We start from the raw sequence: 144179 nt of genomic DNA on the forward strand, positions 1-144179 counted from the left end.
AGAATATTGATGCTTTGCAATCTTGAGAACAGGTAGCTGCCAAGAACCATCTGAAGGAGCCCGAGAAAGAAGATAGCCAAAAATTCGAAGAGAAACTGAATTCTAGAGACACCATTAAGCCCTGAGTCTAGCCATACCTGATGCCAGCATGCCCCAGACTTTTCATCTGAGTTAATCAATTCCCTGCTTATCATTCACTTGAGCTTAGTTTTCTATCAATGAGAACAAAATAATCTTAACTGGTTAAATGTATTTTGCTTTGAGTTTCTGCTAAGTATCTCTTGAAGAATACATTTCACGATGATTATGAGGAGGCAGCTGCCATAGTCTGCCCAATTTCAAGAACTGATTGATGAGAATGACAGGCACTTCTGTGGGGTCACATGACCCCAGTGGAACTCACTAGAGACTATTCAGCAAAGAGATGTACTATCCTTGGGAGTGATAGGGGGAAAAAGTATGAACCTCTATTCTCTGGGCAGTGAGGCACCAAGAATATGATCATCCAAAGAAGCTTCATATATTAAATGTGAGATCCACCCTCAGAAAAATAAACCTGAAATTAGAATTGTGATGTATCCTGCCCCCAAACGGCTCATAAATATAAGTTAAATATCACTATTCTCACTTAACCAAAACATGTCAATAACCAGCACGATACCTATATTTTCATAAAAATTTGAGACTTGTATTATACATAGTGCCAGTCCAGACTTTAGATAATTTGGTTAAGGGGTTCCTTCACCCGATGTCTGACAGGGTCACAGCGTGGGGGATGCTGAGGCAAGGCTGCACCTTCTGGAAACCCAACCATTAGGAATGTTAAGTGTTTTGTTTATGATACTCATGTTATGCATAGGGCATATATCAATTAATAACAAAAGTACGTATTGCCTGAGGTTGCAGGAAAATTCCTAGAATGAAATACAATTGAGACATGCCATGAGGTGTGTTTCAGTGTCACTCAGGATATAAACAATAGTGTTATTCCTCAAGCCTGAACAAGAAATATTTATCCCATGGTTAACAATTTACACTAGCCTCCCCCTCCCCATCCTAAAGCCACAACCTGTTCAATTGTCTAGCTACAGAAAAACAATTGCTGTGCCAACAGTACAAGGACCATCATATGTGGCTTATGGTATCCCCCTCGAGGACAAGAGGCTAATAAAAATACATTCCCCCCAACCAATAGGCCCTCCTTTGCCTTACACAAAAATTTATGATGGAAATGGAAAACACATAGTTAATATAAATGACAAATGGGTTGCAGTATAAAGCCTGCCCTTTAGTTAAAGATTACAAAGACGTAAGAATTGGTGTGCCTTGACCAAGGATCAAGGAAGTTCTTTAAGAAAGCAGTCGAATAGGTCATATGAAAAAAGGAAATTCCCTTGGAAATTGAAAATAGAATAATGTAAGATTAACAGATATATTTTAGAGGCACCTCAGAGTAGTAGGCTTTTAAATAATAGACTTTCACTACTTTAAATGTGCTTTACTGGGATTTTAGAAGAAAGCTTACCAATAATCATAAATATGCTTTAAAGTTAAAGGTTAATGAAATAATTATAGGTATGCTTTAAAGTTAGAAGTGAATAATAGGTCAGGAGTCATGTAGTCTAGTTGCGTCGCCTAGCACCTAGTGATTGAACAATGTAGTCAATATCTTAGGTAATCAATGTATGTCAGAAGAGATTGTAACTCTTGAAAATTATGTAAATCAAAAAAGTTTCGGGCTTTGAAGCTATCCATTAACTACCTGAAAAAAACACCTGTTAAAAAAATATATAAATATAAAGATCCCTCCAGAGGCAGCAGAGATTTCTTCTGGAGGCTGCTCCCAATTGCAACCTGTCATTTCGACTCTTCTTTTGCGGATGCTACTCCTCCTTCAGGTCCCCTGAAACCTCACTCCCTGCCGCCAGGGCTGGACCTCAGCAATAACTGGCTCATTAATCAAAAGGATAATTTTGCCGTACAGTTGAAGATACAGAATACCGATGACAGCTGAGGTTCGTGCACGCAGGCTCACACAAAGAACCGGGGGATCAAAACCGAGGCCTTCATACATGCTAGGCAAGCGCTCTATCACTGAGCCATATCTCCTGCCCCAGCTGAGTTTATTTCCAAGACTCAATTCTCCTTAGAAGAAAAAAAAAAATCTCACATATTTGACCCTAACTGGCAAATTGAGAAAACTCAGTGGAAGCTCAGGCCTGTTGAGGCTGTCTAGGAGCCTCCTTTGCCCCCCTTCCCTGGTACCCTGCATTTACAGGGAGGCTGGTAAGTCAAGTGGGTTGTCTAGGGCACTCCCAGAGCCTTCAAAGGATTTCTGGCTTCCCTCCATCCCTCATCACAAAAGGTAACTCCCACACCCCTCGACACTACAGCACATGGAGTCCACTTTGCTCTGGGAACACCTGCAGTTATTAGCAGCCACACCTGAGGGTGATGACTTTGGTCCCCATGCTCAATCAAACACGAAGCCAGAGAAAGCAGGAGTGGGACAGCAAGGTTAAATTGGATAAGGGAGGTAAAAGAGAAAGCAAATTGTTTTGAATTTGCTCTTCTTCCATGTAGAAGTGCTTCATGTCGTGTCGTTGACCTAAGCTTTCATCAGGCCTGGACGTTGCCATGAGTAACCTCCCGCTAATGGGGAGGAAGTACCAGTTACCACTGTTTCACAAATCAATGGCAATATGACTCAGTGGCTTTCGCAAGAAAGGTGCTAGCTTCTTGACGTAGCTAGCCCAGAGGCAGGAAGACTAACTGTGGTGCCACTTGAATAAACTGACGTTTAATAAGAGGGTGACCGGATATTGGAGGCAACCTTCAGTGCCTACAGCTGCTGAAGAAATATGGAGCAGCATGCCAAGTGCAGGCAATCAGGAAAAGACTCAAAAACCAGGCAAACTAAAAAATAAATAAAGCGAGAACTTGAACCTTGGACCAGTTCCAAAATTAGTATTTTTCCCACCACAGTGTGACACCTCTGGATGAGCACCTAATTATAGGTATAGCACAGATTAGCTCAGATTGTTTCAACAGAGCAATGACACCTTCATTTCCACACTTTTCCTTGGCATTCCCCACGACTACCACCATCATGTTCTGCAACACTGCATCCACCAGTATGGGGCGATTTTCCTCTAGTTTTGGTCTTAAGGTCTCTCTCTGGAGAGTGCCTATAAATGCTTGCCCTGCCCTGATTGGGGCTCTAGAGGAGGTCCTGGATGTTCACAGCGTGCCTTACACCAACCCTTCTTTAGGCCGGCAGACAGCTTACCGCCTCCCATGGGACCACATGTCCCTCTCACAGGGAATTTTCTGTGTGTATGTGCCAGGGCTGAGGATTAAACCCAGCGCCTCATGCATGCTAGGCAAATGCTCTGGCACCTAGCTTCTCCCCAGCTCCAGGAAGCTGGTTTATGCTGGCAGACATTCCTATGGTTCTTGTCTGATCTATGTTCAGTTTTTTCCTACCCAAATACCCATCCTTCAGGGGAGCTCCGGGGAGGATGAGGTTCCATCTCAGCCTGGTGACACACAGAGGTGGCAGCACAACAAAATATGTAAAATGACAAAAAGAATTTTATCACTCACCCATCCACGAGGGTTGATAGGAAGTCCAGAGACAGCGAGCAGCCCAGGAGGATAGTAGGACCTCGTATTTAAGCTCAAGGGGCTTTATGCCTTAGGATAGGGCTGGTGCTTGTGGATTGGTTAAATTAAAGAAAACACGTGCATCAAGAACACTCCTCTATATGACTCTGGTGTTGACCTTTAAGTTCATCATGGTCAGCACCTGTGGGGCGTGCTGGGCTTTGTGTTAGTGAGATGGGAAGCACCTGGGCTACATCCCAGACCTCCACACGGAGAGGAATGTTAACTAGGCCAAAGGTGGCAGAGTACCACTGGGTTTCAAATAACTTATGTCAGACCTAAAAATGAATGCTGAGGCAGCAAATGTATTAAGCAAATTCATGACACCTTAACTCACTGTGTCTGAACATATGAAGTTTATAAAGTTTCTCCCTTCAAGAGAACATGGAGCCTTGGCGTGTATTAAGTGCCAGCAGGCGAGGACATCAATGGCTCTTCATTCAAAGCCACCTTTTTATTTGCCAATTTCAGGATTTGGGGAAAATCAGAAGAGAGATTCAAAGCTAGTTAGAAGAGGTACATACACTTATGGAAGGCAAGAGAAGTACCTGTTAGACATCCTGATGAAAATGTTTCCCTCAGATTCTTCTTTGAGGCAGGTTTTGCTTCTCTGTGTGTGTGTGTGTGTGTGTGTGTGTGTGTGTGTGTGTGTGGTGGGTGTGTGTGTGTGTGTGTGTGTGTGTGTGTGTGTGAGTGAGAGTGAGAGAGAGAGAGAGAGAGAGAGAGAGAGAGAATGAAAGAATTATTGGGTATTTAATAGGTATTTAACTCAGGGCACTTTATCTCTGAGTTACATCCTAAGTCTGTTTTTTTGTTTTGTTTTGTTTTGTTTTTAATTTTGAGACATAAAGTTGCTGAGGCTGGTTTCCAACTTGCTTGATCTTCCTGCCACAGCCTCCAGAGTTGCTAGGATTACAGGTGTGCCTCAGCACACCTGACTAAGTTTTGCTTTTCCAGTAGCATAAACATGACATTTTAGCTAATGCTCTTGGAAAACCATGATTACAAGAAAGCGTGTTTATTATGTTCTTTCCCTGGTTATCAATCTAATTTTACATTAGTCAAGAATATGCTGGAATGTAACATTAACCCTCTGAGTTTTCAATATGGACCAGTTCAAAATGACTAAATGTAAGATGAGAATTAATAGATAAAATGTACTTTACATTATTATTATTTTTTTTTGGACTGGAAACAATCACATAGTTATAGAAAAGTTACAAATGTGTTACAAATAACTCTTTTTTTTTCTGGATCCATTTGTAACTTACCCACTGATTCTTATCACCCCCAAATATTTTAGTGTTCATTTCCTACAAACAAGGACCTTCACCTACAGAACCACAATACAATTATCAAAATGAGGCAATTAATTGATTAAATTGCTACCCCTTTACCCCTCAGCTTTCAATGGGTCAATTGTTCCCACCACGGCTTTAGTAGCCAAAGGATCCAGCTCTGAGTCTTGCATTGCCTTTGTCATGTCTCTGAGGTCCTTTTTAGTCTGGAACTGTTTCAGTTTTTCTTTGAATTTTCTGACCTTGAATCATTGACTATTACCGGCCAGATACCATGCAGAAGGTTCCTCAGCTTGGGTTTGCTGATGTTTCTCCACAGGTGGATTGAGGTTATACATCTTCAGCAGAAATGCTACAAAGTAGCAGGCACAGTGGCACTCACCTGTAATCAGCTCGGAGGCTGAGGCAGGAGGATTGTGAGTTCAAAGTCAGCCTCAGCAAAAGTGAGGTGTTAAGCCACGCAGTGAGACCCTGTCTCTAAATAAAATCAAAAAGGTCTGGGGATGTGGCTTCTTGGTCAAGTGCCCCCTACCACCACCACCACCACAAGAAACAAAACAAAACACAAAGTTCTAGATGGCTCCCATGAGGCAGCGGATGGTTTCAATTTGTGTCCTTGATGATGATGTCTGTTCACTTAGACCATTTTAGTGAGGTGAGGTATGTGGGGTGAAATTACATTTATGCCTCTGTAATTAATAAGTGCTGTTGGAGTAATCCTTTGAAATTATGTAAACATCCCACTTATCAATCTATCTATTCACTTATTTATTTCTTTCTGAGTGAGTTCATGGTTTCCTATTTTGTTTAGTGGGTTATAATCTTTCATTATTGTAATTCAGTGTAATTTATAGACCACCCCCAGTTTGGCCAGCGGGAGTCCCCTCCAGCCAGCTTCTGAGTCTGCAGGACAGGCCTCCATCAGTCTCTGGCCACTTCCTTTTCTAGCTCAAGATGTCATAGGCTTACTTTTACTTTTCTTGTCTCAGCACTGGACTCATCCATTTCTCCTATAAACCCTGGTTCCTGTTAGTAGATGTTTTTTATTGGCCAAGATCTGGTTTTTAGGACCATCACTGCTAACTGCTAACATCTCAGTGGAGAGATATTGAAAACCATGAACTCACACTGATTGAGTTCCAACCCAACACCAACTCATCCTAATCTTCTCCCTCTCCACATTTGTAATTCCTGGCACTGACAGTGAAAAATCATTCCATGTCATTAATACATTTTATTTATTTTTTCCAATCTCCCCCGTTGTGCCAGCTTCCACTTTGGTTACTATCACACACTCCCTGATACTCACCTGGCTCAGGCTCTAGTTCTCTGCTCCCTCCTGCATGGACACACTCCTGTGGTGGGCTCTTCTCTGAGTGGACATAGTCCACTCTTGTTGGGGACCCCACACCTACTCTGTAAGAGTTGAACACACTATGCTGAGCTGTCCCTCTGTGGGGACGCCTCCTCACCCTGCCCTGATGCTGACACCAGCTTTGCTCCATTGTGGCTCCTCTCACCCGGGTGCCCAGAGCTTCCTTACTCTCCCCTATCTAATGGCTTTAATAATGGATTGTTTAGGAAGAGAAGTTAGTCTTAAATTTTTAAAGTAAATTTTAAAAATATATATATTTGGTGCTGAAAACTAACCATGATTTCAGTCAAAAAGACAGAAAAAGAGGGAAGGAAATTTGGGGAGTTTCCAGGTCAATGGGCTTGTCCTCTCTGACATTCCTGTGTTGAGGGCAACTATTAAGGGATTTGTATGTCTTTAAGGGAACAGAGCCCATCATAGTGGAAGCTTTTTGTCCTCAATAGGTAAAGATAATAGGTCTGAGGAATGCCCATTACTGGCCTAGCCTTGGCACAACTTCTTGAGTCCTCACCGCCAACCGCACCCCTAGGAGGTAACTGCACACATCTTTTCAAGGGGCCTCAGGACCTCTGGACCCATGGGTTGGGGCTTCTCAGCTGCTTGAGCAACTTCACCCTCAAAGATACTTCTCTTCTGTGGCATAAAAGATAATTTCCTGGGAGGTTTCCTCATTTATTTTTAAAGGCTTGAAAGTAAATTTGGGGCTTGCATTTAGTGCAGCATTTAAATGGAACTCCTGCTGTTTTGGAAAGTAGATTTAAATATTATTCATGAATTCTGTGAGAATCTGGACGATTGTTTTATCCTGGGCAGAAATTTCCAATGATTACCAAGGAAAACATGAGTTTAAAAAAAAAAACAACAACAAAAAAACCCTCAGTATGTTTATGTACAGGCCTATCAAGTTTGTATGAGTGTTTGGGGGTTGTGCTTTAGCAGAACCTTGGCACAGTGGGCATTTGGACCTCCTGACAACCCCACAGGATGGGATGTTCCTCCTCACCTCAGACAGCTGTTGCAGAGGGAGAGCTGGAATTTTTAAAACAATGAAGTTTTTTTCCAACCTCCCCCAAAGCTGACTTTGAATAAAACCCACCTTCCTACCAATTTGACTTTGAAAGGCTCAGCATCCTTCCTCCCCAGCCAGGCAGGTATTAGAGCTTGTGGAACAATTTCTTTAGTTCTTGCCTGCTTTGATAACCTGCTGAGCCAGAGCACCTGTGGGGATCTGCAACCTCCAGTCCCTGTGCTACAGGGCTGAGGAAGCCTTCTGAGAAACTGAGGCAGTGCAGATACCCTCCCCCTTTCAAACCTCAATTCTTGCAATCAAGTCAGAAAGATTTCAGACATGTCACTCAGAGTAACAGGCATGAGTTTGTTGAAGGGATAGGAAAAGGGAAAAGGAGACATTCTCAAGAGAGACAGAGGGACTGTGTACCTCTCCTGCACGCAGGGGTCCTAGAAAAGTGTCCAGAGAGTCCCACCCAGATCTACCTCTTGACTTCTGATTGGCAGCATGATGACCTCAGACTTTCAAGTCCCTACTGTCATGACAACTTTAGGTCACTTTGCTCACGCTGACTGGTTCTAATTGGGAAGTGCTCTTATAGATTTTATGGTTAGGAAGAATGATTCTTATCTCCCTGAGTTCCAGGATCTTGTCTGTGAAAGGGTCACAAAGTCTCTGCACTTTAGGATGATTTGTGTTCCTCATGAGAATTATTTGGGGTCTGAATTTCTCCTGTAGATAACAGGTGGTTTCCTGAGAAATATAACATATCCTGTGGACTCAAGCCAGGTGAAGCCGCAGGTAAATTGCTTTTTAAAAGTGAAAGCATGTGGGGGTCAGCACAATGGGGCCCAGTTTATAGAATTATTTTCTTCACCTCATGGTCTCACCACTCACATTTCTGTCTCCTATCACCTGCGACTCTGCAGGAAGGATTTCAAGCAAGTAGCACATGGTAGCACATAGGAGATTGTTAGAAAGATGGAAAATACAGAAGTTCAGAACAGACTTTCTGGGAGGTTAGCATGGGCCTTCCAGAGTTTTTTTTTTTTTTAAACACTGGACTTGGAAGCCCTCCCCCTTGGGAAATGGAAGATGAAGATGCTGGTCCAGGAATTCCTAGTTCCCTTTAACCTGATAAGGAAGGCACCCTGGACTTGGAAGTAGTTAAAACCCGTTAAATTCCTGGAAGTGAAAACCTTTTTAAAACCTGTGGAATTTCATGTTTTTCCCTACTGAATCCCTGCCCCCTCTAAAAGTTCTCTTCCTCCCAGAGCTTTTGAAGCTGGAATGTTTTTAAAACAATGAAGTTTTTTTCCAACCTCCCCCAAAGCTGGCTTTGAATAAAACCCACCTTCCTACCAACTTGACTTTGAATGTCTCTGGCGATGGCGATGGCTGATGGCTCATGGCTTCCTTCCTCCCCAGCCAGGCAGATATTAGAGCTTGTTGAACAATTTCTTTTGTTCTTGCCTGCTTTGATAACCTTCTCTTATTTTTCCCAGTCTTGTGACCTGTGGACTTTCTTTAAAGCACGCCTCAGCTTTCTGCCCTGTAAGTTATCACCCTTTACTGTCCTTCCCTTGCTCTAGCCCGGCCACCTACCTAGCATTAGAGACCACCCAGCAGGTAAGGATCCTCCCAAGAAAGAGCAATAAGAAAGAAGTTCATGCTGTCTTTGAATCCTTGGGAAGAAATTATTAGAAAACAAATTTGTTTGCTTTCATGTTTCTTGGAAAGATTGGAGAAATTCTTGTCTCTTAGATATCTTTAAATAAGGCAAAATGCGATTGATATTAGGAGACCAGGAGCTCTTAGTTTCTGCCTTGAGTGAAATAAGAGGGGAGGGGGGCGTGTCCTGTGCTTGTGGGAAGGGCCCCTTCAGCTGTGAGTGTGGTGAGGCTCATGTGGGACCTTTGCTGTCCTGTGAGCTCTGGGGCCCAGGACAGTTTGGGCAACTTGAGGGTCTCACCCTTAGTTTGAGATCATAAATAGGTATTTCTAGGCATTGTAATAATAGAGAATTAAAGAAAACCAAAACCCTTTACCCAGTATCAGGGCCTCTTGGGGTCCTGTGATTTCTGTTTCACTGGAATCAAAGGAGCAAAGTAGAACATGTGCCAAAAGGTCAACCATCCCTCCAAGTGGAGGGAAACACAATGGGAATCCCCTAATGGAACAGCTGGCTTTCAGGTAATTCTCCAAACAAAAACTATTAGCAAATTATAAGTGAAAATTTCTGGACAAAATTATAATTGAGGATAAATAAAACCATATTCACTAAGTCTTTAAAACGTAAACACACACAAGTCATACTTTCAGTAGATTAATTTTGCTTCAAGATATAATAAATATCAGAGAAATCCTGGTGTGGTTTTGTTACTGGAGGAAATGGCTGCTATGCTAAAAACTCCTGAGTCAGGTCTGCAGGAAAATAGGTTTATTCAAAGCCAGCTTTGAGGGAACTCTAGGAGAATTTTCTGTCTCAAGACACCATTGGGGGACTTAAAGACATAGAAAGCTTTTATAAGAAAAGGCAGAGTGAGAACCAAGCCAGGGGGTATACCCACGTGGATTTAGCTAGATGCACAGAGTCTGAGGGGCTGCCTCCACCCTGGCAGCTCTGAGAACCAGAGACTGAGGAGTCTGAATCACTTGGTATGAGGAAATAGGGAATGCAGAAAAACAGTTACCAGGAAGTTGCCCTTAGTCTCCAAGGGAGTCTGTTTCAGTTTTCTTTTCTTCTTTTCTTTCGTGGATTGAACTCAGGGGCACTCAACCACTGAGCCATGTTCCCAGCCCTTTTTTTATATTTTATTTAAAGACAAGGTCACACTGAGTTATTTAGGGCCTTGCTAAATTGCTGAGTCTGGCTTTGAACTCATGATCCTCCTGCCTCAGCCTCCTGAGCTGCTGGGATTACAGGTGTGCACTACTACCCCCCCCCACACACACACACACTGTTTCAGTTTTCTTAATGAGTTTGGTACAAAAACTAAGCAATATTTCTCCAAAATGTTTTGTGCCTAAAGACTCTCCCAGGAACCTGTTTATAATGCAGATCCTTTGGCCTCATTCCCAGGGTATACCTTGAGAGACAACAAACAAGGGTGAAAAGAAAGGTGCATGGCAAGCCAGGACTATTTCATGTGATGCAGGAAGGGTGAAGCCAAGATCCTGGAAAGGCATGGCTGTGCCTCCTGTGGAAAGAGGAAAAGGCGTTGTTGAGAAAAGCAACAGCAAATATTAAAACCCCTGGCCTCTAACATATTAGCTCATCTCTGATATGCCCATTTTGGTCACACAATTATGACCACAGAATATGCTTTTACAACTTACCTCCTCTACTTTCCTCCCTGTTTCATTCTGCATAAGCCCTACTCCATTTCTCTTTCTGTCTCTCTAACATGACTCCAGAGCGTTCCACATTGTTCTATTGGTTGGTTTCATTTACTTTATCCCTGTCCTACCGTTGACCTTTTAACTTGCTTCCAGCTTGCTCTGTTGAATACTTCCTTCCTATAACCCTTTGGCCTTCTCGATCAAGTCCTAAGGCAGATTCCCTTCACCCCTGAAGGGAAAAACTCATGAGCGCTCTCCTCTTAAGTCAGGGTCCAGGATCAGTCTATATATGAGAAATAATACGTGAACCAATAAAGGAACAGGGTCACAGGGTTTCTGTGAAATTACCTTTAATGAGCAATCAAGTAACTCGTAGAACAACAGGTGGACTAGCCCTGAGAATAAACAAGGCGAAACAAAGGGAGCAATTGGAAATACCTCGAGAAGGAAAGATGAATGGGCTAACTACTGACAGGGTCTACTGAGGTCTTTGTAAGGTTCAGACTTATTGTCATAGTTTTCTCAGTATATTTCATTAGTAGTGCAGGTGCAGTAAGATGAAATTTGTCTGGTCATTGACCCCAGCACCTGCATTAACAGAGAATTGACTTGTAGGTGAAGCCTCCCTGAATGGGGGTGGCCATGAGATTTGCAGAAAGGACCAACTGGGGTCAAAAACTCCCCTGCCTGTCATGAAGGAGAAGATGAACATCTGATTGGTGAAGACAGCAGAAGGGGAAACACAGGGCACATGGTAACATCAAGCAGTAATACACTTGGACGTCACCTTATGTTTCCTTTGTTGTTTTCTGCTCAGAGAGGACCCACTCTTGAGAGTGTTCTTCACTTGGTCCTTACTTTACTTTCACTTATAATGAAATTCTCTTGGCTTTTTGTTTCTGACTTTAAATTTTCTTTCACTGGGACCTAAGAACTAAGACTTGGAGCTTGGCTCCCCACTCGCCAGTAACGTATCAGCCTCAGGGAAGTTGCTTGGGAAGCAATAGAATTTTCAATCAGTCCAACTACTGAAGGATGTTAAAATGGAAAGCTGTGTGTGTGTGTATGTGTGTGCGTATGTGTGCACGTGCGTTTGAGTGCGTGTGTAGGCATGCACACTGTGGAGTTTGTCTAGGTCTCTGGAATCATAAAAATATAAACAGGACTATTTTGTGGCTCACAGAACTTATAAAGTTAAAGGAAAAGGAGGATTTGGGGAATGAAAAAAAAAACACAGAAAGGGGAAAATAAAATATATTCTAAAAGCTTGGAAAAGACACTATATAATATTTATTGAGTGTTTACTACGAAGACTGAGGGAACTGATTAAATAGCACCTGTCTATCCTGATCAGATTCCAAACTGAAGAATAAGACAAAGTCCCAGACCATGGCCAAAACAGTGCCTCTGTTACTGCTGAGATGGGGAGATGGCTTATTTCTGTGGGCCCCTGCTTATCTCCAGAACTCTCTAGGGTGTGCAGGATCCTGGGGAAAACATTTTGTTGGGTGTCAACTACAGAAGCAATTGTAGTTCAAAACTGTTATAGAACTCATGGGCCTGTGTAAGATATTGTTATTTATCAATGAAAATTTAGAAAAAACAATGAGTAAGGACAAAGTCCTTACTTGTTTGTTTTTTCTTTCTTTCTTTCTTTTTCTTTCTTTTTTTCTATTTTTTTTGGGGGGTGCTGGGGATAGAACCCTTGTGCTTACGAGGAAAACATCTACCAACTGAGCCATATCCCCAGCCCCCTGTTTTTGATCTAATCAATGCATGTGAGGACTTTTCATCCTATTCAGGCACAACATCTTCCTGTCCAGGAACTATTTATTTATGTTCCTTATTGTCCTACACACCATCCCCAGCAAATTTCATATTCCCCATAGCGAGGAAAAGGTAGGTATCAACATTGTAATTACTCATGATGCATGGATTTTTCAGAAACTATATTGGAACAACACAGATCTTCTTGCCTCTGCAGTTACCTAATTCTATTTATTAATGCTGGTAACATCATTACTCCTGAGACTATATCACCTGAATGCTGCTTGTGAATACCAGTCTCCACTGATTCTATCAGAGCTGATTGTTGGGCTTCACTGATGATGACCATGTATCCAAATCTTGTCTGGAGTATGTAGGAAAACATGGATGATAATTCATTCTCTAGATGTGTTATTTGCAAGTTTCTGAAACAGAACATCCTATCTTCCAACCATACCTTCCCTTGAACTCCTTGGACAGTACTCACTGCACTCCTAGGCTGCACCCCTGTCTTCCATAAACGGTCAGTAGTGAGTAGTGCTGGATTGAGGGGAAAGAGAGGTGCTTTTGCATCAGAAATTCTGATTGCTTATCAAGTTTAGCTTTCAGACCAACCTGTGAAGGTGTGAGGTCCCAATGACTGGAAGCAGGAGAGGGTACAGACAGATAGGGCCTTTGGGTGCTGGAGCTATGGCTTCCAGAGACCTCAGAAAAGATAGGCACATGCACTGGAGAAACTCTGCATTAGGGGTTGCACAGGACCCCTGCCCCACCTCTCGAGTGCCATACACTTGAGGTGGCACTTTGCTGATACAGGCCTAAACAGAGTTCAAGTCAAGTTCTGGATTTGCTTTGTGTCTAATAAGAGTGAGAGTCAATCCAAATCAGCATGTCTTGCCAAAGAAATATGCCACCAGTCAGCAGGAAAGATGTACTCTGCTGGCTGTCTTCCTGGAACCATAACCTGGCTACGGGGGGCCCTAGAATAACCCCATATATATGAGTCTGGGATCTCTTTGGGGCATCTTGTTGAGCCCACTTGCAAGTGTTGAAGGTGAGAGATCATGGGAGACACAGGGTTTGGGGCCCACTCTGATAAACAGTCAGACATCAGGAACTCAATGGTGCAGGGGTTCTGTGGCCAGGGCTGGGGCAAGACTAAGGGCAATGTTGCTGTTCTTAATCATGAACATGGATTTAGACAGCCTGCCCATTCTGTAAAGCAGAGGCAACTACTCCCCAAGAGAGGAAGCCAAGGAGCTGAGTCAAGCATGCCAGTTTGTTCACTCCAGTGCTAACCAAACTAAGCCATTTCCAGCAGGTGAGGGGATGGGCCCAGGCCAGGAGGGTTCCAGCAGTGGAGGAATGGCGAAGGAGTGTTCCCACCCAAAACTCACTAGTGCCAGATTCTAAGTCCTTTACACATATTAACTCACTCGATCCTCATAACCCTACAGGACACATACCATCTGTTTATTTTATAGGTGAGGCAACAGGCGTGCAGAGGTTAAGTAAGCTTTCCAAGACTTGAGAGTACAGGAAGCAGTTAGGATTTAAATGATCAATCTCACTGGTAAAGGACAGAAGTAAATGAAGGAGAAGAGGTTGGGGGAGGGAAGAGGAAGAGGAATGACAATCTGCTAGTGCCTCCACCTCGGGAATAACTGCCAGGAGTGGGTTTAGCACATTCCCTTGTAACTTGGGAGTGTGTAAACAGTGCCTCTTCCCAGACTCAAGAAGCCCTAAATTTGTATTTCCTTGGGTGCAATGAAGCTTATCTTCACTTTTGTAGAGATTATCTCTGACATTAACAGGTCACCAGAGAACTCAATTTACAAGACAAAATGCTCCCTGCACTGTCTTTTTTTAAAACCCAGCAGGTTTCCTACTTCAGGACCAGGAAGCAATCACTGCTCCTAGGGATCATTAATAAGTGTTGTCATCTTTAAAGACCTAGAAATTTCATCCTGTACTTCTATTTTAGTAAAGGACCAGCTGCATAGCAGGCTCTAACAAATATCCCTGTTTCCCTACCCCCAGCCTCCTAACTTACAATTGTCCCCAGATGGAATTAGAAAAACAGGGACTCACTAAAACAAGAAATTTTTCATCTACTTATTTAAGTCATTGTTTTCCTACTTTTCTGGCAGATGAGTACCTATGGGTGGTTCAGGTTTGAGGGTAAACACAATCTATGAATTGAAGGCCTTGGTGTCTGCCTAACTTAGCCAATGCCTGACCCACCAGTGGGTGACAACAGGCCCATAGCAGCAGCACAGCTTTGGGCACTGTGGCAATGTTTGTCTGTAGTCCCAAGACCTGACTTCAAGTCCTTGATGCAGTGCTTTGTGACCATGATCTTGGCAAAACATTGTCTCTTCCCTATGTGAGCTAATATAGCGGTGATTTATGCCCTTAATTTTTCACTGATTCTAAGTGCAAAGCAGTCCAGGGACAGGGGAGCATCTTCTGCCAAGTTGTTTTGGCTCTGTTGACTCTGTCTCCTGTGGTGTTTGTTACTGGAGATGCTAAGGCCCTGGGTTTTCACTCACCAAAGGATTAGCCACCTGGGACAGACTGACTAGGGCACAGGAAGGCCCACAGAATGGGAAGGCACAGTAGGGACTTGACATTTACCCCTATTACATCTTGCTTTCCGGCCGGGCCTTACCAGTCTATACAAATACAACAGGCTGCCTTTGACTTCATTTGTTGTGGTGCTTATTTACGAATGTGGATGGTGTTGCTGGTGTTGTAGATAACACATTTTTTTTTTTTTTTTTTTGTACTGGGGATTAAACTCAGGGGCACTTGACCACTGAGCCACATCCCCAGTGCTATTTTGTATTTTATTTAGAGACAGGGTCTGAGTTGCTTAATGCCCTGCTTTTGCTGAGGCTGTCTTTGAACTGGTGGTCCTCCTGAGCCACTGGGATTACTGGCGTGCACCACTATGCCCAGCCGGCCTACTTTGTCTTAGCATCATGATCAACCTCTGAATGGATGGGGGCCTCCTGCCAGATAGGAGGCCAGTCCAAACAGCTGTGGCTGGGGAAAATGGGTTCTTGGGCCTGCATGTTGCCATCCTGTTAGCAGAGGCTGTGAGTGTTGGGAGACAATTATTTATGCATTTATTGTTTCTATATGTCTTCTGAGCCAGAAGTGTGGGCAGCTAGCTCTCCCATATTGTCTTTTCAATGATGTTTGTATAGCAAAGTGTCTTAGAAGGCAGATATATTGTCCCAGGTCAGAGAATGGATTTGTTAACTTCTCAAAACAATGAAAATAATGTCTTGTCCCCCAAGGCAGGTTTGCCAGCAGCTCCCTATGAGAGAGAGATTTCCTAAGCTCCCATTTTCTTGGCTTTGGTACTTACTCCCTGTGTATTCAACATCAACCTGTGCCAACCTTTGCATCTTCCTGAGGGACAGGGGGAATGAAAGGAACCTATAGTTATGAAGCTCAGGTAGCCAACTGAGCCATGAGAAACAATGTCTTGTGTCGCTCATATTCTACCAGAATCTACAAAACTTGTTAGCTGGTGAAAGGGTAAAAAGACCCTTTGCTGTTTTTAACCACGGCCATGTTCTCATTGTGATGAACCCATTCAATGCAACCTTCTAGTCTTCTTCCTACATATGGATTAAATAATCTTTACAGGATTCTCCAAACCCTCCTCCCCACCTTTTTTTTTTTTTTTTTGGAGGAGAGAAGGAAAAATGTATTGTACAGCAACAGGAGTTAGAGAAAGAAGACCCCACAGGCTTGTACCTCCTTCTCCAAGTGAGCCCTGGCAGGCCCAGATTTGGAATGTTTGTATACCATGACACTGCTGGCTGGGTCAGACATGGGCTGTCTTCATAAGATGTCTTCAGTGGCTCATTTAGTCTCCTTGGTGCCTTGTGGTTCATTCAGCTGCTGTTAGATTCACATAGGAGCGAGTATGACAGTTTTATGGTGGTGCTTACTCTTGGTCAAGCCCCAAGTAGAGAGTTTACAGGGTTCATTATGTTAGCCCTGGTCTACAGCATGGTTACCAAAATTTATACAATAGTTTGCACCAAAGGTATATTTTTCCAGCAGGAAAGCAATGCTTCGGAATTGCCTTCATATTCCGTTTTCTGGGTAAAAATACAGTGGATGTTTATGTATGAAGGTCTTTGAGCACAGGGAAAAGGGAAAGGTAATAAAAATAAAGCACAGGAGATAAAGTGAAACACTGTTAAGTTTTGCTTTTCTCCATTCTGCTTGGTACCATCTCAAGAAAATTAATTTATTTGTTTGAAAATTTTCATCTGTGGTTTGCTGGGGCCAGAGGGCATATAACCTAAGAGATTTTCAACTTATGTTTACAGCAATGTAGCTATAGATCTTCGGGCTTGATGGTGGTTGCTGGTAGCTGAAGTCACCTTGGGGTGCTCGGCACTTACCCTTTTTCCTTGTATTGGTTGTTTCTAGCTTAGGCAACCACAGAAGAGCCTCTAAGATCAGTCAGTCCCCAGGCTAAGTTGAACTCCTTTCTATAGAATGAGTCCAGGTATATGGGGGATGAGGGTGAAAACAAGGAACAGTGGACACTTCTGGAGACCAGGGATTTTGCCTACCTTGTCCACAGGTTTGTCAAAATAGGCACTTGATAAGCATTAAGTGGACAGCAGCTCAGGTTATGTCAATAGTTAATTTGTTGGGATGGGTCAAGAGAATTTCTAGGCAATTCAGGGAGGATGCCCATTTGACATGTTCTAATGCATTATTTTCAGGAGCTCACTATTTTTAAATTAAAAAAAAAATTTGAGATGCTAGTAACTCATTTAGATGTAGGTTGTAATTACAACCGAAAGTTTGGTATCAGTTCCCAATGCCAATCAATGCCAATTTAAAAATGAGGACAGAGTTTTGAGAAAAAGATAAAATAAGATTTATTGCTTTGCAGCAAAGGAGAAACACAGGGAACTCCAATCCCAAAGGCTGTAACTATCTGGATCTCAGGTACGGAGGGGTTTTAAAGGAACTCTATTCAAGGGTTACATTCCAGGTACACTCTGATAGGGGGTGCCATTCCAGGTACACTCTGATAAGGGGTGCCCGGGCAGGAGCCTTGGTGTGTGTTAGGATTCACTTGTTAATTTGGGAGATATTTACTTCCCAGATCCTCAGCAGGCATCTCCTTCTTGTAGTGGGCATGTTCAAGGGCAATTAACTAGGGAAAGAATAGGTAACACTGTCTCCCTAATCTTGTTAGAGAGGGGAGAGGGGACAAGAGAGAAAAGAGAAAAATATATTTTTTAAATAAACCTCAGAGCAATGAGGACCATATTCAGAAGGTAAAGAGACCCCTGTTACATAATTAGGTGTTCACTTGTGAATAGTCTTATCACCCAGTTGAGGTTGGAGCTTCCTTTTAACAAGTTTGACCTTGTAAGCTCCTCATCCCTATCTTTAAATGTGAATTTAAACTAAAATAAAAACTCAGGCATTTTGATATGGCACCAAGGCCAGGATACTGCAATACCGGTGATGGGGACTCGCTGGCTCAGGTCAGAGGAAGAATTATTTGTTGAGGCCAATGGCAAGCCAGTAGATTGGTTCAGAGTGAAGCCCCTTACAAAGATTGTCTGTAAAACCTGGGATAACAAGAAAATAGGGCTAGACAAGTAGAACTAGGGCATAGCTTAAATGGCTGAAAATAATTCAAAATGGCATTTAAGGATTGAAATTAAAAGGAAAGCCTCTGTCAGGTTTCCAGTGATGCAATAACCCAGAGGTAGGTTTACTATGTCTGTATTAATTGGGTTTTGTTGGCTGCACAGGCAACAGGATGCTGCAACACAACTCTTGGGTCAGAGACAGTCTGCTGAGTAATTTAAGAATCCCAAATTATCAGGCAAAGGTAGGAAATTCTTTTCTTATCAAAATAAGAAATTTAACTAACTAGAACTATGGTAAAATTTTTGGGCATCATTTTATTCTAGACAAAAATGTCTAGAACACTGTAACAGGAGATTGGTTCCAGGATCTCTGTGCATGACAAAATCTGCAGATGCTCAAGTCTCTTGTATAACACACAGAAGTACTTGCATGTAACTAACATAATTCTCCCATGTACCCTACTTTAAATCATCTCTAGACTACCTATGATACCTAATACATTGTAAATGCTATGTAAATTGTTGTTATACTGTATTGTTTAGGGAATGGTGAAAAGAAAACCTTTACATGTTTACTAGACACCTGAAAGAATATTTTTCATCTGCAGTTGTTTGACTCTATGAATTTAGAACCCATAGATAAAAGGATATGGAAGGCTGACTACAATCCAGAAGAGCAAAACAAAGTATTTTCCAGAATTTTGAATACATCTTGATTTTTCCCATTTGAAAAACTCAGACTGCATTTCAAACAACTAACTTAAATAATAATACTGACCAGAGGCTGCTCCTACTTAGAAAGGTGATACGAAGTAGGAAGAACCCTTAGGCTCTTCTGCAGGGGTCTTCCATCATCTCTGGAACTTAGTGTGTGTGTGTGTGTGTGTGTGTGTGTGTGTGTGTGTGTGTGTGTGTGTGAAGGTGTGAAGTTGGGACAATACAACCAACTCTATGGACTTATTATAAACATTAGCTAAGGCAGAGAGCTTAACACAAAGTCTAATAAATACTTTATAAACAGGAATTACTCATATTTTGTATCAATGCATCTTAAAAATTAACCCCAAAGAAAAGTGCCACTATAATAAAAAAAAGAATCATAGTGGCCAGCAAAATTTCTTTGACAATAAATATGAGGTCATATCATTCTAAAAAGATAAAGGTCTCTTCCTGCCAATTTTCACTACAAAAACTGTATATTGATAATAAGCTAAGAATATCAGATGGAAGCCGGGCATGGTGGCACATGCCTATAATCCCAGGAAGCTGAGGGACTGAGGTAGAAGGACCACAAGTTCAAGGCCAGCCTCAGCACCTTAGCAAGATACAGTCTCAAAAATAAAAAATAAAAATGAAAGAAGATATGGGGACAGCTTAGTGGTAAAGTGTCCTGGGCACAATTCCCAGGAAAAAAAAAAAAAAAAAAAGGATGGCGCAAATTGCCATATTCTTTCCTATCAGTAAGTTTGTTAGCTAAGTATACAGTCTTTTTTTTTCTGGGGGTGGGGAGTTCGAGGGGTGGGGTACCAGGGATTGAACTCAGAGGCAGTCAACCACTGAGCCAAATCTCCAGCCTTATTTTGTATTTTATTAGAGACAGGGTCTCCCTGAGTTGCTTGGCACCTCACTATTGCTGAGGCTGGCTTTAAACTCAAGATCCTCCTGTCTCTCCTTCCCAAACTGCTGGGATTATAGGCCTGTGCCACCATGCCTGGCTAGTATATAGCTTTTTAATAAAATCAATATTAAGAAAATTAAACTGTATTTGGTTTACTTTAATAAAGTTTCCCTGTCAAAATTTCAGAACACCTGAGGTAATTAAGATGCTTTTAAGGATTTACATTTGAAATGTTCACCCATTTCCAAAAGGCGTTGTTAAAAACAGTGACAAAAACAAGTATATTTCCCCAAGAAGAAACATTTTCTCAAATAGTATAACTTAATCTGTAATTTATATTCATTATTTTATAGGCAAAAATAGACATTGAATAATTACGTGACTTATCAAGTTCATATTTCAAATACAATTTTGGGAGGGAGGGATGAGGATCCAAAAATCTATTAGATGAGCTTGACTTTGATCACTTACCAAGTTCTAAGGCAGATTATTAAACAGAGGTCATGTAAGCAGTTGGAAAAGGAGGTAGTGTGTTTTCCTAAGGATGAGGCATTTCCGGCAGACTACATTTCCCTCCTTAACTTAATATACCAACAGATTAAGCTATTTCCAAAGACAGTGCATGTGACTGCTAAAACAAGACAAAATTTTTATGATGTCCTTAGAAAAGAAAAAAAAAATAGGGTGCACGAAGTGATTGGTATTTGCTTTAACAACTGTACCAGAAGTACTAATAGATCATCTAGAGAACAGTCTACAGTGGCATTCTGAAGAGGGTTTGTATTCTACCCTGTTTGACTCAATAATTTTACATAATCTGGACAAAGCCACTAAGTATTTAAAGCATCCTTGGTCAAAATTGGAACTGACACAAGACTAAAAGAAAGAATCAGAATTCACAAGGACCTTTACAAGTTAATTTAGTAAGGATGAATGTCATCCTTCAATTAGGATAAGAAAAAAATTATGTCAGTAAAGATTAGGAGAGGACATTGGTTTACTAGCAATGCCTTTGAAGTTTTTTAGCAAGAGACAACCATGTGATATGCTTGCTTAATAACAACAACATGACAGCCACAGAGAATCATTTTGAAGTTGGGAATAATGGCCCTGAACCCTGTTCTAGTGGAGTTACAGAATTGTGTTTAGTTCTGAGCAACACATTTTAAGAGAGGGATCGAAAGAGCCAACACCATGCTGGTCTGGAATAGGTATCATGTAAGATTCCAGAAAAGTGTGAGGCTTGAGGGAGGATATGAAGAAGTGGTCACACAAGAGACACAACTTTTCTAATTTAATAAGTATGCTATTTACAGAGAAATCTGGGTGACACTCCTCTTCTTTTTGATACACAGGGGTGCTTAACCACTAAGTCACATCTGTAGCCCATTTTAAAATTTTATTTATTTTTTTGTACCAGGGATTGAACTCAACCACTGAACTCAACCACTGAACCAGCCCTATTTTGTATTTTATTTAGAGACAGGGCCTTAGTGAGTTGCTTAGCACTTCTCTTTTGCTGAAGCTAGCTTTGAACTCTCCTGCCTCAGCCTCCTGAGCCACTAGGATTATAGGCATGCACCACTGGGCCTGGCTAAAATTTTTTTTTATTTTGAGACACTGAGTTGCTTAGGGCTTTGCTAAGTGGCTGAGGGTGGCTTTGAACTCGCGATCCTCCTACCTAAGCCTCCCAAGGTGCTGGCATTATAGGTGTGTGACACCGTGCTCAGCTAGGTGACACTCTTCTAACAATGAAACCCATCCCTTGTAGGTGCCAAGTAACTCCATCCTGCAATGGCTGGATAAACATTATAATCACCAGAGGACTGTGGCACGATAGCAGAGGGGTACCATTGCCATTAATAGCTCTGGATAATATTTTCCTAGCCCATTTATTCTGCCAGGGGAAAATCAGAATTCTAAACTTTCTAAACAAAACTATTAGTTTTTGTCTAATAAGGTGGACATAATCAGCACCCAAACTGACCCTGCTGAAACGCATGAAGTCTCTGAACCCTCTGTAAACCACAAGCTAGAGAAAGATAATAAACAAGGTGGACCCCCATCCTGAACTTTGAGAGTTTTGGCAGTCCTGAGTTGATGTGAAACCAGGCTCTACTGGAACCTACAGAACTGCCCAGAACATTAGGGAGGAGAGGGCGACTACTCCTTCAGAGTCTCCTGGGAAACATTAGTCCACCTACTACTTCAGTAAATTCTTGGCAGTCCTTCTCAGATTATAGATTAAGGAATTAAAAAATCCTGTGATGGGAGCCTATTCTAGACTTCCTTATTAGTTGTGTTCTTGCTATTAATCCCTTCAGGGGTTATGTTATAGAAGTGACACGATTACACAATTAAATATTAGAAATGACCACCAAGTATATCCTGTTTATTGTTTATGATTTACACGGAAGATGATGGGCTGGGGTTGTAGAACAATAAACCAATCATTACATTTAGACCTGGGCTTTTGAAAAACTTGCATTCCATTTAAACAGTTCATATATATTTAACAGCATATATATAAATCCAGATCACAAATAACCTTAAGAGTTAGTTAGCTCAGAGATAAACAATTAAGAAACACAAAAGAAAACCACATAAATCTAACTTTAAATATCAGCATTCATATTATAAGAAATAAGAAAATGTTCAAAAAATAAAATTATTAGGTCAAGTCACAACATAAAATAGAGAAATAAGATAAACAATATTTTATTAATAATATTCATACTTCTTTCTAATTTACCTTCATATATTCTTAACTTTTTCAAAAGGATCCAAGATAAGATCAAATAATATTTTGGGGTCTGAACTAGTCAGCCTCAGCTTATACTGGCTTGTTATGAAATCCTAAAACTTCAACTTTCTTTTTAAAAAAATTTAAACTAACTTTTTCCCCTCATAGCAGCTGTTATAGATAGTAGGGAGCCAACAATGAAGGACAGTAACAGATGGAAAGCAAAAAGTACAACAGCTATCTAAAGTCAGCTCTCAACATTGGTGGTTGAGTTTGGAACCAAAACCTCTTAACAACTGGCAGATACTAGCTAAATCTTAACAGGCAGAGAAGAAATATTTTCTTTGGGACAGCTGCTATGTAGGAGAAGAAAACCAAGGTCCCTTAATACTGCCTAAATATAATGGATGGCTTATTACAGATAGATCTGTAACAATGTAAGTTTAACCAGTAAGTGTCACAACTGATCAACACTACTTGAAAAGAAACAGACAAACAAAAAAATCACAACAGTCACAAATTTCCACAATATACACATGAGAATTAATTGTAATCTGATTTGACTCCTTGACACTAACTGATCATCAATGAAATATGGTATGGAAAGATCACAGAGTAGAAAACAAGCAAAGATTAGTTTATACAACAGTGACTATATACATCTGCAGGAAAACATGCTAGCTAATGCAACATTAAGGCCTGAATGTAAGCATTTCCAAAGTCACAGAAGCCCCAAAGAACCCCTAAATTACAAATTCACCACATTACATGCATGCAATGTTCACTTTTGTTTTACCCATAAAAGGATACACAGTATTTTGCTGTAAATACCAGACACATTTACAATATATGCAAAAATTAGAATGCAAGTGTTATGTTCCTTATATTTAAGCCTCAAATGTGCCAACAGTGAAAAATTCATTTAAAGAATGGCAAAAAGAGACAGAATATAAATACTCAAGAGAAATTACACAAAATGTAATTGGGAAGCCATATAAATATTCTTCAAATTAAATTATCGATGGACCACCTGGATGGATGTACACTAACTATGTGCTTTGCTATTTTACTTGCTCAAATGTGATATTCTAAAAGCCATCGTTCTCTGGTGTTGATATTAAGTCACATCTTTAAGTTAAATATAAGGCTTATGTTTGTACAAACTTGCCTAATGCATGCGATCACCTAAAGGATAAGCTGTGTCATTTTGGTTAGGGTTATATAATTACAAAGATGATCCTGTCTGATTTTTAGACCTTCCAAAATTACCTTAACTATATCCAATGTTTATTAAACAAATGTGCCAATAGTATTTTGGACTTTCAGGTATAATTTTAACCAATAGCAAAAGGTTGGCTATCAGCTTAAAAAGGGTTGCATATAGTCTTCTAATTTACCTCACTGTACCAAGCACAGAGCACACCAGATTCTTCATATGCATTACCAACCTTTAGGTACATCTACTATTTATTAAATAATTTATTTTATTACCGAACCATTTCAGGGGATATACATCTAAGATTTTAAAATTTTGTGATATTCTGGTCAAAATTTTGGCTTTTGTATGGCATTCTGAAAAGTCCTAATTGTAAGCAAAGATGAAAAAGTAGACACCTTTCTTAAAAGCTTTCCAGTATTATGAACCAAGAGGTTTTGTTGGAGCAAAAGCAAAGGGACCAATGAAAAAGCATGCTTTAGAATTCAATTTATTTCCAATGAAACCAAATTTTACTACTGCTCTGATCACAGTTTTCACATTTGATGCAAATAGGAGAGCTTAGCTATAATCTCTTAGTGGCAGAATTTTTGACAAAATCATTAATGTGTGCCACATAGATGACTATTTCTTTCGGAGTTAACTGATAAGCCTGACTTTACAATTAATACCAACATATTCAACTAAAGAAAATGGATGCACTGCTTTAACATTCAGCTTGAAAATGTTTAGTACTTTCTGCAAACCTAAATTCAGTTTAGAAAGGTTAATATCCTCTTTCTAAACTATGGCATATACTATATATAGCATTTTCAATATATTTATATATAATTATTTGCACATCAGATTTAGAAGGAATTTGCAGATTAACTTTGATAGACTGATCTCATTTCAACCGATAAGGTTTAGGGGGCTTCTGCAGTACTGTCATTTGAAGGTGGGGCATCAGGATCAGGCTCGGAGGAAGCAGGTGCAGATGCTTCGATAACTGCAGGTGGGAAATGACGGCGGCACACAGGGCATGTTCCCGACTGGAGGGAAAAAAACAAGTTAACAACCACCAGAAACATCTTAACTGCCACATAAGTATCTAAATAGAAAAAAAGATAGTTTCATTATCCTAATAACAAATCAAATATCTGAAAAATAAAACCAAATAAACTTAAAAACCACACAATACAAAAGGACAAATTTTTAATGTTATTTCTTCTGCACCCTATCAGACCGTAATTTCTTTGAGGGAGAAACGTCTTATGATTATGTCTATACTTTTCAGAGAGTTCACCAAGGGTTGAGAATGTAGCTCTGTGGTAGAGCACTTGCCTAGTATGCTCAATGCCCTGGGTTCAATCCCCAGTAAAGAGAAATTCACTTCTTATTTAGTACGTTTTAATTAAGAGTCTCCATGCTTGGCACTGAAGCATGATTGGTAAAAAGTGAGCAAAGGATCATAGAGCATTTCCTCATGGAAGTCAGCATTTAACTCAATAATGATCTGAACTAAATTATTATTATTTCATCTATTATGCAAATATTAAAGAAACCATACACATACTTATCCAATTTATTACTCCAGACTTTTCATATATAGAGAGTTTATATATAATATCTTTATATATGTAGATATATATAAAGATGGACCTCAGACCTTTCTTAGAAGGCATGTTAATACCTTTATGAAAAGAACTGGAGTTAAATGACTTCTTCTTCTTCCTCTTTTTTTTTGGTACTGGGAATTGAACCCACAGGTGTTTTACCATTAAGCCACATTCCCAGACCTTTTAATCTTTTGAGACAGAGTCTCACTTAAAAACCTTAGGGCCTTGCCAAGTTGTTGAGGCTGCCCTTGAAACTTGCAATCCTTCTGCCTCAACCTCTTGAGTCACTGGGATTATAGAGTATGCTACTATGCCTGGCATTAGATGCCTTTTATATGACAAAGTAATTCAACTGGCAGACCTGGGAATGAGGGAAGGAAGGAGATGTCTTTATACTAGAGATAAGTCATTAGATGCCAGATCATTCCTTGCAAATCTGGTATTTTTCCCAAAGAAATCTAGACAGAAGGAAGGATGAAGATATCATGCTGTTGAAGGTGACAGAAAACTGTATCTTAGGAACCTTCTTTCTGGGGGGAACTGGGAAAGGCTTTTCATTAAGCAGTCTCCTTACTACAGAGACTCAATAGGACATTATCTTGGGTTATGACAAAATTAAGAACAGTTCCAGGTATATTTACAATTTACAAATTCAATTCTGTGAACATTTATTTATCAAACAGATTGGGCCCTATTAGTAACATTTTAGAGTCAGACACACGAGTGCAGATGAGGTCAACCACATACCAATTGTGTAACATTGAATAAGTAATGATCACCGAAAATGGGAACATGGATACCAGTATGTCCTCAGGTAGTTATGAGGATTAAATGTGACAATATAGGTGAATCATCTAGCAGTGCCTGAATCACAGCAGGCGCACGGAACACTGATCCTTCTCAAGCCTCTGAATCTATCATGGGAATTTAAAGAAAGGTTATGTTAAAAATAGAAAAGGTGGCATTTCAGCTGTATCTACTTAGATAATCTATTAGATGGTATAGATGGATGATCACAACAGGCTTCAAAAATAAATGCACAGAAACATGCGAATAAGTAAATTATAAGACAGAAGTTGGGGGTGAGGTCATAAAAGACTGGGAATTGAACCCAGAGGTGTTTTCAAGAAAGCCAAAACAAATTATTCCACAGGTGACCAAAAATCAATCTCAATCCCAACATCTTCCCCTACTCTTTTTTGGGTAGGGAAGCAATATGATCAGAGCTAGGTAATATGTTGAAAGGAGATATGGACACAAAGTAGGTAATTACCATAGTAGTTAAGCCAACATGGATTGAAGATCTACTATGTGGGGGTGGAAATGAATGAGAGAATGGACCTCACAGATATAAAAGCATACTCAACACTTGATGGCTCTCCATTTTGTTCTTTCCCACTAATTTTTTAAGAAATATTTTATTAGTTATTGATGGACCTTTATTTGTTTACATGTGGTGTTGAGAATCAAACTTATTGCCTCACACATGCGAGGCAAATGCTCTACCACTAAGCCACAACCTCAGCCCCTCCCACTAATTTTAATAACATCTACTACTACCACTACCACCATAGGCATTCCGTTTTAGTAGTTCTTTTCTATTTAATTCTGGTTTTAATTACCACTAACTTTACTGCTATTTTTCCAGGTACTATATCAATTCACTATGAATTATTTACTTCAACCATTATAAAAGCCCTAGAAAAGTGGATTTATTGTGTTAGTTCAGTCATCTAGGCTGTATCAACATAATGCCAAATAAACTGGTTAAGAAAAATCACCTAGCATTCTAGTTCCCATATTACATTCTCAGGGAGGGAAGAGATCAAAGAAAACAATATTTTACAAATAATTCTGAATCCAAGATCATGCCTCAATTCTGAAGGCAGGAAATCTTATGAGAGTTGAAACACTCTTGATCACCACACAGGCAATACATACCAAATAGCAATCATGTTGGTAAAGTGCTGTTTTTGAAAGTTGTATCATAAATTAAGTTTATATTTGTGCTTTTGTTAGTAAAGCCATCTCTAATTTTTAATTACAGCTTTGATCTGATAAGATTTTTTTTTTAACATTTACTGACCATTCACCACATTCCAGGCACTATGGATTATCTCATTTAGTTCTCATATTATGTGATATATATATCATCATAATTACCATTTAACAAATGTTAAGAAATTAGAAAAAAAATTTGGCAGTAATCAATTATATAACTTTGACTTTAACTCAAATGAGCATTATAGCTCATAAACATGTTTGTGTTCCATCAACCTAACTCTAAAAGCATTCTAGAGCAATTCTCTAAAATAACACATAAATTTAACGTAATCACAATTAGCAACCTAAAGTGAATTCTTTTTTGGAGATAAGAAGCAAATGGATAAAACTATCTGAGAAGTCAAATAGAAAAAAAATACTGAAGAATATGCAAAATAATAAACAGAAAAAATAGCATGTACTATTAAAAATAATAAAAAGTTTAAAAAGACATCAGTACTACAAATATTAGTGAAAGGGTTTAAGCAACTTGGAAAAAGTGTGGATATATACATCAATGGATGGGAACACCAGTTATTTGGGGAGCAGGAACAGTAGTGAGGAAGAAAGGTAGAATTGAGCAGGAGAACATAAGAGATTGTAGCAAATAGAAAAATGTGCAAATAACATTTTATAAAAGAATACAAAACTAAATAATACAAATTTGGTATGCTTATAGACATAGACCAGGAGCTAATGGCACCAATTAAATGATGCATGTGAGCTGGGCATGGTGGCACACTCCTGTAATGCCAGCAGCTCGGAAGGCTGAGACAGGAGAATTAGGAGTTCAAAGCCAGCCTCAGCAAAAATGAGGTGCTAAGCAACTCAGTGAAACTCTATCTCTAAATAAAATACAAAATAGGTCTGGGGATGTGCCCCTGAGTTCAATCCCTGATACAAAAAAAAAAAGATATATTTGATTCATAAAGAAATAATGAACATTTCTATGTTGGATTTTAGTTTCGAGAAAATGAAGTGGTCATATGGGTGCGGGGGGCGGGGAAGACAGCAAAGAAAGGGAAAGGAAAGAAGAAAGAAGGCAGGAAGAAGAGGGGAGGAAAAAAATGGAACAGAAAAGAAAAAAGTAGTTATCAAAAAGAGAGGGAGTTAAAACCATAAGTAAACGAACTAGGAAAGGTAATTTGGGAATTCCTATTGAGATGGTAAATATCCTTTGTATAAAACAGAGATGACAGAAGACTTAAGTAAATACATTTAAAAATTATTAGATAAGTATTGAAGGACAGTGTATAAAAAACAGAATAGGAGGTACTTGGTAGGTTATTAAAAATCTCTTACATTGCTGGGTACAGTGGCCCATGCCTGTAGTCCCAGAGGGTTGAGAGGCTGAGGATTGAGAGTTCAAAGCCAGCCTCAGCAAAAATGAAGTGCTAAGCAACTCAGTGAGACCCTGTTTCTAAATAAGATACAAAATATGGCTGGGGATGTGTCTCAGTGGTTGAGTGCCTCTGAGTTCAATCCCTGGTACCAAAACAAACAAACAAACAAACAAACAAAACTCTCACATTATTTTTGGAAACACCAATCTACATTAGCAGGATACTTGTTTATTGTTGCACTACACCTTGAGTGGTGTCAAAGACTTACTTCCTTGAGATACTTTTTAAAATATCAAATTCAGGATTTTAATTAAAAATATATTGTTACTGTGTTTTCTTGCTATTTTTCAATGCTATTTTTTAAGATATTAGTAAAGCAAAATAGTTCTTTATTATTCCTAATCTGTAATCATTAAAGACAACCACTCTTTAACCCTGAAATACTGTCTTGCTTTTATTTTTGTACCAGAGATTGAACCTAGGGGCACTTAACCAATGAGTCACATCCTCAGCCCTTTTTATTTTTAATTTAGAGACAAGGTCTTATTAAGTTGCTTGAGGCCTCATTAAGTTGCTGAGGCTGGCCTTGAACTTGCAAACTTCTTGCCTAAGCCTCTTGAGTTGAGAGGATTAGAAGTATGTGCCACTGCACCCAGCTATATTTCAAAATAAATAAATATTTATTTCATAGCTAAATAAAACAGGCTTAAAAGAGCCTATTATCATCATTAATGCGTAGGAGACACTATTAAACATTAATTTTTAAAAAGCAGATTTAAAACTTACCTTCTGTAGCCAAATTGAGACACAAGGCTTGTGAAAGAAATGGTGACAGGGCAACTCTGTTGCTATATCATCCTTAATATACTCACTGCAACAGATTGGACAGCATTGTTCCTGACCAATAGCTGAAAACATAAACAATTTAGTTCTATCAATCACATAAAGTTCAATTTTAATAAAAGTATAAATCAACATATTGACTCACAGATGATACAAAAGAAGTAGACTTGGATCGATTAATTGGCAAACATGTGTTTCTGCATACATGACAATTTGGCATTTAATAAACATCGCTTTTGTAGAAAATTTGACTGGGGAACATTTGTCTCAGTCCATCATGTTATAATTAAAAATATTCTATTAGGTGAAAGTTTGTCAGCATCTGATTTCAACAGAAAATCAGATGATGGATTCTAATAGTCAAGTGTTTCATCTTCTAGTGCACTGAAAATATACTTAAATATGCAGCATGTATCATTCAATACTTGAGATCAACTTTGCCCTTACCAGTGTGATCTTCAAGAACAAGGGTTTCTGGAAGACCATCAATGCTTTCCTTACTGGCTGGTGGATTGGCAACCTCAACATCCACTGCCAGAGACTCTAAATGTGCCAGTGCAGTCTGAAAAAGAAAAGTTACAGTTCTGTTAGAAAATACTTTAAAACAGTATTAGAAAACTATTATTAAGGTATTTTACAAAATTATATTTACCATATTCTTTTTCTGTTTCCTTTGTTCAGTCCTTTGCCTCTTTCCAAAAGAAACTACCATCATCACTATTAAACCAAAACATTTTCTCACGCACACACACACACACACGTATGCAAAGCCCTACTTCTCATGAGTAAAAATATAATTTGTCCCAATAATCATTTAATTAATTGCCCATTACAATTATATTTTCAGAGGAGTGGTTATGTCTTCCAATTTACAGCTTCCTGTGTGGGATGAACACTATGAAGAAAGTAAACACTTAAAAAAAGGTTCATTTCATGAAAGATAAACGTATTAGGAAGGATGGAAAGAACAATAGATCATATGACCATCTATCATGAGTTATTCTCATTCTTTTGAGTTCCATTAGACCAGAACGGCAGTTAAGACCTTTATATTTTACCTGCTGCTTGTATAAATACAAGTTCTTAGTGCACATGCAGCTTCCTCTGCCTGGTACTTTATGTACCAGGTTTAAGTCCCATCAGTTCCTCAAGGACTGGGTAAAGTCCTGTCTCTTTTAGGAAGTCTATGTCAGTGGTCCCAAACCATACTGGTTATCTTCCTTCTGAATTGCTACCATATTCAAATAATTAATATTATACATTTAAATAATTACTTGTTTCTATTATATCCTAATTATAGCATCATAAGGCTTCAGAGTCATAAAAGACCTTAGCATTAGTCTAGTTTAATACAGCAATTCCACTTCTGGGTATATACCCAAAATAACTGAAAGCAGAGACGGAAATGAATATTTTTACAATTATGTTCACTGAAGCATTACTCACAAGATCAAAAGGTAGGAGGAGCAACCTGTCTATTGATTGGTTAATGGATACACAAAATGTGATATATGTATATTCAGCAGAATATTATTCAGTCTTGAAAAGCCAGCCCCAGCAACTGCGAGGTACTAAGCAACTCAGTGAGACTCCGTCTCTAAATAAACTACAAAATAGGGCTGGGGATGTGGCTCAGTGGTTGAGTGCCCCTGAGTTCAATCCTTGGTACCACCACCCCCCCGCCAAAAAAAGCTGTTTTTTCTTTGTAGAAAAAGAATTATGTCTGATAACACTGTAGTCTTTTAGTTGGTAAACATGATCTTTTATATATGCCTAAGGATTTAGCATAGATATTTCTATAGATATTGTATAGACTTAAAATAGAGGATAGGGCCAAGCCTAAATCAAAATCAGAATTAAAAAAGGAAAAAGCAAAAAGGTTCATCATAAGTTTATGAACATAATTAATAATACCAAACACCAAATTTTACTCTGGATTTGCAGAGGCAGTGCAGAAAGAAAAAACACGTGCCAGTATCTGGATTATTGCCCCACAGCTCCAAATTCACCCCCCCACCCCCGCTTTAAAAATAAATCTGGACCTTTCAAGTATTTTCCCTTTGTCAGCTAGCATGATCTTAAGTTTTGTCCGTGAAGAGTGCTAGGGAGAGATCACAAAAGGAAATGACTTTTGCACTGTGGTTCCCTTTAGCCTGTTGGGCAGAATCCCAGTGTGCGAGGCTTCCCTGTGCACAGAGCACCAGGTTCCTTTAGTGCCTAGCTACTGCAGTATAAGGTGGCATCAGCTTCCTGGCATTCATCCTAGGTGGTTTTGTAGAAAGTGTTTCCAGTGAATCACTGCCCTGTGAATAGCTTCTCAGGAATCCCAGAGGGCAGAAACCCAGCAAAGTTCCACTGCGGTCATGTCCTCCCCGGCAATGTCCGGATCTCAGCTTTGGGATGGAGACGAAGAATACTCCATCTTAGCTTGAAAATTATTCTTTAAGTCTGCTATTTCTATATTCTTTTTTAAAAATATATTTTTTCTTTAGTTGTAGTTGGACACAATACCTTTATTTTATTTATTTATTTTTATGTGGTGCTGAAGATTGAACCCAGTACCTCACTCATGTTACGCAAGGGCTCTACCGCTGATCCACCAACCACCTCAGCCCATATTTCTATATTCTTTAGAGTTCACTACTTTATTCTAATCTTAATAATAAGGTGATCCATAATCTCCAATTGGAGGTGATAATAGTTTATTTTAAACTTTCCCTGTTCAAACTATTATTTTCTCTCTTGTGACTGATACCACAATGACACAGATTTTGGTATTATTGGGGGTGGTCGAGGACACATACATGCAAGAATAAGATTTTTGGATTGTTTTGCTTGGGCTGCTGGTCTGGGGTTGAGTCCAGTGCTGACTTTACTTCCAGGGGAATGGGATGGTATTAACCTAAGCTCTATAGTGCCATCACAATTAATCAAGCTATCATTGTGGTTCACTGTGATGAAGTGTTAACTGAAGCCAGTGTCTTTGGAGCCCAGTAACTGCTACACCTGACCTTATGGCAGTAATGAGCTCAATAAAAATTCTGATATGGGGATGGATTGCTTTGAGAGCCTGTGCATTTATAGAGAAAATCACAAACTCAGGTCTGTTAACTCGCAGCTTAAGACACTATAGGAACTAGAGGTTCCATGACAGCCTTAAGAAGAAGCTCTTACTTTTCAAAAATCAAAGGCAAACTATTTGTGCAGATAGTTAACTTAAAATGAGAGCAAAATTCTGTATTTCCTCAAAACTTGTATCACTGACTGGTTAAAGAATGGGACTCTGGGTGAGGGGTGGACATGGTGGCAAACGCCTGTAATCCCAGAGGCTTGGGAGGCTGAGACAGAAGGACCACAGTTCAAAGCCAGCCTCAGCAACTGCAAGGCGCTAAGCAACTCAGTGAGACTTTGTCTCTAAATTTAAAAAGTACAAAATGGGGCTGGGGATGTGGCTCAGTGATCGAGTACCCTTGAGTTCAATCCCTGGTACCAAAAAAAAAAAAAAAAAAAAAAAAAGAATGGGATTCTGGGTCTGGAGAAGTAGCTCGATGGTACAGTGCTTGCCTGGCATGTGTAAGGGCCTTGTGTTCAATACCCAGCACTGCAAAAACAAACTGACAGACATTCAAACAAAATGGGATTCTGAATCTTGAAATGAGGAGATCTGGTTGAACTCAGATGAAAGTGATGATCTTGAATGGCTGTCATTCTGATCACTGGTTTGAAAACTCTGATAATTTCATTTGGAGTGTACGTCTCTTAGTTCTTCCATGTCCACTGATAGAGTTAATAAAAAACTACAGCAACTAGAAAAGGGAAAGACAATTTGGGTTCTAAAACACTTTAAAAATGTAGATTAGGGTCATTCTACCAAGTAAATCATTTCTAATTAGCTGAGGACTTGGTGAAGGCATGTAAAATATAAAATGGATTATTGAAGAAGGAAGCCATAACTACCAATTAATGACCTCATGACCAAATACAGAGAAAGACACTAGTAGCTTTACATGTTTTCTATCTATTTGTTTTTTGGATGCTTATGTGGTAGCCATTTTCTTTTTCTTTCTTCCCATTTCTACTTCATATAGCAGTTGTTAGAAAATAACTTTGCAATTTAGTCTTTACATGAGAGAATATTCAGAGTGACTTAATTTGTGGTGAGATTAACACAACTAATAGTTTTGATGATTTTGAAACTGTGCATCTGGTTCATTTTGGGAAAAGGGTAAAAACTTTATTTGAAAGAATTATTATACCTTGTTAGGTAACAACATAGCTGTATTGTTGGATGAGAGCTCAAATGCGAGCAGAAAAATATACATGGAAACCAAATAGTTAAAATAATGGACTGCTACATTTACTGGATTATTGTTCCTCAAATCCAAATTCACAATTTTTGTCAGCTTTGTAAAAATGGATCTGGGCCATTTCAATATTTTCCTTTCTAACAGATGGTGTGATGCTAAGCTTTGTTCACAAAGAATGCTGAAACTACAGTTCAGGAGAAACAGGACTTTGCTTTTGAGCCTGGTGTGCTTGCTTGACAGGTTTCTGTGGCAGTCATGGTTTTCTCTAGCACTGATTCCCTTAGGGTATGTAGCTTCTCCAGTGGCCAGCTCTTTAATTCATTTGACCAGCAATTTCCCCTAGCATCAACCTTGGACAGTTCTGCAGCACAAGTGTTTTACAATTGGACACCTTCCTATGAATAGCTTTCCCTGGCACCCCAGAGGGATGACTTCCAGCAAGTTGCAGAGGATAGTTTTCCAGAAAGCTCTGCCAGCACGGCACCACAGTGACTGCTCTGCCATCCAATGAGCCCAGCTGTGCCATTTCCATCAAGACTGGGATCTCAGCTCTGGGGTGGAAGGGGAACTCTTCCTTGGGTGTTCTATCTTAGCTGGACAGGTGGCAGCTGCTCCTTTTATGTACTTTTCCTATGTTTTTTAAAATAATTATCTTTATTTCTTATTAGCCAATTCCTTGTTACTTTTTTTTTTCCTTGCTGAGGATTGAAGGGTGCTAGGTTGCTGAGGCTGTCCTAGAACTTGGAATCCTCCTGTTTCACTTTCCCCCAGTTGCTGGGATTACAGGTGTGCACTATCACATTCAGCTCTAATAGCTTGATATAATTAATAATTCTGTGTATCAAACTTTCCTATCAGGAGATAGGAAATAAAAGGTAAGCCCTTGTTATCTGATTCTTCCTTTCTCACATAACCATAACCAGGAATGTCTTCTAGTTCCCTATGGACTTCTCAAAATAGACTCTGTTTGAAAGAACTAGTCTGTGCTACAAATAAACACTAAGAAGGGATACTATTTATCATGACTTCCATTTCAGGAGGTTATTCCAGGCTAACTATACTTTGATACACACTTGTTTCAATTGGTTCAATATTCCTTTCTGATAAATCTCTGCCTATTTGCAGTGCTAATAAACACCTAGTATTTCATATGTAAAATTTATTTACTGCCTTGGTACGACATATATTTATAAGATGATCTGGGATCATTTATAAGCATTAAGAGCAAAAGAGACCATTTTATAGCCACTGTTATAAAGTTTCACAAAAATTCAAAAATATAATTCATTAGGCAGTACAGTATATTTTCAAAAGTTATACCAAAAAACCCTAAATTGCAACATATCTAAGTTTAAAGTAGCATATTCCTTCAATCACAAAATTTAATTTCAAAGGAATAAAACAATTTAATTTTTAAATATGAAGATTTATAACAAATGATTTAATGACAAATTTGAAAGAACATCACTGATTCAAGATTTGTTAGATAATTAAAACTTGGTTGACTGATGACTTGAAGATGCCTATGAATATAGCCACTTCCTGACAGCTTACCATTATACTAGTATTTTTGCTAAATAACAGTCTCAAAGTAACCTATGAGGTAGACTTTATTATTCCTGTTTTACAGATGAGATTCTTTAAGTTCAGAGGTTAATAGGTGAATTGCCAAGGTCATAGAGCCCACTAAGTCAAAAGGTCATGCTCTTAACCTCCACATGTTATCTTCCTATTCTTTATGTGTCTATAGAGTGCCCTTCTGAGTATATTAAGACTTTCCAAGGGGTTCATAAGTGTGGATAATTTTAAGTTAACTTCTTCTTTTTTAAGTTTTAATGCTAGGACTCTTTTCTAAAACTTTTATTTTATTCTTTTATATGCAGTGCTGAGAATCAAACCCAGAGCTTCACACATATGAAGTAAGTGCTCTACCACTGAGTCATAACCCCAGCCCTTCAATTAACATCTCAAGTAATCTTTCCTCAAAATGATCTACCTAACAATGTACCTAAAGTATAATGTTAGTTTTCTGTTTCCGTATTCCATTTATACTAACCTTTCTCCCACTTTATTTTAATTAAAAAAATTTTTTTTTTTTGCAGTACAGGGAATTGAACCCAAGGATATTATACACACTGAGCTACACCCCAACTCTTTCTGTTTTATTTTTAGACAGGGTCTCGGCAAGTTGCAGAGGCTGGCCTCAAACTTGTAATCATCATGATTTGGCCTACTAAATCGCTGAGATCATAGGCTTGCACCATCACATCTGGCTCTTTCTTCCACTTTATAAATAAAAGCATACCTATTACTCATTCAGGGTTGCAGTCCGAAGTACCAGGTTCAAAACAAACTTTAACAACTTAATAATAAATCTTTTTAGGTGCCTTTCAATTTTTTGCTTTTAAAAAAGTAAAGAAGGTTAATGATTTTTGGCAAATAGAAGAACCAAGTGACAATTCTATGATAAATTTCTTCCTTATCAATTTATGTATGTGATAAGGTTTCTTAAGCCTATATTCATAAAGATGAAAAACAAATACAATTTATGCTCAAATATGGGAAAAGAAGAAAACCTCCATCTCATTAAGAGATTCATTTCCAATAAAATTTGATGTTTAAAGAATTGTTTATCAAAATTTCTATTTATCTTTGATTATCTGGATGCTATTGTTTGCAACTCAATTTATTTATTTTATATAAATATATATATTTATTTTATATAATTTATTATATATAATATATATATATTTATAGATGAACACAACACCTTTATTTTATTTATTTATTTTTATTTTTATGTGGTGGTGAGAATTGAACCCAGTACCTCATACGTGCCAGGCAAGCACTCTACAACTGAGCCACAACCCTAGCCTCTGTAACTGAATTTAAATAACTTTTATTTCCAGTATTGGGGATTGAACCTAGAGGCACTTTACCACTGACCTACAGTCCTTTTTATATTGAGACAGAGCCTTGCTAAATTGCTGAGACTGGTCTCAAATTCATTGCCCTCCTGGAACCCCAGGCTCCAGAGTGGCTGGATTACGGGTGTGTAGCACAGCAACCGGCACAAATAAATTTTTAACATTAAAATTTTTTAGCAGAGCTGGGGTGTGGTGGTGCACGCCTGTAATCCCAGCAGCTCAGGAGGTTGAGACAGAAGGATTGCAAGTTCAAAGCCAGCCTCAGCAAAAGCGAAGTGCTAAGTAACTCACTGAGACCTAAAATACAAAATAGGGCTGGGAATGTGGTTCAGTGGTGGTCCAGTGCCCTGACTTCAACCCCTAGCACCACCCCTTCCCCCAAAAAAGGTGAATAGTTTTCTCATCCATTCTGTAACAATTACTGAATACCAACTTGTTGCCAATGGGTATATATAAATTTCACTTGATATTCTGCCTGTGTACCTCAAATTGCAATATTTCTCAGTTTTTACTGCAGAATAGAAAATGTTTTGCTTACATTTAGAAAATACAATTCTTTCTTTAATTATGTTGGTATGAGTGTAACTATTTTATACATGTATACACATGCAAAGGCATTTTAGTGAACTGAAATGGAAGACCTCCAAGGATATCTTACAAATTACTTCCTTTCTTTTGTGTCATGACTTCTGACTATTGTGTTGCTGCATAATAAAGTTTGGAAATTTTCTTCCACTCATACACGTACGCGCGCGCGCACACACACACACACACACACACACTACTTTCACAGGTATAGCATATTTGCTGCCAAAATTTCTCTTGCCTTTTTTCATTATTTGACTAAACCAGAAAAACTTATTTTTAAAATATATTTTTATAAAGTCAAAAGCCCCTAGTATTTTCACATTTAGGAATCTCCATTGCTCTAGTGGATTTCATTCTAAGAAGTCTTTCTTGAAATCACTAATTCTAAAGTGATTCTAAAGTAGAGGAACACTAATAATTATTGAATGTGCCAGAGGTTTGAACTCAGATCCTCCTGCCTCAGCCTCCTGAGCAGCTATGATTACAGCCACATGCCACGGCGTCTGAGCACCCGGTTTCACCTTTCCTTAAGAGTAGTTGAAACAAACAAACAAACAAACAAACAAACAAAAACCCTGAAGCCTTTGACTTTTATCATTTTCTGTCCCATCAACATAGGTATCAGAATTACTAAAATACCTCCATAGCCTGGGCTAAGCGTTCTTCCAGTGCCATATAGGTGAGGAACTGAGGATCCACATAAGAAATAGCTTCAGCCACTCCCAGTCCATCCGCAAAGCCATCAAATAGGCTGGAGGGAAAAAACACAAAACCCATAACTATGATTTAGAAAATTTTATGCTGAGGCTATAATTATATTAGCATTTCTTGCAAGCAGAAATTCTTAAATTATTTTAATGTTAATCTTGTGGGATAAGGAGCAGGAAGGACCAGCATAAAAGTTAAGTGCTAAGCATAAGATGTCACTCTCTTACCCAACAGCCTCCACACTCACTGCACAAAGCCTATAGGAAAATTTTCTTTTCGTGTTTCAAGGCTAACTCTGAGGACTGCTTAAATGCAGTGCTTTTCCCCATCCAAATATTTCCTACACTTCCTTTTCTGTGTTTCCAATCTGAGTGTAGGTGAGAATGAGGAAGAAAATTGTTACATTTATTTTAATTGCGTCATTAGTCAAGGCCTCTTTTTCTTCTCTCACTTTGTATTGCTTAATTACTTTGGGTTAAAAATATTTTATTTTCTCAGACTTTTCTAATTAATGTTTCTTTTTGAACTCTGATAAGAATTAGGCCTCTTTCATTATTAAGCTTGAAAACAAATTTGCTTCTAACTTCATTTTATTTTTTTAAGGAACTATAAGCCCCTGAAGAAAAATACATTCCATTCCAGTATTAATCTCTTTCTTCTAAACCCTAGACATAAACATATTCCTTCTTTTTCTCTTTTCATGGAAATGCTAAGTATTTCAAAATTTAGAAATAAGTATTTCCTTGGTACCCTTTTCTCTTTAATCTTGCTCCCTTGGAGGCTACATTCCATTACATTTATTCAATTGTCCTCTCTGTAGGTAATTTCTGAATCTCTACCTAATTCTGAGCTCCTCTGGAACAACTGACACTTTTAGTTGTTTAGGGGGCACTTTGTGTGGATGTACTCCTACCATCTTATAAGCCCAGGATCTCTAAAACAACTTATTTTATCTAAAGACAAGCTTCTGTTGAATTCCACATCCTATCCAAACTTCAACATGATAGTCAGAAACATCCATAGTCACACAAAGTAGCTCAAAAATAGTGTTGATGTCAACCTGTGTGTCATTATTAAAATTACAAATAAATTGCAAAGAGACACAGAAGTGATTCTCATGAAGAACATAGCATAGCTTAACAGTACTTAGGAATCAACATGGTGCAAAGGAACATTCTCATACCATCACAAATTTTAGAATCAGAATTAATACTAAGAATTCTGAATCCACACATCCTTGTGATGCTAGAATTCCTTCATCTAACAGTGAGATATAAAGCAAAGAGCCCTGGAGTCAGTCAGAGATTTAAATGATTCACAATTAACTTGAATTATTTAATTGTGACTGTTTCTTCATCTATAAAATAAAGAGGATATTTTTGATACTTTTCTATAAGTCTGAAATTAATTAAAAAATTTCTATTACTTACAAAATTAACTTCACACACTTTATTAGGTAAATCATTTTAATCTTAACTTCTTACAGGAAGACAGAGGTTAAGGAGTTATCAAGGAACAAATGAATGGTAATAGGTAGGATTTGTCTAAATCTCTAACCATGTTTTCTCCATGTCATTTCCTACCACACCAACCTGAGATACTCAAGGTATTTTAAAATACTTACAATTTCAATCAAAATAAATTAACACAAGGTAGTGGACTTCTCTTATTTTTTTTTCTACTTAAAATAAGGAAACAAAGGCTTTGCATTTTTTTCTAAGTAGTACCAGAGTTTGACTTTAGAAACAAGAATTGCTAATATTTGCCATGGCTTTTCATTTCAGTTGTTAAAATGACATGCTATTTTAATACGAAAATGGAACTCTAGTTTCACCTTATCAACCTTAGTCACTACCACATAAATTAATGTAGTGCCACACATGCAAATAATCAGATGTTAACATATTTAAATTCAAAAGAGCAAAGTTCAAAAATTTTGTTTTAAATCAATGATAAAATACTTTCCACATTAAAATCCTACTTTGAAGCTCTGCAAATTTTAGAACCATCAGTAACGTCTCTGAAACACAACATATACATCCAGAAAGATCATCAATGAATTAGAACCCAAAGTAAAAGTTTTCAAATTGAAGTTAAAATTATATTTATTAAAGACATAATTCTTTTGAATTGCTATGTGAATTAACCTTTTTTCAAAGATATCTGGAAGTATGTATCAAATCTTGAAAAACACAACATACCTTAGTAATGTCAATTCTATTTATCTGTCCTAAAAGAATAACCAGAAATACAGAACATGTTTAATAGTCCATTGCACTATTTCAAAGGATAAATACTCCACTAAATCTTAGTATACCTATAGGCTGGAGCCAGCTACATAATGGAGCTGTAAAAAATATTTTTAGTCCTGAAAACATGCAAGAGAAAAAATGCCCTCATGTGAAACTACAACTGCTTCCAAAGATGTACAGATGATACTAAATGACAATTCTTTAATCTTTATTCTGATCACTCTGAGGAATTACTCAGCGTAACAGAGAGAAGATTTCAAAATTAAGGAGCTCAGGAGGTAGTTAACAGGGAGAAAAAAGAAAAGAAGGAAAAGAAGGAAGAAGCCTCGAGGCCAGCAAGACTGAGACCAGGATCAACTGATTCTCTATTATGTTTGGCAAATCAGAAAATGCATTTGAGAACAGGAATATTTAAGGTGAAATTTTAAATTACATGCCTTTGATAAAACCCCACTTCTACATCCACAAAATTATTGACAAAAGTTTGTTTTACGTAAATGATTTTCCCCTCCTAGGGAGTAATAGGAAAGGATAAAGGATCTCAAGGAGACGGTGAGTTTCTTGTCTGAAGAAATAGAAAAAAGTAGCTAGCTTAGTGAGACCCTGTCTAAAAATAAAAAAATAAAAAGGACAGGGTATGTGGTTTAAGTGATTAAGCCCCCTGGGTTCAAGCTCTGGTGCCAAAATAAAATGAAATGAAATAAAATAAAATTATCTTCCATATTCTACATACAGACAAGGAAAAGGAAGGACAGAGAATGATAACAATATTCTTAAGATTCCTATGATTGAATCACAGGTTTTAATTTCTTCAAGTAGTATTCATTCAGAACCAATTTTTTTTAAAAAAAAGATTATGCTGCTGGGTGTGATGGCGAATGCCTATAATCCCAGTGGCTCAGGAGGCTGAGGCAAGAGGATGGAGAGTTCAAAGCTAGCTTCAGCAAAAGCAAGGCACTAAGCAACTCAGTGAGATCCTGTCTCTTAAGTAAAATACAAAATAGGGTTAGGGATGTGGCTCAGTGGTTGAGTGCCCCCTGAGTTCCATCCCCGGTACCCCCCCCCCCCCGCCCTGCCAAAAAAAAAAAAAAAGGATGATTATGCTAAGTGCTACAGCCCACATTTGGTAAAAAAAAAAAAAAAACCCTAAAGTTCAAATCCCTGAGAAGTATATAAATAACTAGGTTAAAAGGTGAACTTCATGAGAGCTATAGATCGAAGAAGGAAGAGGTCTCCAGCTGGAGGAAAAGGAAAGTCCGTGTCCAAAGTGTCATCTGAAATGAGCTTTGAAGGAGGAGACAATTAGTAGATGGGAAAATTAGAATACCCTTTACCTCAGAAATTCAATTCTTACAATTCAGAATCCTGAATGAATTGTACCCTGAGCAATGACACATACTCATCACACTGAGCTACATACCTCCAGTCCACATCTAAGTCTTCACTCACACTGGAGTCGTCCTCAAGGTTGTTGTTACCATCTAACATGAAAGCTTCTGGTTGTGCAAATTCATTGGCAGGCTCATTGCCCTCATCACTGCTGCTTTCATTGACTTCATTGTACTGTAACCAAGGAATTTCTCCCTCTTCCAAAGATGTCTGTTCCCTAACACAAACATTTTAAAGGAAGAAAAAATATTATTTAAAATATATCATTAACATTTTGGGTTTTTTTGTACCAGGGATTGAACCTAAAGGCATTTAACTACTGAGCCATATCCCCAACCCTTTATATTTTTTATTTTGAGACAGGGTCTCAGCAGATTGCTCATAGCCTTGCTAAGGTTATGGAGGCTAGCTTCGAACCTGTGATTCCCCTGCCTCAGCCTCCTGAGCTGCTGGGATTACACATGCACCACCATGCCTGGCATTAACATTCTTTATTTTAAAGAATTCTATTTACTGCAACTGAACACTGTTTTTGAAGTACTAAGCTTTTGGTACTCCTATGATTCTAAAAAACTATTTTCCTTAAAAACAAAATTATTTAAAAAGGTAACAAATTTGTTACAGGGTCATATGTGTATAGAAAGTTCCTAATTACACAAAAACATGTTTCTTTGGTTTATGCACTGTCTGTGCTGTTCTCCTACATTTCTTCCTTTTGTGCAGGAGAAAAATACGAGAAATCCATATTAGACTACTTAAATTTTTAAACATTGTTTTTGAGTGGTTTCCCTTCACAGTTAAAATCTACATTCCTCAACCTGGCCTAAAAGTGCCTACGTAATTCATGCTTTCTTTGCATCCCACTTCTCCACCATCATTTCTGCCCACACTTGTCTCTGGTCTATTATGTTCCTAATCCTTTTGTTTATTCTTGGAGCACATGGAGATCACTTCTATCTTAGGGATATTTCTTCCACCTGAATTTTTTTTTGCCATATTTTCACATTGTTATTCCCTTCTTGATATTAATGTCACATTGCATGCCACCTCCTTAAACATATCTTAACACTGTATTTAAGTAGCTCTCCAGTTACTAGCTACCACAGCATTCTGCTGATTTAAATTGTAGAATTTGTTTTTACCTAATATTTTCTTATTTGTTTATTTTCAGTAGAATATAAGTTCACAGAAACAGGGATAGACAAATCAATGGTACAGACCAAGAAAATAGGAGGTAAAGGGAACACTTTAAAACAGAAGGAAAAGGACTAGCTAAAGATGATATTTTGAAAACTGGATGCTCACCTGGAGGCAGAGAGGTTTAATCCCTAAGTAACTATCCTTAAATAAATTACTTTCTTGCCAGGCATGGTGGTGCATGCGTATAATCCTAGCAGCTTGGGAGGATGTGGCAGGAGGATTGCGAGTTCAGCAACTTAGCAAGGCTCTAAGCAACTTGGCAAGACCCTGTCTCTAAATAAATACAAAAAAGGCTGGGGATGTGGCTCAGTGGTTAAGCAGCCCTGGGCTTAATCTTGGGTACATAAAAAAAAAAAACAACTTTCTGTTTTGAAATCCATGTGCATACATATTCCACTACCATTATCACTAACATATAAAAGAACTACGAAAAATCATGGGAGAAATTTTTACAAGTCTCATGTCATCCTAAGCTCCTAAGCACAATGAAAAATCTTGAAGCCATAAAGAGATTGCTAAAATTCACAATATACATATTAAAGAAAATATAAAAATAAATGTATATATATAGAGAGATGTAAAAGCAAACCACTAAGGAAAAGATCAACACATAGCAAGAGAAGGGAGCAAAGGATGTAATTATTTGCCAGAAAAGGAAATTTAAATAGCTATTAAATATATGAAGAGATGCTTTACCTCATGCATAATGTAAACTAAACAGTAAAATACATTTTTCAATGATTGGTAAATGTAAAAAAAATTGATAATACACTGTTGATAAAAAAGTAACTGATATAACTGATATAACAACCTTTGTAAAGAAATGTTAATAGCTATAAATTAAGAGTCTGCTTTTAGATACTTCTCAAAAAGTATGTACAATGTTCATACCTATTAAAGCCCAAACTGAAAAAATTTAAGTGTTTACCAATGAAAATTAGTATACCATACTACGAAGATTTTTTAAAAGAATGAAAGAAATCCTTATGTATGAATACAGAACAATTAAAAAATAGATCTACGAACAAAACAAAAACAAAAGGAAAGTGTTCATAGATACAATGTGCTACCAGTTGTATAAAAAAATAAAGAAGTGCACATATGCTTTTATATAAATAGAATATCTTTGGAAATTCACAAAGGAAATTGGTTATACTGTTGTTATTCCCCCCCCCATTGTTGTTGTTTTATTTTCCTCACGTTACACAAATTCACTTTTTAGCAGGTATATTAGACTCTGTATTCTTTTTTTGGGGGGTGGGGGCAGCAGGGAGAGTTACCAGGGATTGAACTCAGGGGGCACTCTACTACTAAGCCACATCTCCAACTCTATTTTTTATTTTTTTATTTAGAGACAGGGTCTCACTGAGTTGCTTAGCACCTTGCTTTTTCTGAGGCTGGCTTTGAACTGGGGATCCTTTTGTCTCAGCCTCAGGAGCCCCTGGGATAATAGGCGTGCACTACCACACCTCGCAGAATCTGTATTCTTAAAATGTAATTTTATTTTATCTGTTTAGCAAAATAAGTTAAACCAGAAAGCACTACTTGGCAATAAATTATTAGCAATTCATTAAATATTTCTAAAACACTAAAGCCTGTATCATTAAAAGGTAAAGCTGTATTCACTCTTACTAATCATATTTCAGAATCATCTTTTCAATTACTATAAACTACAAGAGTGAAATGAGCAGTTATGTGGGTCATCTGACCAATGAATAAGGAGTTGTTTGTATATCAATTTCAAATATAGCTAAAACTAAAAGGTGTCTAAAATTTAACAAATGTTCAAATCTTGAAGGTTTTCTTAACTTCAACCACAAGAGTCCCTTTTTCCCTTTGGTCAAAGCCCTATTATATGAACAAGTCAGAATTCTGAAAATGTATTAATTTATTATTATCTTCTAATTTTCTCTTTGCTCCACTTCAGACATTAGTCATTTCTTGATAGATATAATCAGTCCATCACAATTATGCATTTGACATTGAATGTACCCCATCATTCCTAATGAATATATTCTGGATGCAAAATATATATTAACTAGAAGAAGACTTTTGGACCTACATTTATCTTGGTAATATAAAAACTAGTTTATTAAACAGTTACTCAAAAATTACTGTTAAAAAGTAAAATCTCGGGGCTGAGTTTGTGGCTCAGCGGTAGAGCGCTCATATCACATGTGCAAGACCCTGGGTTTGATCCTTTGCACCACATACAAAAATAAACAAGTGAAATAAAGGCGTTGTGTCCAACTACAACTAAAAAATAAATATTTAAAGTAAAATAAAATAAAATCTAGGGGCTGGGGTTGTGGCTCAGTGGTAAAGTGCCCTAGCATGCACATGAGGCACTGGGTTCAATCCTCAGCACCACATAAAAATAAAATAAAGATATTGTGTCCACCTAAAACTAAAACTAAAAAAAAAAAAAAAAAAAAAAATCAAATAAAAATAAATTAATTAATTAAATCTAGATGTAGTCACAGATTGCTCAAATAAGGCTGTTCACTCTCTAAGAGCAAGTCTAAATAGGAAAAAATATGAGCAAAACTGTAATTTGGCATTACATCAGTATAAAAGACTAATTTTGAAAATCTGGTCTTCCTAAATTATCAATTTTTCAGACTGCAAATAACTGAACAGAAGGTACTTTTAGAATTGGTATGCCTTTTAGAATGTAAAAGGAGGTTAATATTAGAGCAAATTCTTGGCAAAGTTGAATTTTAGTTTTGGCCTTAACAGATGTGATTATTCAACCATATATATTTTTGATAAATGTATTTTGTAAAATATACAATTCATATATTTCAGATTCAAGAGAAACTCATTAGAGTTCTGTTAATATTTGGTGCAAGCTTAACTTAGAGGAGTAAAAATGATGTATACACTTGGCCCTCTGTATCCTTAGGTTCTACATTGAAGGTTTTAACCAACCTAGACTAAAAATACTCAGAAAAAAAAAAGTGACTATACTAAGTATATACAGACTTTCCCCTTGTCATTATTCCTTATTTAATAAATTACAACCATCATTTACATAGCATTGACATTGTATTCGGTGTTGTAAGTAATCTAGATAATTTAAAATATATGGGATGGGTAGGGTCAGTAGTAGAATGCTTGCTTAGCATGTAGGAGGCCTTGGGTTAAATCCCAAACCCTGCAAAATTGGAAAAATAAAATATATGGGAGAATGTGTATAGACTGTATGCAAATAACTATACCATTTTATAGAAGGGACTTGAGCATTCATAGATTCTGATATAGGCAGAGGGTACTAAGAGCAATCCCTGAGTAGATACTAGAGACTATTATGTTTAAAGAGACTCAGACAATATCTACATGTAAGAATCAATGTATTTTAAATACACAGAAATGGAAGCTCTTTATGTACCCAAACCAATGAAAATTTTAAAAGTAATTTCTAATACTAAACTGAAAATTTAATAAAACAGACTTGAGACTTGGCACCTAATATGGCCAGTCTAATAAAACCAGTGAAATGAGCACAACAAATATGCTTATTTCCTTTAAATTTTAATATTTAATATATAAAGTGGATGTTTTCCTTTTGTGTAGCATAATTAGACCCAATGAAAAATTAATCCCAAAATGGAATAGAGATACAAGGTTAAACTCAAAATTTCTAACGGTTCTTGATTCACATCTTGATGGCAGCACTGATCACACCATATTATAGCTCATCTGGTGACTCATCCATCTCCTCCACTAGAGTGGGAGCTCTAAAGGGCATAGTGTTGTGACTCATCATGTAGCCTCACCCTCTAACACATACTTCACAATAACGGGTACTCTCTATCTGATGTTGTGAATATAATAATAAATTCTTGAAAATAGCTTTAAAAAAATTCAATTGTTAAATATGGAAAAGTCCTTGGAAATTTTTGTTATTTCTAATGTACTCCAACAAAAAATACATTTCTTTTAGCACATTACCACTGAGCTATGTCCTGTCTCAGTTTTCTGTATCACTGGGATTATAGGCATGTGCCACCATGCCTGACTTAATGATTCACTTAACAGTTATAAAAGAAGAAAATTATTGGGATAAGACATGCTATCAACATGTTACAAACCAATTCCTACCATTTAACACAAAATTTACTAGGTAAGAAGACTGGTACTATGCTGAGACTACAATTGGCTTGATTTAAAAAAGGAAATAAAAGAAAAGAACTGGTGCAGGAGAGAAGGTGATTATTTAATCTATGGGTGCTAGGGTGAGGTTAGATAAGAATAAGAAGTTCTGGTATGTTACTACATAGTAAGGAGACTATAACATTTAAATGATATATATTTCAAACATCTGGTAAAAAAGAATTTTGAATGCTTTCACCATAAAGAAATGAAAAATGTTTCAGGAGGTAGCTATGTTTAATTTTTTTCAACCATTACACAGTGTATAAATGTATTTGAAATAACACATGGTACCCCTTAATATGCTCAATTTTATGTATGTTAAAAATAAATTTAATTAAAAAGAAAGGCCTAACCACCTCAAGAAAAAATATTCATTCATGTTCCTACTTCATATCCTCTCAGATCCCACTATGCTCTCTGCACAGCCTCAAAGAGGATTAGAAGGACTGAGGGAGCAGATAGAGACAGGGGCAGGAATTCCAAGGAGAAAATGGTTCTGTGGGGATGGGGAAACAGTCATAATAGCAGGCTGCAAGGTAAGGAACAGCTGGGAGAAGAAAAACAGCACCTGCAGAGGGGAAGCAATGGGTCCAGCCATGGTTTTAATTTTAAAGTTCACATAATGGGAATTTAACCCCCAAATTCATATGCTACTTTGGGGTCTTTGAGGGGCAATTAGATTTAGATGAGGTTAAGAGGGTGGAACACCACGATAGCATGGGTGATTGTAACCAGCTGGCATGCTTGCTCTGTCTCACCATGTGATGTCCTCTACCATGCTATAAAGTAAGAAAACAGCCCTCATTAGATGCCAATGCCAGGCTCTTGGACTTCCCAGCCTCCAAAACCATAAGCCAAATAAATAAATATCAATTCTTTATAAATTAAAACAAATAAATAAGATTCTGAATAGTAGGTCAAAAGTATCTTCAATTTTGTAGAGTTAGTGGCAGAAACAAATATCCCAAGGGAATGAAAGACTATAATTTTAAATTTTTCAAAAACTTCAAATATATTTACAGCAATTTATTTTCTTCCTTTTATATCTTGCCTTTTATTATTTTCCCAGTGTACCATGGTAAGACCTCCACTAGGAAGGTTATAAAAACAATGCTAATGAGCAAACTTTTCTTAACTACTAATTTAAATTCAAGGAAGGAAAATTTTTAATATTTTCTTGTTAAAAATAATTTCTACAGATTTTGCTATTATTGCTGTAAATACAATAATAGCAAAGACATGCCATTCCTTGGTCAAGGAAATACCATTCCAATCTTAATTTGAGTTTCCATCATACAGTACTAAGTAATTTTTTTCATTGCATCTATAGACTATATAATATGGATTTTCTCCTGTATTTTGTTAATGTGATGAATAATAATTACAGATCTTCTATGTGACTCTACCTTCACATTTCTGGAATAAACTAAGATTGGTAATTTATCTTTCTTTAAAAAAAATTAAATATTCAAATTCCCAGTAATTTTTAAGATTTTGAATCTATTTTAATAAATAAAATAAGCTTAATTTTTTTCACATACACTTTTTAAATTAGGGTTACACTGGACTTTCATAGAATTAATTTGAAGATGTAGTTCTTTTTTTATTCTCTGGAAATAATTTACATAAGAATGAAGTGATTTGACCCTGGAATTCATTATTAAAGAGAATTCAGCTCTAAAATCATTCAGATCAGCTATGATCTGATATGAGAACATTTTAAACAATTGATTCCATATTTTTGATATATGAGAACATTTTAAATAATTAATTCCATATTTTTAATTATTTAGACCTCCGTTTTCCTCTTAAGTTTGGTAAGTTGTTTTTCTAGTAACTTGTCAATATCTTGAAAGTCTTCAAATTCACCACACAAAATTTTACAGTACTATTTTCAGTTCTATCCAATCTTTGTCTACTTGTTAAACTTATGGCTTCTTTGGTCTTCAACTTTTTTTCTACTTCATCGATGTTTACTCATAGTTTTATTAATACTAATTCTTATCTCCTATTATTTTCTTTATTCTAATATTCCTTTTCTATTTTAAGTTAAATGCACAGCTCCTTCATTGTTAGCTTTTCTTCTTTTCTTTCTTATTTTTTGGTACCAGGGATTGAACCCAGGGGCACATAATCACTGAACTACATCCCCAAACCTTTTTCTTTTTCTTTTGAGACAGGGTCTTGCTAAGTTGCTTAAGGTGTCACTCAATTGCTGAGGCTGGCTTTAAACTTGAAATCCTCCTGCCTTAGCTTCTAGAGTTGCTAGGATTACAGGTACATACTACCATGCCCAGCCACTTTTTCTTCTTTTCTAACACAGCATTTATGATCATAAAGTTTCCTTTGAATATAATTTTCACTGTATTCTACAAGTTTTGACTGATGGTATGTTTATTATCATTGAGTTGTAAACAATTTTAAATTTCTATTATACTTTCTTCTTTGTTCTACTGGTTATTTAAAGAAAGAATAACCATATGTATAAGTATTTTTTTTTAAAAAAACTTATGCTTTTGTTTTTTCTTCTAAGTTAATTGTAGTCAGAGAATACAGTTTGCATATTTGATTCTTTGGAGAGTGTTAACTTGTACTTAGTAGAATGGTACATATCTGGTTTTTATAATTGTTCTTTGTGTATTTCTGAGAATGCAATCTTCATTAAATCATGCTTAACTTACACAAGTCTGCTAAAGATAGAGCTTTTAATATCCATGAATTATTAGTAATCGAGATAGGTATGTAAAAATTTCCTAGTAAGATGGTAAATTTTGCGTATAGTTTGGTCAAATTTTGATTTGTATAATTTGACTCCATGTCAGTAGATGCATTCAAGTTTAGAATTGGTACATTTATTTCCCTGGTAAGTTGGGTTTATTACCTTCAGTTGTGACTTTATTTCTCTCTAATAATGTTTGTCTTTTAAGTCTACTTTGTAAATGTTATGCAATGTTTTCAGGTTTTTTGTTGTTGTTGTTAGTATTTGCCTGAAATATCATTTTCTTTCTTTCTTTCTTTTTTTCTCTTTTTTCTTTTCTTTCTTTCTTTTCTTTTTTTTTTCTTTTTCTTTTCTTTTTTTTTTTTTGTGTGTGTGTGATGCTTGGGATTGAACCCAGGGCCTTGTGCATGTGAGAAAAGCACTCTACCAACTAAGCGATATCCCCAGCCCCTGAAATATCTCTAACCTTTTACTTTCTTTTTAAATTTTTCCATATTTTTATTGATGTGTTATAATTACACATAATAGATTTATTTTTACATATTAATACATGCATACAATATAATTTGGTCAACATCATTTCCTCCGTTTTTTCCCTCCTTCTAATCCCCTTTCTCTACTCATCTCCCACCACTCTTTTCCTCTTTTTTTATCTTTAGCTTCCACATAAGAGATAATACATAGGATCCTTGACTTTCTGAGTTTGACCTATTTTGCTTAAAATAATGCTTTCAAGTTCAATCCATTTTTCTATAAATAACATAATTTCATTCATTTTTCTTTATGGCTGAATAAAACTTCATTGTGCCCATATACCACATTTTCTTTATCCATTCATCCACTGACAGATACTTAGGTTGGTTCATAATTTGGCTATTGTGAATTGTGCTGCTATAAACATAAGAATGCATATTTATTACTACAGTTTGCTAATTTTAATTCTTTAGGACAAATAGCAGGGAGTGGTATTACTGGATCATATAGTGATATATCATATATTCCTAGTCTTTTGAGGAAACTCCATACTGATTTGCTTAGTGTCTAATCTTTTGTTTTCAAAAGAGTAACCCTATTAGTTATCTTTTGGCACATTGCTGTTGTATTTCCATTGTAGTATTATCACAGTTTGTAACTTATTGTATTTATATCTTATTTATTATCTGTCTATCCTACCTAGATTTTCTTAGAGCATTAATATCAAGCAGGAAATTTATATAGTTTGAGAAGCACAAATTTTAATACTAGTACAGGATGAAAGAGTACTTTTTTTTTTTTAGAAAACAATTCACCACAATAGAGACAATGAGATAATAAATATTAGAAACCAACCAGTTATCATGGGAAAAAACTAAAATTATCTAAAAAGATATTCCCCCCTACACTAAACCTAGATCATTTCACAAGCAAATATTAACAAACTTTAAAGGAATAATTAAGCTATTTAAACAACTGATGCAGATAATAGAAAAGTACATGTTTTATTTAGCAAAGCAAATACCAAACTGATACTGAAACCAAATTGTAGAAACAATGCCTACTTTTAAGGATCTCAAAAGTACTAAGCAAAATAACAGCAACAGAATCCAACATTAAACTATGTCTATGTGATCATGTTTGGTTTATTCAAAGAGCATGGGTAGTTGAATATTAGCAAATCTAATGAGAATAATTCCTCAAGATCATCAGGTCAAAAGTGGAAAATCATTATGATCATTTCCACTGATGCTAAAAGGACTTTAATACAGTCAACAAAACCCATATAATAATAAAAGGTACATATTTCTTTAGTGATTTAAAAAAGAACCTGTGAGTGTAGGCACATACATGCTCTTATGTTGAAGAAAGAAATCAACCTAAAAACCAAGATCATTCGTACTGGGGAAATACTAGAATAAGTAATGGTACATCATGGGCCACAGGTTATTTACAACCTCCTTTTGTAAATAAACTGTATTGGAACCACAGCTACAACCATTCATTTGCATATTGCCTATAGCTACTTTATACAACAGAAGTCTGAGAAGCTGCAACAGAAACTGGCATATGAAGTAAAAAATATTATCTGGCCCTTCACAGTGTAAGTTGAACAACACTTAGACTAGGAGCACTTCCATTAGAGTTAGGAAAAGTCTAAGATGTTTATCATCATTCACTGATGTTTTGATGATATCATCCAATGCAATCAGACAAGAATATTAGATCTTTAATTTTTGCAACTGTTTCCATTTCTGTGAAACAATCACTGATTTCCCTCTTGAGGTTGCCCATTCTCTTTAGCCAATGCTTCACATGTATAGCAATGGCAACTGTAATTTATTCATTCCTAACTCAACTAAATTGACCTTTTATCTTATTTATCTGTTTTTCTTGTACTAGGTACTGGGGATTGAACCCAGGGGCACTTTACCACTAAGCTACATCCCCAGCCCCTTTTATTTTTTGAGATAGAGTCTCACTAAGTTGCTTAGGGTCTTGATAAGTTGCTGGGGCTTGTCTTGAACTTGTGAACCTCCTGCCTTGCCCTCCAGAGTTGCTGGGATCACAGGCATATGCCACCTCATGCAGCTTAAATGGACCTTTTAAATGTACACATTTTCCTTAAAAAGCAAAGTGACAGCATACATTATATTTCTGTAGAAGATACTGACTAGTATTCTTAATTGTCCCTTTTAAAAGCATCATGAAAAAAATCAGTAGAGCCTGTTGGTTCTGAATGGGTTCTAAAAAGGTATTCAGAGGCATACCCAACATTTAAATGTGATATATACCATTACTGTACAATACACATCAAAAAACAAATAAGAAGGTAAATCTCACTGTTTTAACATACCCTTCCTGAAGAGATAATTCTTGGTTTTCTTCTTCAGGGCCACTGCTATCACTCTGCAGCTCAGGTTCATTCTCATCTTTTCCTGGCAGAGTCTCCCAGCTTTCATCACTTGAGGACTGATCTTTTTCTGTACCAGAAAATCGATGAGGCAAAGAAGCAGACCATTCCCCATCACTACATTCTGAACTGCAAATCAAAACAGAAATAAAATATACCATCATTACATGTTCAGTTAGTTTTATCATTAGAAATATTAACCAGGCAGCACGGTATAGAAGGGATAGCTGATGTCACAGATGCTTAGGTGTTAATTCAATTTTTAAAACATTTTTTAAAAATTCAGAAATAGATTCAGCAGAATTAATTCTTTCAAATGATCAGGGCATACGGCAAATTGCAGACATGTCACGTTATTTTTTTCTTTTACTGACGCATATAACTCCATTGTGCTTACGTATAGGCTTTCAATAGTTTTGATGTATTTTTAAATAATATTTTAAATAAAATTTGGTAATCACAAATGCTATCTGGATTAAATAATAAATTTATTGCTCACCTGATCTGACTGAAATAACTTTCTAATTACATACTGACATGTAATTACTTACATTCTGTGTATAAATTTCAACTACTACCATAAAAAAAACCACAATTTTTATTTTATTTTTTTTTATTTTTGGTACCAGGGATTGAACCCAGGGGCACTTGACCACTGAGCCACATCTCCCACTCTATTTTGTATTTTATTTAGGGACAGGATCTCACTCAGTTGCTTAGTGCCTCACTAAACTGCTGAGGTTGGTTTTGAACTTGCAGTCCTCCTGCCTGTGGAGCCACTGGGATTAAGGCTTGTGCCACCGTGCTCAGCACAAAACACTTTTAAAAGGATATTCAAATTCCTAAGAAGGAGCACTGAACAAAAAATGAATTTTAGTTCAACAGAATATTTAGATAGGGAAACAAAAGGTAAAATAAAGAGGATTAATAATGAACTTCATAAAACTCAGAAAATTTCATTTGGCTAATCTGGTTTTATTTTACTTTTTTGGGGGAGGGGGCTGCTTGCTTGTTTCTCTTTTGGCAGTAACTGGGAATTTTATCTTAGCTCATATTTTGGAAGGAAGTGATAATTGGTAGAAAATTACATGATATAATGCTATAAATATCTAGTGAGTTCCTCCTTTTATAGAAAGATGAATCAAGAGATCAAGATGCTATTTATAAACAGCAGAGCAGCACTAATCTAAGCTCCAAGAGGTTTATTAGAAGCAAAAAATTAAAAAATAAAAATAACCAACTTCCAATTTTGAGTCAACAATGGGTAGCAGGGTACAAATATCCTAGAGAAGGAATGCAATATAGTTAGGTACAGCAACTAAAGAATATTCAGTTGGGTACGAGCCAAAGTAATTTGTGTTCTGTGAAATGTTCTGTGACCCAAAGAATAATCTAAGATCAAGTAAACCATTTCTAGACTTATATAAGCATCAATATCTAAAACAAGATATAGTTTTAAAGGAGTTTATTAAACTCCTTTAAGATTCCTTGACTACGAAGTTTCCTAAATTACTAACTTCAATTTTGATATATTTTTAACAATATAAGATTTCTGTGTAAAGTAGCAATTTCCAACTTACTTATATAAAAGACCACATTTAAAATATTTAACTCAAGAATACAGCCTGTCCAGAAACATAACAAATAAAACTTCTGTACTTTCCCAGATTAATGAAATAAATATGGAATAGCTCTAAATGTCAATGCAAAAGGAATGGCAGCCGGACACTACGGCACATGCCTGTAATCCCAGCTGCTTGAGAGGCTGAGGCAGGAGGATGGCAAGTTCAAAGCCAGGGTCAGCAACCTAGCAAGACCCTGTTTCAAAATGAAAAATAAAAAAAGGGCTGGGGATGTGGCTCAGTGGTTAAATGCCCCTGGGTTCAAAAGTCAATTTATTTTAAGAAATCTATGTCAAAGATTAGCAAACTACAAACTTTGGGTCAAACCTAGCCCTACTACCTATTTAAATTGTGAACTAAAAATAGTTTTACACGTTTATCTTGGTTCTGCCTCTTGGTCAGCAAAGCCTTAAATATTGACTATCTGACCCTTTTTTAAAAAGCTTGCAGATCCTGTGTCTATGTTATTATTACTCATTACACATAACCCTCACCTCTAAGGAGACAACATCTGAATGTACAGATGTTATTTTTTTAATGATTGTTAACTGCTCATTGATCATTTTTTAGATTTCTCATCCTCCTTTCAAAAGTTATATTTTTATTATGAAATTCATTTCTAAATGAGTCTCTTTCCTCAATTTCCTATTTGCTAATGGCATTACCATGCTCTCATTTAAAAAACCACTTATCTTTGATTCTTCCCTAATCTTTCATGTTTAAGTACTTTCTTACTTTTCATTCTTTTTTGCGCAAACACTCTTATGTACCTCCCCTATTTCTACTTAAAAAAAAAAAGTTATCTGGTTCAGTGCTTTTATCCAAACCTAGACCTCTCTAGTCAACTCTTAATTGATCTTCCTGAATTTAATCCTATTCCTTCAACTCACTTAAAAAAAATCCATCCTAAGTAACAATATAATTTCTTTTCAACTTCTATTAAATGATACATTTATAGTGTAATACTCCAAAAACCTTTAATAGCTCTTTTTTTTCTTAAAGCAGTATTTCAAAAACTTAAGCCATGTACTGATCATCTTCAGGATTTTGCTACAGTTGCATAAAAACACTGTGTCCTGGGCTGGGGTTGTGGCTCAGTGGTAGAGTGCTCACCTAGCAAGTACGAGGTACTGAGTTTGATCTTTGGCACTATATAAATGTAAAATAAAGATATTGTATCCACTTAAAAATAAAAAATAAATTTCATAAAAAACAAAACAAAACAAAAAACAACACTGTGTCCTAAGGAACAACAGGTGAGAATACAGGTTCTGCAGTTAGCTTTTCTGGACTTGAACCTACCACTTACTAGCACTGAAAACTTCTCTGTACCATTATATGCTGCCCTCAAACAGAGTGGGCAGCTGAACTTAAGATCACTTGTGTGAATTTTCAGGGACACCAAATAAAACACAGTTTTACCTTTACAATTTACCTTTACACAAGCTTCAAGATGGCTTCCCCGCTCTCAGCCTCAGGCTCCCCAAAAGAGAGAGCAAGAGAAAGTCACAAGAGGCTGACAAGAGAGGCAATACATCCGGAAGTGAGCTTTTATTGGGGGGACTCTTGTTCTTAGAAAGTTCTATCCAAAAACGGGCAGAAGGGGCAGGATTACAAGGAACAAGTGAGTGTAAGTCAACCCTAGAGGCACATCCCACAAAGAAGACTCCTTATCATTGGAGCTAGACCCCGCCCAAGCCACAGTGAATGCAGTGGTTGGTCAGAATCTGAGGCATCAGGACTGGAAGGGTGTGGTCATTCACTGTGGCTCCCCACAATTATATCCTCACTATCATGTACATATAATGCAGTATCTAGTAACTTGGTGAGTTCACGTGAGGGATAAGTATAATTTATCAATCACTTTAAGAGGGCCTGGAAAATAATAAGACATCAATAAATCCCAGGTTTAATGTGCCAGCTATATTTTTAAAAATTCTCAAATAAATAAACAATGATAAAAATAAAAACACTTCTATGTACCACTTGATGTCCTTCACCCACTTTTCTTTTTTTTTTTTTTTGGTGGTGCTTGGGATTGAACCCAGGGCCTAGTGCATGCAAGGCAAGCATTCTACCAACTGAGCTATATCCCCAATTCTATGGCACCCACTTTTGAAATACTGGCATACATAATAAAAACATTAAACTTCTTTGAGAACCATTATGAGTCATTACACTATGATTCAAGAACATTCATACAACCAACTCTTCCCTTAGACAAACGCTCTATTCCAAACCTTAGTCCCAAATCATAAAATTTTGCCAAAACAATTTTTCTCACCATCAAGACCCTTCACAACAACTTCACCCTATTTTCCTCACTAGATCACCTCATTTCTTTCAAGATCCTTCTATGTAAAATTGCAGATTCTGTTTTCCAATTATTTCATGAGCTAGAATTATTGCTTTTTCAGTCCAACTCATTATATAGTACAGCTGCTTCTTTAACATATCATTTATTTTTCATAAGTGTTAAATAAAATTTGTGGGAGTTCATGGAACTGGTAATCTGAGCTGGGTTCATCAAAGCAAACCAATAGAATTTAATAATATGAAGTAAGCTTTGCTTGGCTGTAGGAAGTCCTTCAGCCAATTAACTAAGATGTAACCAAATGACCAACCAATAAACTAAGCTGTAGTCAATTAAATTGTTTTCCATTTCTCATCTCCATCTTTCTACAAATGCTGCCTGATCACATTGCTGGTATGTGTTGAATTGGGAGCTGCCCAATTATGAATTGTTTTTGTTTTGCTCAAATAAAGTCTACTAATTTAATTGGTCTAAGGAATTTCCCTTTTCTATAAGTGCAAAGTCCTAGGTTCTTTAATAATTTACCAGTAGTGTCCAAGGAGCCTGAATAATAAAATGCTTAAAAACTCTTGGAGGGTACTAAAGACTGTGCAACCACATGATTTTAAATAGAGAAATTTTAATTCACAATTAGCTTTTTGAAAAGAGCCAACAATTAACACTTTCAAGTATGTTCTAAAAGTTACTTTACATTTCTGATGAGTGAGAAATATTAGTATATGAACAATTTCTATTACTATTTCATTGTCAATGTTATTTTCTCTGACAAATTTCAAACTTAATGTCTATTACCAATTTGTAACTCTAAAAATCTAAATTGCTTCAGAGAATTAGTAAAAGGAGACTATTCGATTATAATACAGATTTTCTAATATTAAAAAAAATTAAACAAAAATCCTACTGTGGGCAATTTCTTTACTTAAGAACTTAAGAAACAAAGCACTATTTAACATCAGGTGAAAGTTCCAGTCACTACTGCCTTTTCCTTAACACTGGTGGTGGAACCCTATATTGCTAAGAACAAGGTCTGTCTCAGTTACTTACTAGTGATGCAAGCTTGGGCAATAAACTTCAGTGAAGTCACATTTCCTCATCTATGAAATAGGGATATTAATATTCGCTTTTCAAGCCTACAGTGATATTTAGATGAATATTGCAGACAAAAAGTACAACTTTTGGAAACAGCAAACTTTTAAAAAAGACAACCATTATTTCTTTCATAACATAATCCATCTCTTCAGACATTTCAGTGGATTTCCTACCAGCACACTACTATTTTCCTTTTTAACCAAAGAAAACCTACTCTACATCCTCCGGTTTGTCTATATTTAATAACAATTATCAGCTTCCTGGTGACCCACTAAACTTTTGTCTTCCTTTATACCAGAGGTTACACTCTGGCCGAGAATCAAGTTAGGTCACCTGCCTGCCTTCTCAAGACCTAGAAAATGAGTTTGTTTGTTTTATACTTTACATGGTTATATACATAATATTCTTGATTTTTGCCTTTGGCCCACAAAGCCTAAAATATTTACTATATGAATAATCTTTAAGAAAAAGGCAGACCTCTGATATCCAGAAGAGAGTTAGCAAAGAAGAAACCAACCTAGCTCAATGGAAGAGAAACTGTAGGGAAGGATGAATAAATAGCCTGAAGAGTACAAGTCAAGGAAAGTGGATTCTGAGAAAAGATGAACAGATGTGGAAATTAGGAGGTCACTGTTAATATTAGAGAATATAGAACTAATATTGGAAATTGGATTTTAAGGCAGTTACTATATGTGGAATATGAACACTAAAAATTTAGCAGTGAAAGAGAAAACAAACAGGACAAGTGTTAACTGAGCAAGATAAAGTGAAGGTTTTGCCCAGGATTTAGAAAAAATTCAAGCTTGAGAGGAAGAAAGATACAATCTAGGGGTAAGGATAATAAATAAGTAAGGTGCCAGAAGTAACTATTGGCACAAAGTAATTATCAGCACAGAATTAGAAAAACTACTTCTCTATTGAAGAAGAAATTAAAAATAACATTCTAATACAAAGGAGACAAAGTACACGTTTATTTTAACCTATCTAGGAAAGCAAGGAAACAAAGTTATCCACTAAGATTGACAGGAGTATATGGAATGAAAAACAAAAAGATTTAAAAATATTTTCACTGCCAGAAAGCAACAGAATAAATAGGATTTTAAAAGCAGGTAAGTTAAGCATTTTAAAATTCTCAAAGTAAAAACCAAAGAAAGTACCTCCTTGAACTCCATATGGTCTTTCATTGGTATCGTTCCCAAGAAGCATTTAAAGTGACATTCAAAAGTAGACAACCTACTCAAATGTTAACACTTTATCCATTCAGTTGTGAAGCAAAGGAAATTTTTCATATAGAAGTAAAATTATATGTGATTTACAGACAGACAAAAATACTTTAGATATAAATTCCAGGCAGAAATAAGATTTCTAAGTAAAACCAATCCAAGTAATCTTTCATTCCCTAATTCCCCAAGGAAATGATAGGTTTGTCTTTTCTGCCATTTACCTCATTTTTTATGAAATTCTATAGAGGAACCTAGGAAAAGTGAAATTTTTGAAAATTTTGTTATCTGACATAATTTTCATTCTGGGACATTTCACCACTACTAACATTGAACTGTGATGCAATATGCCGATACAAATGGAGTATATTCAAATATATAAGGCTACTTAAACTTAGTTAACAAGACCTAGATGTCTGCGCTTTTTCGAATTGTGCCTATCTTTTATTACTTTCTTTTCCCTTTATACCAGGATGTTGTAACACAATAACTTCCGAGCATGCCTGAGGAACACATTCATTTATCTATAGTTTACTACTAAATTTCTGTGAACTTGGAAACAAGATAAAAAGTTTGCTAAAATGTTGCAGCATGTGCTTAAAGATCTTTGTTTAGGTTGTTTATAGATGTTTTATTTGTTGCTGTGGTTGTCAAGGGACCTCTTTCTTCATGACTCTCAACTAACTTATATAGAATATAAAAAAGCTTAATAGCCTCAACAATGAGTTTCTTCATAACAAGAAGACAACAATTTTGTCTTCTTCATAAGGCTGCTGAATACTATGTGTACAGGGATCACTATTATCATACATTTATAGAGCACATGAATTAAACCCTAGTACTTAAGAAAATTTCAATAAACCTTATTGAAATCAATATATCAAGCTGAAATCAACTAAATGGCAAATATTCATTTTATTCTCCCAATAATACCAATAAAAATAGTTGTCCTGACATTTCCCTTAATTATTTTTATTATTTTTTAACATTTTCAAAGGAAAGTTAAGTCCTAGGAACAGAAAAACCCTTAAAAAAACCCCTCGAGTGCTATAAGGAATGGTCAGCAGATGGCATGCCTCTCTTCAAAACAGGCCCAAGGTTAACAGGTACTAGTATTGCTGAAAGTTTTTTTTGTTTTTTTTTTTAAACTCAACATCTTATTCTCAGTTACTAAAGTTCTCAGGGTATATTTCAAAAGTGTAAGGTGCTAACCTTAACTCTTTGGTCTAATTCCAAGTCTTGTAATTATATGCTGTCTATTAAAATTCCCTTTGCAGTTCAAATTTAATAAGGTAGTGCTCCATTTCTGTCAAGGAGCCTAGAGCAATGCTACCAGCTGCAATGCTTATCCCCACAGAGTGTAACATTTCAGATGTGATTAAGTGATCCCTTAGAATTTTTCAGGGAAGAAGGCGATCATGCATTTTTAAAAATATTTTTCCACATATAAAAAAATCCATATTTAAAAAAAAGTAGCCCAAGTTCTGATATCTAAAAAATGTCACAATAAATTTTGTTCTTGGTGTTTTATTTGTTGCCTTTTTATTTTTTTTAAATTTTATTTTGAACTGGGTTTGAACCCAGAGATGTTCTTCACCACTGAGTTTTAATCCCTAGTCTTTTTTAAGAGGCTGACATCTACTTACTTACTTACTTACTTATTTATATGCAGTGCTGAGGATCAAACCCAAGGCCTCACACATGCTTGGCAAGTGCTCTACCACTGAGCCTCAGCCTCTGGAGTCACTGGGATTACTGTCTTCTGCCACTATCCCAGCATGATTTATCACTTTTATAATATAACCATGACCCCCCCCCCCAAAAAAAAATGTTTCAAGTATATCACCTTTAGTATTACACAGCAGATAAATCAACTCAAACAAAACAAAACAAAACAAAAGCTCATAGACGCAAATTGAGAATCAGCTCTTTATACTTTGCTTCTCAAAAAACTGAGAAAAGTCGAGCCACTATTTCCCTATTTCTCCAATCTGCTAATATCATCGTTGCACAGGGCAACAGTAAAACATCAGGTAGATGAACAAGGGGCAAAATGAAACTAAATAGAATGGTATGGCTATTCAATTTTAACCTTCAGAGGCATCACATTAAAAGGCATTCGGTCATCTATAATATTTGGAAGGGAGTTAGTATAGAAAAACAGAATGAAGAAGCATAGAAATAAAATTACTCCTTGACACTATTCTGACTACTGAAATAAGGTCCTAAAATATATATTTGTATGCAAATATAAGTGGAATGGAAAGGAGAAGCACTATGCTTCAGAACTTATTTCTGTGATCTTAAAAAACAAAAAACAGGGGCTGGGGATGTGGCTCAAGCCGTAGCACGCTCGCCTGGCATGCGCGGCCTGGGTTCGATCCCCAGCACCACATACAAACAGAGATGTTATGTCCGCCAAAAAAACTAAAATAAATAAATAAATATTTTAAAATTCTCTCTCTTTCTCTCTTTAAAAAAAAAAAAAAAGACACCAAGTTGTTTCTAGCATTTCAATGTGTCTTAAATAATGCTACAAAATCAGTTCCATTGTTATGGCACACCCTAATACAAGTTCTGTAAGTCAATGTTACTAATGTTTCTATTAACTGTAAGTGTTTATCCTATCTGTATATTCTATTTGTTAGGAAAATTAAAAAAAAAAAAAAAAACACTGAATTCGGTGACACATGTCTGTAATCCCAGTGGCTCAAGAGGCTGAGACAGGAGGATGGCAAATTGAAAGCTAGCCTCAGCAAAAGTGAGCAACTAAATGAGACCCTGTCTCCAAATAAAATACAAAATAGGGCTGGGTATCTGGTTCACTGGTTGAGTGCCCCTGAGTTTAATCCCCAGTAACTGCCCTCCCCTGCAAATAAACAAACAAACAAAGAAAACCAGTCATCATTAATAATGCTAACGTATCACTTCAGGAAAAAAATTACAAATAAATATACTAAGAAAATACCATATAACCATTTAAAGTCCAGAGTCCTTCTAGGCAAAGTAACATTTCCATAGCTGGGGGAAGGTTCAAGCCCTTGAACCAAAACAAAAAAATCCAAACCCAGAAGCTAAAGAAACTACCCTTTTTCTGAGGGCTGACAAACATGATATTTCACTAACTTCATCATATGATATTCAACCTGACCATAAAAAAACAAGCAAAACTATGGGGTTTCCATTTTTGATTAGTGTTCTCACAATGGTGAAGGCATAGTCAAGTTAAGCAATTTTCTTCTAAGAATCAAAAATATAACTAAGAAAAAAATGCAACAACCTTATGTTTTCCAAAAGATAGATTATCAAAGACCTTTTCTTTCATAGTAACCTAGAGATACAAGAGAGGTTCACAATCCAATCCAAAAATCTTAGGGTTGAATATGTTGAGGAATTTAGATATACCCTGCCCCCCACCCCCAATACACACCAGGTTTAGAAATACTACTTAACAACACCCAAGGCATTCAGGCCAACAACTAATAACTGAGCAGATTCATGTTTCTGTATTAAAATGCATGAATACTTGAAAAAAGGGCCTCATTTTAGATCAGATTCAGATCAGCTATCAAGAAGGTTAACATTGGGTCAAGTTTTTGTAGCCAATTTCTGTTTTCATAATTTTGTGGATTTTGAATAAAAAGCTGTAGAATCAAACTGAAAAAACAGAAGTCAAGCAAAACTTCTTAACTAAATTTACTCTTAGCTTAAAAAACAGTACACTAAAATTTTCTGCTATCCCTTAAAGCTTATAAGCTTCATGATAGCAATAGAAATTATATTTTAGTTGTTTTCTAAAATAAGTTGAACATACTATATTATACTTAATTCATACTTAACAATCAAATATTCACTATTTTATGACATGAAGTAAAGTTCATTCATATTTGAAATGATAAATTTTTTCCTTTATGCTACCATCTAGTTAAAAAAAAGATGATTATTTTACTAGTTAATAAAATCTTACAATTGCACTGTCAGGGTTGTAACAGCTTAAAAGGATGCATGAAAGTTTGGACTCTGAGGAGGTGAAAATTCACCAGTTTTACAAACAAATTCTCCATTTTGTTCTGATATCCTATTGTTTAGGAGGAGGAAAAAAAGGAATTGTGTATGTAAAAGGAGTCAGAATGCTGAGGATAAAAAAAGTTACACATTCTCTTGAAAATAGCATAGTACAGTGAAGAACACAGCCTCTGGAGTTAAGAATAGGAACTCAAATTCCAGCTTTATCATTCAGTCACTTTGTAACCTTAGAAGTTAGTTAATTCTTTATGCTTCAGTTCCTCAGTTACTATTGGGGGACATAGCAGTACTTACAAACATAGTGGTTGATGATAATTTTTAAATGCTAACAAATATAAATAAATAAAAAGTAAACCTAATGAAAGGAAGAGCAACAGGAAGAACCAATAAAAAGGGAAATAGATGACATTAACAACTACTTGCAAGCTTAATGCAATATTACTAGTCAATAATTCCTGTGATTTTAATCACTTTTTAAACCCCAAACTGGCTTTATGTAGAATTTTTTAATATAACAAACAGGTACTTTGCATTTCATTCATTGAAATACTATGAATTGAAATAATTAGCATCTTTACCCTTAATAACTAATAATCATTATCTGAATTTCTAATTTCTGTAGATTGTTATAATGTTTAGAACAAAGTACCTATGAAAAATTCTAAGGATTAATGCTCGCTAAGAATATTTATAAGTCAAAATATCTAAGTTCCTGATCATACCCAAGAGCCTATCAAGCCTCACACTAAAAATAAACCACTTTATTCAACATAATCTGACCAAGTACTTCCTGAGGACTTACCTATCTTCATCTTTGTCATAGAGTTGGTAATAATCTCCACAGCCATTCCAAAAGCTGTTATCCCGAACTTCTTGCCTTCCGGCTGTGGCTCCACTTTCAGGTGTTACATGGTGATGTTCTGTTTCCCTTTGTGTAACTCTTGAGTAGGGTGGATCCAAGAACATACAGTCATGTTCTCCATCATATTCTTCACATTTTATTAAGGGGTCATCTGAGCCACTCTCCTCAACTTCCAAAGCCTCCCTCCATCTCTGAACACTTCTTTGTTTAGCCTCATGCCTATTAAAACCCACTTCTTGGTCCACCTGACTTGCACTTATCACTTTTCTAACTTTTGGCCTCACTACCTGTTCAGGAGAACTTCCACGGTTTTTGTCCCTATCACTGCCATTTTGTTCACTACAAATCCGCTCAGGAATACAGGTGGCATCTTCAGTTGAATTTTCTATTTGTCTTTCCTGGTCAGTATTATCTTGTTTCTTTCTAACAACTTCATCTTCAGAAGAGGACCTCTTTAATTCCTGGCCGTTCTGATGGACAAGCTCAGTATCACCAGTGGAATTTTTCACTAAAGGTGCTGAATCTAACACTTCAAACTCATCTCTTATTTCACAGTTAAGAGAGGGAACTGGTGAAAGACCATTGTATGCCTCTGCCTCTCCATTTTCCAACTCAATTACTGTATTGCCTAATGCATCTTGATACTTATCACCTTCCACAACTTGTATAGAAAGTTGAAGATGGTCATTATCCTCTCCGTGTTTGCCTTCTGGATCATAAGAGTCAGTATGAACCAACGCAATTCCATTTTGGACACTTGAGGCATTACAAGCTCCTGGAGTGTACTCTCCCTCAGAGTGATTAGGAACATTCTCACTGCTTCCTAAGATCTCCCTGCCTTCCTCACTCTGGTGCACAGCAGCAGCAGGTGGACTGCTCTCAATGGTTTGATCCAATGCTGTACCACAGGTGGGAATTTCTGTTTCACTTTTTTCAAATATGGGTTCATTGGGTAAAGAATGATCTTGATCCAATGCACTGGAACCTTCATAGAGAACAAAAGAAGACATTTTGAAAAAGATTAATTTAGATAAAATTTTATGGAATAACTATCATTTATGTGGAAATTATACCAATTATTACCTATTTGAAAATGAGTGATGTGGCAATTGATTTTATTGCTTCCTAACTTAATTGGCAAGGCAGAATGGTTACCATAAGAGTTCATTTATGCCCTGTGTAGATTCTCAATATATTCTCCCTCATATTTCTTTTGCAGATGGTTTTTTGTCTAAGTAATACCTAAAACCTTCTGCAAGCCACATAAAGGAGAAGCTTATGAGAGAATAAACAATGGGAAGTATAAGTGGAGTAATGGAGTAATTAATGTGCCCTTGCTGTAATCTCAAATTTACCTACTTTTATTACATACAGGTGGAAAAAAAGAAAAAAGAAAAAATTTCTTAAGTACTTATGAAAGACATCAACAAGCAATAGAATCTAAGAGAAGTGAGACACCATTGTGTTTTGATGTTAATTCAAAAGACTGCGTCTGTTTCTAGACACATGATTTCTATCTCCAAAATGAATTGTTGTAAGATATTTATAATTAGTTCATTTTAGATGTATTATAGCTATGACTGAAAAAAAACAACAAAAAATTCAGTATGTTGACTCTCTTTGCCATAGATTGTCAAAAGTCTAAAACATGGATCAAATAAAATCTATACCATAAACTATTCTAAGCATGACTATCTTTCATCATTAATTTAATAATAAAGACAGATATTTGTTGGAACAAAAATTTATAAATTATAAAATAAATGAAGTTTAATCTTATCACAAGCTTCTTTATTAGAATGACCTTAACTACTAATCCAAATTCTTAGATATAAATGACAGTAAAAATATTCTAGAATTACTGCTTGAGATAAAATGAGGATGGTGAATTCAGTTAAAAATGTTTAATTACCCTCACTAAGTGGGTCAGGTATTTTACCTTTATTTTTGCTTAATGATTATTTGTCTGTTTTGCCTATTAGATTTTATCTTCCTTAAGGACCAAGATGATTTTTGGTTTTGTTTTATTATGATAAATATACGTAACATAAAATTTATCACCTCAACCATTTTTAAGTTCACTGATATAAAGTACATTCATGTTGTTGTATAGCTGCCAATATCATCCATTTCTAGAACTTTCTTCAACTTTCCAAACCAATACTCTTATCTGTTAAACAGTTATTTCCCTTTCGACCCAGCAATCAGCATTCTACTTTCTGACCACTTTAGGTACCTCACATAAGTGGAATCATGTAGTATTTGTCTTTTTGTGTCTGGCTTATTTAATTTAGCACAGTGTCATCAAGGTTCATCCATATTGTACCATATGTCAGAATTTTCTTCCTTTTTAAGGCTGAATAATGTTCTATTGTATGTATGAGGCATATTTTATTTATCCATTTATCTGTTGATGAACACTTGGCTGTTGTAAATAATAATGCTAAGAGAATGGCTGTACAAAATTACACTTTGAGACCCTACTGTCAGTTCTTTTCGGTATATCCTTAGAAATGGAACTCATTAAATCACACAAAGTGTGTGTGTGTGTGTGGGGGGGGTGGTGTGGGTGTCTGTGTGCACATGCTAGGAATTGAACCCCAGGGCACTCTACTACTGGGCTACATTCCCAGCCCTTTCTCTTTTCATTTTGAGATAGAATCTCACTAAGTTGCTGAGGCTGGCCTCAAATTTAGGATCCTGCCCAGCCTCCAAAGTCACTGGGATTATAGGCATCTACCACCACACTCAGCCTATTTTTAATAAATCTCCATACTATTTTCCATTTTGCATTCCTATTAGCAGGGTACATGGTTCCAAAATTCACTTCAAAATGTTTGTGTTAGTATTTCTACCTAGCCTCCCCTCTACCCCTGATCTTTTTTTTCACCTCTCAAAAACCAGTGTTAGGTATGCCTCTTATATATTGCTGTGTTTCTTTCTTAATATTTACACTTTCTCATTATACTCATGTATTTTCTTATGAGATTTTTGTTTGATTAAAAGTTTTTTAACAGGAGCTGGGCACGGTGGTGCACGCCTGTATCCCAGCAGCTAGGGAAGCTGAAGCACAAAGACCATGAGTTCAAAGCCAGCCTTAGCAACTTAGCAAGACACTAAGCAACTCAGTGAGACCCTGTCTCTAAATAAAACACAAAAAAGGGCTGAGTATGTGGTTCAGTGATTGAGTGCCCCTGAGTTCGATCCCTGGTACTAAAAAACAAAAGTTTCTTGACAGGAAAAAAATGTATAGGTACAATACATCAATATCTGAAAAATACATTTCAAATCCCTGTGTAATTAAGAAATTTTATTAGAATAACTAAGCATTACTTGACTTTTGTATTTTATAAAGTGATTAAAAAATAAACTAGCTGAGCTAAATTATTTAGAGGATAAAATCTAAAAGAAGAGGTATTTAAATGCAGTATGCAGGGAAAAATATACTCAGTTTACATGAAAAAGAGTTTTATTGTTGTTGCTGAAAAGAATAGTTTTTGGCAAAAAGGATGTAATAATGTAATCACTTCCATAACAATATAGTTCTATTTTAATGTTTCTTCATATTCTATTTCCTTCTGTGTTTAAATGTATATACTATTAAATTTAGCTGGGCAGAGTGGTGCATGCCTGTAATCCCAGCAGCTAGGGAGGCTGAGACAGGCGGATCACAAGTTTAAAGTAGTCTCAGCAATGGCGAGGTGCTAAGCACCTCAGTGAGACCCTGGCTCTAAATAAAATATAAAATAGGGCTGGGGATGTGGCTCAGTGTTCAAGTGCCCCTGAGCTCAATCCTCAGTACCCTCCCGCTACCCCAAATAGTAAATTTAATAAAAATTTCAATATAAAATTTCTTGATGGGAAACTGTACTATATTTACATTCATACACATAAATAAAACCCACTCAAAATCTGAAATATTATAAGACCAATTCCTATGTATCTATTAATAACCCTATAACAACATGTTACATACCTGAGGAATTTTCCTTTGGAACATCATCTAGTTCCAACACTTCATAGTCATCACCAGCCCGACCTAAGCTTCTTTCATGTCTGGTCATACATGGTTTAAAACTGACATAGGCATGTCTTCTTCCATATCTCCTGCCTGTAATTGTCTGATAGCCTCCTGCTGGTTTGGGCCAACCAGCCTTGTTGGAGTCTTGATCCATTGCTGAAGAAAACATCAACAACAAAAGAAGGACATCAATGATAACTAGTTAGAGAGGAACTAACATTTATATTATCATTTACTAAATCATATGCTACTGAATATCAAGTGCAGCACCTTATTAGTATCTTAAAACCTCTTTTTCACACACTAAATAAGACAACATGAAATACTTCATAACGCAACTTAGTTGCCTCTTCCTTTCAAAATTTAGTTCTTCTAAGGTATCAAAGGTATTTTGGATTTTTCCCCAGTACTGAGGATTGAATTCAGGGACGCTTTAAGCACTGAACTACCCCAGCCCTTTTTAGTTTTTACTTTGAGACATGGTCTTGCTAAGTTGCTTAGGGCTTCAATCATTTGCTGCAGCTGGCCTTGAACTTGTGATTCTTCTGCCTTAGCCTCTCTAGTTGCTGGGATTACAGGCATGTGTCACCATGCCTGGCTGGTATTTTATATTTTTATAATGAAATCCACCAGAAAATATTTTTTTATATACCAAATTATTATACCACCAAAGCTCTCTCTGGATTGGAGAATGATCTTCCAAATAACCTAAATAAAGTACCTTCCATATAAGTGCTCAATATGAATATAATGAATTTCTAGAACACAATATGATGGTTTCAATTCCTTTCAGGAATAAATACATTCCTATCAAAGGTGACAGGTAACTTCTTAAAATGGTATGTGTTCCATGCAGATCACAATAAAATATGTCCCAAAGCCTAGGGTCAATAAAATTCTCCATAAGAAAACAGTCACGGACCAAGTTAAACAGATGCTACCTTATCTATCAAATCTACGTGTGAATGGGATACAATATGGTAAAAAAAAAAAAGCCACCAACATTTAAATGTGGATGTTAATTTTTGATGACTGAATGATACATAATAGTAAACAGTAGCATCTTTTACTAAATAGCATATTATATTTATACACATATATATAAAGTCTAAGTTTGTTTAGTCAATCATATAATATACATATAGTAGGCAGGAGCAGAATGTGTACTGAATAGTCAAAAATGGAACAGTTTCATACTTTTGTTTTCCTATATTAAAATAATAACTTCTGAGCATCAAAGAAAAACATGTGTGTATATAACACAATATCAAATGTTTCACTATCTTATTTAATCCCTTAAACAACCTTTAGGTGGATTCTGTATTCTATTTTGAAAATAGAAAAACTAAAGTTAAAATAAAGTGTTTAGGCCATTTGTCCAAAAGTCTAAGAACCAATATCATTAACAACCAAACGAATAGTTTCTACAGTGGAAGGCACAACAGAAGCCAAGGGGTATGGAAAAGAATATCAGAATTTCCACTTATTTTATATCAAAAGTTAGAGATTAAGCTTTACAAATATACAATACATGAATCAAAACTAGCCTTTATAGTTTAGTTAAAACTAGCCCTTAAACCATATATCAGATGATGACATGTCACATATTACACAAAAGGTATACAGAAAGAAGTATACAGAAGAGAAAAACAAGAAGTCTTTAATGTAGAAGAACTACATCCTCCTTACCTGATGGCTCCTTTTCAGTGTACTGTGACATATATGGCAGTTTCTGTGTGCCCAATTTAGTAGAATTATGGATGTGATTTAGTTTTACTCACACAATGGATAAGCTGCAAAAGATTCCTACAAAGAAACAATGTATTGAACAAATATTAGTAATGAAAGCACAAAATAAAAATGGGAAGATTGATACTTCTCCTCCTAGTTAAATTTCTGTTAGCTTTATAATTTAGAAAAAACATAACCTGATCTGACAAATCAAACACCCTCAAAACTATCAAAACAAGCTATATGAAATTTAGATTTATATCTGCTCTTGATAAATCTTGCCCTTGGTATATATCATCCTTATTATTGCCACTGACAATACACATATAACTTATAAGTATAAACAAATACATTGGAAAAAATGCTGGCTGAGATACATGACTAGTTTGGTTAAACTATTTGTGAGTCTACTATAATGCTATCACTGTTTCTTCATCAAGTACTATTCTCCCTTTACCCCTAAAATTGTTAAAATTCTTAAATGTAAGAATGCAAACTCAATTTTTAAAATGTGTAATGGCTAATAATAATATGTGTAAATAATGATGTATTTATTCTTCCCAACACTCAATTGATGAAATAAACCCAAAAAAGTATAGTCTAAGTCACAAGAAACTACAATGTACCATTTAACACACAAAAAAAACTTTCTTCTGTTTTGAAATGAAACCATCTATTTACTCCTTGAGAAGTTGCAACTTGTGGCTTTTATTTTAAACTTAATAAAGGCTCAATTTTTTTTATTTAAAGAAACCTTAGTTATTTAAAGACTTGAGCCACTGCATTTGCCTACCATTAGTCCAAAAGATGACAGCTCAACAAATGAGCTTAATTGTGTGTGTTATCTATCTGACCACTAACAGTTACATATTAGCATACATAAGGTACACACCCACATTCACTCATATGAATCACAAGTTCATCAACAGTCTGTGATCCTCTAATGTATCTGGATCAAGTCAGATCATAAGCAATAGATAAAGAGAGAATAAAATACAATCTTAAATAAAAAACAATCTTAGCATACTGACAAAAACTAGGTGCTAATTAACACTGTTTTAATAAGAAAAAGAATCCTTAAATAACTTGAATATTCACAGATCATAGTGGAGTACATGGCAATCTTAAAAGACTGACTATGGATATCAGTATATATGACAAATATTTTACCCAAAATCTTTTCCTTAGAATAAAGGCTTATTCTACCATGTTTCAAACACTATTTTCAGAGCTGCAGATAAAAGGACTACATATTGGATTAATAGTTCTTCTTTTCTAAAATTACCATATGAGGCATGGACACTAAACAAAATAATTAAATAATACATATTATGAGCAAAAAAAAAAAAAAAAAAGCAGAGAATAACCAGTTGTTGAGGGTGAACAACTTCATTGAAAAGGGATCCCTGATACAAACATCTGGAGTAAAGAAGGGAAATGTGTAAATCGAGGGAAAGAGGATTCTAGGCTTAATACAGAAAAGTTGTGAAGTGAAAGCTTCCAGAAATAATCAAGTAATAATCAGTATCAGAGAGAATAAACAAGAAAGTAATAAAGTTAGAAAATAATGGAGACAAGGAGAGGGGAGTGAAACAGAACATATTACACAGGCTTTTATAGGCTAATACAAGAAATGCAGATTTTATTTCAAGATGGAAAACCACTGACAACTCTGAGCAGAGAAGAGACATTATCTGACTTTTGGCTTAGTAGGACCCCTCCACCTACTTTGTTGAATATGTTTAACAGCCTAAAGAAGAACAAGGCCAAATGCAGGGAGCCTGACTACAAAGCTCACAACATAATACTGGCAAGAGATCATAGTGGTTCAGATCAGAGTAAAAAACAGAGGTGGTGAGAAATAGGTTTTGGATATTTTATATAAACAGAGCTAACGATATTTACTCAAAAAGGATACGAACGAAGGATAGGAGTCAAAGATGACTATTAGATTTACCATCTGAGCAACTGGAAAAAAGAGAGGGGAAAATTGCTAAAGCAGTAGGTTTGGAGAAAATATCTTGCCTTTAATTTTGGGTGTTAAGTTTTAGCTATTAGATATTCAAGTGGAAACATTAAACAGGAGTCCGGAGTTGACTAAAGAAATCTGAGCTGTTAGTATAATCTGGAAGTTGTTAGTGCATAGATAATACTTTAAAAGGCATGAACTCAGACGAGGTAATTAAGCATACATAGAGAAATAAAGAAGTGTAAGGACTGAGTCTTGCAACAATCCAACTTTAAGAAGTCAGGGGGAAAAGTACCAGAAAAAACAACAGAGAGGCCAGCAAGAACAAAGAAAAAATCAGGAGTGTATGTCAAGAGAAGAAAGTGTTTCAGGAAGAATAACCAATCCACTGGGCCAAAAGGTAAAGTACAGTGAGTACCTATACTTGACCATCAGCACAGAAGATACCACAGATCTTGCTAAGGGCACCTTTGATAGAATATTGTGTTCAAAAGCCTGAATGGAAAGCTGTTAAGAGAGAATAAGAGGAAGGAATTGGAAAGAGTATAGGAATCATGAAAAATACTGTTTCTTAACCCTCCAACATCCTGATCTATTTGTTATCAAGGCCTATTACCAACTACTTTTGTGGTAATTTTGATTGCACTACTGAGTTTAGTCTCCTGCTTTGATTTCCATATTTTCCTTTTATTTTCTTTCCTAGAAAATCATCTAAAAATTTTGGGGGGAGGTATAGGGAGGAGCTAAACTCTTGAGTCCTTACATGTCTGAAAATATTTTTTCTCTTTCTCTCATAATTAAGTGTAGTTCAAGATCAAATCATTTTTTCTAGACTATGAAATACACTGTTTTCTAGTATTCCTTGTTACTATTAAGAAAGTCTTTGGAAAATTTATTTCTTCTTTTTCTAGAAGTAAACTAAATTTTTCTCTGTGGAATATTTAAAATCTTGTTTTAATAATTAGTATCTGCAATTTCATAAGGATTTATTTAGGAGCAGGCCATTTAAAAATTTCTCCTATATAGTAAAGGCTGCGCGTTTTCAATTTCAACACGTCTTATCCGTGTCACATAGACAAGGTTTTGCCTTTCTTTCTTCCTATTATCTCTGTATTTGGCCCACATGGATTAATTCTTTGTCTCTAAAATTTTCATAATTTTACTCTTTGGACTGGGAGATTTCATACACTTTTCTAGTCTTCCATTAGTAATAGTGATATTTTTTGTTTCTTTTAATGTTCTTCTTCTTGATTATTTTCAATAATGGTTCTTGTTTCATGAATAATACATAGACCAGACTATATAGATATCAGTTATCTCTATTTTATCTGAGGCCACTATAATCATGTGTTATAATAGTGTTCTAGCTTCTATCTCTGAAGTATTAAAGAAAAACAGAAAAGGGAGAAAAGGGGAATGAACAAAATAAAGATCATAGTTATGGATCAGGATTAAAATGATTAGTTTATCTTTTCCAAGTCTGTATATAAAGTAAAATAGGAACATTTACTCTTAGTTTTCTGTAGATATTTCTACAGAATTAGTCTCTACTGAATTAGTCTCTTGTTCTAGGTATTATTCACCTAATAAATAACATATGACTCTTCTCTATATATGACACTTATTCATTTCAAATGCTTTGGGTTTTTAATATACTTCTTACTTTTTAAAAAAAATATAAATGTGTTGCTAAGAATTAAAGGAGTGAATTAAGGAAACAATTCTAGGTCTTCCAGTTACTAACCTAGAAGTCATAATTTTTAGCATTTTAATTAGGATACGTTATGCCAACAGCTCCATAGACAGGCCATATAGACAACATTTGAAGGAACATAAAGAGAAGTACAGGAATAGAATACTCCCCATTCTTAACTCCATACAATAAACCAGTGAACTTTCAGAAAAGGGCCTTGTTTTATTTGAATGTACTAGTCTATTACATTGTCTAATGTAGTATACATTAAAACAGTAGCTGAATGAATAAACCAGACAATTTTGTGTTCTTTTCTCTGATGGAAATGTGATAATATAATGAAGTATGATATGTGTTTGGGCATACTGGATTCAAACTCCAACAATGATACCTGAGTAAGTTCATAGCTGCTCTTAGTATTAGGGGCTTCTCTTATGATTTCTTTCTTTCGGTGATAATCTGGTAAATAAGACTGTGATATACAGGATTAGGCATAAAGGGCATTATAGCTTCCTCCTTGCTGTCTCTCAGCTTAATCTCTGGGAGAAGCCAGGGGCCGTATCATGAGAACACTCAAATAGTCTCATGCAAAGATCCACATGTTGAAATATCAAGAGTTTTGCCAATAGCCACAAAGCACTGTGGTCTTCTGCCAGCTTGAAAGCAGATCCTTTAGTTTCAGTCAAGCCTTCAGATACTTGCAGTTTCAGTTTACATTTTGAGTACATCTTCATGACACCTTGTGCCAAAACCACCCAGCAAGGCTGCTCCTGATTTTCTGCCCCATAGAAACTGTGTGATAAACTTCTGAGCTACTATGTTTACTGAAGGATATTGTTATCCTAACAATAGATAACAAACACATATAACATAAAAACATGTGCTTAAATATTGGATTTTCTTACTTTCTTTTTTTTTTTTTAATATTGTTTAGTTGTCAGTGGACCTTTATTTTATTTATATGTCGTGCTGAGAATCGAACCCAGTGCCTCCCAAATACTGGGCAAGCGCTCCACCCCTGAGCCATAGCTCTAGCCCCCTGGATTTTCTTACTTTCCCAGCCCAACTTTTCCATCTATTACTAGAAAAAAGTTTGCTAACTCATCTCATGAGAGTGTATTTTCTTACTTTAGAAGATCTACTTATTATCAACATGAAAAGTGAAGTGTTGAAGTTGGCAATATCAAAATGATTTATACTCGTCTTCTGTTGGCAATGTTGGAACTGCTGCTCAAGAACCTGCACTCATTAAATACATACTGAATCAGAAGCACTTACTTTAACAACTGACCTAAATAAAGTTTTAGGCAGAAGAGAGGAGTTGGGGGAGTAAATGAGAATCAGTCGAACTTCCAGAAGTTTTAACTGGTAGCTTGTGAGCCATCTATGGGGAGCTAAGAAATAACTCAAAATTTATTTATTTATTTTGGTACCAGGGATTGAACCCAGAGTGCTTAACCACTGAGCCACATCCCCAGCCCCTTTTTATATTTTATTTAGAGACAGGATATCTCACTGAGTTGCTAAATTCCTCGCTAATCTGCTGAGACTGGCTTTAAACTCCTCCTGCCTCAGCCTCCCAAATTGCTGGGATTACAGGAGTGCGCAATGGTGCCCAGAGAAATAAGTCACTTTTAAAGTGTCTTTTCTAGAAAAAGAAAGGGTATTTGAGAAATATGACTCTTACTTAAAGGGAAAGTCCTGACTACTCTTTTGAATCCCATTAGAATATTTATTTTACATATTCCTGTATTTAACTTTATACATACACCTCTAAAATGTTCTTAAAGTTTTTCCTAAAATAAACTTCTATAATTTATTTAGCCTGCAGTTCCTTTTAGTAAAGTAATTCCTTAGACACACAAAATTTTGATAATTTACACTTTTTAACACACCAGAGGTAAAAATTCAGAAATATGAACTTTATGACAAAATGAGTTGATGACAAATGATGACAAATATTGTTAGGAAGCTGTTTTGTACATGCTGGAATTAACTACCATGTAGTTTACTAACATTAGTTCATCTTTATTTTTAGCTGCTAAGACAAATATTTCAAGAAATTAGTAGATATGTATTTTGAATAACAAAGCTTTTTACACTTGCATACTCTTTTCAACCTATCTATAGAGTTTTCACATCTTCTACTCACAAGCACATATGATTACTGATACACATACACAAATGAAAAATTGTTCAGCTGATCCTAGGACTATAACTGGTTAAGGGAGCGGAGATAAAGGGTGACTGCCATGACAAATTGCCATGAAAGAATAAAATCAACCTATTAAAAATCAAAATGAACTGGGCACGGTGGCATACTCCTGTAATCCCAGTGATTTGGGAGGCTGAGGTAGTAGGATCACAAGTTCAATGCCAGATAGGCAACTTAGCAGAATCCTGTCTCAAAATAAAAATGGCTAGAAATATAGCTTAGTGATTAAATCTCCAGTACTACGGAAAAAAATGAAATAAAATAAAATTCTCCTCAACTTCACCTGTCATTTAGTTAGGAAGATTGCTCATTAAAATGTGGTACATAAGTTTTGTTTTGTTTTTGTGGTGCTAGAGATCAAATCCAGTGTCCAACATGCCAGGCAAAAACTCATTCTACCCTCCTTTCAAATGCACAAGTCAGAAAGCACATCAGAATAAAGCAGCAGCAGAGACTAATTTCTATGTTAATGGTACAGGAAAAGAACAGAAATAAGGGAATATATAGGAAAATAAGAAACTCAACATTATTGTGCATACCAAAGTGTAATAAATTTCACTTTATGACAAATTTGGAAATTTTTATAATAATAACTTGTATTTTCCTTTTCTCTGCAGTAATCTGAAGAATTATCTATGTCTAAAAAGAACAAAACTTAAATGCACAGCCTAACAAACTTCCTTATAGGTATATAAATATGAACAATTACCAACTAGATCAAGATGTAGAGCATTACCATTAGTTTGGAAGTTTCTCTTTTACCCCTTCCCAGTCCTTACTTTTTCCCCAACTAAGAGAAAACCAATTTCCTGAGTTCCAATAGCCCAGATTAGTTTCTCTTGTCTTAAATTTCATGAGTGGAATAATATTGTATGAACTCTTTTGTGCCTATCTACTTTCACTCAATACATTTTGGGGATTCATTCAGGTTGTTACAAACACCCTTGAACATGTGTTTCATTGTTTTAAGGCACATATGACCTGGAATTAGACAGTGTAGAAATAATGTTTTGCTTTAACAGATACTGCCAGTTTTCTAAAGTGGCTAAAGCAATTTATATTCCCACCATCAATATCCAAGGATCAATTTTTTCATAGCTAGGTAAATTTGATATTGGTACTCTGTAAACTGAGAATTTAAATTTTGTTTTTATTTTTGTACTTTATTTTGTATTTATTTTGCAGTATTGCCCCAAATTGAAATTTCCCTTTGGATGTCTCCTGCTCATCTTGTTGCATATTTTAAAATATTGGGTTGTCCACCTTTTTCTTTTAGATTTCTTTGTTATTTATCCTTTTTTAGTCCAAGTCCTAGACCAGTTTTATTTGTTGTGAATACATTCTTGGAGTCTGTGGCTTGCCTTTCTCCCTTCGTAATGATATATTGAAGAATAGAAATTCCTAACTTTATCTTGTCTACCTTATATATTTTATTTGCTCATACCAAGGTTGTGAAGATTTTCTCCTAGGTTTTCCTCTAGATGCCTAATATTTTCACCTTTTAAATTTAGATCTGTGATCCAACTCAAATTAACCTTTGAACATAGATTTGGCAATGGTCAAGGTTCCCCTGACCCCATGGGTATTGAGTTGACCTAGTCACAACTTATTAAAAATAATTGCTTTCTCTATTAACCTCAGTAGAGCTTTTGTTATAAAGATAGAAATTACATGTGAAGTTCTATTTCTAGATGCTCATTTTCTTCCACGGATCTTTTGACTGTTTATTCTAATACAAAACTGTCCTACTATAACTTCATAGCAATTCTTGATACCTAAGATAGTAGCTTTTCACATAAATTTCAAAATTCACTTGGCCAAATTATAGAATTTTAATTGCTGAATGCATTGTATCTATAGATCAAGTGGGGGTTTGACATTTGTAACAATACTAAGTCTCTGATTATAAAGAAATGGAATATTTTTTCAAGCATTTTAAAATATCATGTTTTTATATTTTTTAGTACATAAGTCTCATCAAGTTTTATTAGATAAAGTCTTAGTTTTCCTATATATTTTGATGCTATTATACAGGTACTTTAAAATGTTTACTTCACACTCTTTGATTACTAGTACACAAATTCCAATCTAATAGCCCTGCTAAAATCACTTTGTTGTTTGCTGGAAAATGCATTGGGTTTTACTTTTTCCTTTCTAGTTTTTGTATTTATTTTGTTTGCCTAAGGAAACTGGTTAGAATTCCAATGCAATGTTGAATACAGGAGATACTGTGTATGTATCAACAGTTTCTCATTCAGCATGATACTATAGTTTTTTGTTATTGATACACTTTACCAAATCAAGGATGTTTCCTTCTATTGCTAGTTGAAAGATGGTGTTTAACAAGCATATGTTGAATTTTGTCAAATGATTTCATTTATAGAGATGACCCTATGGATTTCCTTCATTATTCTGTTAAAGTGATGGTTTACTTTGATTTAAAAATCTTAAACCAATTTTGTATTCCTGTCTACCTTATAGACAGGATCTATACCAACAAATCCATGTCGGTCATAATATATTATCCTTTTTATGTATACCTACATTATTTTCTTGGAAAATACTGGCCTATAATTGTCTTCTTATCAAGCAGAGGTCAGATTTTGTACCAAGATTATGTTAAAATTATAAAAAAAAATTCAAGAAATGTTTCCTCTTTTTTTCCCTCTAATTCTCTGGAAGAGTCTGTGTAAATCTGGTATATATCTTACTTAAATAAATAGAAAATTTGCCAGTGAAGCATCTGGGTCTGGGTTTTCTTTTTGGAAAAGGTTTCATGGGTTCAATTTTTTTTGTTTGTTTGTTTTGTGGTGCTGGGGATCAAACCCAGAGCCTTTGTGCATAGGAGGCAAGTATTCTACCAACTGAGCTACATCCCCAGTTGTTGTTTGTTTTTGACAGAATGTTTACTGACTTTAATGCTCAGAACTGGAGCATTAATAACTCAGATTTTCTATTGTTTCAAATGTCATTTTGGATAAATTATGTTTTTTAGGAATGACGACCCTTAAGTGGTCAAAAAGTGTTTGTATAATTTTTTGTTTTACTAACAATTTAATATCAACAGGATCTGTAATAATATTTTTTTCATAACTGGTCTTGATAATTTATATTTTATCCCCCTTTTTTCTTTCTTAATCAGTTCATTACACATTTTCATTTTACAAAAATCTTCTCAACAGACTAAAAATTTTGCTTCACTGATTTTTATTTTTATACTACTTATTTCTATTTTTTGGGGGGGGGAGGGTAACTGGGAATTGAACTCAGGGCACTGGACTACTTAGCCACATCCCTGGACCTATTTTGTATTTTATTTAGAGACAGGGTCTCACTAGTTGCTTACTACCTCACTTTTTGCTGAGGCTGGCTTTAAACTTGCGATCCTCCTTACTCAGCCTCCTGAGCTGCTGGGATTACAGGTGTACATCACCATGCTGGCTCTACTTTAATAGGGTTTGATTTGTTGCCCTTTAGAGTTAAGGGCTTAGACTATTCACTTCCAACCTTTCATCTTCGTTAATTAATGCAAAGAGTTGTAAATTCACCTCTAAGTATTGCTTTAGCTATATTCCATAAAATTTGATAAGTAATATTTTTATTATCAAGTTAAAATGTTTTCTAATTTCCATACTAACTGATTTATTAATTCATGGACCACTGGAGAAGTGTCTTAATTTACAAATACTTGGAACCATTCTAGTTATTTTTTTACTGAATTGTAAACTAGGAACTATATAATTTCAATCCTTTGAAAATGAGTTCTTTACTGCTCAGAATATTTTGGCAAACATCCCATGTGCACTTAAAAATAATGTAGTCTTCAATTGTTAGATATGATGTTGTATAAATGTTAATAAGGTCAAGTTGATTAATTCTGTCAACTTTTTCATTCCCTTACCAATATCTTTATCTAAATGTTTTCAGTTACTTTAGGTATATACTTAAAATGTTCCACTATAAATATAAAGCTATCTTCCTTGAAGCTATATTAACTTCTGCCTTTTATATTTGGAAGCTGTGATATTAGGTGAACACACATTTAGGATCATCATCTCTTGATGAATGTACCCATTTATTATGTACAAATTATTATTTTCCTCCTAATCTACCATAATATTTCTTTCCTCAAACTTATTTTGATGTTATTATATCCATATCAGCTTTTAGTATTTGCCAAGAATACTTATTTCATCTTTTTATTTCCATGTTATAAGTAATAGATTTTAAGTGCCTTTACACTTAAAATCCATTGCTTATAACAATGTTTAATCCATTTACATACTTAACAATGTAGTTTGACCGATGTGTACCACTTTGTTTTAATTCTCATTCATTTTATCTGCTCTTTTAATTCCTTCTTTATTAACTTCTTTGGTATTCATCAAATCTTCCCTAGAAATTACAAAATGCATTCTTACTACATGCTGAGTGCTATTTCCTGGAAGTTCTGGATAACTTATTTTCCTTTTCATTTGGCAGGCAATTATATTGCAACCAAATCACCTTAATATTACAGTAGTTCAGTTTTGGTTTATATTAGAGCAAGTCCATTTCTGCTTGTTCTTACATGAAAGTATGAGCTATTTTCCTACTGTCTATTCCAAACTACTTCTTAAACCTCACAACAGTTGAACTCCATTTACTCCCCAATGTCTTGTGTTGTCAGTTTTATGTAGTTCAATGTGAATAAGCACCAAAAATTACCATGTATTTTTCAAACACAAATAATTTTTAATATTCCTTCCTGAAGATATCCACTCCTTGTTCCATTTCCATGTCTCGACCTTCCAATGTATCTTCAGCCCAAATAATATCCTTTAATATTTGAAATATTATAGGTCTGCTGATTACAACTTCCCTCTCTGCTTCTGTTTGTCTAAAACTACTACTTTTAGTTTTAAAGGATATTTCCCAAAGGAATAGAAATCTAGATTTGTATTTTCTTTTCTTCTTTTTTCATTCTGAAATTAAAAAAAAATTCCATTGTCTTTTAGCTTGCATAATTTCAGTTGAGACATCTATGCCATCTCTGCTAAATTAATGCATTCAAAAATCTAATAGTTGAGGTTTCTTATCAGTGCAATAAAATTAAAAGAAAAAAGGAACACAATTTTAAGGATTGGAAAGGAAAAAAGAAATCTAATTCAGAGATTACAATAATTGTATACAATAAAATTGGAAGAGACTGATTACATATGAACTTCCACAATGATAAATGTTTTAGCTGATTGACAGATACAAATATAAAAATGCATTAACATATTCTAACGCATAGCTACACAACTAAATTTATTACAAATTTCATTTTAAAAGTATATACTTTACAATAGTAATTTAAAAAATCAAATCCCCAAGTAAACCCAATAAAAGATGCAGAAAACTACTGAGAGAAGTTTAAAAAGACATACTAAATGGAGAGAAATATGATGCTCATTGGCTTGAAAACTCAATTTTATGAATGCCGATTCTCCCAAAGTAATCAACATGTTTAATGTAATTTTAATAAGATCCCAGCATGCTTTTATTTATTTATTTATTTTTGGTAGAAAATGACAAGATGATTCTAAAAGTTAAATGAGAGCCAAGATCACGTTCAAAAAGAATAAGGTAGAATAAGGATCATTATGTCACTTGATGAATGAACCAATAATGTCATTATTAGTATCAAGCTTTTATAGCCACTTTAAAGCTAGGTTGTCAAAAGTAAGTTTTAAGAGTTCAGGGAGATGCAATTAATAATTATGCAAAAATCAAAGGCATAAAGTAGAATTATCCTGAGCATACCAGGACATCTGGTCATACTCCTAATAAATAGAGTACAACATCTCATGAGGTTTCAATTTCTCAATTTCCATTTTCAACAGTATAGTAGCCAAAAGCAAAAGCAAAGCAAACAACAACAAATACCTTCCAAATCAAAGCACATGAAAATGTCTTAGCTTTGGGTTAGGGGCAGATGGTAGGGAAGAAGAGTACTGCTTGCCTAACAATTCAAAGCCACACACTGTACCGCACCTAGATCTGTGGCTGCAAACCATACTACCTGCATAAGTTGCTTATAAACCACAAGCAAAGAATATTGTAGTCTCAGGGTACACTGTCTCAACCCAGGGTGAATTTTATATAAATATTTAAAGGATGTGAGCTTACAATTAAAAGTATATGAGAATTATGAAAAGTATGTGAAACAGATGAGAATTAAAGCTGGCAAGAGTTGGCAAAACAAGATACAACGGGAAAATGTCTACAACAACTTTAGATACTAAGATTATCAGGTATTAAAATTTTTCTTTAATATGTAAAAAACAAAAAAGACATTAAAAGGATGACTAAAAAAAAAGAAGAAACTATTAGCTGGGCAGGGTGGTGCACACCTGTAATACCAGCAGCTTGAGAGGCTGAGACATGAGGATTGTTGAGTTCAAATCCAGCCTCAGCAACTTAGTGAGGCAATAAGCAACTCAGTGAGACCCAACTCTAAATAAAATACACAATAGGGCTGGGGATGTGGCTCAGTGGTTGAGTGGCCCCAAGAGAAATTCCTAGTACCAAAAAAAGAAAGAAAGAAAGAAAAGAAAAAGAAACTTTTAAAGATGACTAGGAAAATTAGAAACAGAACCATTAGAACTTCTAACAATAAAATATGCCATTAAAACTAAAACACAATACATGAGTAAAAGAAGAGATCAGACCTAGCTGAAAAAATAATCAGCATAATAGAAGAGGGATATTAAGAAAATGCCAAGGATGTAATACAGAGAATGAATAAAATAGAAATATAAAAGAGCCATGGAGGATAAAATAAAAAATGTGGAAAATAATTCTATGCAGCATTCCAACACAGAGAAGAGAGAACAGATGAATATCAATAGTCAAATGATTAATAGTCAAAGAAGAAAGATGAATATCAATAGTCAGCAATAAAAGTGAATTCTTAGATTCACAAAGCTCAAAGAATCTCAAGAAGATAAACAAAAGATTCTTTTAGTCATGTGCAATGAAAACCACAGGAGACAGAGTGCATTCACCAACAAAGAAGACCTTAAGAGAAGCTATGGAAAAGACAAAGCTTTCTAGAGTGGGTAGGAAGATGAGGAGGAAGTCCAAATAATTAATATAGGAATGATTATATGAACAGAATTCCAGAGGAAGAAGTTGAAAGACAAAAACATAAATAATATGTGAAAATTTGAATGAAATGCACAATGTCCAAGAAAACTAAATTGCCAAAGTTGATTGAAAAATAAATATAAACGAATTATGATCCTTCATCATTAAAGAAATTCAAAGACATGGGGCTGGAGTTGTAGTTCAGTGGTAGAGTGCTTGCCTCGAATGCATGAGGAACTGGGTTCAATTCTCAGCACCACATATAAATAAATAAATAAATAAAGGCCCATTGGCAACTGGAAAAATATTTAAAAAAAAAAAAAAAAGAAAGAAAGAAATTCGAAGCCAGGCATAGTGGCACACACCTGTAATGTTAGAGACTTAGGAGACTGGGGCAGGTGGATCAAAAGTTTGAGGCCAGATTCAGCAAATTAAGACAGATCCTGTCTCAAAATAAAAATAAAAATAAAAAAAGGTAAAATCTTCTAAAAGTTGAAAACTAGGCCCAGGTCTTACTAGAAATTTCTATAAACCAGTTAAGGAAGAAGTAAGCCCAATGCTATACAAACCCTGGGGAATATAAAAACTCATATCAGTAACTAACATAACTCACTTTATGAGCACAATAAAATCTTTGTAAAATGACATTATAAAATTGAAAAACCACAGGATGACTCCAGTAATAAAAATCCAAAAAAGTATGAACAAGATACCTGCAAATCAAATATCGTGATGTTTTTAAAAGGTACAAATTGAGTCTACTTCAAAATGAACTCATTACATGTAAAGAATTACACTGCCATATCTCTGTAGAAATAGAAAAAGCATTCAACAAAATTTAACTTTAATGAAGAGGAAGAACTAAAAATTAGAATGTCTCAAGCCTTATAAAATATGTCAATCAAAAAGCTACAAAATTATGGGGCTGGAGTTGTAGCTCAGTGGTAGTGCACTTGCCTGGCACGAGTAAGACACTGGGTTCAATCCTCGGCACCACAAAAAAAGAAGTAAAAATAAAGCAAAGGTATTGTGTACATTTACAACTAAAAAAAATCTTTATAAAAAGCTACAAAGTTATATCAAATGGTAAAATGTAAATATTATTCTATATTTTCTAAATGCCCAATCATCACTTCTACTTAGTAGTATCCACTGTTCTGGTTGGAGGAGTAGTAGAAGGAAAGGGAGGGGCACACACAAAAATTATTAGGGGAGAATATTTAAAAAGTCAATTTTTAAACATATATTTTTTATAACTTTATTTATTTTTTATGTGGTGCTGAGGATCAAACCCAGGGTCTTACCCGTGCTAGGCAAGCTCTCTACCACTGAGCTATAGCCCTAGCCCTAAAACGTCAATTTTAAAAAGTCAAAAAGAAACATAAATAGAAAATGTGAAACACACAAAAGAACTTGGCATATAGCTAGTGCTATGGTTTGAATACCAGGGCCCCCTTCCAAAACTGATGAATAAAATTAATGTGAAGTGATGTGAAGTGAGGTCTTCTGAGAAGTCATTAGTGGGTGAAACATGCTGAAGGGAAGCAGGTAGACCCCTTTTGTTCTCCCACTTTCTGCCCTGGATGAACCCAAAAGGTACTACCGTAGAAGCAGATAAAAGTTCTCACTAGATACTGTATCTACCAGCACCTTGATTTGGGTTTCTAGGATTCATAATAAATTTGATTTTCTTTGATAAGAATAAAATTGATTTTCTTTATTAATCACCCAGTCTCTGGTATTTTGTTATAGCTGCAGGAATAAACGAAGACAGCCAGTATAACATCAAGATACAAAGTCATTATTAAATATAATCATAAATATTTATAGAAATATATTCAAAATATACCATTTGTAGGGCTGCCACATCTTACTAGAATATAGAAAGCTAGAGTGCTATCTCCAGCCAACAATAAGAAAATGCTATATAAATAACAAAATCATATTTATTATGATTATAGATTTGAGGTAGTAATACTGTCAAGTAACCTGAAACAGAAGGAAACAAGAACAAAAAGAACATGATGATTGGCTCAATTGTGCAGGTCCAGTACTCCTGGGTTCAAGCCCTGGGATAAAGAAAGTTGGGGGGGGCAGTGCTCAGAAATTTCCATATATGATTTTAAAAATCATAAATCTAAGAAACTCCTTTCCCTAAAACAGGATAAACATCACACACACACAAGAAACATCACAGTTAACCAACTATAAAAATCCCAAAGATAAAACATCTTTGATATAAATGGTCAGGAAAAAAGTAACAGAGAAGAATTACAGGGGACTTCTTGTCAGAAACTATGCAAGCTAAAAGTCATAAAATGGCATTCTGGATATAAGAAAAACACTGTGAACAAAGAATGTTATTTCTAAGGTGTATTAAGAATTGCAATGCAAAAACAAACAGACAAATAAATAAATAAATAAGAATTGTAATGCATTCCACTGCTGTTGTGTATTTTAAAAAAATAAAATCAATAAAAGATAAAATATAAATAAAGAAATAAACATTTCTGAGAGTTAAAAAATGTTATTTCTAATAAAACATCTTTCAAAAGGTAAAACAAATATTGCTGCAGCAACCTGAGACACTTTGTTACCAAAAGATCTGAACTGCAAGAAACAAGAACTGGTTTGAGGAAGTTCTTTAAGTAGAAGCAACATGTACTTGAAAACTGGATAGTCTCATAGTGGGGTAGGGAGGGGGAGCATGGGAGGAATAGATGAATTCTAGATGGGGTGGAAGGGTGGGAGGGAAAAGGAGAGGGCAGGGGAGTAGCAAGGATGGCGGAATGTGATGGACATCATTATCCAAAGTACATGTTATGAAGACAGAAATTGATGTCAACAAACTTTACATACAACCAGAGATATGAAAAGTTGTGCTGTATATGTGTAATAAGAATTGTAATGCATTCCGCTATCATTTATTTTTTAAAAAATCAATAAAAAAGAAAACTGGCTAGTAAAACAGAAGGAATGAATTTAAATTAAATTTATATTACCAACTTTAAATTCAAATTTAAGTAGCTACACTGGCTGGTGACTACCATCCTTGGATGGTGCACATCTAAAAAACTACCATACAGCTGTCCTATTGCCATGGGTTCCACATCCATGGATTCAACCAACCTCAGATCAAAAATATTTGGAGGAAACAAACAAAAACCCTTGCATCTGTACTTGACATGAGCAGACTTTTCCTTGTCATTATTTCCTAAATACAGTGCAAATATTTACATAGCATGAATACAGTTTAAAGATGATTAAAATACACAAGAGGACGCTCATAGGTTATATATAAATGCTATGCCATTTTATGTAACGTGAGGAACTTGAACATCCATGAATACTGGTATCCAAGAGGAAGTCCTAGAACTCATCCTGAAGGATGACAACTATATAAAGATATTATGGGTATATAGTACATGTAAAAGTCAAAAATTAAACAAAGTGGCACAAAAGAAAGTGAGGACAAACTGGAAAGATACTATGGCAGAGCTTACACTAAACAAACAGTAGCATAATATTGCTTGAACATAGTCTATGATTTAAAATCTATAATGTAAATCATAGAGACAAGTACATTTTTTAAAAAAAAAATAGTATAAAAGGTAAGGCACTAGTAAAGATAAAATAAACTTTAAAAAAAAAAAACAAAACAGGATCAGAGGGCTGCAGTAAGTAGCTCAGTAGTACAGGACTTGCCTAGCATGTGTGAGGCCCTGGGTTTGATCCTCAGCATTGGGGAAAAAAAAGTTTTAAGCTGGGAATGGTGGGACATGTCTGGAGTCCCAGCTACTCAGAGGCTGAGGTAGGAGAATCACTTGAGCTAAACCTGGAAAACACAGTGAGACTACCATTTTAAAAAAAGAAAGCAGATAAATAGAAAAACAATAATTACATCAAATGTACATTGAATCTTAATTAAGGGTTAGAGTTAGAATGACTTGAAAAAATAGGTTATCCAAAGCAAACCCAATTCAAAATAAAAAGTCATAGATGGATGTGGCTCAGTTAGAGGGTCCTTGAGTTCAATACCTGGTACCAAAAAAAAAAAGAGAAAAATATACACTAACCAGAAGACAGAGAGACTATATTGATATTAGATAAAGTATATTCAGGATGAGAAATATTATCAGAGATAAAAAGGAGGGCATTATAGAACAAAATTTCATCAATTCACCTAGAAGACAGAAAAATCCCAATTTATATATTCCAAAACCATAAGCTCAAAATTCATAAAGAACTGACAGAACAAAAAGGAAAAAAGACAAATCCTTCATTTACTTGGAGACTTCAACTCTTGATATCCATGGTAAAAAAACAAGTAAACAAAAACTCAGTAGGAAGTATTAGTCCTAACAAACACCATCAATCAACTTGACCTAATTCCTAAGAGAATATACTCCAACCAAAATAGCAAAATATATATTATTTTAAAGTGTACATAGAAAAGTGACTAAGGCTGACCAAATTCTGGATATAAAACAAACATCAAAACATTGAAAAGAAATCATATAAAGTATGTTGTCAGTCTACAACAAGAACAAACATAGAAATTAGTAAGAAAAACAAACTTCACAAGCTTCATAGGTCAAAGTGGAAGTCATATTAAGAACTTAGTAAATATCAACACAGTAAATTTGTATGAGCATCTAATGCATTACTTACAAGGAACAGGTGACAAATCAATAACCTAAGGGCATATCTTAAGATATTAACATAGGTGTTGGGGTTGTAGCACAATGGTAGAGTGCTTGCCTTACATGCTGGCCACATCCCCATCCCTTTTTTATATTTTTATTTACAGACAGGGTCTGAGTTGCTTAGGGCCTAATTGCTGAGGCTGGCTGTGAACTCAAGAGCCTCTCAAGCTGCTGGGATTACAGGCATACACCATCATGCTTGACTTGAATAAATTTCTCAAAAGACAAAAACTTCAAAAGCTCAGAATGGTGAAATGACTCTCAAAGATTAAAAGCTTTTAAGAAGTAATGGATAACTCGAATAACTCTATACCTATTAATTGATTTTGCTCCTTAAAACTTCTAACAAAGAAAACTCTAGGCCCAGAACATTATCTTGCAACTGTAGTTAACTTTTATAAAACAAATAATACTAATCCTACAAAAATTTTTTCAGGAAATGTAAGAGAAAGAAACACTTCCCCAGTTTATGAGGCTAGTATTACCCTGATACAAATAATCACATGAAAAGGTATCCTGCATAGACGCTGAAGCAGAAAAGAAAGAAGGAAAAAAAATCATCTCAACAAAATATTAGCAAATACAAACCACCAATTTCTGAAAATGAAAATAGCATCACCAAGTACAAGGTACAAATGCAAGGTTAACTGAATATTTGAAAATAATGTAATTTGTCTTATTAACAGACTAAAAAAAATCATACGATCTCAGTAAATACAGTAAAATCATTTGACTAAACAAACATCTACCCATGATAGAAAATCTCAGCAATCTAAGAACAGAATGTGACTGTTCTCAAAATGATAAAAGGCCACTTCCTTTATACCATTCAAAGCTGCTATAAAAATAACTAGGATAGACTAGGTGGTTTATATATGGCAGAAATGTATTGCTCAGTTTTGGAGGCTGGAAAAAGTCTAATATCAAGTTGCCATCAGATTCAATCTGGTGAGGGGTTGATTGCTGATTCATAAACTGCAGTCTTTTCACTGTGTCTTCACATGGTGCAATGATGGATGGACAAGGGAGGCTTTCGTGATCTTCTTTTAAAAAGAAGCTAGCTAATCTTCCCAGATACTGGGAAGATGAGGCAGGAGGATCACAAGTTGAAGGTGAGTCACAGTAACATACAGACCCAGTCTCCAAAAAAGCAGGGAACACTAATTCATTCATTAACCTTCATAATCCAATTACCCCCCCCAAGATCCCACCCCTCCCAAATACTCACACTGGGGATTATGTTTTAAAATAGAAAGTTTGAGGGGGACACAAATATTCAATCTGTAGCACCTCTCTATCATACTTATGAAAGACTGAAAGATTTCCTCTTAAAATCAGGAGCAAGACAAAAATTATCCACTCTCACCACTCCTATTCAGCACCATACTGGAAGTTCTACCAGTGCAATAAGGACAAAAAGGACTGGGGGATAATATACAAATTAAAAAAGGATAACACTGTTCCACAAATATTTGCAAATAACATGTCTAAAATTTTTTTCAAAGCATCTATCAAAAAAGTTAACTAGATATCCACCCCCCTCCCAAAATAAAAAGTAGAATAAATGAACTTAACAAGTTTGCGGAATTCAAGGTCAACATGGAAAAACCAACTGTATTTATATACATCATCAATGAATAAATGGAAACTGAAATTTATCATCTATAATAGCAACCAAAGTATGAAATACTTAGTTACAATTTAACACAATGAACAACAGTAGCTGAATGTTGAAACTATAAAATGTTCATGAAAGAAATTTAAAAATTATCTAAATGAATGGAAACAAACTATGTTCGTGAATTTGAAGCCTCAATTGTTCCCAAACAATCTATGCATTAAATAAAATCCAAATTAAAATCCCCTTAGAAGATGCCTCAAAAAGTTTTATGGAAAACTAAAAGAACTAAACTAACCAAAATGATTTTTAGAAAGAAAAAAGCTCAAAAATTCTTCACTTTTCCTGACTTTAAGATTTACTATAAAGTAAAACCACTATGACAATGTAGTACTTGGCAAAATTACAGGCACAAGATCAAGGAGATAATATCTGTAGTACATGATACTGTTACATACCCACTAGAAGGGCTGAAATTTAAAAGACAGAAATAACCAAGTGTTGATGGGGATGTGAAGCAACTGGAACTGTCATACATTGTTGATGGACATGTAAAATGGGACAACCACTTTGAAAAACAGTTTGGCAGTTTTTTTAACTAATTAAATATTAACTTACCATACAATTCCACAAATTCCATTTCTTAGTATTTACCAAGAAAAATAAAAATATATATTCACACAAGAACTCAGAATGAATAAATGAAGCTTTATTAATAACAGCCCAAACTGGAGACAATCCAATGTTCATAAATAGATGAAAGGGCCACAAACTGTGGTAAAACAATATCGAGGACTATTTAGGAATAAAGAAATGAACCAGTTAAATACACAAAAAGGATGATCCTTAAAAACATCATGCTGGAAAAAAAATAAATAAAACAGATGCAATAGAGTATATATCACATAAATTCATTTATATGAAATTCTAGAAAAAAATGAAACTACTATATAGTGAGATAAAGATGAGTAGTTTCCAGGGGATGAGGGTAAAAGCATGATTAATTGCAAAAGCCCAGGAGGGAACTTTTTGGGAGATGAAAATGTTCTTTGTAGTATGCAAATATTTGATTCTGAATTGTGATGGTGGTAACAGGTGCTCACATTTCTCAAAACAAAATTAACTAAATTTTAAATAAGTACAAATTATTATATATAAGGTATCCTCAATAAAGTTGATTTTAAAACTATTAACCAGGGAATACTGGTGATGCCCATATAAACCACTTTAAAATATGTCAAATAAAACCTAAGGAAATTTAATACACACTTATAGTTTTAAAAAATGTCAAAAAATTGAAACAATGATAATATCTTGGAAAGCCAAAAATAGAAGGAAATTTTTAAACTTAGTTTTGGCTATTAATCAGAAAGCTTCAGCAAACATTCATATTCAATGCAAAAACATCAGAAGCATTTCCCTTAGACAAAAACAATAGTTTTAGCTCTTAGAGCTGTTGTTCAACATTAGATACAATGCCAAAGCAATGAGAAAAATATTATAAAAACTGAAAAGGAAACCACAATACTATGAATATTTATAAATAAGTATCAATTCAATAATGATTAGATACATGATAAACAAAATTCAAAAGCTTTACTATGGGGGGAGATGGGAACATGTTACTTTAAGTTTTCATTTCCCATAGCAATCAAACCATAAAGCAGCTAGGAATACTGAGAAGGAATGTCATAAACATGGGAGATGGAGGGGGGGACTATTAAACTTTCCCTGAAAATATAAAGCAAGATGTGACTAAAATGACAAGACCACATTTCAATATGTGTATGTGTTTAAATGCTATATTAGCTCCCTTTATATTAACCTAAAATTTCAATATAATCTCATTTAAAATAACTAAGAGTTTTAAAAATTAAATAACAAATTGAGTATAAAGTTCTTATAGAAGAAGAAATACCTAAGCAATAGTCAATAACATTTTCACAAAGAATACTGAGGGAGAAACAGTTATCAAAATTTTAAGTATGCATATCCTTTTCATTCTATTCTAGAAATCCATCCTCAGGAAAAAATAATAATACATAAGCTTTACTGAATTGTTAACAGTGAATGATTCTTTTTTAAAATATATATATATTTTTTTAGTTGTAGATGGACACAATTACTTTATTTATTTATTTTTATGTGGTGCTGAGGTTCAAACCCAGTTCCTCAAACATGCTAGGCAAGTGCTCTACCACTGAGCTACAACTCCAGACCAACAGTGGATGATTCTTAAGATGCAGGTAAAACTAGAAAGAGAAATGGGAATTGCACTTTTTAAATCTTACATTCTCCCATAGTGTTTAAATTGTTTAAATGAAGGACTTGATAATTAAACATCAGTTAATGCATTAGAAAGCTCTCTTTATTATAAAGCAGATTTGTGTGGGCAAAAAAGAACTGCAACTAATTTAAATCTCTTTCAATAAGGGAATGGTTAAATTGTAGGCCATTCAAACTGTGAAATACCATATAGCCTTTAAAAAGTATTTGGGAGCCCTACATATACTAAGGAAATGATGTGCAAGATGTACAATTAAGTAAAAAAGCAAGTGATATACAAAAGTGCTCGGTATATGCCCACCCCCCAAATAAAGTTTGCATTTTTATGTGTGTTTAAAAGGACACTTGTAAAAAGACTTTGAAAGGTGAACACTAAATTGTTAACTCCAGATACTGCAGTAGGGCTGGAAAAAATAAAAAGAAATATTCACATTTTACCTAATACTCGTTTATTTAAATTTTACATCAAACATGCATGTCTGTATTTATTAATTAAATAAAAAAATTAGTTATTTCATATACAAATGACATGAATCCAGAAGACAATTACAAAATTGAAAAAATAGTTTAACGTTTATTTCTGTTATTTCCAGGTTTATTTACATGGTCTCCAAAAGATCTGTAGTCTTCAGCAAAGGTGACTGCCATTTTAAAAGAAATGTGACCAAATATTTCATGATAAAAATAACAAAGTATTTTAACCTTTAAAAAAAACGTACACTTCACAGAACCAGCAGACTGAAAGCACTAGCTATGCGGATGGTAAATTATTTTTTAATACTGGAGGAGTGAAATCCCGATTATTCTACCTTCCTGCAAAAAAAAAAGAAACCGTTTACCTCCTCTCCTTTCCTTCAACTTGTTCTATGGCTTTAAACTCACCATTTTGAATGTGCGCAAAATGATTTACCAGCAGTAATCTTAGGGAGGCCAAAATTGGAGGTGCATCTGCCAGAGGCATGCTCTGACCTGACATCCTAACGGGGAGAAGCATTGATGGAATGGTGCTAACATCAAGAGAACGATCTCTAGGGTCTGAACAGGTTGTCTGCGGGCCCAGGCCCCCGTGACAATCCAGAAAAATGCAAATATACCCAACAGAGCGGCCGCAACGGGAGGTTTCTCCGAGAAGGGGGGCTGCAGGCCTGTGGCGCAACATGGATCAGCTCTATGCGGGGTGACTGGAAATGGGCAGAGAAGGCGGGTGTGAGTTGTTGGTGGGCGGCACACTCTAGGGCAGTTGCGAGTGTGGGGAGAGCGGCAGCAGGGTCCTTGGCCGAGGCACCAAGGACAGCAGAGGAGGTGGCAGGAAAAGGCAGCGGGCGGAGACCCCCGACACCGATCGATGCCATCCTTCGGGGAAGGCAGCAGACACGGCAGCCCCAGATAGGAGCGCAGCCCCAGGTCCGGGCTGGACAGGGCCCAGGAGGCGAAGGAGGCTTCTCACAGCCATCAACCCCACCCACCATGGCCGGCGCAGCGGGCCAGGGACAGGCCCCGCTCCTTCTCCAGAAGAGACGAAGAAATCGAGGAGCTGAAGGCAGCAATTTCCTCGCCCCGACCCCCACACTCCCGACATCAGAACAAGCCAGATTTAAAAAAAAAAAAAAATCCCCTCACCGAAATGTGCAGCGGCTCCGGAGCGAGAACAGCGCTCGATCCTCCACCCGCCACCACCGCCTTCTTCTCCGCCTCCGACTCCTCCCCCGCCGAACGCGCAGCGGCTGGCGGCGGCGGCGGCGGCGGCGGCGGAAGCAGAGGCGGTGGCGGCGAGTCCCGCCCCTTTCGCCGCGTCCGAGGCGGAGGAGGAGGAGAGCAGGCAAGCCCCGCCCCCAGAACTGCGCTGACCAATAGGCTCAACGTCCCTCTGAGGGGAAAAATACACACACCCAATGGGAACCTGAGGAGTGGGCCCACGTCAATGGTTGGGACGTGGCAGAAAAAGGGAAAAATACTTGGACTGTCTCCACGCCCCACTCCCCGATCTCTCGGAGGGACTGTACCCATTGGGCGAAGAGCGGAAAGACGAAGCCCGGCTCCACATACCGCCCCCCCCCCTGGTCCGGGCCCACCCCCTCTCCCTGCAGCACTGCGACGTTTGGGAGAGGGGGCGGGGCAGCGTGTTGGGGCCGAGACGGCACAGCCTTTTGTGGTTTGGGCTGGGAGAAAAGGGCGGGGTCTCAGGGAGAGGGATGCGGGTGGGGAGAATCGAGGGAAGGACTGGCGCAGTTAGACTTTTTCAGAAATTCTCACAGCAACTACCAAGATGGAGGCCTTAAAATCGGTCTCAGTTCGACTGGAAACCTAACAAGGTTAGGATTTCCTAGCATAAAATGCAATCATCTGCGATTCAAGAATCAGTGGGGGAAAATGGAGAAAAAAAAAATCACAGGAGGAAGGGCGTATTTGTCTACCCTGACGGTACGCACTGTGTAGTGCTTTTTCGGTCTACCCTCCTACCCCGCAGTCAGACCAAGGAAGGCCTGCCTTTCCTCTCTCTAGCCTTGGCCTGACCGAAGCCTTGCAGTGCACGTCTTGAGGCTAACCGGTTGTCAAGCCGGGAAGTAACAGCTCCCATCACTTGCAAACAGAATTAATACAACAGCTGTAGTCCCCGGGCATCTTGCTTAATTTAAACGCGGGTAACAGTTTAATTATGTCAGCGATGCAAAATTGTTTTTTCGTTCCGCACATCTCCTCCTCTTTCATCCCGAAACATGTCCGCTTCTCCGATTACAGTCCTGCTTTCCTCTCTCAACTCCCCATCCCCATAGCCTAGTGCCCAGGATATATTTATCGCGTCCCCTCCCCCACGAATTAAGAGCCCTATTGCTTTGGCTGTCCTTTGGTAACTGTAAAATCCGCCAGTTGAACTGAGTCCCTCCCCCCACCAGCCCCCGCTATTGATGAAAACAAATTATCCGAAATTTATCGTAGAAACAGGCTATGAGGATTTGCTAGACACTTTGGGGAACCAAATCTAATTCCCAGCCATCCTTCATAGTGTATATCTCACCAAGAAACCATTTCCAATTTGATATCACTCCACCTTTACACATGCTGCTGCTAAGAGTTGTACTTTCTATCCAAGTCCCTCCCTCCTTGAAAGAGAATTCATATTTTAATTACATTCTTATAGTTTCCCTTTAGTCTTATAGAAAGTATTAACCTGCTTTTGGGGGATAGTGTTTTTCAAATTTCAATCTTTTTCATATCATATTTGTGTATATGACTCAGCATTATTTTCTTTGAATTAATGTATTTTTCTTCATTTTCTTTAAGAAGGAAACCTGATGAAAATGCTGTAAATTAGCAACTTAGTATCACTTATCCTAAGTTGAACTGTAAAGGTACCCATGAAATAATGTTTTAGTTAGAGCCAGAAACCGTGGCACATGCTTATAATCGCAGTGACTTCGCAGGCTGAGGCAGGAGGATCGCAACTTTCAGGCCAGTCTTCAGCAATTTAACTAGATCCTGTTGTGGGAGGGGAGATCTGGTTAGAAAAACTATTGCCCACTAAAGGCTCTGAGACTAAAAAACACATCTTTTGTTGAAAAGATAGATTATCAAGCATTAGACAAATATTAAAGACAGCACAAAAACATTTTTTATCATAACCATCAAAGGATAGAAAAATAGAACCAAAATAGCAATCACTTGCTCACTGTGTGACTCATTGTTTTTAATCTTGCATGCATATCGCAAGTACAGTCATCCAAAGTATCATAAGTGATCTATGTTACTCTGAGAAATGAACTCTAGAAACAAAGAGATATTCTCATACTAGTTCCCTGCCTCTAGGCAACCTACTTACCTCTTTGGCCTTGAATTCCTCTTTATGGGAAACTAATAATACCTATGTATGGGTTATGTAGATTAAATGGGTTGTATAGATTAAATAACCTAATCAACATAAAGTATATGATGCATAGAATGAAGTACTAAATACATATTAGCTTATGTAACTGTATTAGTGTATGCATATATAGATACAATGTATTATTGATTCTAGAGTTGGGAAGCACTCCCTAAGCCAATGAGTTGAACTAACCACATGGTATATAATGCAATTTTTTTGGTGTTTTTTTTTTTAAATCCTTTTATTAGTGAATTATAGTTACACATAATAGTTGGACTTATTTTGACATAATCACACATGCATGGAATTTAATTTGCTTCTTTTCAGTCTGGGGTGCCTCTTCTTTCCTGCATTGCCTTCCTCTCTCTATTCCCCCTCTGTCTACTGGTCTTCCATTTATTTGTTTGTTTGTTTATTTATTTATTTATTTATTTATTTATAATCGGCACTTTATAGATATACATGAAGGTAAAATTCACTAGTATGGTTATACATGCACATAGCATATTTTGTCTAATTAATTCCTCATTTCCTCCCTTTCCTGTCCCTCCTCCCTCCCCCTCAATCTCCTACTTCACTTGTCTTTCCTCTAATAATATCTGACCCACTTCCTTTCTTCCTCTTACTTTGTTCTAGCTTCTGCATAGGTTAAGAGAAAACATTCAACCCTTGATTTTCTGAGTTTGGCTTATTTCACTTAGCGGGATGTTATCTAGTTCAATTAATTTACCAACAAATGCCATAATTTCATTATTTATGGTTAATACTCCATTGTGTATATACACCACATTTTAAAAATCCATGTATCTATTGATGAGCACCTGGACTGGTTCCATAAGTTAGCTATTGCAGTTGTACTACTATAAAAATTGATGTGACTGTATCACTTATATATGCTAATTTTAGTTCTTTTGAATAAATGCCACTGATTACATGGAAGACAGAGATAGCTGGATCACATATTGGTTCCTATTCTAGCTTATTTTTTTTTTATTTTTTAAAAAGAATTTCCTACTGTTTTCCAGAATGTTTGCACCAATTCATAGTCCCACAAACAATGTATGAGTATACCTTTTCCCCCATATCCTCACCAACATTTATTATTATTGGTATTTTTTATAATTATCTTCTGATTTGAGTGAGATGAAATCTCAATGTAGTTTTGGTTTGCATTTCCTTGAACATTTTTTTTCATATATTTGTTAGCTATTTGTACTTCTTCTTTTGAGAAATATTAATTTTGTTCTTTTGCCATTTCTTGATTTGTTTTTTGGTGTTAAGCTTTTTGGATTTTATATTTTCTAGATTTTTAATACCCTATCAGAGGAGTAACTGGCAAAGATTTTCTCCCATTCTGTACACACTCTCTTCATGCTCTTAATCATTTTCTTTTCTGTGCAGATGCTTTTTAATTAGATGCCATCCCACTTACAAATTCTTAGTTTTATTTGTAGAGCTTTAAGGGTCTTATTAAAGAAGTTGGTACCTGTGCCAGTGTGATAGAATGTTAATCCTAGCAGTTTTGATAGCAGTTTCAAAGTTTCTGGCCTAATTTCTAAGTCTTTGATTTACTTTGATTTGACTTTTGTTCAGGGTGAGTGATAGAGATCTAGTTTCATTCTTCTTCTTATCTATATCCAGTTTTCCTAGTATCTATTTGTTTAAAAGGTTATCTATTCTCCCACATATATTTCTGGCACCATTTTTAAGTATCAGATGATTGTATCTGTGTGGATTTGTCTCTGTATCTTGTATTCTATTCCACTTGTAATACCACAGGGTTTTTTTGCGACTGTAGTTTTGTAGTATAATTTGAGATATCAGGTATTTTGATGTCTTGGCATTATTCTTCTTGGTCAAGATTGTTTGGCTATTTTTGGTCTTTAATTCTTCCAATGTATTTCAGGGCTGTTTTTTTTTTTCTAATTCTATGAAGAATGTCATTTTGATGGGTATTTTGATGTGTATTTGATGGAGATCACATTGAATCTGCTTAATGCTTTTGATAATATACCCATTTTGACTGTCGCGACCCCCTTGCCCGCAAGGAAGACGCGACTCAGGAATCTTCTTTCAGCAGTTTATTCAGGCCCTTGATATTCTTCTAATAATTCTTCTACTCCTACTTCTACTCTCTCGGATGCCCCTCCCAGCCTTAATAAAGCACCGCGAACCCCAATGCAAAGCTGCCACGTGTACCCTTCTCACAGGGTGCTAGAAAATGACACGCCAACTTTCTCTGATAAGGAGCTGGGAACACGCCAACTCTCTTTGATATGGAGTTGTCCTTCACAGACCACAACGGAGCCAGCGCCATCATGTAATGGCGACCACAGTCCGCAGGAACGGCTCACCACATTTGACAATATTAATTCTGCCCAGCAAAGAACATGGGAGGTTTTTCCATCTTCTAAGGTCTTCTTCAATTTCCTTCTTGGAATGCTTCACAAACTTGCATGTTATCTTTGTGCAAGAGCCATGCTAATCTCTGTATTGATCCAATTTTGGTATTTGTGTTACCAAAGCAAACAGAATGCAGTAATTCTTAAAGAGTAATTCTCAAACCAACAGCATCAGTATTACCTGGGAACTTTTTAAAAATGCAAATATTTTGACCTGAATCAGAAACTTTAAGTGTAGGGCAGGGCTGTATTTTAAACAAGCCTTCCAGCTAGTTCTGATGCACATAAAATGCAATGGCTATGGACAGAGGACCTGTGTTGATGTCAGCAAAAATGGAGGCAATAAGGACATCTGAAAGTCTGCATGTGTTTTCCATAAAAGTCACGAGAATGCTGGCAAAATTGTCAGAATCAACTTTTCCAGAATTCTGAAAATTGATCAAAAGCTTTCTGCAAACTGGGGAGTGTTTTTTTCAAAGAAAAATGAATGACTTTCTTTAAGAATTGCAAACTTTGTAGCATTTTGATTTGCTTTATTCCAATTTCTTTTGTTTTCTGCTGAATTTCTGAAAATTTTACTCTTCATATGAATCATTTAGGAATCCTTCAACAATTTGAGGGGAATTTCTATAAAGGTTTTGAGTTTCTTTCTTTGTAGTTCTCTCCTCTTGGGAATTTTTCTCCATGAATTCAGCTATTTTGGCACTTTTGTTCTCTGACATGTCTCCTCTGTGTAATAAGGTGCTTTCTGTATGCCTCTTTCTGCTCAAACTCTTCCTTGACACCACAATTTGGTAAACTCTGGATGATTTGGAAGCTCACCTCGTGTGTTTCCCTTCTCAAGGATCATAGGTTCTCAAGTTTTACATGTATGGCTATCTTTTCAGTGCCTTCAAATATTTGTTTTATATATTTTCCTGTTTTTTTGTCATTGCCTTTGGTGGGAAGGATAGTCTGAAAGAAGTCATTCAGTAGCAGTTGTAAACAAAAGTCTACCAGATAACTGTTTTTAAAGCATTTAACAGGAAACACATTTTTAGTCTAGACTCATGGTTCCTTTGCAAATCTTTTAATAAATCCAAATTCAAATTTTAATAAACTTCTGAAAATATTTTCCTTCCAGGCAGTTTTGTGAATAATTATCCATATTTAGAGTTCTTTCCCAGATTTAATTTCAAATCTGGTTTGAATCTTTCCTTCCTCACCTTCATCCTCTGTGTTTCAATTTAATGGTGACTATCTTTAGGCCTTTGGGCTTGAATAGGAAAGCCAGGTTCTTAAACTGAATTTTTTTCCATAAAGTTTATTCTTTTTTTGTTTGTTTTTTAACTTTTAAAAAATGTTTAAGGAAAAGATTAATCTTAATTGGCCTTTGTTGATCAAAACCTTCCTCAGTGTTTTATCTCAAGAATTTAGGGTCTAGTGTAAGTCCATATTCCTAGTCATTTGCAGTTCCAAATTTCTGAAATTTGTTTCATTTCTATTTTCAGACAGCCATTTCTTGCCTGTATTTCTCTCTTTCATCTTATACTTTGCTAACCAGTCAGGAACTGTAATATTCTATTATAAAATCTTTTTCCTTTGAATTATAAACTCAATAGGCACTATACCTGCTTCCCAAATTGCCACAGTGATAGCAATTTTTTAACCAAATGCTTTGAGACTGCATAGCATGTATTTCTATCATTTTAGCACTTAGCTTCACTATCCACTAAGCAACTCTTAAGCCAGTGCCACATATTTTCAATATTTTATTATAAGAAATCTTGTTTTCATTAAGCAACATTAGTTCATGTAACAGATGAAGGCTAAACTGTTATGGTTTAACCCAATAGAAGTATATTTCATGAATAGATAATATTCACCTACTGGTGGGAGAGAGAGCTTTGGAGAGAGGTTCTGCTTTCTGTTGTAATTCAATGACCCTGTGTTGGAGAGGTGCAGCCATCTACAACTCAATGTTCCCAGTTTTTTTGATAATCCCCACCAAAGAGCTAAAAGCTGAATGCTGTTTGAGTGACAGACAGGAAGGTGAAATTGTCAGAAAAAGGTTATAAATACCAATTATAGCTAGTAACATAATTATTCTATAGATTTAAGCTGTGGTTTTGAAACTGTTGCCATGAACAAATAGCATCTGCACAACCTAGGAATTGCTATAAATACAAATTTGGGGCTGTATTTCATTCCATTTAAATCAGAAACAAAATAGGGCCAAGTTACCTGTTTAATCAACTCACTTGCTCCCCAGGTGATTCTAATGCAAGCTAGTCTTTGAAAGGCCACAACTTCTCTACATCAATTCTGTGTTGAGACATGGGAGCAGTAACTGCAAAGACTTTCTCTCCTTTTGTAGAGCTTAAGCCATTTCGTGGAAACTGTTATGTAAAAGTTTAAGAATAGAAAGATCATTGTATTAAAATAGGGACTATGGATTGGCTTCTTTGACCTTCATAACTTTCTAACACAATTTCCTATGCTGGAGGTACTAGAAAACTAAGAACTCTGCTTTCTAGATACCTTTGTTACTGGAGCTACCAGGTTAGGTTCTGCTAATTGATACATTCACATGAAATTTAGAAGGGAAAAGGTATGTTTTAAGTCAAAGTTACCCATTCTCATTTTGTGACAGAGATTTCATTGTGTGGTCTTGAGTTCTGTGCAGTGTGGAGTTAGGGAATGGGTCATCCATTTTGTTTGTGTAGCTTATGCTGGACATGGTGTGGTGCTGGGAAGCTGGGAACTGCAGGTGATGGTTTCCCTGAAATGTCAAGCAGATCTAGGTGGTATTTTCCTGATCAGGGTGAGGGCAAATATTCTTTCTGTGGCCCAGTTTTGCAGTGTGATACACAGGTAATTATTGGAAGCTCAAATTAGAGCCTATTTTGTCAGCCTACCCACCAGTAGTGAAAGCCATTGGATAACAGATAGAAATCTCTTTTATGCTTATTGTTACAGTGAATCTCTACAACAGATTCTAAATGATACAGCAGGTAACACTATTCTCTTCCCCCCAGACTTTTAGCACTTTCTCTAGTTTGTGCTTGAAAACTTTACAACAATTTGTCCTTCGTGTGTCAGTTTTATTTGTGTGCTAGGCATTGGGTAGATCTTTCTTTATAAAGACTTAAAATTTTGTTCCCAGGGAAATTTTTCTATATAATTACATTGATTCTCCCTTCTCTTTTTCTTTATTCTCTAGATATCATTCAATATTTTTCTACATCCTTTCTTTCTTTTTTTTTTTTGTCCAAATTTCCAGGAGAGTGTTTGAACTTTATTTCCTTTTATTGAATTATTTTTTTTCAACCATGATACTTTTAATTTCTATGATTTCTTCCTTTTCATTTTATACTCATTTTATGGACAGAATATTGTTTGAATACCTCCAAAGATACCAAATAAGGGTTTTGTTGTTGTTGTTTAAAGTTCCCTTCTGTTCTTTGAACTCTATTTTCTTCAGTATCACAATATTTTCAACTTTAATAGTTCTCCTTCTTATTGAAATATTTCTCTGCTATATTTGCAATACTTTGGGCTTGTGTTCTAATTTGAAAATAACTAATTGGGAGTTCTGTGACTGAGTTTGTTGATTAACAGTTTCAATTTAAGGATAGCTAACTCTTCTGGGGAAACAATGAATGTTGGAAATTCGTAATTTCGTTGCAGGGCCATTAAGATTACATACACACACACACACACACACACACACACACACACACACACACATATATATATATATATATATAAACAAAACATTTTTAACTTTTCTATAAGGGAGAACAGACACCTGGGTTTTTAAATATTTTTCTGCACAGAATATCATATAGAGTTTTGTTGGCCAATATAGTAGCCAGCAGCCATGTATGACTACTGAGCACTTAAAATGTGGCACATTTCAAGATGCATGGGAATATGAAATCCAACCCAAATTTTAAAGATTAGTGCACGCATGCACGCACGCACACATACAAACACACACACTATATAAAAAAGCTCACTAACAAATTTTATATTGATTAAAATGTTAATATATTATGTTAGATAAAATATATTAAACTTCACCTTTTTACTTGTTTTAATTTGCTATTTGAAAATTTAAAATTATATGATTCAATGTATATATTGTCCTATTCTAGTACAAAGATATCTTCTGTTTTCAGTACTTTATCTTTTGTCTTTTGTACTTTTGTATCTTTTTTGTCTTTTATACTAATACCTACCATTCTAAAATCCTACATATGTCTAGGATAAGTTTAAATTCACTAGTTTTTCACGTTAGCTGTAACTCTTCCTGAGAATCCTTGAATTTTAACTTTTTCTATCATTAGTTACACTCCTCAGAACTGTTCTTTAAAAATTTGCTGAAATCTCTCAGATGCTGATACATTCCCATTGCCTTTCCATTGAGGACTTATACTTTTACGTTTAAAATACTATTTTACTATAGGTCCAGGAAGAATAGGCAATAACATGCTGTTTTGAACACTCTCTGACAAATAGATTATTCAAGCCTAGCAGACATTCCCTAGGTTACATGCCCAGGTACTTCTTCAAGACTGCTAGAACCGAGCATTATAAACGGAGATTCATTTAACTTCTAATGAATCTCATACTTATAAGAGGATGACATCAAACTGCAAGTAACTAATCCAGTTTCCTTATCAATGGTTAGGATTAAAACCAAAACTAGCTGATTAAAGAAGAAAAGAAAAGAATTAAAAAGATAGTAGGTAGCTCCCAGAAGACTAGAAAAGCAGACTTGGGAAACTAGCAGGTGCAAGGGGAGGCTGGCTATTGAAATCCTAACCTGAGGCATGCCACATAACCAGGCTAGCAAGGACACTGCCGTCATTTCACTGAGCACCAGCTGACACAAACTGCTCAAAATATAGGGTGGTGCTCTTGGCAACTTGACCACTCAGAGTTGGCTGCTGCTGCTGTCAAAGTAAATCCTTCCCTGACCATGCTTCTTTATCTCACCAGGGCCTGAGCCAGAGTCCCTGGAAGGGGTATCTGATTACCAGAGCCTAAGTCATGTGCCAGTAAAGAGTAGGAATTAGGTAGCTGACATTTTCTACTACTATAATGGGCAGCTTGGCCTCTGCCTAAGATTTGTATGATAGGGAATTCCTCAAAATAAAATAAGTTCAGATTCCAGGTAACCAAAAGAAATAGCAGGTGTACCAGCAAAACACCTAGCCAATGTAAGAACAAACATTTAACATGACTTTTTAAAATGTGAATGTTTAGTACTTTTAAAATATATACTCTAATTGTAGTAATTGAAAAAATGTAGAGACAAATAGACTGTGAGATACATAAGACTTTGTCTACTGATTATTGGAAAGATTAAAAATCTGAAGAATCAGAAGGAAGAGTTGATATTGATGTTTATCTTCTTACTCAGTGTGCAGATTCTTTCCCGAGATCCATTCAATATTTAGCAATATTTGTGAAGCTCATTGAAATAAGGTTTCACTTCAACTCTGTGAATTGTTAAAAATGGAATGTCAGAAATTTACTCCTCAGATAAGATGCAATCTTCCTTCTTACAACATCCACCCATGAGTTCCATATCTGATGGCTCTCATTATTCAGACTAAAGCACAGTAGTTAAATGTTTTGTCTGGATCCCATATTTGTTTCTTACTAACTGGGTGACCTGATTCTTGTTTTTTATACCTGGAAAACAAGGTTAATAACAGCTCCTACTCAAGAGTTACTGCGAAAAATAATGAAATAATTAGTGGTTAGATCAGTAACCAGAACATAGTGAGCATTCAGTAATTAGTGACAATGATCACTGATTAATGATGATGATGATTTCATTTCCAAAATTAAGAGTCAGCTGCCATGGAAATGTAGAATGATATTGGAAAAAGAACACAGAACTGACTTTTCAGTTGTAATATGATTCTTCTACTAATTCCATACTTCAGAAGTTACCATATTACTCTCTCTGCAAAATGAAATATTTGGTCTACTTTATAAAGATCCCTTTCATCTCTAAAATTTGGAAACTCTATGTGTACTTACACCATGTTTTTGGTACTGAACATTATCAGTTCTCTCAACTAAACCTTATATAACTTGCATAGGAAATTGAATTGGAAAACAAATTATTTCTTCCACTACACACAATACTTCCAACAAAATGTGTATGGGCTTTTTCTACATTGATGAATTCTCCAACACAAGCAGGGTGTCTTACCATGCAGTTCAAGTCTGATACTATCTACTTGGAGTTAGTGTCAGATCTCACAGCCCTACAAGAGTACTTCCAACTTTAGATGTCAATCACAATTAGTAAGTCCCCACGTTACCCACATTTCTGTCCTGCTTGGTTGCACATAAAGGTTCTCACAAACCTCTCTCTCTTTTTTTCTTTTTTTTTTTTAGGTTTGAGAATTTTCTATGATTGCTCACAGAACTCAGGGAAACTGGTTTATTATGAGAGATATGATAAAGGATACAGATGAACAGCCAGATAGAGAGGTACATGTGAAAGGTTCAGTAGATTCCTGAATGCAAGAGATTGAATTCCTGTAAAGTTGACATTCACCACTTTCCCAGCATATAGATGTTTTTATGAATTAGAAGCTTTTTAACTTTCTACTTTAGGGATTGTTATGGAGGCTTCATCACATAGAAATGATCAATCCTTAACTCAATATATAGCACCTCTCAGTGGAGAATGGGGTGAGGCTGAAAGTCCCAAACTACTAATCATAGTTTGTTCTTTCTCGTTATTAGCCCCTATTCTGAAGCTATGCAGGAGCTCATCAGAAAATACCTCATTAGAACAAAAGATGCTCCTCTCACTCGTGAGGTTCTCAGGGATTTAAGAACTTTAGGTCAGGAATCATGGCAAAAGACCAAATAGTAAAACAACCCCTATTGCTTAGAAAAGTATAAGGTTTTAGGAACTGTGTGATATGAAATGAACATAAAAACCAAAAATATTTATTTCTTATTATATCATAACTTGATGCTAGACTCATTGTAGCCTTTGTCACCTTCCTTAACAATGCTTGTCAATGTCACTCTTAGCATGTAACACTAAGGCTATTATTTTATTAGTAGGCTTATTTCTTCAAATAACTTAAGGGTATTTTAAAAATTGAAAATAGAGCATTAGATATGTATGTAGCATATATATACACAAAGAATAACAATATAAAAGAATGAATCATAGCTCTCATTTTTTTTGGTACTGAAGATTGAACTCAGGGGCACTCAACCACTGAGCCACATCCCCATCCCTATTTTGTATTTTATTTAGAGACAGGATTTCACTTAGTTGCTTGGCACCTCATTTTTACTGAGCCTGGCTTTGAACTTGCCATCTTCTGCCTCAGCCTCCTGAACCACTGGGATTATAGGCATGTGCCACAATTCCCAGATTTTCATTAATTCTTTATAAAACAACTCTAATCTTGGCTAAGCAAGAATTATCTATACTGTAACATTTTAAATAGAGGTCTCATATTCCTAGAAGCTTATATTTATTCTACATACAGTCTATATTTTTATATATTTTAGATAAATGTCTAACTTCATGATTTCCTAATATTTATCAGAATTTACGTGTGTATGTATACACACAAATATTTTGAAAACTTACAGCATTTGAGCAACACTAATTCTACCTACAAGCTTTACTTTTTCAAGTATTGAGTTTGTCTTCAGGGATTGGTGTTATTTAGGATTTTGAATGGCACTTAAAAAAACATATGGTGCTATATATTTGCTAAATTATTTTAATCCAACCTTTTTAGACATTACCAAACCTTTGAAAAGTCAGTATCTCCAGGAGTTGCTATTGCCAAAAGTTTGAAAATGTTGACTTAGACATGGGAATAAGTAGCCAGAAATTGCTTTTGTAGAACACCCCCTAATTTTGTTTTGGAGAGAGACTAAGTGTAGATGAGGACACTGAAAAAGAGAGATATTTTGGACTACAGGGCCGTCATTATGCAGATAATATTCAGCTTTATTCAGCCATACATCTCCCTTTCCTTTAGCCCAGATGGTGAAATGACTCATCTATTCCACTGGCCAGCAAAGCAAGGGAGACAGAAGAGGAGCTGTTATAATCCAGATAAAAATGGATGATGTTTCAGAAGCAAGGGGAAAATATTTCTAGGCAATGGTGATGGTACACTGATAGTACATTTTAATACTTTACATTCCTTTTCAGATTCACAGCTTGGGTTTCACATTGCTTCCAGGATTCCTGCTGAGTAGTAGTTCTGACCAGGAATTCTTTTTATCTGTCTGGTGCATATGTAAGTTGTAAACATTTATGACCTTCAAAAGACTTACTTTAGTCATTTGTCTTTGTGAAGACTAAAGATCACCCTTCAAACGTGTGATTTTTTTGGGTTACTTTCTTTGAAAATCACCTAGCAATTTATGTGGAACATACTAATTAAGAATGTGGCCAGGATGAATGTATAATTCCTTCATTGAATAATTGGGGAAATGCCTAGTGGATAAGAAAGAACAATGAAAGAAAATTATGGGGTCTGACAGACAAAAATGAAGAGAGTAGAGTGAGACTTCTGCATGTGCTTGTTTCTGTGGTTATTATGTGAGCTTATACTGATTGTGTGGAGGGCTGACACAGACATGTCATCACAGAAAGTCTTAAATCTTACTTCCTTTTCCAAAGGTCGAAGAAATTATTGATCTCTAGGAAAGCAGACTAGTCTGTCACTAACCAGAAGTTCAGTATCTAATAAGAGAAAGTGGAGATAGCTGGGTAAGATTTATTGTTAGTTACTAGAGAATATGATCCCTTCCTTGTCTATTTGTTAATAAAGCCATTTACCTGAGTTTCCTGAACAACCATTCCAACTGTATTTTTCCTCTATCCTGAAACATTTAATGTTTGTCCATTTCCTTGTGACTTTGGGCAAAATCTTTCCCTTGGGCATTCAGGGAGAGTTCTACACAACAATGCCTACTTCCCAGTGGTTATCCTGTGAAGGTTATTTACATGTTCATGCCAGCAAAACTAAGCTTGTTCACAAATTTTACAATTGTTATGATTTGGATATGATATGTTCCCCTAAAACTCCTGTACTAATGCATACAGTTCCAAGGTGAAGTGATTGGACTGTGAGAGCTGTCACCTAATCAGTCCATCTTAGTTTGAATGGACTGACTGGGTGCTAACTGTGGGGAGGCAAGATATGGCTCCAGGAAGTGTGTCACTGGGGGCATGCCCTCAAAGGGTTCATTTTCCCCGTCAACCTTTTCCCCTTTCTCAGCTTCTTGACCCCAGCAAGAGTTGAGCAACTTCCCCAGACCCTCACCTTCTGCTGGGCCCTTCAACCATGATGCTCAGCCTCATCAGAGCAATGGACTTGGTCAACTACAGACTGAACACCGAAACTATGAGCTTCAAATAAACTTTACTTCCTTTAAGTTGTTTTGGCCAGGTATTTTGTTCATGGCAATGCAAAACTGACTAAAACAACAATTTATTAGGATTCCAGTACAAGCTAAGTGACACTGCTCTTATCAGACAAATTGTGATTTTCTAGTACAGTGAAAATCTCTGGCTTTGCCTGCCTATTACATATGTTCTCTTCTTATGATATGATACTTTGAATTTTCATTGAGGAAGAACCTTCTCCCATTGCAAAAAAAGCACCTTATCCCATTGGTGAGTTCTTCTAAGGTGCTTATCCTACCTCTGGTTAAGAAGTGACTGCGTTACTTAAGAAAAGCCAGTTATATTTTATCTTTCCCTGGTTGAATTTTCAATAGCATAATAACAAAAATTGTTGGAGCCGATTCATCAAGATAGTAGTGCTTATTAAGAGATTGCCAATTATCGCCTACTTTTAGATACCCAGATCTCACATTCTTTTTGGATATAAAACTACTTAGGTTTCCTGTAATTTTTTTCCCTCTAATAAAAACCCAATCCAGAGACAATTTCTATTGCTTGTAAACCAAGAGCCAGTGAGTCCTGTGGTAGGCAGAATAATGACATTCCAAAGATGTTTACATCGTGATCCCCAAAACCTGTAACATGTTTTACTACAAGAGAGAATTAAGGTTGCAGATGAAATTTAAGTCACTAATCAGCTGACGTGAAGGAAAAGAGGCTATCCTGGATTATCAAGGTGGCCCCAGTATAATCGTACAACACTTGAATGGAAAGAAAGAAACGGATGACTCAAAACCAGACATATGACATCATAATAAAGATATAACAGCCATGGCTAGATTTGAAGATCTAAGGGAACTATGAGCTGGAGTATATTCTTTCCTAGAATCTACAGGAAGGACCACAGTCCTGCTGACATCTTGATTTTAGCTCAGTGACATCTATTTTGGATTTCTGAAATCTGAAATTATAAATAGTAATTTTATATTGTTTTGAACTATTAAGTTGTGATAATTTTTTTCGGGGGGGAGTGCTGGGGATTGAACTCAGGGACACTCAATCAACGAGCCATATCCCCAGCCCTATTTTGTATTTAATTTAGAGAGAGAGTTCTCACTGAGTTGCTTAGCACCTCATGGTTGTTAAGGCTGGCTCTGAAACCATGAACCTCCTGTCTCAGTTTCCCAGGTCACTGGGATTACAGGTGTGTGTCACCACACCCAGTGTAAATTGTGATAATTTTTTTAAAGCAGTAGTGGGAAATTATTAAGTTTCACAAAGCATGACTACATAAATCCTATATATCCTTCGAGGCAAACATCACTTCCACTATCATGACTTTTATTTTTAATTTTTAAATTCAAATATTTCAAGTGTTTATGAAAATTTGAAGAAATTTATCATGATTATACATGTTTACCACCAGTTTTGTTAAATTATAAAATTTGTAATATTTGCTTCAGTATTTTTAAAACTAAATACAATAGTAGAATAAAATCCCTTGATAATAGTTTTCTTGATCTCATCTCTTTCCCAAATTCCCTAACTGTATCTCAACCTCAATTTGTCATTTCTGTCATTCATTTTTAAAAACATATTTAGTTGCACATGGATATAATATCTTTATTTATTTTTATGTGGTGCTGAGGCTTGAACTCAGTGCCTCACATGTGCGAGTTGGGTGTTCTACCACTGAGCTACAACCCCAGCCTCTCTGTCATTTATTTTTTATGACTCTATTGTTTATACATAAGCAACATGTAATTTTATTTTTCACGTTATCAGACTTAAATACATGATAGCATTCGGTACAAATCATTCAGCAACTTCCTTTTTTCACTGAAAGGTTTGATTTTTTTCAATTCAGTATCAAATAGGTAAATCTAATAAACTTCTAATTTTGATATCTGGTAGTGTATAAATTAAATAACAGACAAAACTCCTCAAAATTGATTGGCTTAAAACTAGATAAACATTTCCTCTGTCACATAATGGTTCAGAGGTAGGCAGAGCTGGCCTATTCTGCCATCTTCAACATGGTTTTCATGTGGGGGATGAAGATGTTTCTGCTGTGACTTTTCTTATTCTCCAGCATGAGCAGGAAAGGGTAAGAGTTAAATAGTTTTAATCTTTTTTGGCATGACTAGGAAATGACATACATCCTTTCAGCTCACATCTCATTGCCAGAACTTAATCACAAAATCTTACTCAGCTTTAAAGACGCTAAGGAACATGACCTCTGACAAGGCATCAGAATGCCCAGCTATGATTTTGAAGTTCTGTTACTAAAGATAGCAAAGGGGACTTCCAAACTTCCCTCTCAGTAGAACAGACCTCATTGTCAGAAAAGTGACAGAGAAAATCTGAATCCTATCAACAAACTGAATTTGGTTGACATTTATGACATATTCCACCCAATAACAGTAAAATACGCATTGTTTTGAAGAGCACATTTACCAGGAGAGACTGGTCATACAATAACTTCAACAAATGTTAAGAAATTGAAATTCTGTAAAATATATTCTCTGCTTTAAAGGAATTAAACTCAAAAATCAGTACAATATCAGGAATATATTCTACCAGTTGGAAATTAAAAGAAACTTCTAAATAATCTGTCAAAAAATAATTCTCAAGAGGAACAAAAAATATTGAGCTAAATAAAAATGAAAATCCAATGTATCAAAATCTATGGGTCACAGTAGTGCTTAGTGAGAAATTTATAGTAATAAATACTTATATAGGAAAAGTTTTGAGAAAAAATTCAAGTTTCTAACACAAGAGACAAAAACCAAAATAATTGAAGGCAAGCATAACAAATTTAAGACCAGAAATTGATGAAGTGAAAAGCATAAGAATAATGAAATCAATTAAAATAAAAACTATTTTGAAAAGATTAATAAAATTGATGAACTTTGGGTTGAGGGTGTAGCTCAGTGGTAGAGCACTTGCTTCATTCACATGTATGAAGCCCTGGGTTTAATCCCCAGAACCAGGAAAATAAAATTGGTGAACTTTTAGCAAGACTGACAAAGAAAAATAGAGGGGACCGTAATTACCCGATACCAGGAATTTGAAAAGAAATATCGATACAGATTGTGCAGAAATGAGAAGGGTAATAAAAAATCATTACAAAAACAATACACTTATACATTCAACAACTTAATAAAATGGGGAAAAATTTGAAAACCACATGATTAAGTACAGTTAAATGCCACACAATGATATCCTGGTGAACTTTATTCCACATACATGACAGTGGTCCCATAAAATTATAACGAAGCTGAAAATTCGTATTGCCTAATGGCATTGCAGTTGTGAGGTCAGAGAACAATGTGTTACTTTTGTGTTTATGGTGATCCTGTTGTAAATAAAACTACTGCATTACCTATTGTATCCAAGAATAGCAATACAACTATGTACAGTACATAGCACTCAATAATTATAATAAATGGCTGTTACTGTTCCTTCTTTCCTACGTGCATTATAAATATCAATCATATGAGCTACCATAGTGACATGTTTGAACAAATATTAATTTGGATTTCTAGGTGTGCCATCAAAAAAAAAATCCATAGCCAGTCTCTCTCTCTCTTTCTCTCTCTTATTCTTTTTCTATTTCTCTTTCTCTCTCATACACACATACCATTTGCGAACCATAAAATTGAGAACACACAGAGAGGAATGTCTCCTATCAAAAGAGATAATGTCTCATATGGCAGCTGCTGATTCTTGATTCTTTCATTCTTAGTAAACTGTGAATTCTCATTTAGTTCACAGAAATTTTGTTATTTCTAATATTGTGGCCATGATACCATGGTCTCTAAACCCAGTATGGAAGTCCATAGATAGACTGGTATTTGCAAATTGGCTTAGGGATAGGTCACTAATATTTGTCCTTTTGTGTGAATTCTGTGACACTGATTAAACTTCACCCGCCCAGAAGACAGTAGGAGATATTGGAATATGAGTTTATTAACTTAAAATGAAAAATAATTATCATGGAAAGTTGAAGACCCATAATCAAGAATGAAGAGCTTGTTCTCTTCCTGTAATCAAGGTGCATCTGATTAAAAGGTATGTGAACATAAAAATCTTTGGGAGTTAAATGAATGTTTGTTATTCTCAAGTTGATGTGTCCATATCACTATGAACATAGTCTTGCCATAGGGACCAGAGTACTCAAAATATTATAGAATTCATATGATTCTATGATTCCCTCTCATCCAAAACCTGCTGAGATGGATACTGCCAACATTATCCTCTACATCTTTCCTTTGTGTGTGCTAAGAATACCAAACTATCTTCTATGACTTTCCTTTTCTGTGTTTCTTGGCTGATCTGATAGGTACATGAAAATAGCACATTTGCATTATGGTTCTGAAGCCTTAGGAAAGTGTCTTATATGCAGGAGAATTTGCCAATCAAATATTTGGCAATTGTGCTCATTTAAGAGTAGATGTCTAATAAAGCAATTTTCTTCATTTTTAAGTTCTTGAGGGCCACCTATTTATGTACTATCCAATATATGCCACATCTAGATTCTGACAAACATAGCATTTTCAATTTGTTGCCATGTGGAGAGAAAAATTGTAAGAAATTTCTCTTTATATTATGAAAGGCAATAGACAGGTGCAAAAATGTTGAGTTGTCAAGTTAAATTAACTATAAAAGACATATCCATAAAGTAACAAAAGCAGAAATATATTCTGAGCCAACATGTCATGCAATCCTTTTGAACTATATATCATGTTTTCTGTGATTTAATTGATTTTTAATATTTGATGCATCCTTATCCTAATATCTATACAGTATTGATCAGTATCAGGCAAGGAAATACTTCTTTCTAGAGTGAATAATGTTCTAGAACCATTTTGTGAAGACCAAATCCATATCCAAGTGAAAGATCCAAAGATAATATTAACAGTACCAGAGGAATTGTATTATAAGCTCAGAGCTGTTCAGACACTGATGTCTATACATTTTTTTTTTCCTTTCTTGATCTTTCACATAGAGATACTGATAAATCTCAATTATTTTTCTATTAGGCCAAGTTTAAAATTATGAAATGTCATCAACTCATGGCAATTTTTTATTTTGACTGTTTGCCAAGTTAGCTTCATTTCTTACATGCCCCTTTACACCATGTTTTTAAAAGCTCACAGTATGCAATAGATGTTTGCTAGAAGGATTTTAGAAAGGAAGACCTCCCTCTATTTTGTTGTTGGCTCATACTGATGAATATCCTGACTGGAAAGGAACCAAGACCGGAGCAAAAAACCATTCTCAGTTTGAATAATGGGGATATTGGCTCTGCATTTATGCCATTAGTGCCTGGGCAATAACCTGAGGAGCCCTGGGTAGAGGAGTGACTTGGTTTATCAATGCAACAAAAGATCTGAAGATTTTATGAAGAACTTCATCCCTGATGTAGCTTTCTCTTTCCTCTCTATTTTTAAGCAAAACAGGGGTGATCTTTTCTACTTCTCCACTCACAGCTCCTACAGCCTTTTTTTGTGATTTTTGTCTCCCTCAGTTTTATCCCTCAATGTTTGTCTTGACCTGATTTTACTTATGAAATATAAAAACAATAGGAAATGCAAAAAGAAATAACTGGAAACATATTAAAAATAAAACCTTTGCTCTCTTCTCAGTCCAATACAGATAAAATGAACAAAATAAAGTAAGTATATAGAAGAACTCAAATTGCAACCAGTAAAACAAGAGCTTAGAGATATCTGTGTATAATATGAACTATATCTTGTCTTTTGATATTCATGGAATATTCATGAAAATTGACCATACCTTAGGATACATACATACACTGACACACACACATGCACCCACAAACAAATCTCAATAAAGTCCAAATATTAGAAATAATACAAATAGCACTTTCACACAGCATAAGGTTCTAAAACTATAAATAATAACAATTTAAAAGCCCTTTGATATACATATTTTAAGTAATTACACTTTATTAAACAACTTTCAGATCAAAGGAAAAATTAAAACTATAGATTTTCAAAGGAAAAACAAACTAAAATTATAAAATAACATATAACAACTTGTTCTGAAATTAAACATTTTTAAATTATTTAAACTATTAGGATACACAATGGGTAAATCTAGGGTAGAACCAGAGAGCAGATGGGATAGAATCTCACTACGTATAAAAGGAAAAGTTGCTCTGCCTATAAGAAAGAAACACTTTTTCTCTTTCTTTCTCCTCAATTCTCCTTTGCTCCCAGAATTATCTCTCCAAAGGAACTCACTTCTGTCTTCCCACCTCTGTGTCTTTTGTTCCCCAAACCAAGAAGACAGAATAGGTAGTTTTGCATAATGCTGTGGTTCCTGGCTCATCAGGTTCTTGGTGTGGGCTGGGTTGTAACATGGCTTGTGGTTTGTAGCCTGAATTAGTTATGACTTGTAGATCAGTTGTCACCAGGGAGGAATGGGCAGTGATAACTGGTTGAGAGGTTTGGTGTAGCCCAGTAAGGACCAGAATAGAGTCTGTGGTGGACACTGGGTGATTTTGCTTCTTAGTATCCATTTTTCCTTATCAGTTCTCATGGTTCATTTGGGATTGCCTACTCAAGCCACAATTCCTGATCTCGGCCAGCATCATGACAATTAGATTCAGGAATTTGGGTATAACACGTAGAAAGACACTCTTATCCCTGGAGCTATTCTTGCAGACATTCATCATGTTTTCTGGCCCAGTGCCTTTGAGAAAAATTCTTAACATTTAGAGAATTTCCTTCTGCAAGATCTGCCTCACCAAGGTAGAACACAGAAAACCTGCTTTCTCAGGCTCTTTAGCAGAGGAAGGCACATGTGAGAGATAACTTCACCATCACTCAGTCATGTTACATTTGTCTGGGAAGCTGACAAGTCAAGGAAGGAAGCTCTGGGGGCATTATTTGGTGAGGGTAGTAACTGAGATGTGCAGCTTTGGGGGCTGGCAGTCCTTTGAATGGTTGAATTCCTGGCCCTCCAGTGGCCTTGGTAGAAGTAGCATTTGAGCTCTTGGCAGCAGTGCAAACAAAGTTGTGTTGGTGGTGGTGGCTGCAGCAGTTCTGTTTATAGTTTCTTTGGAACATTCTTGTTCGAAGTTTGGCTGTAGGCAAGATTCCACAGCCTTTATAAACAATTCTGTAACCTACAAAGTAGTTTTTTTAATAGACTCCTTTTCTGGAATCCTCAGAGTCAGAGGATGTAGCTACAAGTAAGAACTCTATAATATCATAAAACTAGTAGTCCTGGAGATTTCAGGAGCCTTGACCTGAAGATACTTGAAACTGAAATTAGCATAGATGGATGTAAGATAGTATTGGATCTAGCCTTTCCTGAAGCTAATATGAATAGATATGTAAGTCAATAATTTTTTTTTTCTTTCGCAAGTTATTCTTGGTTGACTTATCTGTCATTGCAATTGAAGGCATTCTAATTAATTTAAGCTCTTGATTTATATAATATGTATGTATATGTATTATTACAACCTCTTTTCATGTTATACTCTTATCCATTCCCATAATTATGGGAATAATTTATGTAGGTTAATCAACAATTCTGTCTTCTTACTCTTATAGCAAAAGACATAGAGGTTTATAAAAGTTCTTGCTAACTCAAGTATATTATGGTTTATTTTTCTTTGCTTTTATTTTTTAATAAAAATATGAAACTGAATTAGAAATAATAAGAATATTCACCCTGCAAGTAAGAATCAATGATGTTATGTGTCTTTTACAATTACATAGAACAGAATTTCTCACTACAAAGTGAGAACTGAGTTTAACAATCACTTTTTCTAAATGAATCATTATACTTCTATCCAGCGATTCTAGCCTACAAATTTTTAAGAACGTAATGATATTGCCTGCAGAGATTTAACCATATGTCAATGTTTACCATACACAGGCAGAAATATCTAAAAAGGGATAAGCAACTTAATAATAGTAGTTGATAATTACATGGTACTTATAAGCGGCCTATGATAAGGCTTTTGTGAATATTAACTCCTAAATCATAAAAGGCCCTATGAAACTGATGCTATTATTTTTCTCATCTCGTACATAAGAAAAGTGAGACAAAGAGAAGTAGTACCTTGCCAAGATCCTTGCTTCAGTTACAAGCTCTGACCTACTTGTGAGTCTTGCCAAGTTACTTCTGAAGCAGTCTCTTCATTAGAAACAAATCAATAAAGCTGGCTAATATCTCAGGGGGATAGAATGGACTCCACTGCTTCATGAGGGTATGAGTATATCCTAAAACTACCATTGTCACACAGTTGTTCCATTATAGGGTTGGGATTTAAACCCAGGAAGCCTTAGTCTTACCTGCTATACCAAAAGAGATCTGCTCATTGGAATGTGATACATATTTAGGGGCCAAAAATAATAAATGTTAAACATGATATAGAGCAATGGTTGTTATTTTTTTTTAGCAGTCAGAACTCTTAAATATATAAGTTGTAATTTTTAAAGGTCCTGTTGATTAAGTAGAGGTGGAGGGATAGAACTCAGTTCCCTCAACCACACTCCAAATCCTAGAAACCCCTCAGGCATCTCAGAGAAAGCCCTAGGTCTCCTAAGAGTGGCACTTTGAGACTGACTGTTTAGACTTGAAAATTCAGAGATGTGTGAGAATGTTCAATATACAGTGTTGGTGAGAAAAGCAGGATAAAAAATAGTATGTGTGCTATGGTTCCATTTTTGTTTAAAAAAAAAGAGCATCCCCATAAATACATGAAAAAAGAATACAAAAAAGAAAACATGAAATATGAGCAGATTTCTGGGTTTATAGATTTATTTTCTTATTTTTATTTTTGTGTTTATCTAAATTTACTGATTGCCTTCATGTAGAGAAAATTAAGACTTTAAAAAAATTAAATTCAAGCTTTCTGTGAGATGATGCCCCTGTACTTAAATCCTTATTCCATCACCTTAACAAATGCAAGAACAAATCTTGATGCTGCATTCAATTGTTTTTTAAAATTTATGAATAAGCCAAGAGACATAGAATTGTCAGGGAAGTTATACATTAAGCCTGTATTTATTAACATGGGGTTGCTCAGGTATTTCATTTCTGAACTGAACTTAGAATTCTTGACTCATTCCTTTTGTTCTCCTTACTAGAAACCCCCAAATTGCTGCATTACTTTTAAACTAGCCCTTCAAAAACATGGCATTTGAATAAACATTGTGGCTTCAGATGCAAACAGATCATTTATTTGATATAGAGACCCTATCTCCTCTCATCTCAACTCTCATCAATGCTCTTTGCACTGAGGTAGACATTCAAGTACAGTTCATTGCATCTGTTCTGGTTCAGTGATGGACAAAATTAGCCTACATGCAGATAGCGTCCTTCCACATTTGCATGAAAAAAAGAAAGTCATTGCCAGGCCTTTATTAGCTCCACTAAAGATTTCCCTTCTGATTAAAAAGTTTAGTTTTTTAAAAGTCACTGAAACAGACTGAGAGATTCAAACTCTATTTTATTCTCTTCTCTAATAAGTTACATCCAGATTCATGTACTTAAAGACAGCTGCAATTAGAAAGTCAGAGTATTGGATTTATAAGGGATCTTAGAGACCATACAGATGATCATTGCTGGTGAGGGAACAGTACAGCAGAGGTTCGAACTTGTCAAGGTCACACAGCACAAAGTAATAGCCAGACTATGATTCTCTTCTTACTTGGGCTCAGTTCTTTTTCAATCATACCATATTATACTACTTCTTGTGATGAGAAGACATTCCTGAAAATTTCCAAATGATCTGGAGACCTCTGGCATTTTTAACCAATGATTTTTCTTCTCATGGTAACATGGGATCATTAGGTCATGACCATTGCTCTCCAGCAATGGATGACAGGGTCACTATGCCCTTTTCCGAAAGAGCTACATGTCTCTAGTGAAGGTACGTGAGTAATATCTGTAAATCTCCTGCAATGAAGCCATAATTGCATTTCTCATTGAGGTCACAGTTTGCCTTGGGGAATAACTAAAAAGGGTCAGATATACCTTTTTTTTTTTTAATTAGGGCTTCCCCCCAACCGGCCCCCCCCCCCCCCCCCCGCTCCAACCCCAGAGACTTAGATTTAAAACTATGGGCAAAACTCCTATCATCTACTTTCTGATTGCCACAAAAGAGATCTCAGGGTCTCAGGACAGACAATGAATGTTCTCACCTTTGGGCAGAACACTGGAGGCCCTGGCTACTGCTCATCATCACACCACTCAGGGAACGAAGGAGAGTGAAAGGCTCCATCACTGTTGGTCTGCCATGTCCCCTCTCATTGCAATAGAAACGAATAGAAGCACAGTATAGCATCAAACAGGAGATACATGCAAGTTGAGCAGATCCCTACAACTGTGTGATGGCATTCTATGCCTTAAAACCAGTTTTATTTTGTATGATTCTCTTACAAGTTCTGTGGCTAGCACCCACAGGTGAGGACAATGGGCTACAGAGAAATGAAGTGACAGAGCAAGGGCCACCATTCTGGTTCTGCATGTGGAGGCTATTCCCCAGGTTCTTAGTCTATTACAGCTAGAGGAGTCTCACGAGACAAAGCAATCAATTTAGAAGAATGTGAAGGTTAAACAACAGAACATTTTCTGTTAAGGGTAAAAATCTTGTAACCCCGTCAAAACACTCTCTTCATAGAGGAAGGGATGTTCTTTAGCTAAAATAGGCTAAACATGCCTTATTTTCATTTCAGTTTTTGGGCATGAATTTATAAATTTGTGAAACTGTTCTTTCATCTGAGAAGATAAGTCTAAAACTACTAAGATGTTTACCATTAACGTTGTATCAAAAAAAAAAAAAAAGCTAATGCTTTTCATACTACTCAACCTGTCAGTAAGGGGTTACATTAGAAAGCAACTGGTATTTGACATGTCCTTAGGGTTGAGAGATTTAAGAAACAGTAAACATGGAAATGAAGATCTTCCACCCATTTGAAAGTGACTATTCAAGTACTGTTGTGAAGTGTTGTATAGCATGGGAGACAGGTCCACAAATTGTCAGTCTGTAAAGCTCTGTGGACAACCTTCCCACACAGAAGTGCCCTAAGCAGAGTATCATGTTGGCGATTCCAGTAGATCAAGAACCATTTTACTGGTAAGTAGAGCGGGGATCATTTTCACTCTCATCCACATTTTGCATTGCTCATAGACTCAGTCCTTGTAGTTTTCATTTCATTTCATTCTATAATTTTCATGGCTGATTTAGCAGAATAATTACTTTTTTCTTGGCCATTACTCATTCTTTCATTTAATACTACAAATATTGTTAAGTTAGATGAACTGGTGACTTAGTTTGTAAAGTCTTGTGTTATGGTAGATATGAGGTATCACCCAAAAGGTCATCATGTCTGAGAAAATGCAAGAAATTTTGAAGGTGAATAGATTGGATTTTGAGATCCTTAACCTACTCAGTACATTAATCCACTGATGGGGATTAACTGTAGGCAGGTAGGATGTGGCTGGTGGAGGTGGGTCATTGAGGGCTTGCTTGCCTTTGGGTTATGTATTTTGTCAGTGGTAAGGAAGGTCTCTTTCTCTGTCTCCTGGTGCCATGTACTGAGTAGCTTTCCTGTGCCACACTTTTCTGCCATGATGTTCTGTATTACCTGGGACCCTGAGGAATGCAGTTGGCATCTATGGAATGAGACCTCTGAAGCCATGAGCCCCAAAATAAACTCTGTATTTTTCTTGTCAGGTCTTTTGGTCACAGCAGCAAAAAAGCTAAACCAAAACATCTTTTCCCCTCTTTCATCTATTCGTGTCTTTATATACTGTTACCCCTGTCTAGAAATCCTTTACTTTCTTTCTTTTCTTACTAACTCCTCCTTAGTCTGCCAAGACTTAGCCCACAAATTACTTTGATGGCAATACCTTTCTTTATACTGGATGAGAATAGATTACTTGGGAAGAACAGAACATGTGGAAATGGAATAATCTGCTTGTAAGGGACACAAGGGAAGACCAGTTACAAGAGAGAAGGAAGACGAGTGGTAGAGAGGGAGGAAAAACCAGGAAGCGCCAAGGGACTTTTCACATGCAGAGCATAGGGATCCACATTCACAGCTGCAGAAGAGACAAGTAAACTGAGAAGTGAAAACCATCACTAGTCTATATTTGCATCAACTCATATGCATATAGAGTAACACTAAAATGATTCATAAGAATTTAAGAAGCATCGTTACATAGAGCAGAGTGGGCCCTGGGCAGCTGAGGAATGTGTATAGTGGATATAATTTATGTTTTGCATACCTCCTGAGGTTTCTGAGTTATATATATATATATATCACACATCAATAAATTAAACAAAAAATAATTATATTAATAACTCTCCTATTAATATCTATATCATGTTTGCAAGATATATAAATTTCCCAAATTTTATTCTGAAATCAACATTGGTTTTAATGGGTCAAATGATCTAAGTCAACATTTGCATGAAATCCATGCAATAAATCCCTGGTAAAAATCATTAATGTATCTGAATTGAAAAAGAGAAGACCTTTCCCAATATTTGGACTGGGGAAACATTTTATTTATATTTTGGTGATTAACCATTTCTGGCTCTCAGTCAAGAAATTAAAATATTCTGATATGTTATAAAGCATTATCTCGATGCTAAAAAGCTTTGGGACCCTTATTTGTTTGTTTCTTTCTTTCTAGTATGAGAAGTGCACAAGAAAAAATTTACATATACCTAAGGAGGGATCAAATCTTCATGGTCATCAGAGAATTTATTTAAGAATATACAAATGTTAAAACAACAATTTTACTTTTGGGGAAATTAAGTAATAAAAATTGTAGAATTTTTCTGGTTCTTAAGGAATATTTGTAGAAGTTTTAGTTTCCAAAAGATCCCATCAAAATCTCTTGGTAGGGCTGGGGTTGTGTGTAGCTCAGTGGTAGAGTGTTTGCCTAGCACATGTGAGGCCCTGGGTTTGATCCTTAGCACCACATAAAAATAAGCAAACAAAATAAAGGCGTGTTGTCCATCTACAACTATAAAAATAAAATAAAATAAAATAAAATAAAAATAAACAAAGGCATTGTGTCCATCTACAACGTAAAAAAAAAAAATCTCTTGGTAAACCAAGGATATTTTTTCTTACTTTATATGCAATATACTCTATTATTTTAGATACTTAGATTTATAATATTGCTCTATGACAATGCTATCAGTTACATATGATAACTTTTGTCTTTTAAAATTTTCAAAATATTTCCATCCCTTTGATTTTAGTCTCTATCTCTTTCTGTATTAAAGCATCTTGATGAGAACAATTTATTCCCTATCAATCTTGGGATGACATCTAACCTGTCAGAGCCTCCTTTCTGGACTTATTTTTAGCTAAACAAGAAGTTGTTTTTCACTGATTTCATCTGAACTGCCTGGAATATATTCCAATTTGTTTTTCACAAAAATCCAGAATTGGGATTTTTTTGAAACCCCTGAAGTTTGATAAAAATAATAGTATCTATTCTTCCCAAGAAGTATATAAAATAAGATTTTCTTATACATTAATTTATCTAAGACTTCCAAAAGAATTTTCTGCATGAACTGTTTTAACTTTTAAAGATGTTCTCTGAATGGCTGATGGTTACATTTCATAATTTTACCAAAGAGAAATCCTAAATGAATGTGTATTATATTTTAATTTAGTAATTCGAAAGATTGAGAAAGAGACATACTCTGTCTTTGGAGTAGCCTTGTGAAGGCTATTAGGCTTATTAAAGTCCTTAATAAAAATAAGATAAAATAAAATATACAAGTTAGGCATGGTGGCAGACACCTGTAATCCCAGAAACTTGTGAGGGTGAGGCAGGAATATCACAAGTTTGAGGCCAGCCTTAGTAGCTTAATGAGGCCCTAAGCAACTTAACAAGACCCTGACTCAAAATAAAAAATAAAAAGGGATGGGGATGTGGGTATGTCACTCAGTGGCAAAATGCCTCTGGGTTCAATCCCAATACCAAAAATAAAATATCATAATAAATTTTAAAAAATCATAAGAAATAAAAGAAAATAAAAGAAATTTTAAAAATAAAAAATGTGCCATTCCAAAAGCCTAACATTTTTTTAAAAAATTTTTTTAGCTACAGATGAACACAATAACTTATTTTATTTGTTTATTTTTATGTGGTGCAGGGGATCGAACCCAGTGCCTCATGCGTATTAGGCAAGCACTCTACCACTGAGACACAACCTCTAACATTTGATTCATTTTTCTGTTGTAAGCATAAATACAATTGTAATAACATTATAACTTACATCTTATTAAATAAAAGAGAAAACACTTTTACAATTTGTTTTATTTTTAAGATAAAGTCCTAATCAAATAATTTTTTTCCACTCCTTATACTGAAAATTTGTTTTTGGACTGTGTTCAGAAAGGTTAGGCTATTCTGCTACTACAAACTAATCCTGACTACAAACTAATCTACAAACTACAAACTAATCCTAAAGTGTCTATGACTTAACACAACAAGGTTCATTTCCTGTTCCTAACAAACTCCAGTGCAAGAAGAATTCTGCTGCTATCTGGTGATCAACTTGGGGATCCAGACAGCCTCTACTTGAGGTTCTGCTGTGTCAACATATGGCTGTGGCAGAGGCCCTTTTCATTCCTCTTACACACTGATGGCCTGAATGAATCACCTGGCCCCCAACCTAAGTACAAGGAGAGTTGTGAAATGCTGTTTTGTTCTGTGTGCAGGAAAAGAAATGAAACAGATTCTGATGCACACAGACTTGCCTGCACCACAGTTTTAAGTGTAGATTCTTTGCAAATAGTTCTTCTGGTACCAATTATTCCTGGAAAAGGAGAACCTCTGCGGCTGAAACAAAATTAGAGCTGTTACTCATCTCTGATTCCTTCTGTTCATGATGGCGTCTACTCATATACAATCAGCCATCTAATCATGGAATTTATGAAAAACCCTGGCTTATTATTGCCTTCAAGATTTAATGTCATGATTTGTTTTTTCTTGATTGGATATTGCAAATAAAGAGGGACTAGAAATGTAAAAATATACCAGTTCATAGTATTGTCAGAATGAAAGTCTGACAATAGTTCAGTTTAGCTTTTAGAAAAGAGTTCAGTTTAGCTTTTAGAAAATACTGCCATCAAAAAAGGTTGCATGTCTCTGACAATAAATATGGTCTTGCAACTTTTACTGCATTACCATTTGATAGAGCTGAGAATTAACAAAAATGAAATGATATCTAATAAAATACTCTATAAATGTCCTAAAGATAAATGAGGTATATTTATAACTTAAAAAGTTTCCCCAAATTCTATAGTTCCAGGCCATTTTGAATGCCGCTAGAATTATTTTTTAAAAATAATTTCCCCTTTTAAACTTTAAAGTATGGTCAGTGAATGTTGAAATATTTGCTGTTGAATTGCTTTATTAATGTGAAGACATCCTGAGTACAAAAGGGACTCAATGACTTTATATCTAACACACTGAGACTTTTCCTTGGCACCAAGGGCATTTGGAAAGGGTCATATAGCTGCCATTTGAGGTCTGGGGGTTGACCTACTAGGTATCACATAAGAGTTATATATGGTAGTTTGCCTGGCAGATCTAAGCATTGGTACAATATTTATTAATTCCAGCTCTGCTCCTGAACCCTTTATAGTCTCAAGTAAGTAATAGGTGAAATCCTGAAAAGAAACCCTACTATTAGAAGTAATGCAAATTCATACTTTAGCCAAAACAATCCACAAATAAATAAGCAAATAAAGCTTTAAAAGTAAGTAAGGGGATTTTCTCACATTGCTATCAGCAACATTGATGGGAAAAATTAGCTAAGAATGAATGAGAAAAATGGAGAAAGCATATTTTGAGCTCTTAGCTCCCATTGCTTCAGAAAAAATAAGCTAAAATAGAAAAATATTTGTTTAATTCCAATGTACAGTCTTTTGTTGCAACATCATAATGATAAACCACAGAGCTGAGGGACATATGGAGAAGAACTCAAAGTCAGTAGCTCTCTTATATAAGCTATTCTTTCTTTTGCAAAACATGGCACAGTAGACCAAGGTCTTTGTTGTGTCCTGAAATATAAACGGAGGACTTGCTGAACCCAATGATCAGAGGAGCTAAGAAAGGAGATGTCTAATTATGGAACACTGTGTGACCAATACCAGTCATGGACCAAATTGGGGCAAGGCTGCTGGTGGCCAACATTGTCATTGGAGTCAAGATGGACAATGTAACAAGAGAGATTGGGAGAAAGTGTATTTAATTTTAAGGCTGAAAGAATGAGTCATGAACCTTCTGGCTGGTGGCCCAAAGTTATGGCCTTTTGAAGATCAGTTACCTGTAAAGGATATACTAGTTGTTTATTTTAAAAAATTTATTTTGGTGTATGTGTATGTCTCAGTGTTTTAGTCATTTTTAAAATATTATTATTATCACTGTGACCAAAGATCTGACAACAGCTTAGAAGAGGAAAAGTTTATTTTGGGCTCATGGCTTCAGAGATTCAGTCCATGGTTGGCTAACTCCATAGCTGTAGGCCTAAAGTATGGCAGAACATCATGGTAGAAGGGTGTGGTGGAGGAAAGCTGCTCAATCCATGATAGCCAGGAAGCAGCTAGAGAGAGTGAGCTCTGTTCACTAAGGACAAAATATAAACTCTAAAGACATGCTCCAAGTGACATACTTCCCCAGTCATACCCTACCTCCAGTCATACCCTACCTGCCTATAGCTACCACCCAGTTAATCCATATCAGTAGATTAACTCACTGATTAGGCTGTGCCTCTTATTATGAAATCATGTCACCTCTAAAATTCTTGCATTGTCTTACATATGAGCTTTCAGGGGACACTTCGTACCAAGCTATAACATTTGGGAAGTTGGGTACCTAGGGCCCAAATGAAAGGTTTAATGAAAATGAATATCATTTAATCATACTTTTTCCTTTTTTCTTCTTAGTCAATGATCTCTTTTTTAAAAAGTTCTGGGTCAGAAAAAAAAATCCTGAATTATTACAAAAAGGAAAATACTTCAGAACTTATGACTGACATATTTTCTTGAAAACCGGAATTACTGAGCAGGGAAGAACCATGTAAAGTGGTAGGGCCAGCACAGAGGACGGTGACTTGCAGATCTCCAGAGAATGAGAGGACATGAGAAGATTCTAGATATGGCAAAGGTGAACAGTGCTCCTGAACCCATTGTTAGAAAATCTTATAATTAGTCACATTCTAACACAACTATAGAAGAGCTCAAAAGCATTGATCTAATTGGCAAAGGCCAGTGTGGAATTTAGGAAGGGGGTAAGGTTAATAAAGGAAAATACAATGAAACAGTTGTGGTCCTGAACCTAATCATTCTTGGTGAGAAAGTTGTAACTCCTAGTTAAGGTAAAATTAATATTTAATAAGGCTGTACTAATAGACACATTAAGTGTTTTCTTAAACATCTCAGGGGATGTTCATAAACATAAACAACTCAAATGTTTTGCCAGCAGATGTCTCTTTAAATAAATAATGGCACTATGTACAGTGGAATACTGTGCAATCATAAACAGAATGAAGGTGTTTTCTTTATTTGTACTGGTAGAATAATCCCTAAGATACGCTTAGGAATAACAAGAACTGCTGCATCAGAACAGTGTTATAATAATGCTATTTTTGTAAGAGAAGGGAATAAAGAATGTGTGTGTGTGTGTGTGTGTGTGTGTGTGTGTGTGTGTGTGTGTGTGTACTTGTATTGGCATAAACTATATTTGGAAGAAAATAGAAGAAACAAGTAACTTTGATTTGCCCATGAAGAAGGAAATTGCATGACCAAGAAGCAGGAATTGAAATGAGAGTTTTCATTGTGTGCCCTTTTGTATTTTTGAAATGCAGAACATATGACTACTTGACCTATTAAAAAAAAAGGAAAAATAAACAGTAAAGCAATGCTATGGTTTTTCACAGGGAGCAAGTGTTACCATGGTCACCTGCAATGGTTATTACACTAGTGTGTCACTTACAGTTGTGCCTGCTAGTGCTTCCCAATAACACTGTCAGGTCAGTGATTTTCAAACTGCTGGCTTGAAAGTGGGTCATTAACTCAAACATAAAAGTAAATAATGGTAACTAAACTAATAAAGGGAAATAATAATAATAAATAAAATATAAAAGGTAAGCACTTATGTATGAACTTTTGATTTTTTTTTCTCTGCATATGTGTTCTGACAACAGGTCTTTCTTGCTGAGCATGAGAATGTTAGAAAGTACCATGCTCAATGGTAGCCTTTGCTAGGCAATCTAGTCTTCTGCAGTTCTCCTTGAGCAAGCATGATATCAATAGGAAAGATATGAAGTTCTCATACTGTATGGGCCTGGAGTTTCAGACTGTGGATCTGGGGTTCTTATCTTTGAAGGTTAGTGCTTCTCTTTGGTCTCCATTTCCTTTATGCACAGAGTCTATTTGTGCAGACTCCAGAATGACTGCATGTCTCCACAAAAGCACATCCATTCTCCCTGAAAGTACCTCCCATCCCATGGAATATTCTGTGGTCATCAGGACTGACTGCAGTCTAGATGCAATGGCTGAGACCTGAGATCCCATGTGGAGTCTTTTATGCCTCCTGAACTTCAGTGACTGTGGCCACCCTTTCACATTGACCCTGGTCCCTCCATGCAGACAGATCATCAGAGATGCCTCTCTCTCCATCTCTGCTTATTCCTGTCTAGCTTCTTTAAAGATCCTGCCCAGGGCTACTTCTCCAATGGAAGCTTCCTTAAAGTGATTTCTCATGTAATCATCATGTACTCTTGATTGCAATCGAATGAAACTCAGCTGAAACCATGCTTAAACAAAGAAAAGAATTAGAGCTTAACTAATTTAGAAGTTCACAAATAGATCAGATCTACAGGCTAAAAATTGTCATCCAAACTTGGTTTCTGTCTGTCTTCGTCTCTTTGCCTCTGTTTCTCTCTATCCTTCTCTCTACCTTATCCCTTTTTTTTTTCTGGGCTGATTTAATTCTTGAATATATCCTTCCTTTGTGGTGACAAAATGTTTGCTGAGAGTTCAGTGATTATATCCCAACAGCATTTAATTCCAACAGGATAATAAACCTTGTTTTTCTCAATGATCCTACCCAAAGTGAAGGAATATGGGTCATGTACCCAAAACTGCATTAATTGTAACATGGCCTAGAATCTGTCATATGCTCTCCTTTGGAGACCAATCCAGTCACAGAGAACTGCTGCATGGTGTGTGGAAAAGGTATGGTTCCTTGCTGTCACATATTACAGTTGCTGTCATCTGAAGGAGAAGAATGAACACCAGCTGACAAAGCAACCAATATCCTTGTCAACTTGTAATTTGTATAGTGACAATGCCAACTTCGTAAATATGGTGTATATATAACATTTTTTGATATGTGTTAATATCTTACCTATGTGAAAATGAATCATTTATGATGAACTTGTCAGACAAGTGATACTAACTTTTCAATTTTTGAGTTAATTTATTCAATTGTTCCCCATTTTCTGGCTTCACTATGATGTGTTTCCCCAGGGTATTCTATTTAGATCTTCCACTAACCAATTCTTATGGGGAACTTAGTATCAGTTTATAAAATCTCTGATAATTATAAAAATATTGAATCCGCTGTTTTTGCTCCATAGGTTTTGGTCCAAATATGTCAGTCACTATAGAAATTTAAAATTTATGTAGAGAAGACCAATGTGTACTTTGAGGAGCACATCTCTGACTTCTGCTTTTATATATTCACTCTCAGGAAACAGAACACGGCTTTAAAGAGAAACATCTTAGCACATCTGGTGTGATTTTCTAGTTATCTGGTTTAAGCCCAAAAAAGTAATGTCATCTGTTTTTCTTTTATACGTTTTGAAACATGAGTCTCAGAAAGCTATTTCCTAACATATGTCAATTTAACATCTGCTGGTTCCTAACTGATAGCCAGAAACAGCCGTGCTGGCAGCGCCTGCGATAGTGCCAAGGTATTTCCCATTAGAGCTGTCTTCACTTTGTAGTTGTCAGTAATATTTTTACTCTAGAGATAGTCGATTTCCCTAACTTGAAGGAAGCATGTGAATGGAGGCACAGAGCAGGAGGAATAAACAGAATGATGCATTTACAGTTATGTGGAAGTACAACAGAGAAAGGTATCAAAAAAAATATTAGATAAGTAATGTCATAGGTCACAGACTGAACTACTTCTCCTGGCAAAGAATGCTTCACTATGCCTCACCTTAATGTCTCCTTGTTCTTCAATATCTATAGTATTTGGAAGCAGAATTAAAAATGTATTAACTGTTTCTAAGGGTGCCCAACCATGTCCTAAGCTTCTCTTACATTTCTTCTCCTTTTTAATCCTTTGATGGAATTTAAAGTGCATCAGTGAGCTTCCATTTCTGTTTGGGAATGCATTACAGAATCATATTTTGACATTTAGTTTCAAAAGAGGGAGCCTAAGGGGTCCCAGGAGAGATCTTTAGTTTTGTCTGACCCAAGATAATTTGGTTCTTAATAAATAGTTAGCAATTCAACAATTTTCAGACCTAACAATTTGAAGTCTCCAAATGATTGGTGTCATTTGTTCCCTTCAATACATTCTTCTCATTCCAATAACATTATTGCATTTTGTTTCCTTGAACAACAGCAAATAGAGATATCACTGTGGGAGAGTCAAGATCAAGGTTATTTACGTGTCGTGATTGATACATCTTCAATATCAAACCAAGTGCTTGATATTCAGTAAGTGTGGAATGAATCCTGTCCCAAGATCTGAGCTCCAGAATCTTGGAGCTCTCTTAAAGTTCTCAAATTGGGGTATCTTTAATGATCTTATATCAATTATAAAACTCATCAAGTTGACTTGGATAAAGAAGGGAGTTCTAGAAGTTGGATTTCCATAGGAAAATTTAGATGGTAGGTCTTTTGAAGTAAATTTGGGAACTCATGATATTATACGCCAACTACTTTTATGGTGATGGCTACCCGTAGCTTTTCAGTGAAGGCAGTTGCTCTGCATATAAGGGTAGGGGTTGTGGAAAGAAGGGATTTAGGAGACTGATTTTCTGGAGTTGAAATCCTAGATCCATTCCTTATGAAAACATTAACCTCTACTTCCTTATTTGCAAAATAGGAATAACAATACTATCATAGTGGGCTTTTATAGTAAATTCAGCACAATAATAATGCATACAAAGATTTTAACAAGTATCTGAACCTATGGTCACTTAGTAGTAGTTATTATGATCCTTACTATAACTTCTTCTAATATCAGCTGTACATAATACAGAGAACAGACTGAGTGCCATATAACCTAAATTTTTGAAGTTTTGTAAGTTAAAGCTAAACTCTTTCCAGTGATGTGTTAGTCATCATAACAGAATGGCAAAGGAGATTCCTTTTTCTGTTGTCTCTTCAGCTGCAGGACTTTGTAAGATTGAGATTTTTGGCCTGACTGTTAGGAGTGGCCCTCATAAAAGTGATGCTATGAGATCTGTGAGGTAGTCCTAGATTGCAATAGCTGCAGTGAGAGAAGAGAGGTGCTTCATATTTTAAACCAGAATCACCCTATTGAAATTACATTCCTCCAAATCTATGACATATTACCCTATAGGCCCAAATGTATATTTGTATCCTGTTTTGCACAGCAACTGTAAATCATAGAAACTAGCAGAAATGTCTCAGGTTGATTCTTAATATGAAGCAACAGTGATTTCTAAAAGAGCCCTTCCCCTACTCCTTCTCTCCCAGGTTCCCTTCCTTCATCTCTACTTTCATTCTTAAGATGTGACAAACAGTGTACATACAAAGAATATTTATAGTTAATGGGATGGTAGATGAAAGGGATTCCAATATTTTTTCTGTTTTGACCTATTGTGAAAAAGGTGAAAGCCATTCCATGAAAAGTTGAGTACTGTAAAAATACATTGACTTTCGGTTCACTAGAAAGATGCTGTGAGTTATGCCCTTAAAAATTCTTGACACATGAAAAGAAGTTCAATAATTCCAATTTCAACTTTAAAGTCTATTTACTGAAGCCTTTATAAAACATAGTTGTCATCATACTCCTTAACAAAGCAGATGGAGTGCCAAATGCAAATCTTCCATACTGAATGGATTGATATAAGTCATTTATTGAAAAATATTTGCCAGTAGGACCCATAAGTAAGGGTGAAAGATGTGTTATCCAACTATTAAAACATTTGTAAATAAATTGAAGAAGCAACTATTTATTCTAATAATGGTTTCTCTCTAAAATTATTGGTTTAAGTGACATTATTTGGGAGTTTTGCCTATTTTTTGGAAAAAAAAGTAGGTTTACAGTTTTCATTATGGCTACATTGTATGACCAAGTGTATTTAGATGAAATTTATACATAGGTATATTCCTGACAAACACCTGTAAATATATATATATATATATATATATATATAAATTTATAAATATTTATTCTCTGAAATATAAGAATTCTTTTTTGAACTAATTTTTTTTTTTAGATTGCACATTCTCATTAGAATAACTTTTATGGGAAATTGATGTACAACATCTGCAAGCTTCCTTAAACCTGTTGGAAATAAGGAGAAAGTCAAGATAGTTTTGAATGTTGCTTTTTCATGCACTTTAACATAATTTACTTTCTGATGAATTGGAGACCAATGTTGATCTTATACATTATTTACACAATTCATATCTATTGAAGGTAATCATAATATTCTATCCAGTTAAATTGTTTAATAATGAAACCAATATTTTCTTACCTTAAAAGCTTCTACTATCTGACATGTATATTCTCAAATAAATTTGCAGTTCTCTTTAGATTTAATTGGATTTCATATTTTTATAGAGGTTGATAATTAAATCATGGCTAACAAGGTAAATAAGACTAACCCCAAATTATAATTTTCACCAGTCTCTAGCAATATCCTTTATATATCCACAGTTTTTCATACTATTCACATCATATAGAAATATCCTAAATAGTTGAAGAATAGTCTATTTTATGTAATTTTACTTCAAAACTTTTAAACTATTGTTTTCTATCAGCTTTTGCATCACGGTGACCAAAATACCTGACAAGAACAGCTTAGAAGAGAGAAAGTTTATTTGGGGCTCATGGTTTCAGGGGTCTCAGTCCATAGATGGCTGACTTCATTGCTTGGGACCCAAGGTGAGGCAGCACTTCACGAGGGAAGGAGCCAACAGAGGAAATCTGCTGAGATTATGGTGGAGTCAATAAAGACAGAGCTGGAGGGAGGGAGGGAGGGATAGGAGAGAAGGATGAAGGGTTCATAGGCAAGATGCACCTTTTCACGGCATGCCCCCCCAGTGACCCACCTCCTCCAACCATGCCTCACCTGCCTACAGTTACCACCCATTTAGTCTATCCAAAGTAGGATGAACCAACTAGGTTACAGTATCTATATCTATTTATTTACCTCAGAATATTCATTAACAGGATCTTTGGGGGGATACCTCAGACCTCTTATACCTCATAAGGACTATAGACAATTATCATTTTGAATCTTTTATTAATTGCTCATAAATCTGCAATTTGAGTAAGGTCCATCTTTTCTCTTCTCCACATTGTGTTCACCAGTGTGACTCAAGATGGTTCAATCACATCTGGCCAGAGAGGGCTAGCTGTTGGATGGGAACTTTGCTGGGTTGTCAGGTGAGGCCTCAGTTTCTCTCCCTGTAGACCTCTCCACAGTGTTTCTTGGGTTTCTTTCGCAGCATGGAAGCTAAGTAACAAGTGGGAGTATTCTACAAGGACCAGGATGAAGTTGCAGGATTTCTTATGACCTAATCTTAAGTCTCATAGATCAAGTAATTCATTAAGATAGCTGAGATTCAAGACAAATGAAAGGAGCCTCTCAATGGAAGGAGCAAAATATTTGAAGACTTTTCAATCTACCATATTAGTTCATTTTCTGTTATTGAAATTAAAGAGCTGAGGTAGGCTAACTTTATAAAGAAGAGAGGATTCTTTATCTCATAATTTTGGAGGCCGAAAGTCCTTAGTATTTTAAAGGGAGCTCTAGAGAAGTACCCTCTTGGCTGCATCAACTCTTGTGGATGCCAATGGTGGGAGTGCTTGCTGAATGAAGAGATCACGTTTTGAAATAGGAAAACAGAGAGGGTGGGGTCTTTTAATTCCTTATAAGGACTTGTCCCTAGTGACTTAAGGACCTCCTACTAGGCTATCTCTTAATGGTCTACTGTTCTTGCCACTACCCTGAGGACCCAGCCTCCAACACTTGAAATTGAGGGACAAACAACATCCAAACCATAGCATCTATCATGACCTATCTTTATTAAAATGATGCAGAATCTACCATCATAATAGCTATCAAATCTGCTTCTTATGCTTTCATTCACCCAAATCTTGTGCAGAACAAAGAAATCTTTATTTGTAGTGTTGATGGATTGGAAGGAATATCGATATGACTTTTGCATCAACACATTGGTCTGACTCAGAACAGCCATGAGAGCAGCTTTGAGTCAACTGAGGTACTGGGTGAGATTAAAAGGAGAAGATGTGTTCATGGCATGTCCCCTGCATTGTCTCTGTCATCTTTTTTTTTCTTATAAACATCCATAAAATCATTCATTAAACTCTCCTTTCTATTCCATGAAGTGATTTTTTTTCTAGTTTTTCATTTTACTATATTTTTTTTGTTCTTAAGCAATTATTGTTTTGCATCTTATTGAATTTTACAAAGATAGTCACAGTATACATATTCTTCTGGGACTTAAATTTAAAAAAATGTGTCCATTAGTTTTTGAGATTGACTTTTGACATTATATTACGTTCAGTTATAATCATTTTTAATACAGTGTATTATTCTATGCATGAATAAACCACATTTATGTACACATTCAACTATTAATATTCTGTTAATACAGAGAATTACATTGATCAGTTTTGTAATGTTAAATCAACTTGGCAGTAATAGAATCAACTCACTTTAGTCATATTTTATTCACTTTTTAAAAAATGAATTGTGTTTGATTATTGGGATTGGTTTCTAGGCTCCCTCTCCCTATGCTTTGGAGACCATTAGCTCTGATGTGTGGGTGCTGTGAAGTGAGTTTTAATGACCATATGTTGAAATTTATAAAGAAGAAAAGGAGGAGACACAATTGGGGATTCCTTGGGTTACTTTTTTGAAAGCTCTGGAACAATAGAAACAAATTACTCTACCATTGAAAATTCTAAAAATGCATTAAAAGTAAAGGTGATTGAATCTGTTAAATTAATTTATGGTTAGGTAATTATGAATTTGATTCCTTTTAGGTGCTCTAAGTATATTTGTCCAATCTATGCTCAATGTAACTGGAAGTTCCATACCCATTTTATTAGGTATAGATTATAACTTTTACTGTTTAAAATTATGGACATATCTCATTGTTGAATCTTCATTTTTATGGCAAGTTAACTAGAAATAGCTACAGTTTGTTTTTGTATACTTTATTTATGGTCAAGACCTTCAGTAATAACCCTGGTCTTGAGGAGGAAGTAGCCTGTGTCTCCATAGACCCCTTTATGGAGTGGTCTCCAGGAATGCATTGTGGACACAAACCAACTGAACTTCAGAAAGTGGAAATGACGCAAACCACCATTTGAGAGAATACTGAAATGAACTCTGATGCCAAGCACTGAATAAGTGTACAAGATAAGTCATCATTCTAATGGAACTTGGGGGAAAGAGCACTTGAGTAGAATGTAAAATATTGTTCCCTGAGTTATCTTTGTTTATGACTCTATAGATTGCTAATTGTTTCCCTCAATTCTGTGGCAAAAAGAATTGCAAGGGACAGGAAGAGTAAGAACAATTTGGCTCAGGGAATTTTCAATAAATGATGAACTACATTAAGACCAATTAAATACATTTAAGTGTAACAGAATTTTATTTAAACAAATGATTTTTGAGAAGCACTTTCAAGATTAAATTGAGTAGATAATTTTTTTTAACACATCACCTTATGTCCAATTATTCCAGTAAAACATGACTAGAGAGTGCTTGTTGATTTTACTTAAATTATGTGTGTGTGTGTGTGTGTGTGTGTGAATTTTCAAATCTGAAAACTTTTAAACATTTGTTCTATTTAATATGGAATGCTAAGTAAAAAAATTAAACCATATTTTCCAAGTTGTCTACTATAATCAGGATAAAATGATATACAAATAATTCCATCAGCAGCTCTTAGAATACATCCAAATGGCAAATTTGACTAATTATTAATTATTAATAATAATTTAGCATGCCATCTAAATCAGAAGATGGAGGAGAATCCATATCATATTCTCCTAAACCTAAGCCACAGTTGAACAATGTCAGCAATTGAATATTCCATAAAATCAAATTTTTAGAAGAAAAGGAAATTGTCTCCTTCACACAGAAACTTATCCCTAAGTGATTTTCATATTTGCCCCTTCTTCTTGCCAGTTTCTAGAGTAAGGGATAAAGTTGGAATTTATACTTTGAAAATTTCCTTTGATATGATCAAATGGCATACGAATTTCATGATTTTGAGGAAAGATGACACTAAGGACAGCTGATTTAGGTTAAGGATAATATAATGAAGGGATAAAAATGTCAGTCTTATTTCTCATGAAATAAAAATGAATCACTAATCTTTTCTTTCCTTATTTCAGGTTACTAGGATATGATTTATGGGATACTGAAAGCAAAACCAACCAAACAAATAAAACAACAGAAAAACTCAAACTTGCAGGTTTATTTTGTTAGATGGAGACTGATAACAGCATGAGTGAAAAAGCTCTTGCCATTTGGTTAAAGACCTCAGAAGGTTTTATTGTTTTCTACACAGTATATAATTTAATATGATTATATAGTGAAAGCCCAAATTTATTGCATAGAAATGTCAAATAGTGGGTGCAAAAGAGAAATGGGCATGAGATGGAGGAATCTGTTGAATAGAGCTGTAGTTTTGCTGCATAGAGGGTAGAATTATAATTTCTGGTTTTTGGCTGTCTTAGAGTAACTGCAAGATGAGTGACTCAATAACCAAACTAATAACAGAAAATGTACTTTTACAAAACTTCCAGTAATGTTATAGGACTTTGGAAACATGATTTTAATAGTCTGCATGCTTCTAGAGATTATTTTTTCAAATGGTTAAACCAAAATAAGAATTCTAGTTACTGTAAGAATGTGCTGGAAGTAAACAGTTTTAAAAACAAAATAGAACAAAATAAAATTCTCAGAAACAAACCCCCCAAATGCGCAACAGATCCCACTTTGCAATTTGCTATGAAAGTTTCTTCCTAAATATAAAAATAAGATAGTATTGTAAAAGTGGCTTTCTAGTCACCCAACTGGGTGTTCAGGTTAGACTGTTTTTTTATGTCTTTGAAAATAAAATTTGAAGGATGAAGCATTATGTCATTTTAAACAAATAATTAATACCATGTACTTGCTACTTAACTTTATCAAGTCTGAACATATGGCAAATTTTGTCTATTTGTTTGAGAGTTTTCTTTTTGTAAACAAAATGAAGTAAAATTTTCTATTTCTCCTTTTTCACCCTCCCCAGAAAAGAACCACTGCCATGAATTTAATACTAATAGTAGCCAATAATTTTTTAAATTTTTGTAGTCCAGTGTTTGTATTTTTCCCTTTATTTGTAGTATCATTTGATACACATAAGTGTTACATTTTTTTTAAACATTTATTTTTCAGTTGTAGTTGGCACAATACCTTTATTTTATTTATTTATTTTTATGTGGTGCTGAGGATCAAACCCAGGGCCCTGCACATGTTAGGCAATCGCTGTACCACTGAGCCACAACCCCAGCCCCTAAGTGTTACATTTTAATATGGGAAAATTTATCACTTTTTGTTTTAGATTTTGGTATTTTCTTTAAAAAATTTTTCCCTATCATGAGATGAAAACAAAAAGCTTCTACAGTTTATTCCTATAGTTTAAAATATCTAGGTTATTCATTGCCCTGGGATTTACTTTTGGGTTATGTGAGATAAAAAATTAATTTTAATTACTTTTAATTTCCACCACATGTGACTATTCAATTCTTTGTCTTTTCTTTGGTTTGGGGGGATGCCACCATGGATTTTTCTTTTTCTTGGATTTAAATTCTGTTTCATTGAATAAGTAAGGCAAATTGCTCCCATATTTTTATTATTCAAATTGAACAAAGTATTTGATGACCTGTTATTATTTATGATTTAATATTATCTTGTTAATTTACACAAACAATGATACTGATATTCTGAGTGAACTTTCTTCTGCTTTATGGATTAACTTGGAGAGATAATATCTTTGTATTTTTTAGTCTTTCCATCCATGAACATTGTATATCTCTTCATTTTTTCCCAGGACATTTGAAGGCTTTTTGATAATGCTTGGGATTTTTCTACATTAAAGACTTGTATAGCTTTTGTTAGAATTATTCCTGGTGCTCTATATGTTTTGTATCTATGATGAATGGAATCATCTTAAATGGGTTTTCAATTGGTCATTGTAAGTATACATAGAAATGTTATTGATTTTTGTTAGCTCATCTTGAGAAGAAAGATTAAGTCTAACTTGCAATATTTCCATTTTATAAAATAAATATATTTGATATCCATTTCAACTCAGGTAAGAATTGTGGTTATCTATGGGTGGGTTCATAATTAAATATATAGGAATGCTAACTAAACCATTATTGATTTATTTTTGGGGGGGGTCATTACATTATATTAATCCTAATTTGACAATTACCTAATGACCCCATCTAGTGGCAGTTTGAAGTTCTAAGTAAATTGTAAAATGCATTTCCAGGTTTTACTGGATAGGTATTTGCATTTAAAAAATCACAACAACAATCAATACCCTTGTTGGAAATGTCAAAAAACAGCAAGTATTAATTTGAAACATCAAAATTAATTATGTCTGTAGTCTTTAACGTTGCTTATGTCAAGATTAGAATGCAGTTATACTTATGGGGAAAATTATATACAACCTTCCATGCAGGAGCCAGGTTGTATAGGTAGAAATTTAATTTTCAAGATTGTTATTTGGGGAGTTATCATAGGTCACTTTCATTCAATGTTTTAAAAAATAAAATCAGCAGCAGCTAGCCAGAGTTAATGCACATGACATTTATAATAACATGATCCTCAGAGTCTGTACCATGAAGACTTTATAGTTAAGGACCCTTTAAAATGTGGCCTATTTTTATATCTTACTCATTAAAGTTTTTACTTTGTGTGAGAAATAACAAAATCTTATGCATATTTTAACTCAATTTCAAGAACATTGGAACATCTTGCTAATCATTTGAAAAAGATAGTAAATTCAAAATATACTCAAGATGGATTACAAATGTAAATTACACAGTAAGACTTTAACAGTGTAAGGGTAAAATACATGTGAAAACTTACTGAACTTTTGGGTGGGGAAGATCTTTCTAATGGCCCATATAATTTTTAGGGTAAATGTTAATTAAGAACTATACAGAACCTAGAAAAGTAAAGTAAAACATCAGAGTTATGTCTTTGGTAAAATATTTTAAATGTAATGTTCTCTGTTAGTATAAGTGAGGGACAAATATATCAAGAACAGACATTCTTATATTGCTACTTGGGAATATATTTGGAATAAACTTTCTCAAGGGAAATTTCCATTGCTTTCAAAAGTCTTAAAATACATGTAACCTTTGCCCCAGAAATTCCACTACTCAGATAATTACAGGGATGCAACAAGAAAGGGGTTACAAGAATTTTTTTTTCATAGCACTACTTGAAGTTTTTAAAAAATTAGAAAAAAATGAAAATGTTCAATATGTGAATTGGGAAACTAAGAATAGTATATATTTATAGTAGAATTCTATGCTGTTAATAACATTAATGTTATAGAATATTTGAAGATATTTAAAATATTTAAATGTATTTAATTGTGTAATACACAGTTAAGTGGAAAGATAGTCTCAGAAAAATATTAAATGAAGAGCAGAAAGTGAGTCATAAATCAGTATACTTTCATTTTTTTTTTTTTTTTTACCAAATTTGTTTTTGTTCTTGTGCAAAACTCAGAATGGAAACATTGACAGGGGTTGTATACTGACCATGATGTTATTGAGATGAATATTGTATGTCCCCTACCCCTGCCCACCAATTAATATGTTAAAGTCCTAACTTCCAATGTGATGGTATTTAGAGTTGGGATTTGGGGGAGGTATTAGGTTTAGATGAAGTCATGTAGGTTGGGTTGTTGTAGAGGGATTAATGTTTTTAAGAAAAGACATCTGAAAGTGCTTTCTCTGTCATGCAAAGAGGCAGCATGGAAGACAGCCATCCGTAAGGCAGCAAGAGAGCCTTTGCCAGGACTGAACTGGTTGGCTCCTTGATTTGGAACTCCAGTCTCCAGACCTGTAGGAAAATAAATATTTGCTGTTTAAAGAACGTTGTCTATGGCATTTTGTTATGGGTACCTGAGCAGATGAACACGTATGAGATAATGAATGATTTCCTTATTTTTTTAAATAATTATTTCCAAATTTTCTGTAATGAAAATGTTATATTTGTAATTTTAAAACATTTAAAATTCATTATTATGACACTAGAGAAACACTCTAAGATATACAGATGATTCAGTGAGAAACTTATCATTACTTAAATTAGCTATTCAAACTTGGTTCATGATTACCTTGACATATCTTTATTAATTTTCTCTATACACTAATTATTTAGCCTACAAGTAAATTTAACAAAGCAGATTGAATCCTTTTTAGCTATGAATGTCAAAGATTGATAGGGTTTCTAAATATATCACTGAAGAATAGATTTGTTTTCTTCCCATCTAACTACTCTACAGTTTTTATTTGGAAAAATTGACTATTTTGTTATGTTTTCAATTACAGTAATTAGCATTTTGCCTTAGGATCTCATATCTAATAAAGGTAAAATTACATATTATTTTCTAGCTTTATAAGACATTTTATAGTTATCTTATCCATGAATCCTATTTCCTTCTTTTTTTTTTTTTTTTTTTTTTTTTTTGTTACTGGGGATTGAACTCAGGGGCACTCAACCACTGAACAACACCCCCAGCCCTATTAAATATTTTACTTAAAGACAGGGTCTCACTGAGGTGTGTATTGTTTTGCAATTGCTGAGGCTGGCTTTGAACTTGAGATTCTCCTGCCTCAACCTCCGAAGCCACTGGCATTGCAGGCGTGCACCACTGCACGAGGGCCTATTTCCCTCCTTAACCCACTCAAATTTCTAGGGAACAATGTACTCCTTTTTCTGTTACAATTGTATCTGACCATTAACCAGAGGTGAGGTTTCGAGACTTGACAATGTGTGGTATTTAGTATGTCTACAAACATACACATACACTTTTGTCAGTTTTATTGTCATCATCTCAATATCTCCAGGCTAATTTTGAGGAGAAGAATAGAGGAAGCAGAGCTACATGTTTTATGAATTCTTTTTTTTTTTTTTTTTTTTTTTTTGTGGTACCAAAAGGTTTGAACAATCCTGAGATCAGGGAAATGTGGGGACCACCATCAGCAAGCTGAGAAGTACTCAGCAGGAAATTTCTCTTCTCAGGAACAGAAATCCTCAATCAGTGTTTACAGAACACTCAAAATGACTGACCATATAATGTCTATTCATCTATTGTGTCACATGATGCCTTTGAATATTCTCCCTACATTGTGATATTTCCCACTTTATCTGCCTCTCCTTCCCAAAGTGGAATCCAGTAAATTTGTATTCCCAGACTCCCTACATCCTGGTATATATTTGTGACCTTGTTCCCTCTAATCACACTCTCCCTGAGAGACAGATTTGAAGGAACCACACGGGAAAGCAGATACATCTAAGGTATTCATCGTCGGGCAAGCTGGTGTGGTAGGATCCAGTTCCTGGGGCCTGGGGCAGCAGCACTTCTGGAACCCAGTCCTGACATCTTAAATGCTTAGTACCAGCACCCCATGGTATATGTGCTAGAGAAGAAATAGTTGGCCACTGTTCAAGGATGCTCAGTTTGTCATCTGATCCTCTGGCCCTATTAGAAGTTCTGTGATATCTACTCTCTTTCACCAATTCCTTTTCAACTCAAATTTGCAAAAGTTGGTTTTGTCAATTGAAATGAAAAACTGCCCAATATATTAGCCCAATGGTAACGCTTCCTCCTGCCTAGAAACAAAGCAAACAAAACGAAATTCAACACTAGTAAAATTTCCCCGCTCATGGTTTTATTACTATCAGGACCAACCGTATTTATAGATACTTACAAGAAAAATTTAATGTAAATCAGTGCTATTTATTTATTTACAGAGCTGTAGTAATTAAAAAGAAAATAACTTTCTAGCCCAAACTGCTCCTCTTCTCTGCAGTTATCAGCAGAATTCATTCTTCCTGTTTCCTTGGTTTCACAAATAATCTGAGGATTCAAATAGAACCTGAGAAGCTGACAACTTCCTCATTAGCACATGTTTGATCTTTGCAAAGCCTTCCATTCATTTGCTGGGTTCTTAACCACTTATTTCCCTGGTATGTAAACATCCCAAATTCTACTATTGCATGCAATGTTGACTATCATACACACAAAAAACTTACAGATCATCCTTGGATATACTCAGTGTAAACATTAACACCAGCAGCTGAATATTATTAGCTCTCCCAATAAATGCCTATCCAGGATGAAGGAAGGCAAGGACAAGGGGAATAAAAGGAAATGCATCCTGTAATTAGAGAGAAACCACCAAATTCAGGTGCAATAGATGAATATCAGACTCAAGTGGCTGAAAATGGAATTTAAAAAGATTGTGGGTATAATAATAACCATTTATTTCATCATATATAAAAGCAGTTATATCTTAAAAAATAACTTTCACTTTCCACTTGATGGAATACTATGCCACTATAAACATATATATTTTATGAAGGCTATGACTTTTAGCTAAAATTTATTGAACATTTAGCATATGCCAGTATTAAGACTGAATTCTCATTAATTCTCATTAATTATTCCTGACAGCATGAAGCAGACATTGTCAACCATATTTAGAGATAAAGCGATTCCCAGAAAGGTTAATTAATTGTCCAAGGAAATATAACCACTAAATTACAGAGGTGGAACCAGACCCCAAGTCTATCAAACACCAAAAATTCTTATACAGAATTACATGGAACTACCATGTATTTCATATTGCTTATGATTTTATCTTAAGTGTCAAAAAAGTAGAAAAATAGATGTCCATGGTACAACTGTGTGTAAACTTCATACACGTGGACAAAAAATTTGGAAGGGAACACATGTCACACGTTGCTTGCTTTTGTGTCCAATAAACTAAGATAATCAGGAAATAGTCCATTAAAAAAAAGGAGAAGAAGAAGAAAACATTGGGAGCGGGAGTGTGCATGTGTACAAGAAATGGCTTTAATAGGACCAACAGAAGAAATCAGGAACTTACACGTATTTATTAACACAGAGAATGCTCAGGAGTGCACTCACAGACTCCATTTCCTTTGCAGTTGGGTGATGGGATCGTTGGGGTAGTTTTTTTCCAGTTGTTCCAAAAATTGTTTATTGTTTTTTATAATAAAAAGAGGTAAGAATAATGCACAGAAGCAGGCAGGCTCAAAATTTCAGTCACTAAAAAGTGCTGAGCAAGAGAAATCTGAGAAAACTGGGGATCAGTACCACCCCCATTGCCTGCAAGGGCAAATGCTTGGCTCTGCCTGACGCAACTAAGGACAATTTGGGTTGAGTACATAAGGTCACAGCACAAATAGCTTTAAAAGATCATGCTCTGTTGTTGACCATCAGGGACTACAGGAAGGTAAACATTTACTTTTTCCAGGAAAGAAAACACATTATCCTGGAATCCTAGGGATAAAATCTTCATGACTATTGCAAAATTGACATTTTTGTTTTTGTTTCATTGCAGTACCAGGAATTGAACCCAGGAGTGCTCTGCAACTGATCTACGTCCCCAGTCCTTTAAAACAGTTGTTTATTTCTGTTTTGTTTTGTTTTGTTTTGGTTTTTTTGAGAGAGTGAGAGAGGAGAGAGAGAGAGAAAATTTTTTTAATATTTATTTATTTTTTTTAGTTCTCCGCGGACACAACATCTTTTGTTGGTATGTGGTGCTGAGGATCGAACCCGGGTCGCACTCATACCAGGCGAGCGCGCTACTGCTTGAGCCACATCCCCAGCCCCAATTTCTGTTTGTTTTTTAATTTTAGATTTTTGCTATGTTACCCAGGTTGGCCCCAAACTTTGCGATCCTCCTGCCTCAGTCTTCATAGTACCTGGGATTAGTGGTGTGTACCCTGTATCTGGCTGACAGGTTCTTTTTAAATTGAATGACTTGAGAATCTCTCCACCTGTGAGGTCTGTAACCGTGCAACACATCTAGCAGGCTGTCTTCTGGTACTATCTTTTCACCTTCGTGAACCATCTCTAGACACAGATTCCATCATATGATCAGTGTCTGGTGCCTTCTACTTTCTAAGAAGTAAACCATGGAAAGAGAGGACAGATGAAGTGTAAATGCAGTGCAGAAGAGGAAGGGATGGTAGAAAAGGGAAGGTTCCTTGAAGGAGGTGTAACTGAAGTAGACCACGAAGACAGAAATGCACAGTTTTGGGAAGGAGTAGAAAGATACTCTGAATGAGTAGAGAAACTTGAGCAAAGCCCGGGGCTGGGGGTGGGGGGTGGGGGAGATGGGGGTGAAGTTCGAGGTGCGCTTTTCTCTGAGCATCACTTACTAATGATAATCATATTTTTCAGTTCTCAAAAACCAGGATGGCATGCTAGATTCTCTGTAGTCAGTCGTAGACACATGATCCTTGCATTCTAATTTCTTCAAAAACATTCAAGTTTACTGGGAGGAACAACAGGTCAAAGCCCTAAAGGACTTATGTTATATATAATAAGGTGAATGTGTTTGTTTGTGTTTGAGGAAGAAAAGCTTCAGGATCATATAACAGTTTAAAACTAGATTAGCCTGGAACGAACAGAAAAAATGATGACAAACTAGAAAAATGGTCATCAATAAGTTGAAAATGGGGCCAGGGCTGCGGCTCAGTGGTAGAGCATTTGTCTCATGTGAGTGAGGCACTGGGTTTGCTCCCCTGCACCACATAAAAATAAACAAATAAATAATAAAATAAAGGTATTGTGTCCACCTACAACTAAATATGTGTGTGTGTGTGTGTGTGTGTGTGTGTGTGTGTGTGTGTATACACACACACATATATACTGAAAGTGTCCAGCAGAGGTCAGGGCAGAAGAATGTTTAGCCAGAAGGTGGCATGGTAGCCAGCCTCCCAGGTGGCCCCCAATTTGACCTGCCTCCAGTATTCACACTGGTGCAGGCTTACCATACTATACCAGGTTGGGTCTGTGTGACTGATAGAATATGTCAGACATCATGGTATGTTACTTCTGAAGTCCGGTCAGGGTAGGCACTGTGGCTAATGCCGTGTTCTCTCTCCAATCTTGGATCACTTGTTCTGGGGAAAGCCAGCTCCTAGATGATGAGCTGTCCTTTAAAAGAGGCCCACATGGTGGTGAACTGAGGACTCCTGCCAACAGCCACATGAGTGACCCTGAAAAGAGATCCTGTAGTTCTAGCTGGATGCTTGACTTTGTAGAGAAACCAGTTTCATGAGAAACCACAGAACCACAAAGCTAAGCCACCCCCCATTTCCTGGGCCTCAGAAACTATATGATAATGAGGGTTTGTTGTCTGACAGTGCTGAGTTTGGGGCTAATTTGCTACCCAGAAATATGGAACCAATACTGAAGAAAGGATGGAGACTGAAGGTTCCCATAGAGGGTTACATTCATGGAAGTCATCTAAGACAGAAATAAGTAAGGTAACACAAGAAGGTCATAATCCAGGGAGTCTGAGCTTATGTGCTCTAACTTCCCTTTATAAACCTCTTAACAAAAGGTATATACCCTGGCTAAGTGCAATGGTACAGGCCAGGCCTGTAATCCCAGCCACTCAGGCAACTGAGGCAGGAGGATCACAAGTTTGAGACTAACCTAGGCAACTTAGCAAGACCTTGTCCCAAAATAAGAAATAAAAAAAGGTTGGGGATGTAGCTTAATGGTAAAACACCCCTCAGTTCCATCCCCAGTCCTGGAAAAAAAATGTCTTCCCTGCTTCTGGAACTTCTACTAGAATTTAAGGAGTGTGTATTTTCTTTTGTTTCAGATTCTTGATTACAAAACTGGAAGTCCTTTAAGAGATTCCTATCTTTGAATGCCCAGACTTTGAAAGTAGGTATGTGAGTGCCTCATCCTTGTGCAGGAGTGCTCTGAAGTGAATCCTGACTACTTGACTCTGGAGGTCTTCACTGGAGATGTGGGAGTTCCATAGGGACTTGGACCTAATCTTCATATCTAATATTTGAAGTTACTAATGTTCTAAATGGCTATGCTGGTGACCCCCTGCTAACCATTTTGTATGAATTGTTATTTAATTTTATAGCAGTCCTATTACATTGGTATTATTGTAATTCTCATATTAGAGATGGGAACCTCTGTATTAGTATTAGGCGTATTAGTCAGGGTTCTCTAGAAGAACAGAATCAACAGGAAGTATAACTATAAAAAAAAGGGAAATTATTAGATTGACTTATGTGACCAGAAGCTATATAGTCCACAATGGCCACCTGCAGGCTGGAGAAATGGATGAACCAGTAGCTGCGCAGTCCAAGAGGCTGAAGCCTCAGAACAATAGGGATCAATGGTGCTACCCTAGTCTGAGACCTTCTGGAAAGGCTTCTGGAAACTCCCTGGAGAATCACTGGCAAAGTCCAATTTGGAAGAGAGAAAAGGTAAGACTCTGACATACTCAGACAATTGCAGCAGCAATCAAAAGCCCCTTCAAGAAAAATAGGGGAAAAGAAAAGGAGGAGGAGGAAGAGAAAGAAGAAGGAGAAGGAGAAGGAGAAGAAGAAGGAGAAGAGAAGGAGAAGGAGAAGGAGAAGGAGAAGGAGAAGAAGAATCGAGCTTACATCTACTGCTGCTTCCTTGTTCTTCCAACTTTAATTCCATCCAAGCCATCATCCTATTCAACAGTGGTGCCCATGCTTACGAAGGGTTTCTACTTTAGTTAGAAACTACATGCCAATCATTCCTAGACACACCCTCATCAATATACCCAGAAGCCTCTTAATCATTGGCATCTCTTACTCCAATCAAGCTGACAATCAAATTAACCATTACAGTAAGTAAAGACCAAGACAGATTATACAGTGTCCAGACCTTACAGTTCTTAAGTGACAGAGTTAGGACATGGAACTGACTTATCAGATTACAGTGTTGTCTGTTGTCAAAACTACTATGCTATACATACCTG

General features: G+C 35.7%; 1 protein-coding gene and 1 non-coding gene across 2 annotated transcripts; both read right to left on the reverse strand.

The window, feature by feature from the left end:
• Positions 1-22085: 22085 nt before the first annotated feature.
• On the reverse strand, positions 22086-92888 carry Pja2 (praja ring finger ubiquitin ligase 2). The gene is made up of 10 exons (XM_005327221.3): positions 92750-92888; positions 69488-69604; positions 67754-67954; positions 63718-64762; positions 52588-52773; positions 41712-41897; positions 37971-38082; positions 29957-30071; positions 29453-29574; positions 22086-24713 (listed from the first exon to the last, which is right to left on the reverse strand). Exons 2-10 carry the CDS (start codon positions 69516-69518, stop codon positions 24588-24590), a joined length of 2124 nt encoding a protein of 707 aa, XP_005327278.2. The 5' UTR covers positions 69519-69604; positions 92750-92888; the 3' UTR covers positions 22086-24587.
• Positions 92889-97419: 4531 nt separating this feature from the next.
• Positions 97420-97521, reverse strand: LOC120885959 (U6 spliceosomal RNA). The gene has a single exon (XR_005728749.1). It is a non-coding gene; the product is annotated as a U6 spliceosomal RNA (small nuclear RNA).
• Positions 97522-144179: the final 46658 nt, after the last annotated feature.

The sequence above is a fragment of the Ictidomys tridecemlineatus genome, chromosome 1, assembly GCF_052094955.1.
Source record: "Ictidomys tridecemlineatus isolate mIctTri1 chromosome 1, mIctTri1.hap1, whole genome shotgun sequence".
NCBI classification, from domain to species: Eukaryota; Metazoa; Chordata; class Mammalia; order Rodentia; family Sciuridae; genus Ictidomys; species Ictidomys tridecemlineatus.

Bases quoted from the DNA above. Each gene is read 5' to 3' on its own strand.
- Pja2 (XM_005327221.3), bottom strand. From the start codon at position 69,518: ATGTCACAGTACACTGAAAAGGAGCCATCAG. The intron at 64,763-67,753 runs GTATGTAACATG...TTCTCTATGAAG, and splicing joins TCCAAAGGAAAATTCCTCAG to GTTCCAGTGCATTGGATCAA. The intron at 29,575-29,956 runs GTAAGGGCAAAG...TTATGTTTTCAG, and splicing joins TGTTCTTGAAGATCACACTG to CTATTGGTCAGGAACAATGC.